Source organism: Battus philenor, unplaced genomic scaffold (assembly GCF_028537555.1).
Source record: "Battus philenor isolate CCGP_79_NKW_IND1 unplaced genomic scaffold, ilBatPhil1.0.hap1 SCAF_28, whole genome shotgun sequence".
Taxonomy (NCBI): Eukaryota; Metazoa; Arthropoda; class Insecta; order Lepidoptera; family Papilionidae; genus Battus; species Battus philenor.
In genome coordinates, this window is record NW_027181691.1 from 8,773,115 (window position 1) to 8,879,645 (window position 106,531).

Below are 106,531 nucleotides of genomic sequence, written 5' to 3' on the forward strand. Positions count from 1 at the left end.
AATGTGGACTTAACGGCACTGACAAACTATAGTCGTCCCTTTCACTCATATAAGTGAAAAATGACAAGGTTGCCTAGAGCATATCCAATGCAAATTTCGAACAGTTTGTATTTAATTTACAATAATTAGGCTTAATAGTATCGACAAACTATAGTTGCCCTTTCACTCATATCTTCTAAGGTGAAAATGACAAGGATAGCTAAAACATTTCCAATTCATTTTTCACACGGTTTAAATTTACAATAATTAGGCTTCACTTCACTGACAAACTATAGTTGCCCCATTCACTTATACCTTCTAAAGTGTAAAATGACAAGGATGGCTAGAACGTATCCAATTCAATTTTCAAATAGTTGGATTTAATTTACAATATTTAGGCTTAACGGCACTGACAAACTAGTTGCCCCTTTCACTCATATCTTTTAAGATGAAAAAGGACAGAGATGAGTTGAGCGTATCCAATCCAATTTTCTAATAGTTGGTTTTAATTTACACTTAGGTTTGTAAAATATTCAAAATATGTAATACTTAAATTCATATTTGATATCGTATCAAAAATATTTTTTATACCACATTTTTCAACTTTACTTACTTCTTTATACATAAGAGAATTGTTTTGTAGCTTGGCTTGTCTATTCATTGATAGCTCTTTAGTCATAAATTTACATAAAAATTTAAAGAAAATGTGGACAGCCAAATTTAATTTCGCTACAACCAATTTTTTTTTTATGATTTATATCATTACTACTTAAGTTCTGTATTTATAGATTCTGTATTATTTATTTTTATATATATTCACACTATAGGTAATACGTTCTACACGAGGTACACATTTGTGTTAGAAAATCGATCAATTATTTCGGTAATGCTATTTTTATCATACAAGGATATATATACAAGATTTAACAACTTTAAAGGACATGTTCTACGTTTTGGCTATGTTGAAAGTCTTACATGCTTTTCAATTTCGATAACATTTATGCTATATTATTTTGAGTAAAACTAATTTATACATATATATAACTTATATATGAGAATGAATGATCAAAAGAGGTCTATTAATTATTTTTGTTGAAAGGGACTGTTTTAGATCATAATAAAAATTAAATTAAATCATGTAAGACTTTGAACAGAGCCACAGAACATTAACAAAACCTTCCGATGGACATAACTTAAATTATAAAATCTAGTGATCGAAATAGATAAAACAATTTTTGTAAGACAGAACATGGACATGCCTTTTTTTTAATTTACAGCATTTAATTTAAATAAACTATTATTCATTACTGTATCAACTACATTAGCTCTTTATCAGAATAAAATAATAGCCACCTCTAAATTTAACTTTTGGTGTCCGGAATTATATTTTTTAAATTCCTAAATCTGAGGGCAGTTAACAATGGGCAATGTTAACATGTCATTGTTAAATCAATATCTACCAAGTGCTAGTGGCCTAACAGTAGATGCTGTTCTTGGAGTAGATACCATAGACCAGAAAGCGCAGCATCCACGCACCATTTGAGGCGATTTTGTAAGGATCGTTAAAGACGCTTTTAAATCAATTTCAACCATTCCTATAGAAAATCTTCGGAGGAAATTGTCCAGCAGCCGATGTGGATGATCTTCAAATAGTTGTAACAACTCTCACTTAAAATTTAATCCACAAGGAGATTGAAGAGATGTTCATTTAACAAATGCATTTTTAGGATTACAGCTTTTATAGATAAGGTCATTTTTTGGCATGTTTAAAAATACCCGCAAGGAGGTTGAAGAGACGACTCTTATAAGTAAGAAATCGGCCATCTTTTTGACATATTTCAAATTTCTAAAAATGGATTTGACGAAATTTAGATTTATTTGAAATTGCACCAATAGATGGCGTGCGAAGCAAGAGACAATTTAACATAATTTTCTAAAAATGGCTTCATCTATTTCGTTCACACAAAACATAATAAAAATCTCAGTACAATTTTAATAACTACGAAAACATTGTCATTTTATTCGTAGGTTAGGTAATTTGAATGTATGTTACATGTAGAATACTGAGTACGGCCCTGGTTAGCCGAAGTACTTTGTCATGAAGGCCATGACGGCAATGCCAGCGAGCAGTGCTGCCAGATGCTTGGCGGACTCGAGACGGTCACGCTCACGGAGTAAGTCTGGCAACACCGTCACCAGTGCGATGTGCAGGAACCCGCCTGCTGTGAACGGTGCGATCCATGACGTCTTCGCCTCTGGAACATTTACAAATGATCAATAATAATTCAGTCGCTCTACGGTATGTACAACTATGCTACGGGTTTCTCCAATTTCGAATCAGGAATGAGGATATCCGTACGGATTTGACAATGTATTTAAATAAAATAATAATTTATTTAGTTACAGATTTGATACTGGATCCAGTGTACAAACAGGACAAGGTTTTTAAGGTGCTGCAAATATTATAATTTCTTTGGCCACAGGAACCATCTTTATCCATAAGTTTTACCGCATAAATTTGCAGATACCCTGTATAGTAATTTAAAAGAAAAATATTTTAGAAATCTTGCAATCTCCCATGGTACGACATGAACTGTAATACGTTGACCACCAATGAGATGAACTATAAGATTAAAGAAGAAAGAGAAAGAGATAAAGAAAGAGCAAAGAGTGCTCACCAATAGCGTTCCGCGCGCCGCTAAACATGACAGCGGTCATAGCGCCGATCAGACCCGCCGATGCTGTCGCCTGTAATCACACGAATCTCGTTTAACAAACACATTCAGACTCCATCATCTCTTCATCATAATTTCAGTTATAGAATGTCCACAGACGGACATACCTCTCCCATAGATTCCCATATTTTACCTGGCTGTACGAAATGCTATTCCTTGAAAGGGTTTAAACCAGTGGCGTAGCTAGAATATTTGGGGCCCCTGGCAAAATTGTGGTCAGGTGCCCCCCCCCCCATTTTTTACCTGAGTTTAAAAATTTTCACGCACATAAGACCACATGGTGTTCTCTTGGGGTGTTTTTTTAAAACTTCATATGGTGTTCTCTTCAAATGAATCTTTTCTTCTGAAAACGCCATATGGTGCTATCTTGAAGGTCAAAATTTACAAAAAAATATAAGGTGCTATCTTGAAGGAAAAACTTTTAACAAACACATATTTAGTTATCTTAAAGGATTAAAAAAACGGACGTTGGTAGCTTTGGGAAGAGGGTCCCAAAAATAAAACGAAAAAATTACCTTGTAAAAAAAAAATTAGTCGAAATTTTAAAAATAATATAAACCGAACGATGCATCCTGCATTTGAACCTGATGACCAACTCCGACTAGTAAATGTTTCTGTAAAATATTGTGAATGCGGCTGACCCACGCATATTGAAAAGGGAAGATTCGCCACGCTATTGACGGACGAATGAGGTGTTCACAGAAAACATGTAAAAAAAGACTTCTCTATTTTATAACACAATTTCGAAAATTAACATATGGCGATTTCGGCCACTATGCGCATTTTATATATAAATTGTTTAGGCATGAAAATGAAGTATATTTCGGATGAGACAGATGTTAGCAGGTCTGCGATTTATGGTATAATTCATGGCTTCTCAAATTATTTAACTCGCGATACCCTTTCGGTTTATAAGTTTTTCGCGACCCCATTCAATAAAAGATTCCTTGGCGACCCCTTCCAAAAAAATAAAAAAGAAAAAAGTCTTATAGAAATTCTTATTTTCGAAATCTCGCGACCCTCTAAAATTTTCAGAAGACACGCTAGAGGGTCCGAAACTCAATTTTAGAAGCCTTGGTATAATCTATATATTTTTTAATAAATTCGATTATGGTTTTTTTAATACTTATTTCGATAAGTTTGGGCCGTTTGATACAATTGTGGAGGTGGACCAACCCCTACATGCAAAAAATAAATGAACATAAACGAATATTACAAAACGAGAAAATATGGATAATTTGGGCAATTTGCATATACACTGAGAATAGTGCTCTGAAAGTAACCCATAGACATCGTACTGTAGATTGTGTATATTTTGTTAAAGTACATGTTAATTCGGTATCCAAATAGTGACTTATTATTAGAGGTGATACAACCAATTAAGTTCAAACGTTTACGTCGCGAAACAGTCACCACAATCTACACTTTGTTGACCCTAACGATTTAATAATTCATACACAAAATATCGAATGTTTATGGAAAGTCTTCAAGACTGTTTGCGTTAAAACAAATGATTTAGGTCTATTGAAATAGCTGCAAACCGTTTCGTTTTCAATAAAAATATGCGGCTAGTTTCCTATTTTAATAAATTCTTGGCCTATTTCATTAAATTCTTGATTTTTAATTTTGGGGCCACAAAAGATACCAAATCCCAAAAAAAAAAAATAATTAATAACAATCTCTGACTAACGAACCGAACCAGTTTCGGCATATATATTAGTTTTGTAAATGTTCTTAGGGCCCCACTAATCTGTTGAATATGTCATTTTTGGCAAAAAAGGCCCCACTGGAGATCTGAACTCTGACATCGCTAGTTAAAATCGTGGTTTTCATTTTTATTGTAACATTTTTTTGTTCATCAAAAAAAATATTTTCAATTTGGGTGCCCCCCTTGCCCGTGGTGCCCTAGGGCGACCGCCCCTCTTGCCACCCCCTAGCTACGCCACTGGTTTAAACATATTTTTTTAAAATTGTACACACACTATAATTAGGGGAATACCGTAAAGCCCCTAACACCATCTCGTTACAAAAGTAAAGTATGGTCAGTTTATGTCCATAGAGGTGTCAGGGTAGATGTGCCTTTTTCTACTTTATGTAAAAAAAAACAATAGAAGCCATTAATAACTAACTAAATTCTTCATTTAAATCATTCATTCACCAATCAATTTAACAGTTGTGCTGGACATATCTGTCATATCTAGTGACGATAGCATTCTCCGTAAGATGCAAAATTTCTTTTATTTCTAATTTCATTTTCCATTTTTATATATTATGTATTTATCGACTAATTATTTATATATATTTCATTTGTTTTAATAAAAAAAAAAGTTCATTGTTATTCTTTTATAAATACAGATGTAATGTGGATCTAATTATTACTTCTCTTGCAATTTTTTTTGGAACAATCTTTAAGATTTTTTTCAGCTTACACGATTTTTTAAAGTTCTGTATCATATCTCCAAATTTATTATATGTCACGTGCATTTATTTCAACCTTTTACCAAAACAAAATTACTAAAAAAACCTCTAGCTTAGTGTTTCCTAGCCTTTTTGGCCACACTCTACCTAAGCCTTTCTAAAATTCCTACTTCCCCCTAACATAAATATATATTAAAGGGAACGGGTTAAATTCCTGTAAACTCGATTTTCGAATTGCACTCCTTAACAATCAAACTGCCCCGCTGTGGGGAGTGAGCCCCACGTTAGGGAACACAACTCTAGCTAAATTACTTCAATAGCTGTCTTTTATTCCAAAAATAATTTATTTGTATAGGATCATTTATAATGGCCACTTGCGTACACCATGAGAAGAATACCATAAAAGCAAAATTCGACAGAAACTAGATTCAGATTGCACTTCCCCATAAGGCATCTTCATGTTAAAGCTACGAGAGTTCCAAACGCATCCTGATCTATAAAGGACCCTTAAAAAAACTTGGACGGTTTACAATTTTTGTTTTATAAAATTCTTAAATTTATTCTAATTTATAGACATTACATGGGTGTGCATTAAAACGTACACTAATGTCCACAAAAGAGATACTTATTTTATAAAGCCAAGAGAAACTTAAAGCTTACAAACTTACGTAGGCAAGCATTTGCAGCTTCTTTACTCAGCAAAAATTAATTGATTATTTTAGACAGATTATTTATTGATAGATTGACAGCTACAGAACTTATGAAACTAATATTAATTACGCCAAATAAGTTCACAGTTTGAGTAGTCAAACTATACGGAATTTTTGATTATATATTATTATACAAATAAATGAAATTGGAGTGCCTTTTTGTAGTACTAAAATTACCACTTCGTAATAGATTCATATGAATATAATACATAAGGTACATATATCAATATTTAGTTTTTTTTTTCTGTATGTCTTTTCCGGCTAGTCTCTGAAATGATGTTACTATTTTGACGGGACTTATACTGGCAGGTATATAACGTAATTAATTAAACGCAAAAAAAACACACAGCACAGCTAGTATTAAATATTTTTTGTTAATTAATAGTCAATAATAATAATAACTGAGCATTGTATTATAGATAAAGCCACGTAATTTTTAAAGTAAGATAAACTAACCAATTGCGCTTTGGCCGCCTCCCAGCGCGAGAAGCCGCTTTTCAGCAGGATCGCGAAGTCGCCAACCTCGTGAGGAATCTCGTGAACTGTGAAAGCAATTACTTCATCATCATTCCGTTAGTGATGTTTTATACTCCCATGTGAACGTAGTGAGATTAAAGTAGGTTGTTCAGATGAATGTCGCTTGTGAGTCAAACAAAAAGAAGTCAAAGGCAGATATCGAAGGAAGTCCCATCAGATGGTCGAACCAAATCAGTCATTAATCTTCATATCTCAGAAATATGGTCATAACTCCACAACCTTAAAGGCCCAGCCAACTGTTCTGTGGGTCGTTTCTTGCCCACCGCCACTTCAACTTTATGCTCCGCTGAGCTATGTTTATTAAATTCATCACCGAACATATGCCCCTCTAAGTTTCGTTGAGCCACTGTGAGCTTGTCAATAAGTCCCGACATAAGAGACTACGTTTCACTACCATAAATCATCACTAGAACTAAAACATTCGATACATAACACACTGGACCCACGTAAGGTATTCCTCAGCGAATCCCAAAAGGAAAATTCCTTGTCCCAACAGTGGGTACAACATAAGGATAGTAAGAAAAAATATAACCTACCCAGTATAGCAAAGGTGGTAAGCAGGCCAACTCTGAAACCGACGAGAAAAGAACCACCCACCGCGAGCCCATGTGTAAAGTTATCAATGGAGTTCGCCATGAGATTGAGGTAACCAGCGACCTGCAATTAATACATATTTATTATTATTATTGTCTTCGCTTTAATTTAATATCTAAGTAATAAGTTATACAGGGTGATAGATCCTAGATGTAAAAACTTTATTTTATTAGCAAAAAGCGCAGGCTTATGGAAGACCAACACGCTGCTGCTTGTCCAAGGTTCTATGCTGAATAAGCACTTTTGCATAGCCACAAAAAATATGTTAGTACAAGTAGCAGCAACAGAATCTTAAAAAGGTAATGAAAAGGATGATAAAACACTTACATTTTTCTTCTCGCTCTTCTCCTTGCTGGCCTGAAGCGCCTTCTCACGAGCCTCTCTCAACAGGCAGCGACCCATCCAGCGGTTGCTGCCCTTGCACTTCACCGCACCATTCGAGTTCGACACGGCGTTACAGCATCCGCCATCACCTGCAAATTTATTTATAATCTTTTAAATAGTACTTCTTGTCCCCCGTGGATATGAGTAAGGCCCCCCACTTGATCGTCCAAAATAGTTAGTGTCGCTGCATACGGGCAGCTCAAGAGTGATCATCGATCAAGAGTGGTCGTCGATCGGCTGACATGATGATGAACTGTCGTTCCGCTTACTTTTGCAGATGGGAATTTACAACATTAACGCAAGTTAAAACCTGCCCTCTACTCTTCGAAAGAAATATAATAAAATTCAAGTCTCTAAACCTTATGGTTCCAGAGATATTGTGATAAATCAGTAGTTGGAAGTCTCTTTTACATATAAAAATCAAATGTAGTGCTGGTGAAAGATGTCTGGACATACCGTGGACTGCCAGAAGAACCAACAGATCTGTTCTGGATCAACTGCGCATAAGGACCAGGCCACCACCATCTGCTACAAGCAGATTCTGGGCTACTTCAGCCACATTTCAATCAGGCCACCAGATTTCGATAAGCTGGTTGTCGTGAGAAAAGTGAAGGGAAAGAGAACAAGAGGGCGATCACCACTTCGACGGGTGAACTCTGTGCAGGCGGTGACGGATCTCTTATATACGGTTACTCAAACCTGTGGGGGCAATTCGTAGAATCCTCGAACAAGGCTTTCCACGGAGGTGACATGACCTTCAGGGATGAAGATAAACGACCAAAAAGAAGTGAAAATTTACGCGTACAAGCATTCCATATGGAACATCCATGGTTACAAGGACTTTGGATTATACACTACTCTTAATCAGGTATATAGGACTAACATAACATAACTACCTTTAGTATTATTATTAAACACGCAAGTATCGTAAAGCTGCTTCGCAGTCACAGTTCCATTGCCGCCGCAGATGCTCCCTCCGTTCTCCTTTCCGCGACTCTTTCTCTCCGCCACCAGGAGCTTCTCTATCTCCTCTATCTCTATCTGCTTGATGGGTGCTTCGGGCTTCTCTTCCTCCTCCTCGTGTTCGGCCGCCGCGAACAGTTTCTCCACTATGATGAACACCAACATTCCGAATAAACACCAGAGACCGCATTTCATCGACACATGTTCACCTTCTGTAAAAATATAACAGTTATCATAAATGATCATATTATACCATATTTGCCATCTCTTACTCGTACTTTATTAAGTGAAAGAGACAAAACATTGTCTTTCGAGGTTAGTGGGCGTTATCAATTGTAGCGTAAAGATGCTTTTACATTGATTCGTCTACCACCATGTCAGTGTCAGTAATGTCATAGTTTTTTTTTTGTTTCCAAAGACAGGGTATACTTGAGCGAATCATAAAAGCGTTTGCTCGATTGTACAAACATTGACGAGACTTTGTATATGATGATAAAGCATTCTATTTTTAAACAGTACGACCTTTTTATTAATTGTCGCTTCTGTTTCGCATTAAGGTTACAAAGTCGTGCTATAGTTTAATATTTAAGCCATTTCTTTGGTTTACTTGCTTAAAATCATAGAGCACTACCACAGAAATTTTTAAACACCGAAAACAAGATGTCATCTTATTTTATTTTAATAAGTTAAGCATTGTTGTGTGAAGCAGTATTCCCACTCTTTAAAAGAGCCAATAGTCAGTGAAATCTAAGCATTTCGGAAAGGAATAAAAAAAGTAAAGAGAAATGGTTTGAGAGAGAAAAGGGCGAATTGTGGAAGTGTACAGTGACCCAGTGCGACAATTGTAGACATACACTAAAGGTCGAAGATACACTATAAGGGAACGTTAACAGAGTAAGCGAACCAGAGAAGATAGAGAGGCCGCTAGTGGCAAAACCAATGCATAACTTCAATACTGAAATGCAACCTTAATGAGATAAACATTTTAGAATGCTAGATAAAAATATTTTCCCAAAAAAAGGACAGAGGGATTAATCCGCTCGTTTTGCTATGATTGCTATTGCTGCCGTGAAAACATCTGTTAGTTACGTGGTATCGTCACGTCACAATGTTAAAATTATTTTTAAATAATTAGACACTGTATCAGGCATAAAACAGTTTCCAAATAAGATGAAAGGTACTAGGGAGGACAACGACAGAAACAACGAAGTTATTCTTCCCAAACGTGCAAATAATTAACAAAATTGAGTTAAACCTATTACTTGCACAGGTGCTCACCGGGCATGATGGATTTTCTGAATACTTGAAACGATTCAAGTTCAAGGATTGTCCAACCTACCTAAGAGACCCTGAAAATGGGGAAATAGTTGTGCACATCCTCGCTTATTGTCCCATATATGGACATAAAAGGTACAATCTGGAGAATAAAATCGAAAGGAGGGTTAAAACTAAAGAATTTGCGAAACTCATCAGAAATAGGAAAACAAGTGAGGAATTTATAAATTATTGTTTTAGGATAGAAGAAAAATGTACAAAAAAGAATCGAAAGCCTATGACTTAATTGTATTTTGGAATAGTGACAATTCTATATAACATTTAATTTAAATTAAAATATTGACTCTGTGTTTGGCACTAATCGGTGTAACATAACTCCTGAAGATGCCCCGTGGAGGGGTGAAACACGTGTTGAGTGATTTAACGGTGGTAGTTGTGTAATTCGCATTGTTTGCCGCATGCGCTTTTATCAGCGGGCTAGCGGGCGGTGCACTTTGTTGCACGACTACCACTGCATATGCGGAAGTGGCTAAATATTGGTCCTCTTCTTACTTAATTTTATATAATTAACACCTAAAGTTTTCATTATATTAGATTGTAAACCGGGAGTCGAAAGTACCTACCAAACCCCTGCCAAGATTACTTGTCAAGTTTTTTTGATCAGAAGTTTCAAAACTTCATGAGCAACGGCATCATCTCACTACGTACAAGACGGCAAAAAGTCGTCAATATTAGTATTTATATAATACTAATTGTAAATAAGCCTTGAAAGAATAAGTTTATTTTTTTATATAGAATGCGAAGTAAATATTTTTCCTACCTATTATAACAATGACGATAAGTGTTAATTATTATTATCATTTTATTAAACCTAATTAATTGTGTCAGTAACTTTATCTAACAATAACACTAGGGCGCTTGTACCGGGATTCCCCGTTCAATAAATCATTCGCGAATGGAACGCGCGAGTGATTCGGTCGCTGGTAGCGGGCAGATGATAACTCTGCAAACAATGACTTTCGATAAGAATGAATTGAGGTCTGCCGACCACTTTGTTCCGCCTTCCACTGTTTACACTAACGCATTCTTTACACATTAATTATATTAAGTTCGAGGACATTAACACGTCAATTCTCAAAACTTCCTTGTCACACCAATATTTGTGCGACATTTTTATATATGACTGTTTTTTTTTTCTATTAAATAATTTTGTATTTAAAAAATAATTTTTACCTATACAATGCAATCACAAACTAAGTTTTTTTTCATTTAAATTTCAAATAACGTCCCATACTCTATTCACAAAGGTTTCAGTACTAATAAATAATGAAAAAACATATTCAAAATTCTGTTTACTACAAATTAAAATTTTATTTTGTTTACTATCTGTCCCTGTAGACTGTGTACTGCCATAAACTATTGATTAAAAGAGTTCTAGTGATCATTTTGTACAGGATGATTATAAATAGGTGCGCTGTTACTGACATATGAGCTATACTAATCACGCTATATACATTGTGGGTAAAATATTTTTTTTTAATAAAACCTTTTTATGAAGTAAAAGGAATTTACTGTAAAGTTGAGAACTATACTTCATAGGTCTATGTCACGGGTGTGCAACCTGTAGCTATATATATATTATTTGTTATGAAAAAACATTACTTACATATGAATAAATAGATATTTTTGAAATGGATAAATATATTCGTTTGTTCATCAATAAAATTATTTATGCAAGCACTATTTATTGTTGGCAAAAAAAATTGTGGCTCTTTAAAATCTTTGAAAATTTATAAATAGCACATCTATCGCTCTTCCGACTCAAAAGGTTGCCGACCTCAAGTCTGCTAGGTAAATCAAAGTAAACAAGTTTCAAATGTCAAACTTGAAATTTTACGTTTTACTTTGCGACCCCATTATAATACGCAATATATACGAACTTTAATGGAGACAGGGAAGGTTTCATATCTAAGTTCAGATCTAAGTAGGAAGTAAAATAAAGCATTATGTAATAAAATTTCTCTTTTGTTTTGTACAAGAAAGTGTCGAACTGGCTTAGCAAGTACCATCATCACCATATCCGCTTATAGACGCCTAATGCAATATATAGACTACCCTCAAAGATCACCACAACGACAAACCTTGCGCAAAATGGTTTAGTTTAACAACAATTATCTTAAAATCAAATAGATGAATACTTTAAAGAAATGAACAATAAAACTGATTAATTATACAACATTTCGGCGAAATATAAAAACAGTTTCCGACCTGAATACTCCACTATACTAATGTGCTACTTAATTTTGTCACATATTCTCCGGTAATTTTCTTAAAGGTTTGTGACTCCTGGCATATAGATTGTGTGTTATATATCATGGACTGATATTTGAATCTTGTTTACTTTAAATTACGCACCTAAATATATATGTTGCCTAAATGTATATATTGGTTTCTCTTTTGTTTTAGTTTGTACCGGTCTCACTGTCTGAACACCCAAATGGCATTTCCTGACTCCGCGAAGGACACAGAAGGCGTTTAGAATAGGAATATTATAAGGTAGCGAGGATCCTGGAGAGGCTTTAGTTCAGGCCGCTACATACTCCCACGAGAGCCCCCATGAGAGAACCTGAGCATATGCTATCACTCGTCGATAATATTCGTTTAGCATACCGACACATGTAGAGAGGGCCGAATATAGAATATATATAAGCCAATAAACCAACAATTAAATTCCATTTAAAAAAACTTATTATTTTGTTTAATCGCAATCATAATTAGCCAGTTGTAAATAAATCGTTAAGGATGCGACGACAGCAATCAATCCGGCAACACATTTCTTTGTTTACATCGCTTTTATCCTCATGACGTTTGACTTGAAACACAAAACTTACACGACAATCAATGAATCATGTGCAGTTATTAGAAAAACAACACTGTGTCGTTACACATAAAGTTTATTTTTCATAAATTGCATCAATACTAGGAACTGAATTTTATACGTAACATTTTCTAGTTCAATATTAAACTCTATTTATATAGACTCACGTGCTAAACGGTGCTTTATTGCTATTTGTAATTATACACGTGCGATAAGCTCGAAACACAAAACCTCGACGTGTTTCATATGTGTGCGTCGCAAATAGAAAATATTAATGTGTGTCGTACATTTCGTACACTTGACAATGGATATGCATGTGAGTGTTCGTATGTACACTATCACACACTTGAATGATTTGTAATAAATTGTGAAATGTGTGGAAATTTAATATATTGGTGGCAATTTTGAATTCTTTTTTTATAATACTGATTTGAATCGTTCGTCGTCCGTTCATTTTCATCCCATAGACGCCCACTGCAAGACATGGGACTTCCCCAAATATTTCTATACATGGATATACTGTTATTGCCACGCTTGGTAGCTGGGTTGGTGACGATCGCAGTGTGGTATTATGGTATGCAGAGGACGCTGCTGCCCATCCTCTGTTGAATTAATGCACCAAAATGCAAATTATGTAATAACTCGGAAATCTAGCCTGCGACCCACTATCGCAAGTTTGTGACTCCTAAACGCTAGGAGCTACCACTGCTTGAATCACTCACTAGAATGTAAATGATTCATCAGAATTTGACTCCAAAGCTTTGCAAGACTTACTATAACGCAGTTTAAAATATCTTTTTTTTTATCAACACTAACTAACCCGAAAGGTTTCTACCAGAAGTTATTAGACTGTTTTGCATTACAATAAAAAAGTGAATCACTTTATTTATTGATTAAATATGAAAAAAAAAATAATCGATAAAAACTGATCGAGAAGCGGTAGTTCAGCGGTAGACTCTCTTGCGGCCATATGTCGCAAGTAAGGTTCCCAGGATGCAATCACAAATAATTTACACTGCTAATTGTATAGGATTGCTACTGCTCACAAGCTCCCAGATGATGGACTCCAGCATATTCTTCGTGGTATAATACCACAATGCGATCGCTAGCTCGCCTGTCAAGCTTAGCGATTATGGTATATCGCCCCATAGATATCTTTGATGAGCTGACAGTGAAATATTGACCGACGGTGATGGGTTCTAGAAGTTAAAGGCTGATAGAAGTAAATGTACCTATAGGTCATTTGCTGTTATTGCAAGCATGGTATATCTTATCCAAAAACAATGGTTTCAGAAATAATAATTAACGCAATGAAATTACAATACGAAAAAACGTATTCCAAATTCAAATAACTGCATATTAAAATTAATTATCTTTTTTTATATGTCCTTGCGGTATTTTTACCGCCACAAGTTATTGGCCTCTCGCATTTCAATGTTAAAAAACAAATAAATGTAACACATTTCAGAGTGGTCAATTTATAGATATATAGATATAAATTTTAGAATAGTGAGATCATATTCGCTATATTTATAGTGAATCGTGAATTTTGAACAACGCGTTAACATATATAACATTTCGTTTTGAGCAGCAAAATAGTACCAAAGGAGCTATGTAAAAATTAGTATATGGTAATGGGGGAATTTGAAGGCTGTTTACAAGAGTCGGGGCGTTCTTCGACCCAAACATCTACGAAAACGTGCGGAGTAACAAAAATGATTCCATCAAACGGGCGACTAACGATTCAAGAGGAACTAAACATGTATGGGTCCGTGCAAAGAATTTTAACCGATTATGTGCAAATGAAACGAGTCAGTGGGTAATTCTTTCCCAAAGATTGCCACTATTAGTGAGTTTTTGGCTAAAAAAAATGTGATTTTATGACCACACACGCCTTACTCTCCGGCTAGAAGAGTCATAAATATCCATGTTGCAAAGAAATTTTTCTGACACAATTCCCAACGTTTTTTATTATTAATTCTAATTAATATTGCTAGGATGTTTTGTTTACAATGTGTTTTTTACGTTTACTGTGCGCAGGAACTTTTGGAAGAGGGTTAGTCGTCATTTATTTTATTTCTTTCTTCTCCCGACTGTGTGTCACGACAGCGTTTTATTATGTACAATATTTGTCATAGGTGAATACAGTGAAAATTTATAAGTATACAGATTTTTACTAAATTAAACATTTCACGTTATTTTATTTGAAACCGCTGCTCAAACGCTACAAACAGTGAACGTGCCCCGGCCAAATCATCAAAAGATTCTGCAGAAGATTGTTTCGAGGAAATCCGGTATGATGAACAGTGGTACATCAAGATTTTCGAAAAGAAAAACTCTCGACATTGAATAGAAGGGACAGGAATAGAAGAAATAGAAGAATAATAATAATAATAGAAGGGCATTTCGAAAAAAACATTTTAGAAGTGCTTTCAATCTTGGTATCAACGTTGGGATAAATGCATTGCTAGCCTAGGAGTATACTTTTTTTTTATTAAATTTTGTTGTAAACTTAATATTTTCGTCGCAATAACAATTATTAACCATATTTTTACTATACCTGGTAGATGTAATATCTCTAAAACTTTTACACCTGTAAACAACACCCTTTATAATCTGTTTACATCAAATGGTCGAACTTGCAAATGCTAAACACGTATCGAGTGATGATCAGATCTGAGGTCCCCAATTTAAGGCTTTTACACGTGGAGCATCCTTCTAAGATGTCTAATTTCGATCTCTTATTTGAGTTGAATATTTAATGTAATTCTTGTTTAGTTACTACTAAAAGGTAGACCAAACGCCTTCAGTTCGCAAATGCCAAATATTAAACATCATTTATCAATGACAAAAAGTTTATTACTTTTATAAAGAGATTTACAACAGCTGATGCAATTGTGACAACGATAATATTAATAATGAATACACTTTCTAAGTAAACCAATAAGTAAAAAAATACGTAATTTCTTTTATTTCATATTTCAACTTATAATTGATCAGCTGTTCTGATAAAACGCCAAATGAATAAGTTGAATATAGCTACGCTTGTATCTGACTGAATATATCACTACAATAACTTGTTTTTCTGCAGAACCCTTATATACTTTATATATATTTCTTTAAATATTTATTTTCTTAGGATCTCCTATAATTTTGTCATTGTAATGCTTTTTTTTCTTCTTTTAATATTAAATAGTGGATAATGCTGCTGATTGTGTAATTAATAAGATTTTTTGCTGTTAATATTAAACTAATTTACTAACACAATTTTTAATTACCCTAAATAAAAAAAATGTGAAAAGAAATAAATATCGTCTATGTTTGTTGTGGACTCTTTCACAGAACAAAGCCCATTTCGAGCCTTAAATTGAAGGATAGTATCCTTCGTCTGAAAGAATTCGTTTTAGACTTTTCTATGGATGTATTCATCTCCTATATAATTTTTTACAGGTTCACTATCAGTGTCTGGAACATGGGAGTCAGTCGGAAACCAACTTTCTGTTTTTTTTTTTGTTTATTTGTTTAAAATTACTCAAATATCATTAATTAAGTACCATTTGCACAAATAAGGTTATTAAAATAAAAAATCGAAAATTTCACGCACCGGCGCGAGATCAGCACTGCGAAAGAAATTCACTCTATCAGTGTAGTCTCGTGTCTTTTGTCACATGGCGGAGCCATTCTCGTAATCATATTACTGGCGCAATAAAAAATGTAAAAGATAATTAAAAAACAATAGTTCGACAACGAATTTATAAAGTAAAAAGCGCAATGTAGCCTCGTATGTTACATCGCGCGATGCCGGCATCGTACTGTCTCATAAAAGTTAGTCGGTAGTATCTCGCGCCGGCGCGAGACCGACCCTTCACCGCACACCCGCTTCTCGCGCCGGTGCAAGACTGGCAGCTAAGTTACAATAATTTATTATTTATCAAACAATCTTGCCTAACCAAAACCTAAACTTAGGCCTGAATTTCTTCGCAGATTAATCAGAAACATAAACAAAAAAGATTGAAAAGTATATCGAGCAAGTTACCTTTAGTGTTGGCAAGGTCGTGTTGCCATGCCTCAGGTAGTAAATGAAGGAACACATCACCCAGGAGACCGCCCACTGCGAAGCTCAGGAGGATGCGAAGAGTCGCCGCACCGGCTGGAATAAACATGGCACTTTACATTTCATTCGTTCACATTTTCCGTTACACAGGGTTTTTGGTTTTAGAGGCAAAAACTTTAAAAAAGTGAAACAGACAAAACCAAAAAAAAAAACCAAAAACCAATGGTTTGAAAAAAAATAAATGACGTTATGTTAATATAGTAAGAAAAAGCTTATTCAAAATTGTGATATAAAAATTTATTGATGTAACATATTACTAATCATTTTATACAGTATGATTTGAAATAGGTGTAAAAATAGTCGCTTGTTGCGTTAAATATTCATTATATCAATGTCTTGACTCTTCGAAGATGGTTAGTATCTCTTCGAAAGAATAAATTTTTGTAAAAATGTCTCTTAAACAATCACCCTGTATAAGATGTCTGAATACGTCATCGCCGAATGTTTCTAAGCAATTTGAATTTTGATGACTTAATAATTAGTTATCAGCGGCTTGTTGAAATTAATTATAGTAAAGTCATTATTAATTAGTACATTATTCCTATGTCATCTAATGACATTTTCGTGGCATGTTATAAATAATAATAAACTTCTATTATTATTCCAAGTTATGAATATCAGACATCAATGATTTATTCAAAAAGTTTGACGATTACAGCTAAAAAAAAAAACAAACCTAACCTAACCCATATATAGTTTTAAAAGTTAGGTTAGGTTCGATTTTTTCGGTAAAAAATTATCGACTCGTCCTTGGCCAAGACGTCAATGTAGTAATGTTTGTCGAACAAATATTTGACGGCTGATTATCTTTTATGAGCAGAATTGATAATAAGTAATTTGTTAACCTGGTAAGAAAATAATAATCAAATCTATACGTACTAAGGGCTTATTGCATATGGTATAAATATCAATATACGATAATTTTATAACGAAGTGTTTCGCGAATTTTCTACGTTATTATCGATCTTTGGGGAGGCATATGCCTTTGCTGTGGGTTTCTATCGGCTGACATGAATAAATAATTAAATAGTGGACATGATGACATATGGATCCGAGACCTAGTCGCTTAAATTGAGCCTCATACGAAAGCTCAAGGTCACTCAGAAGGTAATAGAGAAGGCTATGCTAGAAGCTTCAATACAAATTCGAATCAGAAGGGAGGAAATCCACAGAATAGTCACTCACTGACATAGCTCGAATCATTCTTTCCCTGAAGTGGTAATGAGCGGGGAACATCGCTTATGCATCCGAGACTTCGTCGTCGTAAGTTTAGTCGACTTCAAGTCGGTAAATGCGGCGTGAGTAAGACCTCTAGGTAGACCGACTACGTAGTCAGGGTCATGTCGCTGGATGCTGGCAGTACAAGACCGGTCATCGTGGCGATCTTGGGGGAAGCTCATTCTTTGCAGTGGGCTTATATTGCTGACAGTATTATGATGGTTTTACCATCGTGTACTACCCCTCATATTGTATTACTTTCCATTTCCATGAACATCCTCACTTCTAACAACAAAATACTCTTTCATCCAGATTTTACAACGTAATTTTAATAATTCCTAACACGTGTATTATACCTGCGTACCATGAGATCCAGATCATCGGTATCAAAATCAATTTAGCTACTAAAATACTAATCCAATATTAAAAAGAATTATCAATGTCAAAATCAATCAATTATCAATATAATGTGTATTACTATAATCAAACGATTAACATGTTTGATTTGACGTAATCTCGACTGGGTGTCGTGATTTTATCGGTGTAATCTTTTTAATAATTGTAATGTATAATTGATAATAACTTAGGTTAATGTCAAACCGTTAAAATACAGCTTTAGACTTGTTAAGAGCCGTTTATAACTTTCTTTCTTGTAATGGTATAGCGTTAAAAGATTCAATCGTAAGAACTTTACAAGATTCTAATGCAATATCTTTGAGACGTCGCTGGTTGCGGGAGCGCAAACGCCCTTTTGATCCGTCACATGATTTTTGCCCTTGACTTTTTTAAGGACATATTTTTATCGTAAAAGTGAAGGACAAAGATAATGCTCTAGATAGAAAATTTACTGTACAATCAAAATATGACAGAGGCGTGAGTTGCACAAGATTTTATAATTGAATCTTCAATTCTTCATCGTTCAATATGCATAAAAACGTGCGTACAGTTAAAAATTTATCAATTATATGTCGTGATCTACACATTAAATAAATCATAAAATGTTTTCATAAAACATAATGAAGTATTTAACATTATATAATTTTAATATGTAACCTTGGTTCATAGTACTCTAATATATTAAAGGGACCGGAAAATAATGTCGCTTTCTTCTTTTTAAGTTAAATTCACACGACTAACTTTTTTAATAAGTTTTTATTTATAATCAACAATATATTCATTTTCGTTATCAACAACCTTTTGCCATCTAGTATGCAAATTTTCAATACCGGAGCGGTCACAAATCGGTTTTTCAGTAAAATATGTCGACAGAAACGACATTACTTTCCGATCCCCCTAATACTTCTAATTGATATAAAGTCACTGTTTGCCTTTATAGTCCACTGCTGTGTATAGGCCTTACTGAATATTAGTCATCAATCAAGACGAAAAAAACCATGCAGTAGTGTACGTAAATGAAAATTTAATTTTTTCAGTCATCGCCATTATAACTGTAAGAAGTCAAGACTGACATTTTCAATATGACAAGTGGAAAATAGCCTACCTCCAGCATCTGACAACAATCTTTACGACTTTTTGTTTTATTATTACTTTTGTCATTTACCGATTTCATGGTTTGGAAATTGATGAAGATAAATCTCTTTGTTGACAATTAACTACAAGGGTTCCTTCAAAGACCTAGGCTCGGGCCGTTACAAACATTTTTAAACGGTTTTATATAGTTCGACCCGTACGGAATTTATTTGGATCAAAATTAGAAATTGAAATTTAAGCACCTTCCCGTTGTCAGATTGATCTAAAATTTGGTACACACATTTAATTTAGATGACAATACGAGGGTGAATCAAAAAGTTCTTAGAAGTGCATATATATGAAACCTTTTTGGATCAAGTTCGATATTCAAATTAAAGAGTGTTTATCACACTATATTTATGCAGACTGTCACTTGTTTTTGTCAGTTCGTTCGCATGTAATAATTTTTTTTGTGCAACGAGTTGCTAAAAAGTCAAAATTATGGATAAAAGTGAGTTACGTGCATAAAATATCTCAGTTTGAAAAAAATGTCTACGAAGGAAATTTTTTTGGACATTCAGCAAACATTAGGGGGTGATGCTGTACCCTATTCTATGGTTGCGTACTGGGTGGCTGAAATTAAAAGAGGTAAATCAAGCTGTAAAGATGACCCGCGTTCTGGGCGGCCTTCAACCTCCGTTACAGAAAAAAATGTCAAAAAGGTTGAGAATCTGGTTTTGGAAGACAGAAGAATGACTATAAAACATATAGCTGAGATCCTAAAGATATCTTTTGGTAGCGTTCAATCCATTTTAATTGATTCACTGGGGTTCAAAAAAGTGTCTGCAAGATGGGTGCCACGAATGTTAACCGACGAAAACAAAAAGCGACGTTTGAAAATTTCCAAGCGTAATCTCGAAATGTTCCAGCGTGATTCGGATAATTTTTGCCGTTGTCTTGTCACCATGGATGAAACGTGGGTCCACCATTTTGATCCTGAAACTAAAAGACAAAGCATGTCTTGGAAACGACCATCCTCTCCATCCATTAAAAATTTTCGAGTTGCTCCTACCGCTGGCAAAATTATGGCCTCTGTGTTCTGGGATAGTGAAGGAATCCTTTTTATTGATTACATACCAAAAGGCCAGACGATTACTGGACACTATTATGCAAATTTAATCCCGAAAGTGCGTGAAGCGATTAAAGAAAAACGTCGTGGAAAACTGTCGTTGGGCGTGTTGTTCCTTCAAGATAACGCTCCTGCTCATCGATCGGAAGTTGCGCTCAATGCAATCCGCTGTGCTGGCTTCAATCTCCTTGACCACCCACCATATTCTCCGGACTTAGCCCCAAGTGATTTTCACTTATATCCAAAATTAAAAGAGGAAATTCGTGGAACACAATTTCACGATAATGACGCGGTTATAGCTGCCGTAGAGGACTTTTTCGAGAATCAAGAAAATATTTTTTTTTCACAAGGAATAAGGAAGTTAGAAACGCGTTATTCTAAATGCATTGCATTGGAGGGAGATTATGTAGAAAAATAAAATATTATTATTTAAATCTTTGCATTTTTTAATATTGATTCCAAGAATTTATTGATTCACCCTCGTACAATATAATAAAATCAATAACATTATAAATCTAAGATCGCCACCGATACAAAATGGCGTATTACGTATTTTTCCTTAACCTCCTCAATATGGGTATCAAATGAAAGAGCTACACTAATAAAACACGATGATTATGTCAAAATATAAAATTCAAGATGGACGCCGTTCCAATATGGCGGACTAGGTACATATTTTTCCCCAACCACCACAATATGGGTATCAAAAAACCGTTTAACTTAAAAGTTTTTTAAATGTATTTATTTATCGCTGATTATCAGCTCCTAGGTCCCTTTGGCGAATGCTACATCGCACTACGCGGCGCAAGGATTCGAGATGGAACTACGTCTTGTGTTGTTAGTACGCGTTTAGTATTCTATTTTAAGTGCATCTGAGATATCGAATCTCGACTTTATCGATTGCTGTAGTCAAACTACCACTTCAAAACTGTTACCGGAACCGCTGTACCGCGCCTATATTTACACGGGGGCCGGGGAGTGTCTGGCACACCCCTATGGGAGTCCACTGTTAACATTCGCAGCGGCGGCGTTAACACTCTTCCCCCCCCCCCGCTGTACTTAATAGCTTACCTAAGGCGCGGTACAGCGGTAACGTCAATATTGTACTAATTCAGATAAAAGCGACAAGGTCTTTACATTTTATATAGACAGCTGATTATGATGTGAGGCGTAGAGTTGCGAAATGAACCTCGATCGATCGGATATCGTAAGACAAGATCTAAACAGTTGCGTCATTGAAAAGGATATATAAATAAGAGAGATGTGTCGAACACTCGTCGATCGCTACGGGTGCGGTTATCGGTCATCTCTATGTGAATGGCATACGGTTCATTATCTCGGTCACATGTTTATCAGCAAGTGCCGCGGCTCACGTATTGATACGGACATACGGACGCGCTGATAAATTATATATATAACATATAACATTGTTCTGTCTTTCTGCACAAATTATACGTTTCTGTATAATTTAAACTTTCGTGAACAATCTATCGACATGTCGTCCGTCGACAAATTCACTTTGATGTTTATATCGAGTTATCGTCTGTTGAGTTTCGATATAGATTGAATATTTTTAAGTCCTAAGACGTTTTCGTTTCGACTGTGGACTTTCCCATATTGATCAGATGATCTTGTTAATATCGTCATCGTCGTCAATTCTGCGTTATTTATAAATTCTAGTAAAGCAGCGAAGAAATTTGACCCCACGCCCCAACGGCAGCATTGAAATATTAGCATCAATTAAAAAATAAATATAGGCCAGCATTCTCTTGATAATTGTCGCCATATCAATTCTGTATAAAGGCCACAAAAACAAACAACCATTGCCGCGTACTGTAGGATACCCCCGCAATGTTTACATTACAGAAGCTCATTGGATATAATTGTTTGCTGATTCACACCGTTATCGCATATTTAAGTCATCGTTCGCTATAAACGTTTGATAAATAGCTTTGTCTGCGAATTCGCTTATAGCGGCATCTGCTCACATATTAACTACAAGCAGTCTTGAAGCTATCTAGATGTTTATCACTGGAGTCTTTGTTTGATATTGATAAGACCATCTATTGTTTAAAATATTACGTTTATTTAAAGCTATGTAATATATATATATATATATATATATATATATATATATATATATACATATATATATATATATATATATATATATATACATATATATATATATATATATATATATATACACGAAATACTGTGCTAGCAAAACCTCTTAATCGCCTTAGGTTTTCGGCTTAGCGGCTAGACGGCAGAATATCAGCCGCCCCGTTCCGTCAGTCCGCTGTCAACATTTGGGAAGCTGAGTTTACCCTCCTTTTTACTTGGCTCCCACCTTGCCGGGTTATCCGTAGACGAAGTACAGCAGTTTCGGTAGCACTGTAATCATTCTTAATACTTTTTTTACTAGCGAAAAAGGAACATGTTTTAAGAGCAAATTGTTCATCGGATAAGTATTTACGGTCTGAATTTTTTTACACTACACCTTTATAGCTTTTATTCTATATTTACTGACAAAAATCAAGTAGGTGTCAAATTTCTGAACCCTTATAAAACTATCGACCATGGGATAATCTTGCGAGCCTTTCAAATACGTACATTTCGATGATTTAAGATTAACTTATACTCCATTGGTTTAGGTAACAAGGTTAATTATAAGATTCAAATGTCAAACTTGATATAATATGAACAACTACTACAATTCCAGGAACTACAGTCCTTTAACGTTTCTTCGATGAAAAATGTTACATGACTAAGTTAAATAGAAAGATAATATAGCGGAGAATTTAAATCGTTGACTATTTTTATTAAACTAATAATATTTAACAATAATTATTTTATATTTCAAATTATCTTTAACTCGTTCGTTTTTTAACAAAATCAGTTAATTTTTTTTATTACTTACCCCTTCAAGTTTGTTTATCTATTTAATACTTTTCATAATTGTTGTTAATACAAATCATTTTTTTAAAAGCTTAATCCTGGACCGGGTACCGGTCGGATCAGAAAGTTGCATTCTTTTGCAACACCAAAGAGAAGGCACTCGTATTGTATGTGATACCTCGATGTTTTTGTACCCTGATTATTCGCATATATCAAAAAAAATTAACAAACAATGCAGCCGTATCTTATATCACGTATATCTTTAAATTATCCTGTATTATATTTAAGAAGTTCATTAACTAAAAATAATAAATATCTTATTATAGTGTGAAGGATTGTTCTCAAGAAAGAATTTTTGTACTAAAGCATGTTGTAAAAGTATGCGAAAAACGCGTCTCTCTTTGTGGTAGTATTTCAGATCAGGTCGCATTTGGAACTCTTGTAGCTTTAAGTTGAAGGCTGTCATTATAGAGAAGTTCGATCTGGTTCTGTTTACTATCATATTAGACTCTTCTGGCATTCTACTCATGATAGAAGAGATCACTATAAATATATGTCATATATGACAAAATAGGCGGAGCACATCTTTCATGCAACCGATAGCCGTTGGGGCCGAAAAGATCTCTAGTGGTGACCACGACTTGGTAGACGAAGCATGGGTAGGTGCAAGAAGTTTCTGGATACGGGCAGAGCAAAAAAGGCCTTAAGGAGGGTCCTCGCCTTGCTTGCTTTATGCCTTGGGCGTCTATCATCTGATATGATGCTGATCACAAAATAAAATGTTTAATTTATTATATGAAGTTTGAAATTTGAATCTTGTTCACATTTCATTAGGCACTAAGGAGTACAGTATTTTATTAATATCAAAAAAATTATCCCAGCTCTTTCGATTGAGGTTTTATTTTACCGAGTAAAATATTCTAAATTAAAAAAAAAAAACTAATTGTTTTTACAGGAAATCCGAATTAATAAGAGGAAATTCAAATTTAACCCAATCAATGTTTTGAATAAAAAACGTCATTACTGAATTCTAAAATTAAAATAATATTACGTATTCGAGAATGTAAAATAAAAATTAAAAAAGTCCGATTCCCAAGAAGGTCTCATGCCTTGTCTTTTTATTTGTTTAAACATATTAAAAAGGCGACAGAATGTTCGAAATTCAAATTGAAAATAAACAAACGAATCGACTTCGTGCAACAGCCTATCGGAGGTCACAGGGTGAACTCGATAAAAAATATATATGCACATGTTGGCGAATACCAAAGAATATCTTCTTCGACAAACCAGTTTAAAATAAAAAGAAATTTTTTTATTGAAAATTATTTAGTTTTTTTTTCAACTTACGTATAATGTACACATACATATACAGGGCGTGAAGACCCCATCGCAAACGAAACGTCAAATATCCTCCTACAATGCCTACAGTCAACCTTGTTATGGTGGTCAAGACGCTTGATACCTGCCGATTTTAAATGGTGTTATTGCATATACATACCCTAAAGTCAAACTAAACGATTTGACAGCTCGTGAGAGTCGCCAAGATTTGGAAAGATCTGTCTGGGTCTATTTTTCTTGATGAGTTCAACTCTGAAGCCTTTAAGAGTAGAGTGAACTGGTTTCTTTTGGATAGGCGTGTACCACCTTTGTCTTCATCTACATTTTCCATCAGGTGAGATGGAAGACAAACGCCTATTCCAATTACAACAATATAATATATATATATATATATATATATATATATATACATATATATATATGTATATATATATCAATCGTTCATCATCATCTTCTATACGTAATATTAGCGTGCAATTCCGTAACTATGCCAACACTAGACAGTAACTTTGCGAACACCCTCAGTATTAGTGCCACATACTACTTCAACCCCCCGAGTCGCCCCAAGTCCTTTAATACCGCTGGAAGGTAATTTCTAGACGGTCCGACGAGAAGTGGAGAGGTGAGGTAAAGAAATAATAAAGCCATCTGAAAGACATGCCTCTGTTGTAGTGTAATAGGAAGAAAAGAGCGATCAATAGAGCCCACATAATTTTATGACCCTTGTTTGACGTCACGCCGTCAGCCCCGACTGGCTCGATCATAGAATTCTCTTTTGTTCCTAGCGTATCTTCTGGCCGGATATTTGAACAGCCGTCACAATGCTTATCTTTAAAATTTTCTATTACATCCAAGAAAATGTCGATGAAACGTAGTGAAAGGCTTAGCGAAATACATATCAAGCAATTAAAGTCAAGATAGCCGTCGTATATCAAAAATATAAAGTAGTCGATAACAACAAGATTGACAAGGTGATTGCAACCTCTAATATACCGAAGCGTTTTGTATTAAACCTATGAGCACAGTAGTCGCTTATCGCAAAATATAAGAATTATTGATTTGGGAAGATAATCATTTAGTAGTTACATATGCCCGCATTGGCATGTTAAAGTTGAAGCTGACAGGCCACGAGACGGGTAGAACAGAAGACAGACAGTTCTGGAGTGGTGGACGTGGATAGACGACCCTATTAACATCGTCGAAAGACGCTGGATGGAAATCGCTTCCAGCTGGTCCTATTGAAGATATGGGAGAAGGCCAAGTCCAGAACACTATTCCATAAAGGCTTTTATTGTTAATAACGTTACGTTTAATAAAGCCTATATTTAAGGCGTCCTATACCAAAAAATAAATAAAAATATTTTATAGTGCTACCGAGACCGCAGTACCGCGCCTTAGGTACGTGTACGGCGAGAGGGAGGAGAGGGAGTATCGGCCGCTCCGTCTCGTAAGTCCGCCGTCAACGCTCGCGGGGGCGCTCATAATATTTTTTCCTCGGTCCCCACCTAGCCGCGCTTTCCTAAGGCGCGGTACACCGGTTTCGATAGCACTATAAAATGACCAAGGACGTTTCTTATCTATGAACCATTAGTTATTTCCCTTAATAGTATTGTTAATTCCAGTTGCAACAACATCCTACATGCGGAAGCTAATATCTTTGCACATTGTACGGATAAGTTTGAAACGGTTTAAGAAGCCTTTGCACCATTTCACTTTTATACCTAAAACTAACGGCTTACATCGTTTACGTCACACTACCCATAACCTTCTGTATCTACATAATGTTAATAAGATTCGCGAACGTATTGTATTCAAATTTAGAATTCAAATTAGTCATTGTCACAGTGCATAAAAAACAATATACGATCGAATTACGTTATTGGATATAACTGCGGTAAGTAACGTTGGACGAATGTAAGAAATTTAAATCTTGAGAAAGACAGAAAGTATTTATTCATTTTTATTTAATAGAATCAGGCGTTATTTTGCAGAAGTCCATCCTAAGTAAGAAAAGGACCAATATTTAGCCACTTCCGCACATGCACTGGCAGTCGTGCAACAAAATGCACCGCCCGCCAGCCCGCTGATAAATGCGCATGCGGCAAACAATGCCAATTACACAACTGCCACCGTTAAATCACTCAACACGTGTTTCACCCCTCCACGGGGCATCTTCAGGAGTTTTGTTACACCAATTAGTACCAAACACAGAGTCAACTCTTCTCTTACTGGCTGGCGGGCGGTGCACTTTGTTGCACGACTACCACTGTATGTGCGGAAGTGGCTAAATATTGGTCCTATTCTTACTATTTATTCATATAGTTATCCACTTATGGTAATTCGGTTATGTATACATGTGTGAGTGGCGACCACGAGCCGTTAGACACGGCGTGAGTAGGCCCCCTACTGGCTGAATTGACATCATAGATAAGGCCCCAGGAAGTCGCTGGATACAGACAGTGCAAGACTCGTAATCGAGACGATCTTATGAGGAGGCATATGACGCGCTAACCACACAGCACCTGCAACTACTTCACCTGCAACACTCCGCATAGGACATCGCGTCATTCAAAACAGAACGAAGCACTACTCACCACACCACAACTTCGTTCTTAGGGGACGGCCGACCACTCCTTAACCGCGAACAGCGTGAGCGAATCGAGTTTGGATCCGGATACCTCTTTGTCTCGCCTGTGATTCACGCTGCTGTCCCAAGCCTCATACACTACATCAACAATACACAGCTTTACTCGGGTAGAGCGGTTTACTACGTGCGAACGTCATCGTGCAATTTAAATACGTCTTTCCAGCTTCTGTTTTATTTATACGTTTACGGACCCTTCCGCTCCGTGAACTCAATTTCGAAGTTATAAAACCCGGGCTAACAGCAACAACTTCAACCGAAACCAAGTACATGCCTATAAGACAGTGTTGTGTCCATACAACTGTTAGCAATTCAATTTGCTTATGATCGAAACGGCGGATTCATCGTACCAATTAAGGTCAATTAATAGTCAACCATTTCTAAATGGCGAATGTAACTTTCAAGTTTCATCACAAACCAGCTGCTCGCACAGACTTTCCAACCTATTTTGAACTCTAATAGAATAAATCGTTGTCGTCGTTTCAAGTCATAGACGCCCCTGCAAGTCATAGGCCTAACCCTAGAGATATATTTGGGGGGGGGGGGGGTATATCATAATCGCCACAATTGGCAGGCGGATTGCTGATTGCATATGGTGTTATGGTACGAAAAGGACGCTACTACCCGTGCTCTGAAAAATTGTTTGTGATAAGATTTTAACTACCACCGCCTGGCTATACTTCTCACGACTACATACCATAATACCACACTGTGATCGCCACTGCGCCATCGTCTGTCGCTGTGGACATCTAAAACGAAGACAACGACATGTTTGACATCTATGGGTAGATTTTTGTTTAGTTAGAGTCATTACGAATTTTTCTTCAATTACGATCAGTGATGTTACATAAATTCTACCAGCTATCGAATTTACGACCAAACAAGTCTATTGATGTGATTATTACTTTGTTGTTTTATTGTTCACGATATTTATTTCTCCTCTAATATTAGAAATGAAGGGTGTGACCTTTTTAATTACTCTGTGGTTTTGTATGGGAACATTTCTAAAGTTGCTTTATTTTCCTAACAACTTTTTCATAAGACACTTTTTCGAGCATTAAAGAATATATAAAAATGTACTCTTAAAATTATAAATTCAGTTTTATAAATTAAAACTGGTTCGTGTCGAACATTTAAAACATCTTAAACTTAACGTCTTTTCAATTTGAAATCTTAAATCCTTTCTGCGAAACACTTGAGCGATAAATTCCGAGCGTTTGATAAAAAAAAAAACAAGTGTTTATGGTAACCATCAAAATTAATGCTGGCCAGAAATATTATCGATTGATTTTGGGTGTTATAAACCCTACTGGCTTACAACTTCGTCGAACTAAGGGCTAACAAAAAAATTCTCTCTCAGACGTGCAGCCTTACGTATTGTTTTGATTCATTATATCTAAGTAAGAAAAGAACCAATATTTAGCCACTTCCGCACATGCAGTGGTAGTCGTCTAGATCTTCAGGAGTTATGTTACACAGATTAGTGATGGGTATTTAACGGTGGCAGTTGTTTAATTCGCATTGTTTGCCGCATACGCATTTATCAGCGGGCTGGCGGGCGGTGCACTTTGTTGCACGACTACCACTACATGTTGCGGAAGTGGCTAAATATTGGTCCTTTTCTTACTTAGGATGGACTTTCGTAAGGTAACGCCTGATTCCATAAAATCATTATATCTACTTTGTTGTCAGAGAAAGGCGTGAAACTCCTCTCCGAAGACAATCACCTGAATCGATCAGAGTTGTAAGATACAGCGGTTCGAAAACAAAAAAGTTCGTCGGAATTGATGTCTGTTGGTGTATCACAGGTTTTGCTAACCTATCATTCTATATTGAAGCGTTGCTAAAGTTTCTTCCGCTACTTCTATACCCGGTGCCAACGCTTTCCGAAGTAGTAATAATGTTAGCTAGATAAGAACAATTGACAAAGTCAAGTAGAAATAGAGAACGCATATTGTCGGGCGAGTCCAAGCCAAAAAACCTAGTAACCACGGAGCCTCCACGTGAGCGAGTGCTGGACGATTTTCAATCTGAAGCTCACGTTAAAGCCAATGACCTTTGTCTCCTAAGTGGTTTCAGGGTAAGTATCTTCTGCGCTCTCTCGAAACCACGAAAGCTTTGTTTTTTTTTAGCCCAATGGCATTTGCAGATACCACGGGTTTGACGTGACAGGACGCAGAGGACGCCTATCCTAGACCCCTATTAAGGTTTATTGGTTCCTTGGGAAGAATAAGTTGACATAGAACCATTCAGTATTGCGACAACCAGAGAACGCTCACTGGTCTTATAAATTGAAAGTACGTTCAAATCGATACTCGATTCAATACATCGTTTACGTAATTTTACGGTTCATAAAACATGAACGTTGGACATCTGCGACTCGTCGATAACACCGTTATGAGGGGGTGGGCGTAAAACTTGTTATATTTACGCAGAGAAAATCGATGTAATGAAATTTTGAAATAAGAAGCAGATCGATCGCGTTATGGTAAATTGTACCGTCAACCTTGTGTGAGAATCTAATTTCACAGAGACACGCTTTTTCAGGACTTGTAATGGTGGTAGCAGTAGCAACTAGTAGTGAGTCACTTTGTATCTAGTTCACGGACCCTTCCGCTCCGTGAACTCAGTACCGATGAAGCTGTAAGAGCCTCAGGGCTAACAGCATTAACATCTTCAGAAACAATACAATACAATAAAACTTTGTATCATTTACAATCATCGCATATACGTTATGAGAATAATGCTAGAATGGTCCAATTTGATAAAAACTTAAATTTGATTGAACTCCCTTATGATATCCTTCAATTAACCCTTCTGTTACCAGCGCCGAAGTTAGCCGGCTTCCCCTGGACGCCCCGTGTTTACCAGCGCCGGAGTTGGAAGGCATCCACTGGACACGCCGTGTGCCGTTGCTTATATTGCATTGTTAATGAATTGATGCCTCTAAGCGTACATTCATGTTATTGAATGCGCCTCTCCTCAAAAACTTCTCTTCGAAAGTATAGCATGTATTTGGAAACTAAAATATAAAAGTTTCCTCAGGTTTTACTACCAAAAACGAGCGAAGAGCTGTCTATCTGTCTTCAGGCGCGTTAAACCCAGAAAACTTATTTTGACCTGGCCCAAGTGACTTACAGATTCCGATTGTTCAAAAGGACAGGGGGCACAAAGAGCGCTGACCCTATAATGTTATTTAAAATAAGGAAGCTCCAGGATTCCCAGGGAACTTTGGCTAGTGGGCGCGACATACAACAGTATCACCGAATGTGAAGGCTGAAAGCTCTTAGATCGATTACGTGGACATTCTATGCAATTATTACGCTAAAGGCTTCGAAGGCTTGGGTTGTCACTTGTGGTTAGTACCCACTAAGCATTCCGACACTAGGCTCCCTAGAGAGCCGGAATTCGACTAATATTGCTATTACTTCAGAAAACATTAGTGCTGGGAGAAGTGTCTGAAAAAGCTTTAGTAAGGCTTTTATATAGAAGTGTCCGACCTTTAAACGTAAAGATTCTGCAAGGGCAAATGACCACTTATAAAAAGTTACACCTGCTTGCGTGTAAGTAGCAACTTTAAAATAGCTCAAGTCATTGTTAACACCACTAAAGTAAAGGTGTTCACTAGAGGGATGAGAGGCATTTCGCAAATGTGCGAATGAGACCGGCAACTGTACGTTCGTGCGAGTGAGACGACAAACTACACATGCCTTTGCCCAGGTTAACACTGTCAATATGTTTTTTTAGTAAAATATATGATCTTGGAATTCTTGTTAAGAATACTATTGATGTTTAAGTGGTTTTCAAACTTTAACAATGCAATAATTATTAATTTCAATATTTCCCTAAGACAAAACTAATTTTAGACAAACATACATATATATTATTTACCTCTGATGAATTACAAGTAAATAATATTTTTTAATAATCCTTTAAACTAATACATGTCTGAATAAATTAAAAATATGTTGCAATATTACGGGATGAAAACATACAGAATCTAAATATCTTAATAAAGACATTTTTCTTTAGAAATTCCGAAATTAAAAAGCGAAATTTCTTAGAATAATTTCCCTAGATAAATATATGTGGGATCTTTAACTGCGGTCAAATACCTTTGCTCTTGATCATAAAATATTTAGATATTTCAGAAAATTATTTACTCTCCTATATATTACGGTTAATCAAACAATTACGATATTACCCTTATTGTATTTTGTTTCTGTACTGATAAGACACTTTCAAAATTAAAATTTAAAAGTAATTAGAGATGCGTACTAGAACAAAAAATGGTGTAAAAAGTATAGATACTCGTACTACACTATACTTTATATATATATATATATATATATATATATATATATATATATATATATATATATATATATATCGGTAACAGCGTTAATTCAATCGTATAAAAAAACAGTTGGATGTAGGAACTGTAGTTAGTGTAACTAACTGTGTCGCAGTTAACAGCGTCCATCTCTGATATAGAAACATCATCATCATCATCATCATTGTTTTAGCAGTAAGATCCCACTACCAAACGCACCGGTTCTAAGCCTGCAACCAGCTTCCGACGACCTTCACAAAATCAAATGCAAAATTTTTTTTCGAATAAGTAAGCACTTTCGAATCGTCAATGAACATAAAATGTCAACATTGTTTTCCCTGCAAGAAGCCACCACTGGCTCGAAAGGCAGTTCTGGTAAGAGTCGGCGAGAAACTCAACAATTGCTCTTTACAAATATACTTTTATAAAGAGTGCTTGACAATAATTAGCTTCCAGAGTGAGCATCAACAATATTTAATTAGCACGCATTAACACCATTATTCTCGAACAGAAATATATTTTTTTAAAGAATATTTTTTTAAATATTGATTTTAATTCTCTCCAGTGACAGATCTGAAATTGATTGTAGAATTTTATTTTACATAGGTATACTTTATGTCATAAATGCCTGTCCAAACCTCGCCTTTTATATATATTTAATTATAAGGTTATAAGTTAAACATTGTGTAGGCCTATCGGGGAATGAACCTATGATCTACAGTATGCCAGTCCTAACCACTGATCACTAAGTGCTATATATCAGCCCAGACATACCATCAAACATTGCATTGCAACCGGACACGAAGGATTGGCTTTGAACATTTTGTCTACCAAATTAATAAAAAAAAATTATAATTTTATTTTTCATAAATACTAAAATAATTTGTTCTTATAGTTTTCTCTTGACGACATAGATAAGAAATATCTTTTTTATTTTTCTTATCGCATTAGAAATCGACAGCGCTCGGAAAGACGGTTGGCTAACATCTCTTAAATTTCGTAAGATGAGGCAACGCAACATCTGAGTATCTGTGCAATGTCTACAAATTATTATTCTTATAGAATTGACAGCACCAACAAAATTAGCGCTGGCTGTATTCTGCACAAAAGTATGATTCACCAAAATTATCATCATATCAGCCGATAGACGCCGATAGGTGATGACAGTGGTCTTGCGCTGCGACATCTCTCTACCTTAACTAAGTCGATAGTAAACTACCCATGCTTTCCTTGATTAATCCGACTATACTGTTAATTACTCCAACATCATCACTTCAGTAATGTAGACGAAAGTGAAGCTACATGTGAAAAAAGATCAGAAAGAATGTAAAAAATGAAACATTTTGTGCAGGATGTGAAAAAAAGAGAGAAAAATATTGTGAGGAAAAAAAGTAGAAAGAGCAATGAAAAGAACAAAATTGTGTACATCCGAATTGTAACATCCCAGCTCCAAACAAAGCATAAGGAACGAGACATCCTCAATAATGGGAGCCATAAAAAATAATCACTTCAAAGAAGTCTTGTCTAATTCATTAGGCGACTACTGACTAGGGCAGAATCACACAGAACAAATAGCTAGGGTCTTTAGGTTATGATGTGGTATTATATCATAATAGTATTGCTAGTTGAAAATAATAAAACCATGTTTATTAATATTGAAAAAAATATTGTCAAAAAATTTTGAAAGTAAGATAAAATTAGAAATAATACTAACTAGTCGAGCCTTTGTAGCTAAATACTTAACACATAAAAAGTAAGAGCTCAAGCCTGGGTTCCCTCCTGGGAGCCTTACGTCTAATCAACTTCACAAAGCTTCAGTGCCTATGATTTTGCAAGGCCAACTCTTAAAGGCGTTCCCAAATGAAATATCTAATGTCTAATTCCAAGCTAAAGTTCTTGGGGAACTCCGTGTTATTAGTTACTAAATAACAGATTTAGGGTAAACAAACTCAGCTCTCTGTGTTTTCAATCAGAGAAAACTTTTATTGTGGATAGGGTATATAGCGATGCTCTCTTATTCATTTATTTATATCTACTTAGAATCAATTACAGCGCCAATAAGGACTGATTCTAGTCTTTTAGTCTGAAGTTGAAAGATACTGTTATAAGGAAACTCAATTTGATTCCAGTTTTTATCAAATCGTGCTATTTTGGCATTCTTGTCATAATACACACAGGTGATCGCAATGGCTGTTCCAAAATTAAAAAGTATATGAATAAATAATAAAAATAACAAAAAGTTACATAATAACACAGCTCAATGGCTGCAGAACAAATTAAGCAATTAATAAAAATAAAATAAGTAACTGTTCTGCTGTTGTTGCATGCCATCTTCTACCACAAACTAATTTTCCATTATTTATAATCTCATGAATCAAAAGTATTAAATTAATTAATAAACAATTAGGCAAGTACAAATGTTATATTATGCAGTAATTTACATATTAAAACATCAGGACTACTACATGCTATGTAATTTACATCATCATAATTATCATTTCATCCAGAAAACATCCACAGCTGGACATATGCTTTCCCTATAGATTTCTGAAAGGACTGGTTAAAAATGTCTAGATAAAATAATTACTAACATAAAATAATTTGAATGCATTTATGCAAAATTCATTTAAACAAACATGGGCTAAATATTATGTTATCTGCCGAGTCAAATATTTCTAGTGAAATACAGTTAGACATTCCATACATTTATGAAATTTTTAACAAGATAACATAGTGTTAGAATGTGGTAAAACATGTGAAGGCCTTTAAAAATCTTATAAAAACAATTGATAGTATATGCATTATATTTTTGATTGATATATAATTGCATATATACATGGTGTTTAAAAAATGTGCAATTCAATTATTTTTCTTTTGTAATAAAAATGGTTTAATACTTCCTTTTAATGTTCATTGTACAGGAAATAATATATAAATCATATGAAATAAGGAACAGATAAAGTATAATAGGTGATCTATACTTTAAACTACTTCATCATAAAATTTATTTCATATATAACTGTAATAAATATTGGAATAAAAACAGTTACTCAAAAATAACTGGCCAATGGTAGCTATAAAATCTAAATAAATTATTTAAAGTAATTTTACATATGTACAACATTAATTGAAAATTGGATTGTATAGCTGAAGTATATACCGCTGTTATAATTTAAAGAACTTACAACTAATTGAACGAAATGATAGATATTTCCTTCAAATTTTGCCCGCCACAAAAGCCAGTTTGTAACCAATATAAATAATATATTATGAGGATAAAATAATACAGCCTGGATTTACTTTCATATATCATATTTCTATAAAAAAAATAATTTATTTTAAATTACACTTCATAATTTTTAGACATTTCGATGAGTTATTCTCATAAAAAATTCACTTCTGTACAGGGTTAAAATTTTTTTAACATGGAATCAAACAATATAAAAAACAATTTAAATTATTAACATTGTAAAAGATTAAATTTTAAACAGTCTTATGAATCACAGATTCAATTTGATGATTAAAGGTACAATGTTAGATAGCCAGCTGCTTCCAATACTGAGGGGAACAATGACTAGCCATATATACAAAGTCTAAACATGATGCTATAAATAAAAATTTGCTATCCCCCACACTAGTGCATATTAGCAAAACAGAGCTTGAACAAAAATATGGATTTCAATGTCTCATGTATTCCCCTGGTTTTGCTAGCATTAAGGTTTTTAAAATGTTATAATTTTTTTTCGTAATGTTATATTGCAGATCCAATGAATATCTTACAATATAATAAATTTTGGTAAAACGATTAGTAATAAATATAATAAATTTTCGTATACATACCCCCGTCTTTAAACGTCGCAGTTTCGTCAATCGGGATGATGAGAAGAGGTAAAATTCCGCTTAAACCCACAAGTATTGAAGCAAGGGCTGAAAAAAGCCACGGGTGTTCGTCCAACTCTTCCATGAAGTTATAAAAATATTCAGGAATAAATCCCGCCATAACTGAACTTTCCATTATGTCTGCTGTTACTTTAAAAACACTGTAGTAAAATTAAAATTTAAAAGCAAAAATATGTGCCACCGTCCCGATGAAAAGCACGTTTAATACTGATTTTCTCTCATATTTCCACGAGATAAAAAGATGTTGTCCAGACGAACTAATCTGCACTGAGATTGAGTGCGCCCGATCGGGTTTTTATCTCTATAGATTAGGGATAAATATAACTCACAACTACGCCGGAATATAACTTAAAACACGCGCGGTGCCTTTCTCTAATTCATATTTCTATCAGACAATAAACAAAACAAACAATCGCTCTACTACGTAACATGAAATGTTGACTGATGCGCAACCGAAATAGAAATAAAGTCCTTATGTATCGTATAGGAAAAATAAAATTCATAAATTGATAACAATAAACAAGAGAGTCAACGAGTGAATGAATGATAGACTACTGACATTTCAAACATTGCCATTTGTATTTTGCTGGCCATGGATTAATCATTCGAAAACATTTTACTATATAAATTGAAATGCATTGATTTGTTTACTTTTATAATGCTCCGAAATAAATGAGCTGATTTTTACAGATGCCGAAAGTATCGATAAATATTTCAATAGCAGCAAAGTAGAAGCAGACGACATAGTAGTCATGTTGAGATTTTTAGTTAATTTACTTTATTATTCATGTACAAATTACGGTTGATACCAATTTATTTCTACCTAAAAAACTTTTTTCAAAAATATTGTTTTATACCTGTACTTTGCTGTCATTGCTTTAAATATTTATGCAATTTATCAGTAACTTTAAAATAAATATTAAATTAAATTAAAAGCTTATTATTTGATCGTACAAAAAACGTGCCACAGTTAAACAGAGTATGTATGTATGTGTACACACAAATTTGAATTAAGAAAGAAGTAAGCAACACCAGCTTATTACCTTTTTAATCTGTTGTTTAAAACACTGAATTTATACGCTGCTAATTTAAAATAAAATCTAGTTGAATACGTTTCACACTTCAGTAGTCGGAATTTTTATTTCAGTATTTTTTTTTATTTATGTACAAATTTTAATACATATAACGAATTTAATTTAAAATAGGATACACAACTATTTACATTTTTTTTCTTTACACTTATTTTTAATGCGCGTTATTATATTTTCATTAATTAAATTTGATTGTTTAGTTAAATAAAGTTATATATTTTTAATTTATAATTACTTTTATGTCATCTCTGCCAAAATACTTCGTTTAATTGAGACACTGTAAGTTACAGTGTGTTATGATGCGTATCAATTCTTTGTAAGAAGTATTGTATTTACGTTATTTGCCTTAAAAGTATTAAACTATATCAAACACATTTTTTCTAACGTGATTTCTCTAATTATTAACATAATAATTATAATATGATGTGAACATTAGACAAAGAAAATACTATACTAAATATAATACTAGTTATGTTTCTAGAAAAATATTTAAATTTATATTTATATCTACTCAGATGAGACAGTATCAGTTTGATAGACAGACTAATACGTCTGTCCATCCGTTACTGTGACACGATTGCATTACGAATCTTCTTGGCAGCCGCTCTGTATTTCAGCCCAGTTGAAGCAAAATGCCGTACTTATTTCGTCTTGCCAATTTAAATCCGAGTATATAGGTACATGTACCTCAACATAACTTTTCGTAACTAACATGATCGTACGCATTGATGTTTAAAAGACGGTTAGAGGCGGCGATACTAGCACGCGCCGGCCGCTCTCAATATCGTTTCGCGCCAAAAGTTCAGTAAATTTTTTTTCTAAATTCCGAACGTTTATTTTTTAAAAAGCCAGTGCTATAAGTCTTTATTTTGTGTGTGCTGTTTATTATTATTTTCGAAAATGGATTCGTGGGGCATACTTAACGTGGATACGGCAGCCATTGCAATATCGAGGGATGACGACTTTCAATCCAGTTTTCGACGAAAAAATCTCGTTGTAAGTAAAATAAATATCACAATTAATAACCACTTTTTAATTTTATAATTAATTTTTACACGTTAATTTAATAATCAGATTTTGTTTGTTTGTTTGAATAAATCAAACACTAGTTTAATAATTGTTGTTTGATTTTTTGTTAAATAATATTAATAATATTTAGAAAATAATGACCAACCTATTTAAAAAAAATATTATTTTATGTATATAGCCGCGATGCATACTTATTTGACTGTTCGATTTGTTGGGGAACCCTGGCAAGAGGAATTTCTGGATGAAGATCAGAGATTCCTAAAGTAGCCGATATAGATCCCTTGTGGTAGAAATTAGGTTTTCAGGGGCTGATGTAAAAAAAACCTCTCTCTATAAACATAGTTCTCATTTAAAAGTTTCAAGATATTGAATAAGTTGTTTTACATACAGGGATTGTGAAGACACACAGTGCCCCCTAAGGTAATTAACAAATGAGTTGTTTGATGATATCATAAAAAAATAACAGTTTTAGCAACCTTTTTAAAAAATATTTTTTATATTTCCAAAGACATATTTAAAGAAAAAAAAATATTGTTAGTTTGAGATTTCATGTAATTGTTGTACCATTTCCATCATTTTATGACATAAAAAACTTGGAAATATTTAAAAGCAAATGTTTTACAAATTCACACAGTTCTTTTTGAGATTTGCGAAAGTAGGTGGCGGGTTTAATTCACATTCATTAATTATGTAAGTTTGCGGCTGATCACTAATAAGTTTCTTGGTGATGGGTAGCAGCTCGCTCTGCTTATTATAATACCATACTGCGTCTACCGATAATGGTATATCCCACCATAGATATCTTTGGGGGAGAGCTATGACTTGCAGTGCCTTACACTCGGGATCTATGGGCTGTAACGGCCTATGGGAACGGCCGAAGTCCAACAGTGGTCGTCCTATTGCTGAAATGATGATGATTATACCTTAAAAAAATTATGAAACATATTTATATGCTAGATGTCATTTATAGCAGTTGTCAAAGATTAAATTAAGAAAATGGTAAATCGCAAGTCCAGGTCCATTACAGGACCTTGACTTTCGTATAGATGTCCAATAAGACCAATCGGAAGCGACCTGCATCCAGGTCGCTCCGACGAATTTAACAAAATCAATTGTCCACCTTTTGGATGAACGCACTAAGCTGAAGAGATAAACAGGGTGTTTGGTTATAGGTCTAAATTTTTTTAAATATTTGTCAGCTTTTACAACTATTTCCAATTAGCCTGTATAAAGTGATCACTCTAAAATATATTCATTATTTTTTTCTACAGCAATACGACAGGTCAAAGTCTGTACGGACTGATAGTAAACAATAAATAATCTTAATATATAGTAATCTGTATTTTATAATACTTTGTCTAACTTTATGTTATTAATTAAATTTGAAACTATTGATTTATGGGTAGGGAATATCATACAATAATTGATAACACATGTGCTCTTAACCCATGGTTGCACAGACTTATTAAGACTAGGAGCCATTCAGGCAAATCATGAACTGATGGCGGGCCGGCCGCCAAAAGTATAGAAGTAAAGAATTGATAATAATAAAAATTCAATATTTTTCGAATGTATGAGAGTATTATTTTTGCTGTCGGCTGGCAACCAGTATATATACCGGCGGGCCGCGGTCTGTGCATCCATGTCTTAACCCTTTTCAAGCTTTTTACACTTATAACCAATCAACCTGTAAATATGTGTAATGTAATGTGTGTATTTGACACTTTTGTCACGGCATTTTCTCCACCAAAGATCACCATTATGACCAGTCTTGTACTGCCCGCATCGATCGACTTCACGAGTTCATGATTATATCGTTGTACCACATAGTAGACCCTCCAGCTTATGTACATCTAAAAGAGGTTTCGGCTAAGCGCCTGTCAATGTCATCTGCGCAGCAATATCGATCTTGTAAAAAACTTTTTAATTATTATTTAATAGAGTCATTAGTTCTAACACAAGCGCTACAATAAAAGTGAATATATTTAAAAAATATATTATAGTTATTTGAAACGTTGAAATTCGGCCAGCATTCTTAAACCCCGACCTTCAAATTCAACCGACGACCGCAGCTAACGTAATTTTTATACATATATCACCAACTGCTTAGTAAGGAATGCTTTCAGAGAAATTAAATTGTTTTAAGGTGTAATGCAGACTTTTAGTTGTAATGCTATGTAAACCATATGATCTTTATTGACTATCTAATAGATTCAGGCGTTACTTTGCGGGAGTCCATCCTAAGTTAATAGCGACTAATATATAGCTACTTCCGCTATGCAGCAGTAGTCGTGCAATGAAGTGCACCGCCCGCCGGCCCGCTGATAAATGCGCGTGCGGTAAACAATGCGAATTACACAACTACCACCGTTAATTCACTCAACACGTGTTTCACCTCTCCACGGGGCATCCTCAGGAGTAATGTTACACCGATCAATGCCAAACACCGAGTGAGATCTTTATTGGCGGAAATCGGTAGCGAGCAGAGCAAAATCTTTGGTGGAGGCCTGTGCCTTGCAGTGTTTGTTTGTACTGACAGAGACACACACTGAATTTTGAAACCAAATAGATTTACAGAAAACAAAAATAAATATTGTATCCGTTATACGAAGTTTCTGGAGCGGAGACCACGGGCTAGCTAGCGCAGACCTTAAGGTGGAGACGACCCTGTTAGCTACATACTGGTTCACTTATTTTCTAATTTCACAATAAGCAATAACTCAATAAAAGTTTCGAGGATCGATAACAACACTATTTTCCCTCTAACCAACCTTTTTTTCTTTGACTGCCTTTAAATCGGCAAGTTGAAGTAGCAGTAAGCAGGCCATATAGTGCGCAGAAAGGATAGTGCTGAAGTATTAAGGTATCTATCTAGAGTGGAGACCATGGACTTGCAAGTCCAACGTTGGTCATCAGCCCACAAGATGGACAGGCGTTCTTGTTAAGGCCATCGGAAAAACGACGGGGGGCCTTTGTGTTTCAGAGGAAGTTCTATGGCTGAAAAGCTGATAAACACACCCACCAGCACAGATGGCCAAACTAGTGCACGACAAAAAACAGGGTAACGAATCTCAATAGTGAGGGATACAATACAAGTAGGAGGTAGTAGTTAAGACGTTCGACTAGCGAACGTTAATCTACTGTCTCTTTTTTGGTTCTAAGTTCAAAATCACCGATTTTCATTTCGCGCTCTTTTAATCATAGTTGTTGCTATATATAATAACTAAAAGAAATGGCTATTGACAGATATGCTTATAATTTGTTTAAAGAACCTCAGTGTCATTCTTTATTTTTATCTTCCATTAGCGCTCCCCTCTTTTTATATGATAAGCCAAAACATTACAAATATTTAAAAAGCAATAGTAGTCAATTATATTACAATATATAAATATTAAATATTCACAACCAAATTTCAAACACTTAGTGATATTCTTTAAAATTACGCAGTTCTGGAGTCTGTAGGACATAAAGTTCCTAAGGACAACAATATACTAAGTACAGTGGGGTATTCAAGATAGGAAGAATGATAGAGGAAGCAAGAAGCGCCTTCCCAATGGGCGACAACAACCTTACATTCCTTGAGTATAGTAGAAAAGTGGTGCAGATTACAATAAATAAGAGAAAAACTTAACCCTAGATACTAAGGGTCGGTAAGACTAGAAGGAAATAAACGTATCTGATGATAAAAATCATATAAAAACCAATAAAGGCATAATAATGAAAACTTTAAAAAAGAATAGTTTTAACTCTAATTGTAAAAATCTGTTATATGTAATGTAAAATTTTAACAGGGAATGTACTTGAGAGAAAAAAGGCCACGTATGGAAGAAGATTTGCAAATGAGGAAAGAAACATATGAAGGACAAAATGAAAGCGTAAAACATATTGTGAAAGAAGGAGGTGGTATGTTAATAATAAAAAAAACTGAAAAACTCATTCACCCGAAATGTAACGTCCTGCCCCCTACATTGCTGGAGGGTTGAAAGATCCCCAAAAACGGAGACAGCGTTTGGGGTAAAAAAAATAAGAAAAGATTAACTCGCTTTGTCTTACGTACGCTGCCATGATAACTATTTCTCTTCTCTAAAAGCAATAAGTTGTATAGATTTATTTATTTTTATTAAGCTTCTGTTCATGCGTTGATTAGGGCTATTTAGTTCGTGTCAGTAAGGATTCTTTTACAAAGTTAAAAAAAATATATAAAAAACACACGTATTTCTGAATGCAACAAATCTTTTAAATACGCCGACCTTAATTGTGATTGTACACATAAACACTTTACGTGAAAAGTCATCAATGAAAGTGACAAAAGACCTGGCACAACAAAGCTATTTTGTTTACATCGAAGTGAATAAGCATTTAGCAAGTCAGTACTTCGGGAGCCATCACTTGAGAAGGGCTTTTTAGTTTGTGTATCCAACTTATACACATCATGTCTCCTTTCTTCTGTGACGACTTAAAACTGGTAGTGTATATTTTCTATTTTTTTTTAAATCGGTAAAGTTTAAGTGACCTTATAATGCCACAGGTAGGTACCGGTGCCCTTCATTGAGCGTTAATTGATACATATCAACGTCGCTTTTGATACGATTTCTCCACTTTGATATTACAATTTTTAATACTTGTCTGACATGATAGTTCGAGTGATACTAACTGATAGTGTAATTAGCGAATGTTGCAAATACCGATGAAGTCGTATCCACTTGCCTTTCGTCTATGTGCACAAAGCGAATTTTTGAGTTTTCAGTCACAAAAGAAAAAGCGGAAAAATTGGGAAAATGATTGATCACTTGAAAAGTGGATCAACCGTTACAACGAAACGGGTAGCCTCATGCGCTGTATCGATCAGGTCCAGTCGAAAAACAAATCTTTAGTACATAATTTTGTACATATTTGCGAAGCACCTCTGGCATTTGTGTCAGCAAATATTATCATCATTTTAGCCACAGCACCAGTTGCAAGCGCTACTAGCCACCTGCTATTAGAGCTTGTCATAGGTCTTCTAATTGCAAGTATGCTTTTATTGCAAAACTCCAAGGCAACAATAGCTACCATATGCTATAGAAAAAATTTGATTCCACAATGTATGGACAGTCTCGGGTTCAGTACTTTCTGCGTGAATTTTGTTTTTTTAAATTGTTACTCTTTCTTATATTTATGTGATTGGCAAGGGCAGCGAAAGACTTTCACAAGCTGCAAGGTGAACAAATGACCTGGACCTATCGTAAGTCGTAAACTGAAGGCTGACCGTTTCCAAATGTTTCTTCTGGAAATTTAGGGTGTAGACCTCTGTCAAGCAGTGGACGTTTTATGGCTGAAATTATGATGATCATTTGACGTAGTTACGGCTAGGGCGATAATTAGATAAAGTAAAGCACGAGAATTTGATTTTTGTTTGGAAAATTGTAAGGCCATTAACACGGGATGTGTTTGTAGTGGAATAAAACATACAAAACAGAATCGAAACGTGTAACACGAGTAAACAAATCGACCCATTTTTACAATAATAAAACTGACATAAGCAGTCTTGCGTCTACTCTTCAACACATTCCTCCAGACGTAAGCTATTCATTCAGCAGTACGACGTCCTCTGATACACTTAGACTTCCCGCCGAGATTTCCAAAAGGACAAGAAGGAAATGGCCTTTATTCAATGTATTCCGATGGTTTTAGTAAGTCCACCATGTGAGTGAACATCCTGGACTGCTCTTGAAAACGCATTGATATAGAGACATAACCAGGAATAATAAAAATTATAGGTAAATTATTAAAAACAATATAACATGAAGACTTTAGGCATTACAAAAACATATGTGAGAGAATCATGTTTCTGCACTACCCACTGGCCATGTTTTATCGCAAACTCTAAACACGAGGAAAGAAATGGTAATAATATCTACTCATCAACAAGTCAGTCCCTGAGTACAACCTATGTGCGACCGCATATTGACTATAAGATTAAACGTAAGCAGCAGTGTGCCACCTCCAAACCTTTGTACTCCATAAAAAGACGAGTCAAGAGGCTGATAATGATTCCTTGGTGAGCACAAAGTTTCAAAGCTTGGAGCATCAGCGAAAAGTTGCCAATTTATCGGTATACTATCGAATGCATTTTGGAGAGTGTGTGTCGTAATTATATAAAATAATTCCTCCATCTCCTTTCTTCCTTCGGACAACAAGATGCATGGATTCCTGACGTCTTCGGTTGAAATCTCTGTCGCCTGTACTGTTTCGCTGCTGCTTTAATTGTGCGAACAGCCAAGGAGTAAAACAAGTAGTTTCCAGCCAACTATGAGTTAGGAGTCTTTAAGACAAGTGTGAATATGTTTCTTCTAGGCAAGCATATACCATCGTAGACGTCGTTATCGATTAATATCAGGCGAAACAGAAGTCAAATGCTTCGCCAATAAACAATAAAAAAAAGTCTTCGAAATTCTGTCCTTGTAACTTTTTCGTCATAATGTCAGCCAATATTTCAATAGGAAAAACAAAACTGACTTTAATTTTTGGTTTCGAGGCGGAAATCTTCCGGATGTTCAAGATACCTTGCCTTTGGGAGGAGGGTAGGGTTCTGTGGGATTCCTACAAAATCCCCCACCCCCCGGTGATCGCCCTATGTGCTATGCAGGGGACCGCGGTATATCTCGGTTGGAGATCGCCACGCAATCTTCCCCCGCGCTGAGATATTTTTGACAGCACATCCCGGGGTATATGTATATGGTGTACGCTATCCTCGAAACCCTTGTGGTGCTATCACGATGGTTCGAGACTATCGACATTGATCGAGTCATTTAAACCAGGAGTTTAGGGCCACTCTAACCACCCGCTACTCTGAACGCCCCGTTTGTGATAAGGGAACACCATTCCACGGAGGACTGTCGCAAGGCGAGTCCCTGAGCTGACGGCGTCGTCTCCGAACAAAGCTAACCTAACCTAACCAATGATTACTGTCTTAAACAGGATTTATAACTGTTCCTACTGCTTTAATGACATTCGTCAAAGTGATCATACAAGAACAAAGTAAAGTATCATTAACAGTGACCATTTTGTGTACATGTGAGGAATGCTAGAAGAGTATTATTCAATAGAAAATAGAATCAGATTGAACTCTGCAAAGGCATCCGTCAACATAATATTTCGAAGGTTCCAAAAGCTCCCTGATCTAAAAAGAGGCCAGAAAAAACTCAAACGGGGTTCGGTTTGTGGTCACTGTGTACATTGTCTTCTGCTTTGGTGTAATGAAACCTGCATAGTTGTTCTTGACTTGCATAATGTTATACGTAAGTTATATAGATCCACAATAAAATCGAACAGTTCGATATCCAATGCGGGTCTTGTGTCTTGAAGTCATGCGTAAAGTAGTAGCGTCAGATATTGAACGTTCAATATGGCAAGAAAAGCGCCACAGTCATTTTTATATCCTTAATACATTAGTAGTGTAATTAATTAAAGCTCTATTATCACTTGAAAATTCTTCACGCTATAACAGTGTTTTGTTTAAAGAGTTTCTTATATTTATTACAACATAATTTAAAGATATTACATCAGGGTATATTTATCACACCGTACACGGTTATTCACAAAAGAGTTACTAATTTTATGAAGCCTAGGTGAAGGTACAATAAGCTGATTTTTATTTCAAATGCTTGGATTATATGCATTGCTATTTTTATTTATTTTTGTGCATTATGTACATAGATCAGATTGTCATATATATCGACTATTATGGCCTCTTATCGAATGGTACTGGTACGTTTGGAATCCTCGTGAGTATTAAATGTTGAAGTATGTCATTTTAGACGTTAATTAATTTATAATTTTTAATATACGACACTACATACAATTGACAATACATACGATCTGTCGAATCTCTCTCTTTTTGACGTCAAGTTCAATTTAAACTAGTTGGGATCAAATGCGACAGAAATGAGACGAAAGGCAAAAGAAACAGCGAAACTATGCATTTTTTAAAATAATTTACAAGCAAAATATGAATAAACATTGACACAGCCTAGAGGCAATCACATAATTACCAAGATGTGCGGTCTTTGATAAAGTCATTACCAGTTTTTTTTTTTATTTCTAGCAATGAAAGCTTTCTGAAAATTTCCTGGGAAGCTATTAAAAATAAAAGATTTTTTACCTCTATAAAGTCGAATCTTAGGTGTACACAGTAAAACCGTGTTTATTAGAATAGGGCAAGGGTATGCCCTGCCTGTCATAGGAAGCAATTAAAATAACTTCGGGTTCGCAGTCGTTGCGGTGGGGGCCTTCATCTTCCACTCAAGACATACACGAGAATGGCAGCAACGCGATAATTTAAGAAAAAAGCGTCATTTTTTGCTGTGGTATAGTGAGGCTGCTGGGGGAGGAACAGTATACCCTTAGGACAGACCTCGGCATAGGACTGAGGGTCAGCTGCGAGAGAGTTTTAGCGAGCAAGAATCCCAAACAACCCTGTTCTTCCCCGAGAGGTAAGGGCATCTTGTGTTATCCAGAAGATTTTCCCTCCATTACCAAAAAATGTAAATTCTTTTGTACAAAAACGATTTGGCCGCCATTTGTAATTACCCGTTGACAAAATGTCGTTTCACGTTCGGAAAGCAGTTAAAAATAAATTCGGAGCAAATGGCTCCGATCACTGTAAATTCTTCTCAACGGCGAGGTTTATAAGAATGTTTGTGATGTTCGAAAAGTAATTAATTTTGTAACGTCTCATACGGGTCTGTTTGTAGACTGTTCTTGACATGATTTGGCAAGCGAGGAGGTATTTCCTGGACATATGAGTCACGCAGCCGAGCGAATATTGGCATTTTTCACCGCTCCGCACCGATATATTAATTACGAAATGACTATTTTTAACACTGACAATTTCATACGGTGCCGCTAATTAAGAACAACTTCATTATAGTACGTTTATTAAAATAGTGCACATTTACCTCCTTCAAGTGGTGCTTTAAAAAGAGCTATGAGAGAGAGAGCTACGAGAGCTACGTATATGAACTTCGCTACGATATTGCATCAGAATTGAGAAGATCCATAGAAGATTTAAAGGTTCTGGCTCGAAGTATTGCTCATTTGAAATGACAGTGTGGGGTACATATCGGTCGTGCAACCAAACTGTAGAGCCGAAAGACTCTAGTTCTATGAGCCTATAGACGCAGAGTGAACGGTATTCAAGGACGCCTGAATGAGGGCACTTGGCAGCACTTATCCTGCGACTTCAGTCGACGTCGTGGCTTTAGATCTTTTTCCCTTCAGTGGGCATCGATCGGTTGATGTTTATAATACAGAGGAAGGAAGAGTCCTTGTGTCACTCACTACCGAGGATCGCGACCTTTGTGGATTTTTGCCTTTTTGGGATGCCATCTACACCGATCTTCGGCAGTGTGTATTGCTTCGGCTAGTGTCGTATGGAGCGTGTTTCGGTTTGTGCACTTACATGCCTCAGTAGGTATTAGCCATATATCTGCATTAGCACACACTGCAGCAAACTTTTAACTCAATTTATTCTATTTTCTCTTGGAATACAGCTGCAAGTAAAATAGGGCTATAACAACCCACCAGTGTTGGTATAATCTTACGGTCTTTTTTCGATATCCATTGTTAAAACTAAGACCATCCTTACCTAGTTTAATATTAAGATCAGTATGATTTCAAAAAACTGCTGATTATAGGGAAAATGCACGGTAAAAGATTGTCTGGACAATCATCTGCTGGTCTGTTCAAATCAATAACTGGAATCTCTATTGCTGTCCTGAGGAAAGCGAGTAGGATGGAAGATAAGCGAGTAGATGGAAGGAGAAGTAGAAGTCGAAACTATTTAAATGCTTCCCTATACAATCCCGCCCCCCGGCCTCCGTTTTTATGTCGTTCCCCCTTTTCGTGGGGGACATGGACTTTACAACATCGAGTTAAATGAGCTTATCAGTTTTTAAAATATTCTTATTTTATCTTCTCTTTCATCATTCACATTATCTTTTGTTCCTTTTGTGCTTCATATGTGCTTCACATGTGTTTAAGATACTTTACACGTGTCTTGACGGTAATAGAACAGGAACTTTCCACGTTTTGCAACGCAAGTAGAATTATTTCGAGCGCTACTGAATGGGCTAGGTATACGCGGGTAGGATAATGGTTATTAGGATCGGAGGATAATAACGTCAGGAGACTGCTCCGGTTGCAAAGCTTTGATGATTTCTTTCTTGAAAAAAAAGTCACTACCAAATTATTCACGTTAAAATTTTCAGAGGACGTTACACTTTTCGATGGACGGTTGATGAAATCGATGTCAAATATTTTTTTTAACATCTTTTTATAATAACCAATCGCTAACCTTATATAATTTCTGTTACACTGTCGAATTTTCCAGAAGAAGCTCAACATTCAATCGGATCATATGATAGTTTTTACGAATTGATACCTGAATCTTTGTTTGAAAAGTGCCACTTGGAATAAGAGTGATAGGCTAAAAAAGACCACACAATGGTAATCATGATCACGTCTACCTTCTCAAGAACAGACATTTAATTTAACATGTTCTAGGTAACCTATGGGCTTATGCCTTAGCTGGTGATAATTATTTTATAGCTTCGTTGAACACACAATAGTTCATCATCATTTATTGTATTTTGATGTGTAGTATTTATTGTACCATCATTTGCTTTTTTATTTAATAGTCTCAAGACTATTTTGCAATGGCTTATAAAAAAACACAAACCGATACGCTCGATCAGCTTCTAAGAGACAGGCAAATTAATTATACAATGAATGCAGCCAAATAACTTGACACGATGACGGATGGCTCCGTGCGTGACATTTCAATTGCATTGTAGCGCCTAGTGGGTGGTTAAAAACGTTTTCGTGAATAATAGCGCAGTTTTTATTACAGCGCCATCTATCGACGATCATATAAAACTATGCCGTATTCACAATTTAACATAAATATTATTGCAAACTCAACATATTATTTTAAATTAATATAAAAATCTTAAATATTTTATGTACATAAATAAAAATGTGTCATATGTGATCTCCAGAAATTATACATTAATATCTGTTACGAATCCGTGAATGTTTGAAATATGTAATGACGTCACAGTGCAACACGCAGTGGCTCATAAATTACTAAATCTAATTTAAACGTAAATCAGTGTATTTATCCCGTTAAGAACTATCCGGGGTATGCAAGATTAACAGATATTTAAATATAGAACGAATGCCAATTTGAATAATTTATTTTATGACGTAATCAAAATGCGTTCGTTTTTTAAAAGTTAATGATTTAAAAGAAAATTAATTTATTGAAAATACATTTATAGTCTCTATGCGAATATTGTTTTAAATTTCTTTAATTATATTATACGGGTTTTAATAGAAATTTTATGTTGACATTTGATTTTTTTTTTTAAACCGTACTTTTGGATTTGGAGAATTTTGCACTTTCACTAATTTACTAGCTAACATTACGGTTTCTGTAACATAGCATACATTTATACATTTATACATTATTATTTATATATTTATACATTTCTGGTTAGAAATAAGTAGTGCCTGTTGTGTCAGTTATATTTGTATTGTTACTTTAATGTTTTTATTGTGTACAATAAACTGTTAAATAAAATAAATAAATAAATAAATAGCTTTACATAGCACTACTTAGCATTACTTTGGTTTTATTATCTTTATAAGAAAATTTTTTTATTGGAAAATGCTATGAACATACAAACAATACATGGTTTAATAAATATACATATATAAAATTAGGAAATTCAATTTTACATAATACACAAATATATGTTTCCGGTCTGACTGTACAAAGATATACGTGTAAATTACTAAAAAGACAGTCAAAATTTGTCCTGAACATAATTTTTAATAAAGGAATTGTTCTTTTATATAAAACCTAAATTTACATAAAACAAAAATATAACAGAATAACATTAAAATTACTTTTACATTCCAAATTCAAATTTTCCCGCCGACACAATTTGATTAATACAGATTGTAAATATAATAAGTAAAATTTTCAATAAGAAATAATGAATTGATTATTTTTATTGTAAATTTCTTTTCAAATTAATTATTATGTTTCGTTTTTATTAAACTAGATTCTGAATTGTTATTTAACCTGTTTCCTAGCAAGCATAACGTTTCGTCGACACCCAGACTGTTCCAAAATTAACTACAGCTTTCCTTATAATAGCCCGTGTAGAGTTTTCAATGTATTGAATGGTTCTTTGAATTTTAGTGATTTGTTTGTTTATTTGAATTGTTGATTTTGTGTGATATTTAACGATGGATATATCTACAGACGTGTGGGGCCAAATTGCCCTGGAAGCTAGTCAGGTGTATTTAACTGAAGGTGGAGTGAGGAGTCCATTCGCGGGAACGGTAACCATGTTTTTGTTACCTTTCTTTTGTTATCAAATACTTCTGTTACAGTACTCTTCTGCTTATTCTGTGACATCAAAATTAAGTTTTTTTTTTTTAAATCGAATGCTTTTTTATAATATCACGATTTACACAATTAGTAATCTAGCTAGGCAATAGCAACCAAGTCGAGACAATTGTCGACGAGTGATTTCCCAAGTTTAGGTCCCCTTCTACGCACACGGGAATAAAATTACGGAATCCTCATTTCAAGTAGTAGTATGAAGCAATCCGAACCAAAACTGCTCCGGGAGCCCCCGTGTTTGGAGCCAAAAAATCGTCGACAAGGCTATTGTGATACTGTTTATAACAAATTTATTAATCAATATACCTTTTAATGAAAATTACGAATGATTTAACTTTTGTATCCTCTTGGAGGAACTTGAAGTTAATTACTCCTTGCGTCCACCGATCTAAGACCTTTCCATCTGTTGCAATTTTAGTATCAAACGGCCCGACATAAGCTCCTCTGGCAGCTCGAACTTAACTATCTTAAAAATGTTTTAAGTTAAGCGTGCTACACCCTCACACCCGCTTGATTTGCAAATGCCACTTGAGCAGCAATGTATGTTAGATCAAACACAAAAATAAATTGTGGTTACAGAACTCTGGCGTGCTCTTGTGTCTGAAAGCTAAACACGTATTGAGTAATAGTCCAATCCGAGATTTCCTCTAGAGTGACTTTGCTATACAAGGTCTGCCCAAACAATGTAATATTTTTGTTATTCAATGGCTTTTAAGCCACATTATGCCAGTTTCTTAACTATTTTGTGGTTTAAAGGTAATTTGTCTGAGGTATCAGTTAATAAATTGATTAAAATTTTAGTATTTATAAAAACAAATCTAACTTAAAAGTTATAAGTCATGTGCGTATATCATTAGATAATTTGCTTTTATATTGCTACCTACTTAGTTTCGGTTGAAGTTGATGCTGTTTGCCCCGGGGGATTTTACAGCTTCATCGGAACTCAGTTCAGAGCGAAAGGAAGGGCCCGTGAACTTATAAATAAAACAGAAGCTGGACAGAAGCATTCCAGTTGCACGATGACGTTCGCACGTATTAACCGGCTCTACCCGTGTAGAGCTGTGTAGTGTTGATGTTGTTACCGATACCATATTACTTTGTACCGCGCCTTAGGTATGCGTGCAGCGAACGCGGGGGGGAGGAGATCGTCAATGCATTTAGATTTATTAAGAAGGACAGTTTCTACTAACAGAAAATCAAATAAAATTCTAAGCTTATGTTAAAGAAATATTGATTAGAAAAGCATATGTCTTAAAGATTATATCGAAGACAAAAATGCACATTACATTATTTATTACGTGAAAAAATTGTAAACTTTACATTTATACAGTAAATGTCGAATTAATTGACTTCTTTGCTTCTTCTGGATAATATCGACATTGGAAACCTGGCTGTAGTTAGAACATTGGGACCAATAATCATCCACTAATGCTCATCACTATATCAACCGATAGACGCACAATGCAAGACAGTCATCACCCAAATATATCCACGATAAACTGTCTTGCAGTGCCGGTGATCTATGTCGTCAGATCACCTAGTGGACATACCCATGATGAGTCTACCTTTTTGTAGTCGCTACTTGAAAACCTTTGGCTGCAACGGCTTTTAGTTGCACAAGCAATGTGCACCACCCACTGACGCTCCATACGAGCAATTCTTCAATCTACGTCAGTGACCGCGGTTCTTATGCGGATCTTCTCATTTCTGTTTCCATCTACAAAGAAGTACCGAGCATAACGATCTCCATTGCTCTTTGGGTGATTTTGAGCTGATGTTATAATAATATAGCCCATTATAAGTGATCACGTTTTAGAACTGTATGTCATGACCGGCATTAATGTGCATTTTAAAAATGGCTTAACATTTTAAAGGCGCTTAACCAAGCCTATTGGTAATAATAAATATTTGTTTGAGTGTACAATTAACAAATGCAACGATAAAGGGAAATTTTAATACAACGTTCAATGGAATCGGACGTTACCTTGCCTTGGACTTCCGTCCATCCTAAGTAAAAAAAGGACCGATATTTTGTCACTTCCGCACATGCAGTAGTAGTCGTGCAACAAAGTGCACCGCCCGCCAGCCCCTGATAAATGCGTATGCAGCAAACAATGCGAATCACACAACTGCCACCGCCAAATCACTCAACACATGTTTCACCCCTCCACGGGGCGTCTACTACTGCATGTGCGGATGTGGCTAAATATTGGTCCTTTTCTTACTTTTAATACAATGGGTTGAAATAAAAATACTTTATTTTACTCAATCGAGTTTTGTTTTGCAGACGATAGAGAAGCTTCCGGACAAGGTGTTGTTGAACATATTCTCGTACCTCAGCCACCGCGAGATATGTCGCATGGCCACGGTGTGCAAGCGTTGGCGCATGGTCGCGTACGACACGCGTCTCTGGACCCACGTTAGCTTGCGCCCGGAGATATCTGGCTTGCATGTCGGTGAGTTGAATCTAATTCACGCTATTATTTAACTATTCCAACATCTTTCGTAGCTGCCAGATTGATACATAACAAACAGACAGGATCCTTAGAAATCGGCCGGCAATTTTAATAATTCCATCTATAGGACAAGCGAAAAAAACCTCTTCATTTTTAAACTTACTTGTTTCTGTCTACTTTGCCAAGCGCTGCGTGTAAAGTGCAAGCTTCTATATTCTGTGATGCGTATAAGTTTGTTTGGTAATTTCCTTGATCCATTCATGCGGTACAAGTGATTGATAGTTGGTTTCCACCACTATGTCTAATTCTAAATCTAAATTTTCCCTTAAACCTCGAAGGATGTGTAAATGGGACAACCTTTGGCCGGTTGCGACTCGGGTCATGCTATCTTTCAACAATCTCCTCTTCTTCGCACAGGGCTAAGAACTACAATGAACTGATTTGTCGTAAAAGGAACATTGGCTACGAATCTGTGGGATTGTTCCTATAGCTGGTAGGTCTTGGAAGGTTATAACAAAACGAAGTCTAAAGTACAAGTGTGTATTTCATTCGAGTTTCGCCCGTATTTATACTGATGTATATAAAGAATTATATTTCCGTGAAATTATCCAATGTAACCCCTAAAAATCCTTTTCGAAAATGGTATCTAGAAGAAACATTGGCGTTACAGTATCGGCGCTTCTATCGACGTCACTTGACGGGTACTCGTCACAAATCAGCGTTGCGCTCAACGTGTTTTTATTAAATTAAGCGAATTATGAAGTACAAAATTCAAATTCAAAATATCTTTAATCAAGTTGGCATTATTATGCACTCTTAAGTTAATTATTTTAACATTACATGTAATAAACTGAACACTGGATAATATTACAACAAGAGTAGTTATTTTTCTTCTTCGATTATTTCCAATATTTTTAGATTATAGAACACATATCTAGTATATTTTTTTATGGTTTAATATTATTGGCGTTACTCTGTCTAGGACTTGCATATAATCTGTGTTAAAAAAGTTATATAAAAGTGACATCTATTTTTGAACAATAAAAATGTAGTTACAAAACATCCGGTAGATGTCGTTGACCTAAATTATTTTCATTCGTTTCAGGTTCGCTCGAATCTCTTCTGGCGCTCATTTCAATAAGATTCGGCCCTTCGCTGCGGTACATTGAGTTACCGATCGAGTTGATCACACACACGGTGCTGCACGAGTTGGCGGCAAAGTGTCCTAATTTAACACACATGCTCTTGGATTTCAGTACAGGTAACACACATTTTAAAAGTTCCATTAAAAATAAACCTTTTGGGTTTGACTTGGAACATTCATCGATACAAATCTTATGCTTAACTTTTTTTTATATTAACCCTTAAATGCATGACTTATAAAATACTAAATATATTTCTTACACATAAGTACACTATAATGCAGGGATATATATATATATGTGTGTTGCAGATGTACAACGCTATGAATTTACCTTAAAGAGTCGTGCTCATTTACCGATTAAGTGGTATGTTTCAGTTTTTCGTGATTATGCATTTAAAGGTTAAGGTATATGGATTGAAAACAATAACGGACGTTCATTGTCTATTTATATTGAAACAATAACCAAGACTAGCGAATACTTACTTGTTCTTCTAAATTAAAAAAAAAAATCAAGTTAGCATTTACGCGCGCTTTTGAATCGTCGATTATTTTAACATTAAAAGTAGCAAGTTATCACCAGCTGGCTAGAAAGTCAACAGTTGGTCTTGATGAATTCAAAATCTTGATGTGAAAATCTTGATAAATAAAATTTAACAGTAAGAAAAGTACCAATATAAATGTATTTATCAGCGGGCTGGCGGGCGGTGCCAGCTATATATTAGTCCTTTTCTTACTTAGGATGGACTACCGCAAAGTAACGCCTGAATCCAATAGATATTAAAAATTTAACAATTTTTCACGTGTACATTATAATATCAACCGTTTAAATGAATCAACAAACCAAGTTTCACACATTATGATCAACTAAAAACTCGTAAATGCTGTAAGAACTAACTATTAATTTTGTTATTTATCGATTGATTAGATTTATTTAATGACAAAAAAATTAATTAATTACTATTATCATATAAAAACAGTTATAAATCAATTTAAAATGAAATGTTTTTTTACAAAATCAATGTTGTGTTATGATTTATGATTAAACTATTTTAATGCTTTTTCATAATGTTTTTACGGAAAAAAAAATTGTCAAGAAATGTTTATAAAAATTGGTACTTGTCAGTTAGTCGAGTATAAAAATAATCACCAACAACAAAATTCCTAATCACAAAGGAAATTTTTGTCTAGGACATTGTGTTTACAATTTTTTTAATTTATCCAAAACAAAGTACATTTTCCTTTTATTTTTAAAACCTTATATATTGGAAAACTAACTGAAAAAGATTCAGATGCGGTCTCAACTTTTCAAGAAAAAGTATATTGGCAAAGAACGTGACACGCGATCACAATTATTACGTTATATTAGGTTAAGAATTGGACCGTCATGAACGTCACCATCAAAAGGTGGCGGCAGAACGGAATCAGCAGGGCACACTTCATGATGTCCATCTGGAGAATGGTGTTACCAATCTCCAGAAACGAAGTTTTCAAAGCCGCGGATGTTTAGGGTGGGGGCCGTAAACTCCCACTATTTTTGCCGACATCGAAGCAGAACAAGGGTTTCAGGGGTAGCGTAAACAATACATACCCCGGAACAGGATAGCACATGGTGAGGAACTGCGAACTCCTTGACCTGGAGATACTGCGGTCCTTCACAAAGAGCAGAGGGCAACCACCAGGCGTGTTGTAGTGTGTAGGAATCCCACATTACCTTGCTTTTCGCCCTGAAGTACGATATCTTGAGTATCTGGAAGATTTACACACCGAAACCAAAAAAAAGATTAAGTTGTATCAAACATTAGAAGAATAATGTTTCTTCTTTTTTTTATTTATATGTGCCTAAAAGAAAAGTAGCTAATTTTATTGACTGTAAAATGAATAGTGATGTATTCCAGCCATGCAACTGCACGACTTCTCGGAGATGCAGGCGTTCCCCACGAAGCTTCGGTACCTGTGCATCTGCTTATCCGAGGTCATCTTCATGGAGGGCTTCATGAGGAAGATTTACAATTTTATCAACGGACTTGAGATACTGCATTTAATTGGTAACTTGTTCTTCCAATTTAAATTTTTTTTTCGAAAGCTTGTCACATTTAGAAAGTGTTATGGAAAATCATACATCTAGTTACAGGCGAGATAAGATTTTTTTTTAATCATAATATTTATTGCAGAACAAACACTGGTATCATATTCATCTTTAAATCATTTGAAACATTATACATTTTGTTATGAATTCATTACTAAAATTTGAAACAACGCCATCTGTTGATAAATAAATACACACGAACGAAAATAATATTCATGTTTTTGTTTCTCATCAAAGTTACACTTTATTGTAAATTTTATTATTTTTGTAATGTTATATGTATATTGCAAAATTTTACGCAAATAATATGTATTTCACAATTTAAGTTTTGTTTCAAATAATGATGAGTTCTAAACTGAACACCAAGAATTTATTTTAATTATTGTAATAATAAATTATAAAAATTATAGTAATAAAAAAATATATTATTATAGTTATTAATGCATTAAAGGTATAAATAAATAAATATATTAATATATAAAATATATTAATGTATAAAAATATGTTGAAGATGGAGGTGCTGGGATTTGAACCCAGGACTTTCAGCATGCGAAGCAGACACTCTACCACTGAGTTACACCCCCGATACTTGTTGGAAGGAATTTACATATTACTATACGATCAATATTTTTTAAATATAAATACATTTTAAGTTTATCTACACAAAGACTTCTTAACAAGTCTAAAAACTACTATATAATAAATACCAATCAATTCATAGTAACTTTGTATGAGATGAAGGTAGATAAATAAAAATACGTGTGAGGGGATCAAGTGGTATGTCTTCCAACTATGTGCAAACTTTCTACTTGTTTTGATGTAAAAAAGTATATATATATACATATATATATCCAGTATGGTGTTACGTAGAAGTGATACAGGTGGTCTTATCGCTGTTTCTAGTAAAACTTCTTTTATTTTCTTCTTCGAAGGCACGTACGAGAAAGTGGAGGAGGAAGAAGAAGAAATATACGAAGTTATAAACGTACACAAGCTGAAGTCAGCCACGCCCAATCTGCGGGTCATTAACCTCTACGGAATTAATTTCGTCGATGACTCCCACATAGACGCTTTCAGTTCTAACTGCATACAGGTGATAATGCATTTTACAAATTATTTGTATTCTTTTATTAAACTTAGAACTTTGTTTTTATATGTTTCTTTTTTAAATATATAAATACATACAGATTATAATGCAGTAACAGATGGAAAATATATATTTAAAATATTTCTTTTATCATTCAGGATCAATGACCTTTCCCTACACGTAACGTACTTTATACATAAAACATTTTGTACAAGCAATTTCAGTAACAATTCTTCTCAGCTCTTATGATTATTAGTTACGGTATTCGAATTTTCTCCAGTTGGAATGTCTGGCGGTGAACTACTGCAACAAGGTGACCGGTTCCACCATGAAGACACTGTTCCAGCGCTCGCGAAGGCTGACATGTCTCCTCATGAACGGATGCAGTGAGAAAACATTTACTCATATTAAATTTTATCATGTATTTATGTCTGATCGGCGACATAGTTAAGATTCTGGGAAGTCGCCGGATGCATGCGTATGGTCGGACTCTGTGGCGATCTTTGGTGAAAGCCTATACATTACAGTGGCCGTCTATACGCCGACATGATAAATATCAGTTAAATTTTAATTTATAAACTACATTTTTAACTGTCCCATCTAAACTGTCTTTATTTATTCTACCTATTACTAGCTGTCTCAACAGATTTAATACTGCAAGAAGTTTTTTTTTGTTTTTTTTTTTTTTGGCCCCTGCTATTGGGAGCCTCTCGTACCCCTATTTTGTTTGGGACAGGGACTTTATTTACAAATAATTTTTTTAGGGTTTTATCTTTATTCTACACTCACTTTCATTCTTTACTGCCAGAAGTTATTGGCCAATTGCATTTCTGATAGGAACAAATGATTTATTGATATTAATTAAAAATACTTAGATATATAAGGCAGGGTCGGGTAAGACCTAAATACGTGTGTGATACATAAATAAAAACTGAGATAAAATTTGTAATTAATAATGGTGTTACACTCTGTGTTTGGCACTAATCGGTGTAACATAACTCCTGAAGATGCCCCGTGGATGGGTGAAATACGTGCTGAGTGATTTAGCAGTGGTAATTGTGTAATTCGCTTTGTTTGCCGCGTGCGCATTAATCAGCGAGCTGGTGGGCGGTGCACTTTGTTGTACGACTACAACTGCATGTGGCTAAATATTGGTCATTTTCTTAATTAATATAGATGGTTAGTAAAGAGAACAAAAAAATAGGATATAGACGCAAGTTGTAAACCAGTAACTAAGTCTATGATAGCAAAGTAATATGATAGTTAAAACAAATATGTGTGTTATATTGGGAATGCAGGAGAGGGATGCAAGAGGAAGTCTGAACGAAATGCGAAGAATGAAAAGAGAGAAAGATGATAAACAGAAGAAAATCTGAAACATGAAAGAAAAAAATAAAATATAAATCAAAACTGAAAAAATCATTTACACTTATTAACAATGTCCATATCCAATATGAAGGTGTGGAAGAGAGACCCCAAAAACGAGGCCCATGACAAAAATATTTATTAATTACATGTGAAATAAACAAATTAATTTTTTGATATATAAATATTGACCGACATTAATGTTAATCGACAGGAAAAATTTGCGGACATGTAACCTTGTTAAGGCCGCCCAGAGCAAACCTAGCGGCAAACGATCACTGCAGAAGTGAAGGCAGTTGAAATGACGTGGAACGAAGTAAAGAGCGAGGCTCAAGACCGCTCGGGATGGCGACGTACTGTGAACGCCATCTGCCCCATCATGGGGACATAGGAACAAATGAATCATGAACCTTGTTAAGGGCTTCGGAGGCCCTGGGTGTAGGCTTCTTCCTGCCGGTCCTTTTGGAAATATGGAGAAGGCTTTTGTCCAGCACTCTTATCAGTTTTACGACTAAAATGATTATAATGAATTAAATAATACTTAAATAAAAATGTTATTCTGTTTGCATCCAGGTCTTCAGTCAGAGTACGTGATGCAAGTGGAGTGGGAGAAGTCGTCGATCCAGGAGTTGGACGTAACTGCGACGGACCTGTCCACCGAGTGCCTCATAGACATGCTCTCCCGCATCCAGAACCTGCGGTTCCTCAGCGCGGGCCAGATCAACGGCTTCAACGACTCCGTGCTCAAGGCTTGGATTGAAGCCGGCACCGCAAGGTCAGTTTAAGCAAATTCACGATTTATAAAAGGATTCAGGTGACATTTTATAAGGTTTAAAGATAGTAGTTTTAAGGAGTAGAGATAGGTTCTTTACCCCAATGCTAATAAGTCACTGTTATGTGCGAAGTGTTCACAGAGAAATATGTTACTTTAATTATTTTTTTCTATTGCAATGCGACAAACCAATGACTTTTAACAGTCTGCAGAGACAGATAATAAGAATAATATATTTTAATATGTTATAATCCTAATTTTTGAAACCTTGTAACTATATACTATTATATATATTACTAGGTGATACCGCAAACATTGTTTTGCTAAAAAATAATGTTTTTGATTTACAAATAAAAAATAATGGTTGATCGAAGAGGGGTGAAAATTTAGGGTTGTATGTATTTTTATATGCTGTATCTTAAAAAAATAAAAATTTTTTTAATGGTGAACAACCCTTATCACTTAGGGGTATGGAAAATAGATAGTAGCCGATTCTCAGACTTACTCAATACGCATATAAAATTTGGTAAAAATCGGTCAAGCCGTTTCGGCGGAGTACGGTAACTAACATTGTGACATGGAAATTTTATCTATTAGATTTATATTATATATGTTTATTATTTCCGAAACTATTGATTTTTGTACAGGATGTAACATATATTAAATGTCAGCAAAAAGTTATTACATCTATAACAAATTACTTTTAATAAAATTTTCTGTACTTTTAGACATAAGTTGGCATATTATCATGAAGCAGTCTTAAAAACTTGTATTATCTTAATTTATTTACATAGATAGGTATTACTATATTCGAAGGAATATTATATTCTTGCAGGAACCTGGTGGCGTTGGATGTTGACTCGTCAGACAATTTGACTGATGAGGCACTGCACCGTTTCCTGTCGCGGCACGGCAGCCAGCTATGGGGGCTGGTGCTGAGCGGCATGACACACATCACCGACCAGTTATGGCAGAGTGTACTCCAACTCCTCACCAACGCCAAGTTAGTGTCTTCAAATATCATGACCGAGTGAAGCCCATAACACCAGCGTTCTTTCAGGTGGCAACAACGTCTTTTTAATTCTTTAGGTTTACACTTACCCTTTAATGCATAATGATGAAAAACTGCAACATACCACTTTGCATACAATAGTGTACAGTAAATACATAGTGTTGTATATCTGCAACATAAAGTTTTTTAATAATTAAGTAATAAAAGTATTAAATTATTTTTCTATTTTTCCCTGCATTGTAGTGTAATATGTGATAATCTGCAAGATATATATCTGGTTTTATTTTAAGATATGTTTAATTTTTAAGTATAAATAAAAGTCATGCATTTAAGGGTTAAAGAACACTTGGGTTATTGTCTTCACAACGAATCATTCACCTTAAACTTATTTTGTTTTATTTATACGCTTTATTATCCATTATTCTCAAGCATGATTTTATTTATACATATTTTTCCTACTCTTTTTTTAAGATTAATTATATCTTAGTTATTAATTTTAACGTAATTAATTGAAGATGAGATAATTGTCCAAGATGCTAATTATTAAAACAAATATTTTTAAAAAAACATCATCACCATTCGGAATTAGAAAATCAGCTTCTTCTACCCTCCCTCCATATCATAAAAGCAAGTGGCCTGCATCCAGGGTTTTACCTTGACTTCAACAATAATTCTATATAAAAACTAGCTGATACCTCAAACGTTGTTTTGCCATGTATGTTATTTCTAGGACACATTAAAAAACAAATAAAAAATTAGGGTTGATCGTAGAGAGATGAAAATTTAGGGTTGTATGTATTTTTGTATGATGTACCATAAAAAAATAAAAACCAAAAATTTGTCTAAAAAAAATTTAGGGATGGACCACCTTTAGCATTTAGGGGGATGAAAAATAGATGTTGTCCGATTGTCCACCCTGGCCGATATGCGTGCTAAGATTCATGAAAATCGGTCGAGCCGTTTCGGAGCAGTTTAATCAATCACACCGTGACACGAGAATTTTATATATTAGATTAATCGTGAAATATCGATTGGACAAATTTTCGATATTTATTCTGATAAAAGAAGGATTTTAAAGAGGAAATAAATGTAAGGCAAGTGGTTCAGAAACTTAAGTGAGTGAAGGTAGTCTTTTGACTTCAGCATTCGCCGAAACTTAAATATCCAATATTATATTTAACACGATAAGTTTTATGTTTACCCATTATTTTATATATTTCACTTACTTATTTATTTAAATTGAATATAACGTGATATTTAATTCTATGACGTAGTAGTTATGATCTGTCTTAAAGACGTCAGCATCCTTTTCCACAAATAGCGAAATAAATGATACATTAAAATATAAGTAATGATAACTTTTTATCCTGATCATTCAAAAGGTAACATTTTTTTAGCTTAATAACAAAAATCTATTCTAACCTATAATTTCTTGTTTAGTTATTATTGAAGGCCTGTTTGCCAGTCGGCAAAGGTCGTCTCCAATCGCTTCCATTCCATCATCCCACCATTTTTTTAGTCTGCCTCCCTTCCTTTTACTGTCCCTGTGGTACCATTTGGTAACTATTTTGCTTCGCTCATGTTCATTTTAATATCCCTATTTTTAATGTAATGTTTTTGGTGTTTGTTTTGTTTATGATGACATATTTATTTAGTCTGATTTCTTTATATTTGGCATACTCCATTGCCCGTTGGAAGTTTACAAGCTTACTTGTCTTTGACTGTGTTAGAGCTCGCATACAAATACGCAAAAAAAAATTAAAGTCGAGTTTAAATTGTGTTACTACGTACGCAATTAATAATTATTCATATATGTGTAAAATTTATGTGTTTATATAATTTGCTGAGTCAATATAATTTATTTGTTTAGTTTGAAACTGCTGAGAATAGTTTTGCTTATAATTACGTTGGGATTCCCCGTAAGCGTCATCATTTATATAACTTACAATCATAATGATATATTACCTTGTTCCATATTTGTTCGCAGAATTCTCATCATGGGCACTCAGGAGAGACTCGGCGTCAATATCCACGTCGATCAGGTTCAAGTAGCTTCCATATATTATTAATACTTTACTTTTACAATATATCTAGACAAATTTCCAGTCATTTGTCGTAATTTTGATATAAAACATACCGCTCTGGATAGCCTATACAGTAATATATGAAGTATTTTTGTAAACGTATAAACTCCACCATTGTAAAATAAATACATTATTTAGTTGATGGACGGCATCGCCAACAACTGTCCCAACCTGGAGCGCCTGGAACTTCGCTGGGACCCGGAGAACCTTCGCTTCAGCGATAAGAGCCAGAAGGCGATCGACATTTTGCGAGTCAAGTGCCTCAAGCTTAAATGTCTCGTGTTGAGGTACGTACAATTATCAATTTTCAAATCATTATATTTCCGATGTTATTTACGTAACTTTTTTTTTAATTAGCACAGTCATAAATATGGTGGCATTTATTTCTGCCTTACTTTACTAAAATAGATTTAAAAAAAACATCACATTACAGGTAACTAGGATTTATTAAAATTACATTATTATTATATTTATTAGTGCGGATGTGCACAACAGAGCTAAACTCTTTGTTTGGCACTAACCAGTGTAACATAACTCCTGAAGATGCCCCGTGGAGGGGTGAAACACGTGTTGAGTGATTTGACGGTGGCAGTTGTGTAATTCGCATTGTTTACCGTACGCGCATTTATCAGCGGGCTGGCGGGCGGTGCGCTTTGTTGCACGACTACCACTGCATGTGCGGAAGTGGCTAAATATTGGTCCTTTTCTTACTTAGGATGGACTTCCGGAAGGTAACGCATGATTCCATTAAATATTTAATATTAGGGGCCTGAGCCTTCGATTTTCGATACCTTAAGAGGTTTTAGACCAGGCGCCATGCCATCTCGAACTTGCCGAAATTGGAAATGCCACTTGGGCAGCAGGTTGCTAATATGATATGTATTTATTTTCCTGTGGTTTCCAGCGACGGCAGGTATTACGAAATCGTGAAGGCGAACTTCGAGCGAGCCGACCGTCTGACCGTCGTCCGCACGTCCACCAACTGCCGCGTCTCCAACTACTACCTACTCTCCAACTACAAGGACCTCATATTCAACTAAACGTATTCAATATATATATTTATTTATTCATAAACCGGTTGTTTTATTTAAAGGGCTTTAACATCGAACGAATCATTCACCTTAAACTTTTGCTTTTATATATCCGGTTCTGTCACAGACCTGACGCTTTACGTTTTTATTTGTTTAGTTAAACGTACTTTAATAATAAAAATAAGATAACAATTCACCGGCATTATTTCAGCTTTCAGTTCATTACCGGATATAGGCTACGTCTAGAGATTTCAGCATCTAACATCTGACGACCTTCACAAGGTCATCTATTTATCATGTGGGTGAATTGAAACATGTTAGTTATTATTCGACCATGTAGTACCTAGGCATAAACAAAATGAATTACTCGACAAATTTTCCTCTTAACTTTGTTAAGTCACACAGGTTTTTAAAAACAAAAAAGACGGACAATTTTTAAGTTAAACAGTATAAAAAATAATTTAGCCCCATTCTAACTATAGAGTATCGTCAATCATAGCAAATGTGATCAAACGAAAGGTATCGTGAATAATAAAATGTTCTTTCTCTTTTCATTCTAAAGACTCCACGCTAAGGCAAAGACTTTCACTAAAGATCGCCATGATGACTGGTCTTGTGCTCTCAGCGTCCAGCGACTTCTATGTCGGTTAATCTAATGGGTGGTCTACCCTCGCCAAATCTATCAGCTCGTGGTCCACCACTTCAGAAACTTTCAGCTCCAATGGCCATCGGTTCTACAAGCCATGTGAACCGCCTATTACCACTTCAAATGAGCAATTCTTCAAGCTACATTCGGAATTTAGGTTTTTCTGCGGATTTCATTTCGGATTTGATCTCGCAGAGCACTAAGCTCTCTGGTTGACCTCTATATCTTTACATTCCACCGCAAGCGACCACGTTTCGGATTCGTAAGTATTAACTAATCTTGGTATGGTCCTTATGACTTTGTTTTACAACTACATGCAGACTTTCTTTTACAAATGGAGACGAACTTAAATCACACATTTTTCAAATTTCACAAAGAGTACCCTACCAGGTTTGTCTAAACTATTGATTTTTATTCGTAGTTTAAATAGTCGTTAAAGTAACGCCTCAGTAGTTCATGGAAGACTTGACGGCGGTTCACGTTGGCGTAACAAAAAACAGGGGGAGTTACAATTCGTAAGCAGAGGTCCCTAAAAATTTATTCCCTGACGAGAGACCTAAAATGTTGGCTTTACCGAACATTGAATGCAGATAACGTTTAAGAATCTCAGCGGCTGTTACTTGTAAAAACTTAATTTCATATTAATTACAAAGCGTGAACTTGCAAAGTTCTGTCGCGGCCGCAGTTAAATTTTAAAAGTACTCTATGAGAAGACTTTAAAGAATCTGTGATCAACATCAATGGAGAGTATTATGTACACGCGCCATGAATAAAACAAAGGTTGCTACTAAAATAATAGTTTATTTACAGTTTAATGAAAAAATTACCATTTTTTGTTACGATTTTTTCATCACTTCTGTTTTCAAAAATATTAAAAGCTATTTCTAAAATACTATTTACAAATAGCTTTAGTTTTAAATAAAGGTATTTTATTTAGCTTAGGCAGGTAATGCACTAGCGATTTTTTTAATTAAAAAACGTGTAACATTCATAGAAATATTAACGCCGTTGACGGGACTACGCGAGCCTACGCGCCCGCGACCCGGCGCCGACAGAGACGAACAGAGAGGGTACCCACACGTCACGAGACATAATTTAATCCTCAAAACACAAGTATCAAACTGATTCGTTATATAAAAACAAACAAATAACTTACTATACAAAATTAAAAATACCACTGAAAAACTCGGACTTTAAACTCGTTACAGTTTTAATCTAAATTTTGCAAGTCTTCTTCGATCAGTCACCTCACACCGTCGCCGAGGAACAGATCTGGTTCCTCCTCGAGGAGTAGGTTCTGGTTGTTGCTGTTCTCCTCGTTGCCGGCTTCAGAGTTATTGTCTTTGTTTGGGTCGTTGTCTATTTTATATAGTATGTCGTGACACAATGGACACCGGTCTTGTACGTAGAGCCACTTCCTGAGGCATACGCCGTGGAAGTAATGGTTGCAGCGCGTGATCTTGGCGGAGTGCATCTCTTGATAGCATATAGCGCAGACGTCGTCCAAACGGTTGAGCTGGTCGGAGGAAGCTTCTCTCAATGAGTTGATCTTGTTGACAGCGGTTCTCCTCTTCATAAACACCGACCAGCCGGCCCTGGCCTCGCACCAGATGTTGAAGTATGCGTGGATGCACATCATCATGGCTCTGATCACGCCGCCCGACTCGAACAACAAGATCCAAGCTCCGTTGAAGAAGAGGAAAATACCAAAACAGAACTCGATCGTGTTGCCAAAAGCGCGAATGTAGTAGACGTAGTCGTCCAGCTGCTCCCAGAAAGTACTTCTGTACGCGTCTATTAGAAACAGCGAGTAGATCATGAGGCTAACCACAACTTTGACTATGACTTCTATGCTAAAGGCGCTTACAGCTAAGAGCCAAGTGGAGATGGAATGCTGGGACCACAAATACACGAGAAGCGAGATCGGGAAAATGATGAGGAAGGCGCAGACGCCCAGCGCGCGGACGTGTCGATGTGTGCTCGGGTTATGCGACGCGCTTAGAGACATTAGCATCGGGTTCACAATGTTGTGCAAAAAGTGCAGCAGAGCTGTGAAAAGTAAGCAGAAGTTCCGGCAGAGTCTTATGAACCTTTTTTCCGGGTTTAATGACGTCAATCCCGTCTGCAGTGCGAGTATATAGAATAGTATTGCAGACACTGTGCCTATGCTTTTGTCTTCCTCCTCGTCAGTCAACAGGATCCACTGGAAGAAGTTGCCGATGTAGTGGCAGAAGAACGATATGACTGAGGTCATGCCTAAAACTGCCGTTATTGTCTCGCATCCTGTAACAAGTAACGACTTTGCCATGGAGGCGAGAGATTGGAAAGCGAGTAACGTGGATACTTTCAATATTTCCTCAGCGTCGTCGTCGTAGTTGTCCATGAGGAGCATGATCGCATGTTCGGCCACTCTTAGCACCCAAAACACTCTCAAGACGCACGGTACGTTCAGCCGCATCCATTCTGTCTCGACCAATGCGGACAGTCCATAGTTACTGACAAACAGTCTACCGTGCTGGTAGCCCGTGTAGATCACTTGTACGATAGTGTAGGCAGACGTCCAGGTAACGTATTTGATGAGAAAGAGCGGCAAAAGCGAGGAGAACACCGGCGAATGATGCAAAAGATTAGGCGGTACCGGCAACATGGCTAATAACGATGGCGCCATAAAACTAATGGGCAGTAGCTTTTGTATCGTCTGATTGCGAGGTCCCAGGTGCACATTCTTAAACAGGAATGCGAGACCGAATTGTATAACAAAGTTTTGAATGACTAGGACGCCGGGGCCGTCGAGATCAAGTAAGTTCTTTAAGTTTAAGTTGAGGATGTCTTCCAGTATGCTAGTGGAGGGTTGCGGCGAGGCCAGCGCTTGTATCTGCTTGATCGCCCACACGTTCGTCCAGTAGGAGACGAACATGATGGCCAGGGAGATGAGGTACAGGTACACGATGATGAGATGCTTCGTGTACAGCACGAACACGCAGAGCGACGACATACATCCTGGAAAAAGAGAAAACACCATTTTAATATTCACACTACATTAAAATTTATTTACATGTACAAACACAGTTTTATTCAGTCTTTATTTTAAAAGTTATCTTCACTGTTTAAACGCGATATGCAAATGTATTTTTCATTGCCACTGTACTAAACTATACAGCACTAAAATTTATTTAATTTGCCCTTGTTTAACCCAGTTTCTTTAGAAATAATACCTTATACTTCTTGGATACAGGTTGATTGGAAATAATTGTAAAAGTTATATAAAGATGAACGTATCGCTCATTTGTCCGAAAAAAAGCTATATATTCACCTCTTTGAAACTTATATTACCTACTCCTAATCATGCTGAAATATGGTACATTAATTTACTTTTTTCATTTGATTGCGACATGCCAGTAATTTCTAGCAGTTCAAACTCTGCAGAGACATAGTAAAGTATTCATTTGAACTTTATAAACATTTTCTCACTGTGTTATTATTACATCATGGGTTATTTCTGAAACTACTTTGTTTTTTTGGTAGAAAATACCGTATCCGATAAAAAAGTATAATAAAATTGTCATTTAAAAGTCTCGCTCATTAGAAAGACACGTTTTTAAGTTGATAGGACTGTCTTTAACATTTGCCTAGCGTATCTTTTTCAAAAGTTGTAATATCATTTGGCTCGCCCAAACCATTTCAAAGGATGTTTGGTATCAAACTCGTCAAGTCTCTATTGTTCGATATCATACTGACGATTCTTCGCGACTTTTTGCCAAAAACTCTGCTGATATCGTTCCGCAACCACCGTATTTCCAAAATTTGGCTCTTGACTTTTAGCGGGTACGTCGTTTTGACACGTTTTAGATAAAAACCGTAACAAATAAGGTCTTGATTGCTTTACCGGAAAATAACTATTCCTATTGTTTCGAGGACTGGAAAAAGCTTTAACAAAAATGCGTTTTATCGGACGGAGATTACTTTGAAGAAGATTAAATTGATTTGGAAAAATAAAAAAAGAATTTGCATTTTACAAACAAATCCGCCTTATTACAGACAGCAAATAATTATACTTTCATCTCTTAGGAAATTTTACATCTATTTCCATTAATATATGTACCTATATTATAACCAGCGTGTCTCACGAATTTAGATCAAGATGTTCTTAACCCATTTGCATCATAAGCATACATTCACAGTTTTTTACACTCATCAATCCCTTCCGTCAGCATATAATATATTTTGTTGACATATTATTATTTAGATTCAAATAATAATTTTAAATAAGAGCACAGGTCAATTACCCAAGTAAAAATTGTTAATTCGTCACTTTAAATTTGTTGCACTGTGTGCATCTTGGGTTCTGATATTATTTAGCGATATTATTTATAGTTCAAAACAACTATTAAGCAAAATAGAATACAAGCTGAAACGAGAAATTGTTTGCTTGTGTTAAAAATGATCTTTTTATATTCCTTTGCATATGTCAATTCTCTTCTTATGACAAACACATGTGATTTTGATGATTGATTGTAAGCAGATAAAAACATAAATGAATAATTAAATACCTATACAAGATTTGTATGATTTTTAACTGTGTTTTACTTTCTTTCGGTTTAATTGTATTATTTTCAGGCAAGAGTAGCGATGGACATCCACTCGCAATGTGTACAGTTGCTATCTGAAATCGCTGAACACAGACATATAGTGTTCTTGAGTTCTATAAACTTGTCTTCAGGTATGAGTCTGCTTGTCTACTATACCTCTAGCAATAATTCCCTTTCCCTTGAAATATTTACGACAGAGTTTAAATTTCATTACTTAATGCTTGCTTAAACAAACCATTTCTGATTTTCAAAGTATCTTATGTAACTTAGTAAGTTATACACACAAGTAATATAAACCCTTCGGTGCTTCGCAAACATCTAAATCATTTTATAATAATTGAAGTTCCAATTTCATCTTTTCAGATAATATAAAATTATGTTATTGTTAATTTACATTATATAGCCCAGTGGTAGAGGATATACTTGAGATCAGAGGTCGCGAATTCGATCCCTGGGATACTATAACATATAATTTACATTATGTGCTTTAACTATATATAATTGCCATTACTAACTGACAAGTTTCCAAAAGATATTTAACAGTATAATCTGCGTACTATAATACCACACTGCGATCGCCAATTTGCCTGCAAAGCTGGCTATTATGGGATATCTCTCCATAGACATCTTTGGGAGAGGTATTTGCTTTGCAATTGGGGCTACTTTAAGCAGCAGGGCGCCTGGAATTCGCAACCTCTTATAAGGTAGTGAAACAAGACGGTTTTCAGGACGCTATGTACTGGTATTTCACCGGAATGGAAGCCGAGCTCTTAGATCGTTTGGGCGGACTCTCCATAGAGGGAATAAGTTTTAGAGCGCCCAGAAGTGGACCTCATCTTAGGCTGTCACTCGTCAATAAAATTCGCTTACCATTCCGACAGAAGGGCGCCAGAAAGAGTAAATTATTTATGTATTACACATTTTTATTATAAAAACTTTAAAGTATTGTAAGACGTGACAAACGTCTTCAATGTTGTTCGTTGTTCAATGTTTTTCTGTCAAGGTTTTACCGACATAAATTAACGTTAATTAACAAATTTTATTTGCTGCTAAAATAAACAATTAAACAAAAGCGTATTCATGATTTTAATTATCGTTCAAGTTAATTTAAAACTAACTCAAAACAATGGCTGACGTTTAAAAATATTTTTTTTCTTCTCGTAAATCTAAACAAAAATCGCAGTACGTACGATTAACAAAAAGTATTGCGATAAGAGAATTGCTTTATCCCTTTCGAAGCGGAGCGTCTAAAAATGAATTACTCTCTCAGCCATTGATCCACGATAGGAGCAATATTGATGTTTTTGGTTTGTATTTGTTGATTTGACGAAATCTGCACAGGGAGCTCATGCAGCTGTCGCGTTGGTAACCAACAAATTAATGACCATGATCATGAAATTATTGAGAAGACAATGTAAAACAAATGTACGACGAGAGAAAGCATCTTCAGCTTTTCGCAGCGAAAGGGTTAAATATAGTTTTTCACCTATAACCCGTGCTTAGTAGCCTAATTCCAAATTCAAAAGCGTGGTTTGAAAAAGTATTTAAATATATAAGTAAATTGACAATACATCTTTATGTATCAGTAAATAAAATACTAAATAGGTCGATGAGTCAAGTTCAGTAAAACCGTCATGGCGTAGCGTCGCTCTAAGCTTCCGCCATTCGAACATGTCATCTTCAAGTCGTCACAATGAAAAATACTAAAGGTGATTGGTAATAAGTGTGAAAGCTTTAAAGGGGTCTGCTACCTTATAAGAGGTTGCTAATATTTGGTACATCCTTTCAAAATCCAGTGGTTTCGGAAATAATATTTAATGTAATGATACTACAGTGGGATAAAGTGTTTTTAAAATTCGGATTACTATATTATTAACCCATTCCATGGCATGTGGGGTGTATACGACCCCCGCTGTACTTTCCGCGTACAGGCCATCTGCAATTCTCATTGAAAAACAAAGGTTTCTTAAACAAATGAATTGTAGGCTTGAATATGGATATCTGCACATCGCGCATGCACGTTTGTAATGCTTATTAAGATTTATAACTTTTTCCCTTTAATTATGGCTTTGCAGAATTGAAAAAGAGTAAAGCGTACGTCTTAAACGACTTTTTTAATTTTTAATATGTGTGTCGCATACGCTCTACGTGGCCTCAATGGAAAAAATCTTAAAAATTGTCGTGGCACGAAAAGTGTTAAAATTAATTATTATGACTGCAGACTACATCCCCGCCCCAACAGAATAAAATGATAATTCCTTAAAGTCAGAAAAAGCAACTTTTTAGTACGCGTATTCACTTTATCAGTGCAGTTAGTACTGGCCGAAATTCAGTCTACGTTCTGCGCAGGGGAGGCTTCATAAATTTCATTTAAAATTTCCTCTTAAACGAAGTCCGGGAGGTCTGACCATCGTTGTCATTTCAGACGCAGGGCGACCTTCCACAGCTGGACATAGGTCTCTCCCATAAATTTCCAATGGCGTTTTTATGGCCGCGTATTTGGGGCCTCTCGTTCAACTCCGTAAATGTTGGAAGGGACGTTATAATTCTTCGGATTTATTTTACTTTACCTTTCATGCTTCCTTTAATTCTTAACACTTCATACACACATCTCCTCTTATCCTTCTCCACGATTCTCTTAATGTCACAGATACAATATATTTCTTATTTGTCCAAAAGCGGCTGGAAACTGATTAAATTAAACGTCTTCCGACTTAACAAGATCATCTATCCACCATGAATATGGACGTCATACTCTGCGCTTGCTGTGGCCTTCACTTCTGAACCTGAAACATCTGTTAGATACTTCTTTGAAAAGAGGATTGAAGATTCACGTCGATCAAACCTCTATTTTTATAGTCCTGTAAATCGATAAAAACCGATTCGGTAAGCTTTTTCCGATTATTTATATTGATGAACGCTCATGAATTATATGAAGCACGCAACCGGTTTGCTTATAATGTTAAATTTATTCATTGATGTGATGTAATTTTTTTGACACTGACATAGTGAAGTAAAACTAGACTAGTGACACCGCCACGAATTCACAGTATGTTTCAGACAATAATTATATAATTTACTGCTGCTTCTTCTGTTAAATTTCTTATGTCGGTGTTTGGCATTGATTGGTCACTACGGTCTTGGATTTGGCAACCAACAGTTCCTCGGCCAATATTTCACCAAATTCATATTGAACGAATTCTTCTTTTTAGCCGATAGACGACTATTACGAGGCAAAGGCCTTTCCTAAAGATCACCACATGCCTAATATTGCGCTGCCCGCAGCTAGCGACTATCAGTTCACCTATTGTCCACCCACACCCTATCAAAGGACTATGTAATCGTAATGCAAATTTTTTGTAAGAGATATAAACACCACGATAGTATCTAACTAGACCACTCATAGTTAACTCACTCGGTGTTTGGCACTAATCGGTGTAACATTACTCCTGAGGATGCCCCGTGAAGGGGTGAAACACGTGTTGAATGATTTAACGGTGGTAGTTGCGTAATTCGCATTGTTTACCGCACGCGCATTTATCAGCGGGCTGGCGGGCGGTGCACTTTATTGCACGACTACTGCTACATAGCGGAAGTAGCTATATATTAGTCCTTTTCTTACTTCTTTTGTTAAATACTTCCGTCCGTAAACCAAAACATTTTAAAAAAAGCTGGATGTATAAAAAAAATTCGTCACTGCTTTCCGGTTTAATAGATACATAGTCTTCTGGTAATTAGTTGCAATAAGACAATAGGATTACTTCTATAACGTTGTCGTAGTGATAAGAGTCTCGTGACAGTATTTGATTTACTTAACACGTTTTCTAATGTTCAAGACAACTCATTTGTCATCTTTAAACACTCTCGTTAAATTAACAATATCTATTATTATCCACTAGTTTCGTTTATTGTAATAATTGTGTATATATTGAAAATGATAGAAGAGACCAATTTAAATTAAAAATCGAACTGACGTTCCCCAGTCTAAACTCCAACTTAAAGCTACTACGGTTTCAACTACGTTTCGAATCCACTACAAACTTAGCGATCACAAAAAAATCGCTAAGTTCACATATAAATATGATCGATTCAGCCCATAGACGACACAGCTCAAAAATATAGGTATGATAGACGCTATTATATGTAATACAGTTTTCTGGAATATAAATTAAAGAGTAACAGATAAACAATAAAAGAAAAGAAAACGATCTTCTACGTATCACCTTTAAGTTATATACCAGGGGTGGTCAAACTGCGGCTCTTTGAACGATTATTTTTGGCTCCGATTGATTGTCGAATTATTTCAATATTTAAATTTATATAACCTATGTCACCTCCTGGGAAATAAAAACAAACTACCGGTGTGAATAATTATTATTATTATTCCACCATAAAATTAGCGAAATTCAAACACCGATCATTATTAACTATCCGGCATCTTAAGTATTATTAGGAGTGCCATTATATCTAACTTCAATTCACATGTTTCGTACTTTTGTTTGAATAATTTTAATAAATATGATTTTCGTAAAAAAACATTCTTTTGTGCTTTAAATGTGCATTTAATTGCGGTTCGCAAAAAATTTCAAATTTCAAAAAAGATTGACCACCCGTGGTTCTGCATGTTGTATACTTTGTACTATATGTAACTGGAGTCATTAATTAAACACACTCTAAACATATTCTACACCAGAGTTCCCCAAACTTTTTTGTATCGTAGACCCCTTGCCATGTTTTTCCCTAGACCCCCTACTTACCTGATATTTATTTCCTATAAATTTCTAACTGTAGTGAAGTTTAGTGTTAAAAACTTAAAGTATAAACACATGTTAATTTATACATTTATTAATTGAATTTAAATTAAAAATACTCAAAATAAAATTTTGTATCTACTATATCAAATAAACCAATCTATTATATCAACATCCTACAACTTTATAAACATGTATAATATTTTTTTTTACTTCATATGTACTTTTATAAATAATGTAAATGTTTTGATATTATAAGATAGTATGATGTAAGTAAATAAGTACTATCAGTGTATGTGTTGAGATCCACTATCGTGGACCCCCAAATTTTTTTTCACTGACGTAGACCCCTTGCAGGTTGTCATAGGCCCCTAGGGGTCGATATAGACCACTTTGGGAATCACTGTTCTACACGCACCAAACGTGTATACATTCCGTTCACATTGTCAATAGACAATCATCGGCTGAGCAGTAGCAGTCACAGGACTAAAACTAGCGATCGTATACAGTCAATCTTATACAGTTCACAACTTACATTCACAACGTACATTAATTATATAGGATTGAAACTGCTCGCGAACTAGTTTTCAGAGGATGAACAGCAGCGACCTCTGCGTACAATATCATATTTCGATCACCCCTCACCTCCTTGACAAGTGTGGCGATCATAAGATCTCCCCATAAATATCTTTGAGGCAGGTCTATGTTTGCAGCGAGCTTCTATGGGCTGAAATGACGAAGACGATACACTATTAATATAATACTCTGTCCTCTGTTGTTTTCCTTCTTTTACGTCCACATTCGTCATTTTAAATTTGAATTGATAATGATGTATACTTCGCAATTGGCGTAGTTTATCGACTAATGTTTAAATTTTGTTACGTATCAATATGCCAGGTGTGAAGGACCTTGGAATAAATAAATAGTTTTCAATTCACTAATAATAATGTTTGTTATTACCCATGTCCCGATTCCTGAACGTTACGAAAGTTACCATTATTGAATATAGACAATACCTATTCAATATTCGTACGATAATTGATAACAAACTAGTATTTATTTAAACAATTCCCTTCCCGTGTTTGCCAAATTTACTTAACTTCAAGGTTTGCATGACGGTGAGTTTTCGCGTCGGTATGTTTCCATTAGGTAGGTAAGTAATTTGTATTACATATTTTTTTTTATTAATGGCCCCCGCTATTGGGGGGCCTCTCGTACCCCTATCTTTGGTGGAACAGGGACTTTATGGGCAATTTTATTTATTCACATAATTATTTTTTTATTTTCATTCTCTACTTTCATACTTCACATAATCTTTCATTCTATTCTTTTATGCCACAATTCTGCTTTCTTTCCCTTTTTGCTCTGTTTACCTTTCTTTCATCCTCTTTTCATTTTACATTTTCTTAATGTCTATTTTTATTGTATCACATTTTTATCTATTTTATATCACAGTTTTATATTATTTTATTTTTTAACTTGTCTTGTTAGTTTTTATTTGTTGTCTATGCCTAACTTTTATTTCTTTCTATTGCATATTGTGTGATTCTTTTGCAATAAGAGAGGAATTCTTCCCTGGTATCCTTTCCGCTTATCAGGGAGGCTATTGACTCCTCCCTGATTTCAATGCCAGACCGGCACTCGAAGCCGATGTATTGCATATTTGTGCCTTCTCAGGGCACTTCCCCCCGGGCTCTTGCCTATCCCCGCTGCTTTTCTCGCTATACACCAGCGATATACCCATCGACCCGAAGGTCAAACTAGGCCTCTTCGCGGACGACACAGCGCTCTTCGCCACGGGCAAACACGCAGCCACCCAAACACGCCACCTCCAACGCGCAACCAATCGATTAAGCGTATAGGCCCTGCATTAGTTCCATGAACGTCATATTTTTCTTTCGTTACAACCTTTTCTATGTAAAATTTTTAAATTCGTTAAATATCTTCATTAGACTAACTCATTTTGGCAAAAAAAAAATCAATAAAAAGTTCACCTACTTATTTCCTTTTTTTAAAAAGCAACCTTTTTAAGGGCATGTAAACCAGACAGTTACAAATAGTACAGCCAGAGATATTTTATTACAAATTTATATATACTAGAGATCAGCTTGCTGCGGCTGGCCCGCGATCCCATGCTGAGTTAGTTTATAAACCACACAAACACACACACATATATATTTTTTCTATTTTGATTAGTTAAATAAATATAACTGTATCGTGTGCAATAAATACGAGTATATTATTTTTTGCGAAAAGACTTTTCCCTGACCCAATATGATTATCAGACCATTGCGCAGGAGCTTTGGCTACCTCGTGCTCCTATATGAAAGAGCAACAAGATAGAAGATCCCCTCACAGGCTAATTAATAGTTATGTTTAGCCTAGGATCGTCTGAACATCAACTCTAGCACGCTTCGCTGTCGCACTGCGTGTGTTTAAAGCAGTGTACAAACCGGTGGGTTTGCATCAGAGACCCAGCGGTGGACCAGACCGTGGTGCACGTGCTGTCCCGTGTATAGAAAGGTTTAGAGTGGAATTGGGTAAAATCAATACTCATCTAATAGATTCAGGCGTTACCTCGCGGTAGTCCATCCCAACTAAGAAAGGGACTAAGATATAGCTACTTCCGCTATGCAGCAGTAGTCAACTAGTTCACTCGGTGTTTGGCACTGGTTTGAAATACGTGTTGATTGATTTAATGGTGGTAGTTGTGTAATTCGCATCGTTTACCGCATGCGCATTTATCAGCGGGCAGGCGGGCGGTGCACTTCATTGCACGACTATTGCTGCATAGCGGAAGTAGCTATACATTACTCCCTTTCTTAGTTAAGATCATTACTTGCGACAGCATCGCTTCCTTTTTAGAAGAGAGTCGCCACACTTTTTTGCGGTTTTGTATTAGTTGTAAATAAGTAATGTAATTAAGCGTAACAAAATCGAGTAAGGAGAAGACGTTGTACTATATTGGAACAAACGTTTTATATAGAAAATGAGGTATATATATATATATATATATATATATATATATATATATATACACACACATATATATATATATATATATATATATATATAATTGAATGAAATAAGAAAAAAATATAAAATTTAAGGTATTAAAAATAAAATTAGTTAATTGGAAATGTAAATAATTAAAATTTCTAAAAATGTTGTGATGCGTGGGAGCAAATGCGTAAATGTAATATATAAAGTAAAATATAAAGGATAAAAGAAGATAGAGAAAAATGTGAAGAATGAGAGGGGGGGGGGGTTAAAATAGGAAAGTTTGTAAAATAATCATTGTAAAATATATCCCTGTCCTAAAAATAAGATAGAGGTACCAGGAGGCCTCCAATAACAGAGGTCATGAAAAAACCGGTGAGTTTACATCATGAACTTTTCAGCCCTAGTACGTTTATTGGGCGTCACAGGCTTTTCCCGTATATTTCCTAAACACAGATCGGGAGTCGCCTGCATCCTGCGTCTTCGGATACCTTAACGATGTCTCATCTTCGTAAAGAACTCCAGCTCCACTCCAAAATCTTAAGACCCAAAAGTGGTCATTTACGTAGCCCAATTAATATATTATAATTATAATAAAAGGTCATAAACTACTGTATTGGGTATATAACCTGCAATTAGTAGTGAATGTAATAAATAATTAAATAAATAAAAAAAATTCCGATATCGCAAACATCAAACAACGAAATTCAAACTATGTTTTTGATTAATGCGTGCAGCGATGTCATTTTGTACGTATCCTACTAGTACTAGTGCGATCCGCATCCAACATTTTTTGTTTAATTTTAAACAGTCACGCCAACAACAGTACACAAAAGTTTACATTAGTTTTACATAACATAGTAAAAAATTAAATATTTTTACTAATTTCAGGCATTACCTTCTCGCTGCCTGCTTTCCACTCTATTGTGGACAGCCATGTGGCTTTTATTTCTACTTTATCTTATATACTAATAATTCCATGTTTGATAAGTTACTAAATTTAAAATTCGACGCAGTTTTTGTTTTTGTCACCTTGATACAAACAATGATATTTCTCATTAGCACAATTAGATTAGTAACGACGCATATCGAACGCCTTCTTCCTTCCTTGCCTCATAAGGTGCTGATAAGGCGGACTCAATGGAAATATTGTTTGAAAATAAAAACGCAATGCCAATTTTTACGAATTTTAAATAATAGTAAGTATTAAATCGTCTGTACAATATTATTAAGTTGTAACAATTTACGGGTAGTAGTAACGAGTTAGTATTTTAACAATTTAAAAAGAAATTTCTTCATTTAAATATATGTTTATAAGCACTGTTGAACAGAAACGAATAATATATACTTTTCAATAGTCCAGCTGATTGGACAGAAGACTTTGTTAAGTTCATCCGAAAAAGCTGGATGCAGCCCATTTCCTATTCATCTCATTGAAGATAAATGGTGGAGGCCTAAGTCTAAAAGTGAAGATGTTTTGCGGCTAAAACGATGATAACATGGAATTGTAAATACTTCTCTATTCTTTCTTATTTCTGCTTTGAGGTCCCTATCTTAAATTAGCCATCATCTATCTTTTCAGAAAAGGTCCGCCTACCTGTCCTATTGGATATCTATGATGGCTTACATTCATCAGAGGTCGTCATATGGCTGAAGCAATGATGATGAACACTCAAGTACAATAAACAGACACGAGTAACATATTTTGAAAACCTCTATCGAATTAGGCGCAAAAAATATAATAAATTCCAGCAACCTTTCGCCGCATAACTGTACTATCGAGCTAAAATGAACTTTATAAGCCGAATGAAGGAGTTTAATTCGCCATAAGGTATACGAATAATATATTTATCGATGGCAATGTACTCGCGAAACCGGTACGAACAGACTGTTCACGTTGTGACACTTGCATTGCGACAGCCCTGCGCCCTGTGGACAGAAATTTGAGCGAGAGCGCTAAACATCGACAAGGTTTCATACATCAATACTTCTACAAAAACCATCCAGGAATTACTTACGAATTTATTATATTACAACATCACCCAGAGAACTACGCCCGTAACGTCGCTGCGAGTTTGGATCAGGAAGATCCAAGGTCACAGATATAGCTCGAAGAATTCGCAGTGGACGGGGCCACATCGCTCGTGAAACTAACGGCCGTAGGGACCGAAGGTTTTAGTGGCGACCACGAGTCTGTAGCTTGGTAAGTTCAACTTCGAGAAAGAGATCACTCGGATCTCATTCGGGTAGCTCCGAAATCTCTTCTCGTCCAAAATACCATAACGTCTGTAAATGAAGGTCTTTGACCATGTGTGTCGCCATTGATGACATACGGATTTGAGACTTGGTTACTTACGATGAATGAAATTACTACAAAAATATATTTCTTAACTTTTAATTATAATCACATTATTATTCTCAGTTTAAACTGGGTTTTATAAGAATGCTCAAGGTCACCCAGAGAAATGGTGAGGACTATGCTCGGACTCGCTGCGAGATCGCATCAGAATGAGGGGATATGTAGAAGAAGCGAGGTCATCGGCGTAGTTCGAAGAATTGCTCGTCTGGAGTAGCGGTGGGCGGAGCACATCGCTCGTGCATCCTTTGGGACCTGAAAGTTTTAGTGGCAACCACGAGTAGACTAGATAGAGTCACTAGATAGAAACTAGCAGTGCAAGAGGAGTTCTCATGACGATCTTTGTGGAGGCCTGTTTTCCAGTTGGCGTCGCAAATCTCAGTCCTTACCGTTGGGCCCACAGCTCACTGCTCAATATGGGCGTACTTCCCACTATACATATTTTCCCACTATGTGTACAATACACATACACGCACACACACACCGGTTCAGCCGTTTGTGACACTTCCTGCAGGAATTGCTTACCAAGTCGAATTCGGGTCTTTGATTATTAATGATATTTTATCAAATTAATTCTCTCTAATAATACGTTATATTATTTGTACAATTGCTAAAATTACAATACGTCGATATCGTCTCACAATAGTGTGAAGTAAAAACCATCCTCTTCTAAGCATATTTTAAAAATAATATCGTATACACAACACGACAAAGCAAAATTGATTTTGGTTATAAATCATTAAATGATTTATTTCATATTTCATAAATTTTATGACGTTGACTTATGGAAATTATTTAGATTGTTTATAAAAGCAAATGTCCATCTTCAATATGACCTCTGTGAACGATTAATCATTTAAAATTCTGGTTTTATGATATTAAACTTTAAAGAATTTTATATACTAACATACTTTTTATCTTCTATTTCTTATATTTCCATACTATGGTTGCGTGTGAGAAATTGCCTTGTGCGATAAGATCGCCCATTATACACGTGTACAATGAAAAATATTTAATTAATAAAATAAACACAGAGGGCATGTCCCATAAATAAAGGTCAAGCCGAAGACAGGAAGTACTGGCAGTGATTAAAATAAGTTTTTCACAGATAATAGGAATGAGCCTGCAATACGAAAAGTGCTAGAGCAACTATTGATCTGTAAAACTTGTGGAGGGGGCAATCATAAAAATTATATAATTTTTTGATTACTGTTTTTTTTCTAGTTACAAAGATTGCATTTCATATGAAACTGAATGTTCGTCAACTTAAAAAATAGATATTACAAAGTTTGATTACCATTCTAATAAAAATAAAATAATGCATAAGGTAAACTATGTAATTATAAATCCCGACAGTTTAGGAAATTATTTGCAGTCAAATGCAAACGTGACAAAAGATTACTTTTTTTCGGGATAGCTATATAAAGAAGTGGGGGCAGGAATACTATTAAAAAATATATCCAATATATAAAACTCTCGTGTCACGGTGTGCGTGATTGAACTCCCCCGAAACGGCTCGACCGATTTTCGTGAATCTTAGTGCGCATATCAGCCAGGATGGAGAATCGGACATCTATTTATCCCCCAAAATGTTAAGGGTGGTCCACCCCAATTTTTTTTTATTTTTAGACAAAATTTTTTGTTTTTATTTTTCTATGATACAGCATACAAAAATACATACAACCCTAAATTTTCATTTTTAATTTTTTTGCAATACAACGTTTGCGGGATCAGCTAGTATATAATATATATAGATGGATCTAGGACATAGATAAGGACCGGTCACCGTCGGTGATTCATGGGGGAGGCTTGTCGTTTTGCAGTGGTCGTCTATCAGCTGACCTGATGATGCATTACGTGATGTTCATTCTATACATATTTATAATAATCTCAACTTTACTTCTTTTTCCTTCACTTTTATATTACCGCGCGTAATTCAATACTCCTATTTCATCATTCTCATTTGTCGACGTAGTTATTTCAGCTCATATACGACCACTGCAATGGTATAATATAATCGCCATGCTTAACAGGCGGGTTGGCGATCACACGCAGAGGACGCTACTGGCCATCCTCTAGAAACTTGTCTATGACCAATGGCTATTCTATATAATTAATAAACAAAGTGAATTATATAAGATATTTTCTCGAGATACGAATCCGCGACCCACGATCACAGGTCTTAGTCCTCTACCGCTGAACTGCGACTGCACAAACTATATACTTACAATTTTTACCACAACAAACCTAACCGTGCTATGTTGAAACAAAAAAAAAAACGTATAAATATTAACAACAGTATATATAAATAATTTAAACAAAAATGTATTATTTTTATAAATTTTTTGATATCGGCCTACGTATGACAAGCGTATCATCACCGGATGTCGAGCTGACGTTGATATATGGGACATTTAAAGGCTTTCAGTTTTAAACTCAAGGCATTGTTTAACACTCAATACACAATAGTGGAAAAGTAGATCCAAAAAAATGTTCGGAACAGTTGACCGTGGAATTTTATATTAATATTTAACGGGTTTTACCAGTATTTTGTTGAGTTTTTTTTAACTTGATGTCCTTCAAAACTGTGAATAATTAGTATTAACATACGAGTTGATATGTCAACATAATTAAAAAAAATGCGATAATATAATATACTTGTATATCTACAAGATCGAATTGGGAATGACCGATATAGCCCAGCGAAGTAGCTAGTTGAAGTACCAGTAGTAACATATTACAGATAGAGACTTTAGTCTTTAGAGTGGAGATCACGTATCGGCAAGCGCAGCATAAGAGTTCCAGTTTAAAATGAGCAACTGTTGAGTTAGCTGGCTCTTGTCAGCGGCATACTGATCTTTTTATGTTAAAATAATTGACGAATTTTTGGGATTCTTGAGAAGGTTTTACCTCGATCCGATAGGTTGTTACAGAACAGTGATTCCTAAAGTGATCTATATCGACCCCTAGAGGTCTATGACAATCTGCAAGGGGTCTACGACAGCGAAAAAAAATTTGGGGGTCCATGAAATGAAAATGGGGGTCCACGATAGTGGATCTCAACACATACACTGATAGTACCTATTTACTTACATCATACTATCTTAAAATATCAAAACATTTACATTATTTATAAAAGTACCTATGAAGTAAAAAATTATTAATATGTTACGTATATTTTACATAACAGATACAAAATTTTATTTTGAGTAGTGTTAATTTAAATTCAATTAATAAATGTATAAACTAACATGTGCTTTTACTTTAAGTTTTTAACACTAAACTTCACTACAGTTAGAAATTTACAGGAAATCAATATCAGATAAGTAGGGGGTCTACCCAACACGGAAAAACCTGGCAAGGGGTCTACGACACAAAAAAGTTTGGGGAACTCTGCTATAGAAGTACAAACACTACTACTAATTCCGAAAGGGGACGATCTATAGAGTGCATAGGAGTGGGAACCTCGGCTTCAACACTCGAAAAATCAACATTTTCAGGCTTCAAAACACTCCAAAACTTGAATTGAAAAAAATTAAAGAATTTTTAAACGCTAAAAGTTACTGCAATCTAGATGACTTTATAGCATACATGTGAAATGATATATTCCCTTCCTAATTTTTTCAATGTTTGTGTAATATGTAACTATATTCTATTAATAATATAGTGTCATTGAGATTCTTACGTCTGTTCTTCTTATGTATTCTCATCTGAAAAGGTTTTACTCAACTTGACGTCAATAAATAATGTCCATCCAACCTATGTTAAATAAGGAATTTTGGAATTTTAATTTTGATTTGCCCAAAATTTAATATATTTTGAGGCTTTGGTTCATATTTACGACCACATGATAACGGTGGTCATCTTCATAATTTACCAGACGCAAAAGATTACGCATGGATTTTTGTATTTGAATATAATGTTAGCGTAAATTCAACTAAAAATAAACCGCGATGAGTCAATGTATGAATTACAGTTTAATATCATACAATATTAGCATATAGCAACGCTAATTAAAAACAAGTTGGAAATAGCGGTATTTTTTCCCCGAGGCATTAAAATAATTTTTACGTAATTCACGAGCGGTCATTGGCGACACGTTGCAACAGCAACCTCCATCCGGCCTTGTATTTCCATAGGTCAACATATTATTTGCCTTTTAAATTTAAACCGATGTTTTATTGTGTTTTAAATAATAATTTCTCATCTAAACGTTTCCGCTGTCGTACCCTTGGTTTGTACTGTACAAGGGCAGATGTGAAGGCTCTAACGCTAGTTTACTTTGAATTAAATACATCTGAGCAAAAACATTAAAAATTGCACCAACTGAAACCAAATGAGGGCAATGCCGCCTCCGTACCACGATATACAATAACAACGTAAAGTAATTTTGTCCGCCGCTCGTTTTTCTCGCTATTTACATTACATCGCGTCTCGTGGTAGGTGGTAGGGTAACTAACTAAAAAGTAAAGAAAATGTTTCGATTTCATTGTACATTTGTATTAGACGCGCAACGGATTTAGTTTTATATTATCTATACTGTAATTTTAGTCTAATATACATTCGAAAAAGATTTATTTACATTTAAATTATTAATAAAACATTTTTATTGATATGTTTAGATACTAATTTCTGAGTTTGTAAATAGATTGAAGATAATTTATTGTCATAAAGATATATGATTATAGGGAGTTCCGCAGACGAACGAAAGTACCGGATATACATAGCAGCAGGTGCCCGCTGGGGCCTTAAGGTTCTATACTGGAGACCACGGATCGTCCGGAGTAGCATAAGAGGTCTACATACAAAAAGAACATAAGATCTTGTTTAAGTCGTCGGAGGGCGTTTTCAACGGGTCCTATTGAAAATCTATTGAGAAAGCATATGTCCAGCAGAGAACATTTTATGGTTCAAATGATGATGTCAGTTTTAAATCGATGCAGACATCTCCCTGCGGTACGAGAATAAGTAAAAATAAATTAATATTCGTACGACTGTTAGATTTTAACCGCAAACTTTTTATGTCACTCCGGAAGTTGTAGCATAATTAAAAATAATATCTTCTTATTTCAAATTGAATTGTTCCGGTAACTTGTCATCCTACCGGAAATCAAGGCGGGCAAGAGACATTTAAAACATTGCAATTATCAGTCTTTCAAGGTGTCGTTGACATCTATTTGATCTTGTCAGTATTACAAATTGCCAAACTTAGCTCAAACTTCAGCGCAACGTTAGGTAACATTAATAAAGTGTATAAGACAAATCGGAGACGCAATTTGTCATCGCCGATAAGCTACATGTATGAACACATTTGTTACAAGTCTATTGTCTTACTTATACAGCCTTGGTCAAAACTATCAGACGGCCCCATAAAACATGCACCTCAAAATTAAAAAACTACAACAAAATTAAAAAACTACAAACTTACTTAACCAATTATTTATCAGTTTAACAATAATTAGAGGTAATAATAAAATGCCATTTCAAACGATATATAAGGACCTATAAAACATTTGTCTCGCAAAATGTGAAAAATTATATTATTGCAAAATTAATACAATATGTATGGAAGCCTCGAGTCGATTCCCGTGCTTGGACGCTGTTGAGTGTTATTTATTTCTGAAGTAAAAACGGTTTGTGATACGAATTGACGATACTAGATGACAAATGAACAGTACCCTGCTATTTCTACTTTAAGTAGAAATAGCAAGAGCAGTGAAAGTTTTGAAATGTACTGTACATTCAACAAGGTTTTGTTTTTATCAGCCCTCTCGTTCCACCATCTTGTTTTGTTTTCTAACCCATAAATAAGTTAGGGGTACGAGAGGTCTCCAAATAACGGGGGACATTATATAAAAAAAAAACCGCGGAATATGCAAATGCCATTTGGACAGCAGCGAGAGTCCGTACCAAAGAAAAAAACATTCTGTCACCCAGAGATCAATGGAGAGAGCTGTGCTCGAAGAATTGCTCGTTTTAATTAATATCGTGCAATCGACGGCCGTTGGGTCCGAAAGAATCGCAAGTGGTGATCACGAGCTGGTAGCCGCGGCGTAAGCAACCTCCCAGTTGGTGGAACGACGACATAATTACGGTATAATCGTAGCGATCTTTGGGAGAAAGTCTAGGTCTTGCAGCTAGTATCCATCGGCATATTGAAAACTCCTTTCAAACTATTTCAAGTATCATAAAATTAAAGCGAAAAGTAATTCATAATTCTTGCAAACTATTTATACGAAAACCGGTGTTATATCTGACTTGTAGTTAAAGTTTGCCAATCACCGCTTGTAACTTCTGGCGTTTTACAAACCGTACACACAGGTAATATAAAAAAATGATCTCCCAATCCAGTAAAGTTTTCAACTAGCAATAATCGCAACTCGGATTAACCTCATTGGTTAAGATATTGCCTCTGCGCAAAGTTAGGGCTCCGTTCCGTGATCTCGTTTCCTTTGAAGCTGCAAAAGCGGCAAGGCTAACAGCAAAAACTTCACATGAGATAATAGACAATAGACAATCCGGTAAAGCATATGTGGCGGCCAGTGCCAACGCTCACGTGGAAGCCTTTGAACTTCGATACCATAAAAGAAGTCCTAATTCCAAAAAAAAAAAAAGAAATTCACAACTTATTTCTCAGTGGTAATTACTTAAGTATGAGTTTCACTAAATAACTACGACCCTGTATTGTAAACGATGTTATAATTAACTTTACAAAACTTGAATATATTGTTCGATTTAAAAATAATCGAGTCCATTTCGAACGATTCACAAACATAAATTGATTACATCGTGTTTAACCTTCTTCAAAATTTAAAAAAAAAATAAAGTCACGACCAACAGTGCCGACGCACGAACAATTCGCGTAGATAAGACAACTGGGGCGAGTACTGTAAATGCGCATAAATTAAAACGCTATTGGACGCCTGCAAATATATTAAAGTAATGCTTTTGGGGTAATACGTTTGACATTAAAATATCTAATTTACAATTGAGGACACCTTTGGTTTCTTTTATAAATATAATCCATAGTTAAAACGCAACGATATATAGATGTGTGGTCAATTGGCTATGGAAGCTGGTTAGGTATTTAACTAATTAGCGATATCCCAGTGGAAGAGGACTGAGACTTGCGAATGTAGGTCGCGGGTTCGAAACCCGGGATACAATCTTATAACTTACATTTGTGCATTAATTATAAAGGATTGGTACTGCTCACAAACAAATTCCCAGGTAATGGGCAGCTGCGTGCTTTGCGTACTATAATACTACACTGCGATCGCTAACCCGGCTACCAAGTGTGGCGAAAATGGTATAGATCCGCCATAGATATTTTTGGGGGGTGGTAGTGGGATACGACTTCACTTCCATCCTTCTTCACTTTTCTCTGTCCATAGCACCCTACATTACTCTTTGGATATCTTCCTTCTCATAAGGCGCACAATGAGCTATCACCGGCAACACACTCTGATTAGACTTTCGTATTCATGCAATGGGGTACTGATAACAACTAAAACAGACTAAATGAGCTGTTCTAACATCCGTTAATTAACCACTTATATTGCAGAACTTACCTTTTTAAATAAATCACAATTCAGGGGCCCCATTGCAGATTTGCTAAGATTCTTAGCCTGGCTCAAGAAAACTTGTCATATCGATTATACCGCATACAATAATTATACAAGGTATTACATATATATCGCACGTATTAGAGCTTTAAAAATATAGCTCATTGTCAATAAAAAAGTTCTTTAAGGTATTTTCAAATTCCCAATCACCTGTATAAAATGATCACTCTAAAATATGTTACATTAATTTATGTTCTGTATTGGAATGTGACAGAATAACTTCAAGCAGTACAATATCAAAAGGGACAGATAATAAACAATAATTATTATTTTAATACGAAATAATCTGAATTTTGTTAACGTTTTTATTTCTGACACTATTATCGTCGTTTCGGACTTTGGATGCGCACTGAAAAATATAAGCTTACCCCAAAGATGTGGGGGATTTACCATAATCGCAACACTTGACAGGCAATTTTAAATGCAGAGTAAACTACTTAAGAATGTCTCTCGTGAATAAAATCCGGGACCTACGATCGCAAATCTCAGTCCTCTACCGCTGGCTGGCGAGAAAGCTAATCAAATATTCACACTTTTAAAAGTCAATCACCCATTATGTCATACGGTATCTTGCTTTTGGCCAGTGCTACTAACGTCGATTACATTTCTATGCTCCAGAAACTGTGCAACAAGGATGTCACTGAGAAATAAATTAAAATATACTAACAAACACTACATTCGGAATATATTTACGATAACCTAATGTATGGATATAAAACACCAATGTAAATTTAGGACAAATAGTGGTCTTCATCAATGTAATCTAAGGAATAATTAACTTGCTGTACCAGCAAATAGGCTTTATAAAGTGTTTCACTCTTTAGTAGATCAATGTATACGACTTTATAAAAAAACCGCGGTAATTTATCTCTTTGTAAATTGAAGAAATTTAGCACAAGTACAAGCTCTGCCAAAAATCATATTACTATATTTAAGAGTAAATTCACGATAAAGATTTTTGGAAATATCTTCAAAAAAAAATTACAAACCCCATTGATTTTCATGGTAGTTAATTTCAGTAGGATGCGCGTTACGAACTAACGTAAACTTAATTTTAAACTGACGGTTATAATGATTTCATACAATAAAGCAATCACCCTGTATAACTGTGCTGATTGTCTTAATGTTTACATATTTTGATTATAACAAGTAGCGCCAAAGTAACGTCATAATGTGAATGTTGCTTGTTGACAACTAATTCTCTATACATCTACATCATAAATGTCAAAGCGCAGTGTTGTTTGGCGCCATTTGTAAAAATTAAGTCACGTTCACATTATCACATTACTTTTGCGCCACCTGTTTCTACCTCAAAAAAAGGATGCGTAGTGATGAGTTTGCAATTTCATGGTGATTATCAATACTCACCTATCAATGTTCATTCATAATATTATTATAAAATTTCAACATTTTCAATTAATTCAATATTACAAATCTGCTTCTTGTAAATAATTTTGTACTAAATATAATGCAACAACATCTATTAGGTGAACCAGAAAGTAATGTCGCTTTCTTAAGTTAAATTCACATGACTACATTTTTAACAAGTTCCTAATTGTAATCAACAATATATTCATCTTCGTTATCAACAACCTTTTGCCGCCTAGTATAAAAATTTTCAATGCCGGAACGGTAAAAATCAATCGGATTTTCTGTAAAATATGCCGACCGAAACGACGTTTCGTTCCGTTTCCCCTAAAAGAATAAATTTTCAACAAGAAAACTTGTTCCACAGTCAATAAAATATAACTTATAATATTGGACAATTAAATTACACAGGAAACAAATTGATTTACCATCAGATAAAAACAAATTATAGAGGCGAAAATTCCGCCTAATTTCTTTTGCAAAGTATTAAACAACTTCTCAAGGTTGGTTATTATTATTGAGACATAAAATATTGATGTTATTTTTATGCATTCATTTGTTATCAGACAAAATAAATCTGCTAATCAATTAATTATTTCATTCAAAATATGAACATCTGTTCCTTAAACAACAGAATCCTAACATTACCCCATAGTAAGCAATACCATGCTTGATACAAATATTTTGAATAGGTCAAATACCTAACAAATAGCTTCTTGAATATATTGATTATAGTGAATGTTATATCTAAAAGATATATTTTGAGACTTGTTATTGATCAGTTTTAGGTCATCCGCAACAGCCTATGAGTCAAAAGTTATAAAGAAATAAATAGATTTACATAACATTTTAACTAAAATTTTGTAAGCAGTGTTGGGTTGACAGGAAAACAATGCCTACAATGTATTAAGTCCACCATTACATAACTTGTAAAGTGTAATAAGTAAATAAATATATAATATAATACTTTCCATAAAACACATAACTTAAACGTTACTCAAAACTAATGGGCAGTCGTAGCTTTTCTCAAATCATAGTATCACATGTACTGCTGAAATGCCAACAGTGCCATTTTACCGAACTTATACTAAGATATATAAAGTTCCACCTGGAGTTCACCATCAATATTTGAGTTGATAATATACTTTCAGGAGTATGGCCAGTAAAAACAAACATATTTAAAGTTTTGTAATAAGGACCGGTCTATCTCTGCTCTCTAAATGGCATTTGCATGTTCCACAGGTGCGAAGCTGCAGGACACAGAGGGCACCTAGCCGAAGACCTATCTAAACCTAAGAATCATTCTCACTAACAGGCATGAAAATTGCCTATTGATGTGAATTGATGCATTAAACTTGTGCTGTCTGCATCCAATGGCGTTCTACGACCTTAACTTTGTTGTCAGTCTAATTAGTGGAAGGCCTATCTGCGATGCTTCTACAGGTCCTCTATGTCTGTGCCCTGCTCACTGCTACTTTAGATGGAAAATTCTTCGAGCTATGTTCCTAGTTACTTAATAACAGTATTATTTATGTTTTTTTATCAATTGACTACTCATGATTAACCTCTCCATTATATGCAATGAATTTTGTTTTCATTAAAATATAAAGGTTATCATTGTGACTAAACAAAATTTGCTAAATAAAGATAGGACAGAATGTGACTAGAAAAACAATGTACAATTCAATGAAAGAAAATTATTCACAAGTATCAACACAATTAATTTATTGAATGCCTTGTACATCTAGAATGTTTTAATGCATATGGAATAATGTATAACTTCAATTGTCTTTTTTTTTAAACAAAGTATATTACCATGGGTTAGTTATATTTGTTGTAAGAAGACAATTCAACACAATACTTTCAGACAAAAAAAATTTCTTGATCTTAAATGTCAGATTCATTATTGTGTCAACCGATAGACACCCATTGCAAGGCATAGGCCTCTCTCAAAGAATACTACAATTACTGATCATGCAATGCATGCATCCAGTAACTTTTCACAACCTTGACTATGTGGTTGTTACACATAGTGTGCCTATCCACACTGTGTCTTCTGTCTCATCGTAGCTACTCAAGAACTTCCTTGGTACTGTTTACCAAATAATGTTAGATATTAATGTAGTTACGGTAGATTACCTTATCTGAATGTATACAATTTAATCAGTACATATCTATTTCCAAATTATCATAAATAAATGATAAAACTAGTTGATGTGTTTTTTAAAATCTCTCTGATCTTGCCAAAGATTACACTTACCTGGCATACATTCCACTCATTATTTCAAATCTGATTACATTTTTTCTAAAACATTGTAGATTTATTTATTTATATTATAAATAATATTCATATAAAATACATAAAGTTTATATTAGGCTTATATAGCTTAGTATAAAATTATATATGTTTGCACACTGTAGACATACACAGTCCTGGCAATAATTAGGTTAAGGTAATTACATAAACATATCTAAATGTTAAAATCTGAACGAAAAACAATATTAAACACTTTAAATAATTATGAGAACACAGGAACAATCAATTGTATGTTAAATTATTTGAAGCCACGATTTTAGACTTTCATTATAAGAAAATAGAAAAATAAATAATTTATAAAAAGTCTTTAAAACTGTAATTATAATATTCTATACTTTATGCGCCAGACAAAATTAATAAAGTGTAACATCCAAAAGGTCCATGCAATAAGCTTAAATATAATACAGTAATGGTTAACTATAGGAGAATTCTGTATACCACTACCCCTAAATTATCAATTATTAAAATTTTGCTCAATAGCATTCCTATTGACCTTTTCAGATCAAAGTAATTTAGCTAAATGTGGTGATTATACTGAAAAAACTTGTAGCTGTGGAGAAACATTTGGCATAGCTAAATACTGGCTGGTGGGTGTAAGATGTTCAGAGGTTGCTACTTGGATCATCATCATCATCATCAATTCTGGATGTGGCACCTGATTAGACCCTCATGATAGACATGTATAAAAAACTATATTGAATTCTAAAGGATATGGGGGTAAAAGCTTCTAGAATTGTCTTATTTCAGTTTAAATTTATGCATATAACTCTCATGGTGTACAAATATACTTGATCACAACTCAACTAATGTGACCTAATTAATAAAATAACTAGAAATAAATTTGTAAGAAATTTATATGCAGTGGAAGTAGGAGTATGATATATAATAGCCAAATCTGTCCTATATCTTGCTAAAGGTTTTAAGCCCATCAAGAGTGAACATCAGCTCATTTCTGGAAAAGGGCTCCAAAGGAGCACTAGTAAGACCTTTTAAAATTTGGTTAAATAAGATAGGGAGTCTATTTGGTAAAGATAAACACCAATGTATAGCAAATAGGGCCTCTGTAAACTGTAAAAATTTTGATTACTGTATTCAGTCCCTTATTCTAAGATCTAAGAAATGCTGGGCTTTAACAGCTCTTGTTTATAACAAAGGGACAACAGACTAACTAATATTTTTTTTTTTGGTATCTTAATTTTCCAAGAAACTCACTAATTCACTGATTAAACAAAAACAATGCATGCTATTCATGTAATAATTTAATTCAATAAACCTAGAAATAAGTAGAATTCTGTCAAAAACATGTTAAGTTGTAAAATAAACACATACACTTAACACATGAGCAAAAGAACGAGCCTACTGTGCAAACAATAGATGTCTATTGTCTAAAAATGATACATATACTAGTATTTATTAAAATCAAGGAATATAATGTAATATAGTTTAAAAACACAAAAGTGATAATTCTATGATATTTAAGGAATGAGGCAAAGGAAGTCAGCCAATGAATGAATAGAAATTAATGTGAAAAAAAATGAACAAAAATGTAGAAAAATAAAGAAGAGGAAAGGTAAATTTTAAGAAGAATGACAGAAAAGCACAAAAATAAAAAAAGATTGTGAAAAAAATGAATAAAAGAGGAATAAAAATCTTGTCTAAAACCAGATAGGGGGTATGAGAGGTCCCCAATAGTGGAGGCTATAAAAATATACTTTAGAATTAAATCTTTAATATATCTATCTATTTCAAATACAAAAACTTTGAGGTAAATAAAACACTAAGCCAAAATCTTGTGTCTATCTAATCTAATCTCTGATCTTCTAATAAATGATACAATTATGAAAAGTTTGAACAGTAATATAATATAACCACAATTAATATAAACTACAAATCAATTATTAATCAATTAGATAGAAGAATTGGAGCAGAAAACTATCAAATCAATTCCACAGTGTTTTGATACTTTTAAACTATTAGAGATAAATAAAAGACATTGATGGCCACAAATTGCAGGTTATGAGTACAAACTAACTCATCGCAAGCATGTATTTGAACCATAATCTGAATTAACACAAACACCCTAGCAAAATTATTGATAGATAAAATGTCTGAACATCAAGTATAAAGTGTAAACATTTGCAAAATGAATTTAAAATAAGTTCCAATAATTACACTACCTCAATTTATTAATATTTGTGATTATAACACAAATAATGAAAGGGAAGCAATTTTTAATGATTATTTCATTAGTTATCAGTAAGTTACTGGTAGTATTCAAGATTGTGATAAACTAAAAATTTTGTACTAATGCAGTAATATGCATTGAATATGGAATTACTTCAATAAATAATATGATTCTTTCTATTTTATTTGCTATGCTATATCAAGGAGTAATCATTTAATGTATAATTTTAGATTATTTTAAATTCAATAAATGGATATAAAAACTTGTCAATATTAAGAAAAGGAAATTAAAAGTATGGTGGATTGATATGTCATTAGACAAGTACAATATGAACTTGTCTAATGATATGTAAAAGGAACCTTAAAATGTTGAATTTTTTAGAGAAAATTGCAGTGTAAACCAAAGCATAAAAAACGTCCTCTATCTTTTCATACTGTGACGGTAACCACGCCGTGTAAACAGAGAGCGCAATTGCGAAATACCTTGCGAAATCGAAAGGGCCTTCAACTGGTTGTCAAGCCGTTATAAAATAAATAAAAAACTTTCTTACCCAAGCAGCAGACGATAAACTTGAAGAATGTGAAGAAGAACGCATTATAGAAGTTGGCATCATAGTAGTTCGCGTCAGCTTCAGCAACGTCTACATGATCCACCGTGACGTTACTCAGCACGGAGACCTCATCGCCGCTTGACACCGGCAGCCCCAAGCTGATCTTCAGGAATTCATCCACCACAAACAGCGGTGGGACCCGCAAAAGCACTTCCACTAGCGCCAGGGCCTTCGACCTCAGCGACATCATTCATTTATGCGATTCTTCATGCACTGCCACCGACAATTTACACAGCCGACATTAACGGCGATCGCAAGCCCGAAAAGTTTGATATTGATTTTATATTATTAAATATTATTTTTTAGATCACGTAATAATTGTTCGAAAATATGACTGAAATTTTTGCGACAATAATTTGACATTTAAGACTTTTTTTAAGTTTATGGTGTCAGTGGTCAACTTTTTGCCAGTGTCAAAGTTTATCAATGCGGTGAAAAGTTAAGATGCGTGGGTTGACTTGGGCAATGCAATATGCCACAGATAACATTATAAATAAAAATAATGTAATGTTCTGATTATAATTGTCAAATTTGTGATGGTACATTACTTATAAAATACTTATATTGACTTAATAATGTTTTATTATTTTCCACTTATTTTACCTGTAATTTGTCCAAGTTTACTCGCCTTTAATTATTTATTATCTGCTTAATATGTATTTTTCTACGTAAATGGTAAATTATATTAATAAATTAATAGTAACACATAATTGAGCGTATGGAAACCCCGGCAATAATGTATTGGTTATATTTTACTACAACGTTTAATTTCAACTTTTTAAATTTAATTTTAATTTTGTGAAAATTGCGTGGCTTAGATTAGGTATTTTTAGCCGAAACATTAATTTTAAAGATTATCCTTAAGCATATACTAAAAATCAAAAGAATCATTCATATTTAATGGATTCAGGCGTTACATTGCGGAAGTCCATCCTAAATAAGAAAGGACCAATATCTAGCCACCTCCGCACATGCAGTGGTTGTCGTGCATGAAAGTGCACCGCCCGCCAGCCCGCTCGTAAATGCGCATGCGACAGACAATGCAAACTACACAACCGCCACCGTAAATTCACTCAACACGTGTTTCACCCCTCCACGGGGCATCTTCAGGAGTTGTTACACAGATTAGTGCACTCGGTGTTTAGCACTAATGTTGTGTAGTTTGCATTGTCTGTCGCATGCGCATTTACGAGCGGGCTGGCGGGCGGTGCACTTTCATGCACGACAACCACTGCATGTGCGGAGGTGGCTAGATATTGGTCCTTTCTTATTTAATCATTCATATATTTTAAATCAAGATTTTTTGCAATTTGTGTAAGAGATAGCTGTTGCAATATTCTACCTTAGTTTGAATAAAATATCTTACTTGAGGCGGACAAAAAAAATGCACTTTTCTTTAGCAGTTTTCTAAAGCTCTATAATAGAAGTTATAATTTAAGTTAAAATGTAAATTGTAATTTAGTACAAAACAGTATTCAAGTTGGATATTTATGGATAATATTAATTTTTCAGAAATATACGGAGTTTATCATACTATTGTTTTTTCGATTATTATACATGAACTGTTAGGTATCATCTTTGAACTAAATAGACAGAATAAGTAATGAATTTAGAAACTTTTCAGTCTTTATCCTAGTATTATAGTCATAAATGGTTTTTATAAGATCCGTAAAACTAGCTTTCCTTTAATAACTTTATTTACGAAACTCTTGCGGGCTCGAACTCATTCGATTATTGGAGCATTGTTTTCATAGTTTTGAATCGATATAAGCATGGATTTATACTTTATCCCTGAGTTAGGTGAAGTTGTAACAGCCTTGCACGCTTAACACTTGAACATATCAACTATTCAGAATAAAGTCCCTTTATTTCTCTATTTTGGCCTTAGGAAGAATCACACAACATTGTTTGTTGGTATAGAATATTTATCAACCTTTAAGCAATCTGTACATTAATTTTTATAAAAGTTATAAGTAACTTATAATAAACATATAATAACGAACGAAATATCTTAAGTAATCCTAGGCATATATTTTTAGTATATAATAATTGTGACAATGATATTTATAAAACTTTTTATATAAAGGCTAATTAGATTTTCAAATTGAAGATATTAATATAATTCAATAATATTATTTATCTACTTTAGTCGTTATATGCTTCCAACTGTCTTATTGTAAGTCTAAAGCCCATGTCCAGTTGTGGATATTTGTGCTGAAATGGGGTTGATAAATGACTCTCTGTATATTATAAACGTACTTCATGTCGGCGCAGAATTAACTTAAGAAGTGTATTTGTCGTTCGCGTCGCAGGATGTCGCTACTGTTTTGTGTGCGATTTAAAGGTAAAATCAGTGGCTTGCGATCGGTATAAATTTTTACGTGGTCACCTTCAATATGTCTCCTCAGGTGTTTCACTGCGGTGCAAATCGCTAGTAAATGGCGATCATACGCGCTATAGCGACTTTAAGTGGCACTCATTGCTTTTGAAAAGAATGCAAATGACTTCCAAGCATAGTTTATCTTCTAATGCAGTACGGCACCTATATTGTGGTCGGATGCATCGGTCATGATTGCAGACTTTAAGCCAGGGGCTGGATGAGTCAAGCTGTAGCTTTTAAAATGTTTCGACTTGCGGGGTCCGTTCGACTATTACGATTTACACATAAACCCAAGTCCTTCCCCCATTTCATTTGTCATGCATCAGGTTAGGCTGGGAACGCTTGTCGATTGAAATAGGAGGTATATGGAAGGTATGATGGCATCGATAACGCGGAAACTCTTCCCGGACGCCATCTCGGCCTACCGCGTGCTTTACAGTGTCGAGGTGGACGCGGTCTCGGTACAGCTCTTCACGGAGCATGGGGGTTCTCTGAGTACCTTCACCGGTTCAAGCTCAAGGAGGACCCCTCGTGCTTCTGTAAACCGGGCGTGGACTAGACCGTGGTCCACCTTGTAGCCAAGTGTCCCGCATTCGGAGGACTACGGTTCGACTTCGAGTGCCGGTCTGGTGTCAAAATCGACAAGGAGACAATGGCCTCAATAAATAATCAAGGAAGAGCAAACGCGACCTGATTTCCTCAGGTTATGTAAAAACATTATAACGCAGGTAATAAATAAGAATAAAACCTAAAATATGAAACTGTAAAAAGAAAAAAAAATCAATAAAATTAAAGTAAAAATAGAACTAAGTACATGAAATAAACAGAATTGTAAAACAAATATAAAGAAATTGTAAACTTGAAGAAAGAGGTAATGAATGGAAGGCGTCGAAAAAGAGGGAAATAGAATGAAAGGAAGATAGACGAAATGTGGAAAGAAAGTAAAAGAATGTAAGAACATACGATTCATGAAAGAAGAGAACGGAAATGAAATTATAAGTGTAAAAATGATTAAAAATGGAATAAAAGTCTCTAATCCACACCAAGTTCAGGGGACGAGAGGTCCCCAATAGCGAAGGCCATAAAAAACCCAAGTCCTTCCAATATGGCATTAATAGCGATTATACGGAGACAACAGCGACATCAGCGAGCTCTTGCGGCTTTAGAGTTTCGAAGGGAACAGAAGCATGGTCTTGTGCCTTTTGTTTGAATAGTAAGATATATATATTCTACAATTTCTTCCATAATGTTCTTGAAGTGGGCAGGTCAGCAACATGAGATTTTCCTAGGATCGGTAATTCTGAAAGGTAATAAAAAACGAAGTCTGTAGTATACATATTTAACGTTAGAATTTTTAAAACAATCGGTAGTTTTTTTTCACTTCGGCCACGTTCTTGGGAAAATATTTTTTTAGTAGTAATTATCAACTCTGCTATATATAGCACAATGAAGACACAATATCGGCAGAAGTCGTGATTCGTTTTCTATTTCTAAAATATACGAAAAAGAATATTAAAAAATTATTTTATTTATCGTAAATTGTAAAATTAATATTTCTATAAATTAAACTTTATGCTTGATGCCCGTAGCTGGATCACTTTGTCGTGCACTAGCCGTAGTGCTAGACGAGGTGACCGAGGCGATTTTTGGGGGAGGCCTGTGCCTTGCATTAGGGGTATATCGGGTGATATGATGATGAAACTTTATGAGAAACAAATAGGCTATTATAGTGTATTATAAAACAAATCAGGGGAATCTATTTAGAATGAAAAGCTCCGCCGGCTTGAACTTTGACATTTATTTTTTTTTAAATTGAAATGAAATGTTTTTGACGAAATACAAATAATAAAAAAAATGAATATCGATTAAACTGTCACACTAATTTCCGCAATCAAATAGCATCGCGTAAAGATACAACGATCCTTTGTGAAGTGCGCTGTATAATATGACCCGTAAGTTTTGTGCAAGCAAAATCATGAAGGAGTTCTCTCGATCAAATATTTATTGAATTGTTCAAAGATTTGTCTTAAATCATAAAACCTAATTGTCTTGTTCTTACCTCTTACCTATATTACACATTGAACCCGCAAATATTTCCCGGACGTCGTACCAGCTTACCGTGCACTCCTGTTAGTCCACCTGGACAGGGGGCCCGGAGGATTCTCTAAATACATATATAGGTTGAAGCTAAAGGAAAGTCCCTCGTGTATATGTGACCTGGAGGTGAACCAGACCGTCGTGCACATCATTGCCGACTTTCTTCTGTTTGAAGAAGAGGATCGGATATGACAGACACATATATTTCTAGAATTACCCAGACAAGCAGTACAATATTTAATAGAAAAGAATAAGACTCAGAAGTAAATTAAAAGCTAGTCATGAATAAAGCAATATAAATTCAGTAAATAACAAGAGATATTGAAATAGCTATAATTGTATAAAAATAAAACTAAAATGTAAATAAAATCGTAAAACTGAGTCAAAACTGTGATAATATAGCTGTGGTCTAGTAACGAAAAAGGTGATACACGTGAGACGATTTGAATGTGAAGTACAGAAGAATAGTATAAGAGATTAAGGAGAGAGAGAAAGGAGGAAGAGTAATAAAATAAAAAATTGAAGAATACTTCATCCGAGTTGTAATGTACCTGCCTTACATATGACTTGAAGGAAAGAAAGGTCCTCAAAAAGGGATGCCATACATAAAAACGCAATTATTTAAGGTATATTATGTAGAATTAAGTCAAAGATAATTGGGTAATAAGAAAACTGCATTCAAAAGCTCCCTCGTGATAAACTCCTAAAAACCCGACGCCATGTTTCGAATCGATTACTACTTGTGAGGCTTCGACGTATGGCTTCGCCGTTGAGACGTAAATTAAAAACCCACCCACTATTGTGCCAGCACTGGAAGCTCGATTTCCCAGCCCTCTGTGCGCTCGGTCAGTTTCGTTATTAGTTTCGCAATTGATTCACAAATTCGGAAACATTATAATTAAGCCTTTAAAAATCCTCTAATTTACAAATTTGATCACACGAAAAACACGTGTCAACATTGTTTTAATTAAAAACAATGTATTTAATATTAAAAAAAAAAACATAAAAATAAGTAATAATTTTAACCCTTTTAGTGATGATAGCCGATATATCGACTCCTGCTATACTTGCGAAAAGTGTCAGAGTCTATATATCGGCCAGTGGCGTAGCTAGGGGGTGGCGAGCGGGGCGGCCGCACCAGGCACCACAAGCAGGGGGGGGGGCACCAAAGTTGAAAATTTTTTTTTTGAATTTTTTTAAATTATGAATAATGAAATGTTAAAAGAAAAATGAAAACCTAAAAGTTAAAAGAAATATCGAATTTTACTATTTTTGTGCTAAAAAAGTTGTTAAATAAACTTAGAGACTCTTAGACTCTTTGGGGGGGGGGGGGCACCAAGCCCCAATCTGCCCCAGGCCCCAAATACTATAGCTACGCCACTGATATCGGCCCGCGCCTCGTAGCGCTTTACTATGCGCCATGCGGGAGAACTCTACATCGAAATAAATTAGTAATACGATATAAATGATCTAATTTCATCAAGAGAGAATTAAAAAAAATAGTTTTTCGTTATAACTAACGGTACCGGATTCTAACATAAACACCGATGGTGGCCGCTCAGGCGACATCCGAGTTGCGGCGTCAATCGCTGTGGCGTTGGGCCCTAATCGGACCTTGTCGAGAGCGTTTTACATAAACAACTGTTTGAAGACTCTCACGAATCACGTTGCATTGCCATGTTATATTACGTATAACAATAACATATTTCAGAAGTGATAGTCCGCCCGGCGCTCACCATGTACCTTCGAGTTATCTTTAATTTTTGTAATATTATATTGTTTCTGTTGTTACAAAATACATTGGAATTGCAAAGTATATACTTCATAATAAATGGTCCGTATAAAATTATGATGGAAAGAAGACTTTCTGTATATGCAAATACGTTTTGTAAGAGAGAACTTAACTTTTTTTACTTTATTATTTTTATAAATAATTATACCTGTGTTATTTATATAAATTTTAATGAGTAGAAAAAAAACTAGTATCATTGTTTTGTTCTCTATTTTATCCTTAATACACTGCTTTTTGAATCATGTAAATATTGTTTATCGTTTGGTTTTTATGAGCATTTTCCTAAACCCTAGTAAAACTTTGAAATCCGGTCGGTTATTTTCGCATAGGCTCCTCTTTTTCGTCCGACACTAAGAGGGTTAAATTAATTATATTTGTTATAGTTTAAGGTTTTGTCGCTGTCAGCCCTTGGACTTCTACTGCAAGACATAGGCCTCCCCCTACGATAACTATGGGGGGATATTTCATCGCCACACTTGGCAGGTTGGTTGGCAATCGCAATGTGGTATTATAGTATGCAGTGGACGCTGCTGTCCATCCTCTGGAAACTGGTTCGTGAGCAGTGGCAAAAAAATGTATCTCGGTTTTCAAACTAAACGCAAGTCTTAGTTCACCACCAGGGTACCAATGCTCAAAACTATGAGCATTTATAATTTTAAATTATTACAATTATCATTTCAGCTATAAGACGTCTAATGTAAACGAACTTGTTGTAAGCAGACCGTATCCAGCGTCTTCCAAGGACCCCAACAAAGGTCATTTTATACAATATTTTCAATATAATAAATTTGAAATTTATACCATTGCCGTATGAATAAGTAGGAGGCTAGGAGAGCTTCCGTTGTGATTTAACAATTTTTAAATGTTAATGATTTCTAAAAGAGTGTATCTATAATCACGCATACAATACAACATATTTACAAAGATACATACATACAATACATTATATGTAACAGCATTTTATTTTAAGATGAGGCGTGGGTATTCCCCTTATTAGGTGGAACGACGACATGGAGTCGCGGGAAGTCCCCGGATGCGAACAGCGCAGGACCGATCATCCTGCTGATTATTGAGGAAGACATATGCCTTGTACTGGACGTCATCACTTAGATAAGTCGAGAATTTAGATTTTAGTGTCCGTATAAACATTTAATAGTTACAATAACATAAATATATTTATTTATGTAATAAATTTTGCGTTTATTTCTTGTAAGCTATTTTTGCGAGTCGTTCGTGTATCGATTGTAAGACTTACAGTCTAAGGTTATTGACCCCTCGTAGTTCAATACAAAATATAAATAGATAAAATGTATTTCGGAGTGATCGCTTTATTTATTAATCTAATGTCTTTTTAGCCAACAACAATTAGTTACAAATAAAACTGTCTTATTTCGTAAATTGACATTAGTAATAATGTTTGATTACTCATACTGCTCTATTTTAGTTTTGATTGACGTCAAATGTTTGACAGCTAGGAGACTGGTATTTAAATTTACTCTGTGGTTTATATAGGCGTTTGTTGGGTAAATGTTAATTTTGCTATATTCTCTGTGACATTTTTCAAATGCATTATGTTCGTCGGAAGACGCTGCACGCAGACCACTTCTTATCGGTCATATTGGAAGTCTCTAGAGAAGGTTTATGTCCAGCCGTGGGCGTGTTACGGTTACAACGATAATAATGATTTTATTTATATTTTCTTAATGTAAATGTGAAAAAATGATGATAATGTCTGTAATCTGTTGTTGTTGAGGTCTTCACTTCAAATCCAAAGTTTATCAACAAATTTTTTGCATCAAAATGATATATAACTTTTATACGGTCCACCAAATTCGCTCAAAATATTCTATGCAATAAAATTAAGATTTTTTTATGAAATAATGTTTAGTAAAAAAATCGTGTTACAGTATAAAAGATTTTAGGCGATGGCACAGGTTGCGAGAAATATGCATTTGTTGTATATTTGGTAAGTAAGAAAATAGAAACAAAACGAAGAGTACAACTTTCTAGAAGTGAACGCTATACACAGTACAATAATGTAGCCGAAACCGCTGGACCGCGCCGTAGGTAAGCACGGCTAGGAGGGGTAGATGAGACAAAAGAGCATACTCACTTTAGCTTTCATAACGGAATGACAAAACGGAGCGGCAGATATTTCCTCTACCTCCATCCCGCTGCAAGTACACGCTAATGGCTAGACATTTCTATCTTGATAATAATTTTTATGCATATACATATTTTATTTATTACACTGAAATTATTACACTGAAATTATTATAATTTTTGTTTTGATTTACAGAGTATTGGCAGCGTTGATGTCCTGATATCCATATGTTCGCAAACGTTTAAGGAAAATATTGCAATGAAACAGGAAAGAAAAGAACGAAACAAATTTATCTTTTATTAATATAATAATGATAGTAATTTTACTTACATTTTTTTTTAATTGAGCTGTCATCCTGGCTGCCTTTGAGGGAGGCCTTTGCCTTCCAATCGGCTTACATGACGTCGATGACTATAATATTTATCGATAATGAGAGACAAAATATAAAAGAATATATTAAAAGTGTGTACTCAAAAATAATAGTCGTATAAGTAAAGATGAGTTCTTAATTATAATAATTTAAACAGAACGCACGACGTCCCGCCATTCTCGGATTATGCAACCCTAAAATGACAATGATTACCGGTAGTTAATACACCCACTTCACTTTGTGGCTTAAGGGTGTGTACACACTAGGGATTTTACCTATATAATATTTATATCTATAAAATTGTTTTAATTTAAAACAACAAAGTAATCCTATGTTATTTAATTGTGTATTAAAAATATTTTTAATGTTAATGGTATAAAAATTATTTCTTTTTCTTTTCAGCCAATGGAAGCCTGCTAGGCATAGGCCTCCCCCCGAAATCGCCATCAACAATGGTCCTGCGCCGTATCCAGCGAATTCCCGCGACCTTAACTAGGTCGTTGTTCCACCTAGTGAGGGGCCGACCCACGCTGTGTCAGCTCATGATCGCGACTCGAGAACCTTCCGGCCCCAACAGCCATCAGTTGCACGAACGATATAGCCCGCAAACTGCCACTTCCGACGAGCAATACTTAAAGTATGTCGTCGATATTCGTTCTTCCGCGGATCTCCTTATTTCTAATCTTTTTAAAAAGAAAATTGTTTGACTTCGATTAAACGAAAATTCCCAGACTTTGTTTTATTCAAAACTTTAGACATTTGGCTAGTTCAGGTGAAAGAGCTAACTACACCTCTACCATATTCCTGAAATTCAACAAAAAACGGCGTTTGTAAAGTGTAAAGTCTCGGTATATTGTACTGAATTTGGAAAAAGCTTTAGTACTTAACATTCGTTGAGATTCTTAAAATATTATCTGCTTCCGTTGTTAGGTTAGTTGAGGAAATATTTTAGTTGTTCTTGTTCATATTTCGTGGACCCCCGCTTACGAATTTTAAACTGGGGCTCAAGGGTCTGCGCATACGCATGTATAATAAAGTTCCGCGAGATATCTTAGACCTTCCTTTTTTTAGTTTTAAACCTAAAATTTAAAGTATATTATAAAATAAATCTTATTATAGCATTCAATAGTTTTAGTTGATCCTAATATGTGAAACTTGATTTGTTGACTCATTTACATTTGTTGATATTATAATGTACAGATGAAAAATTGTTTAACTTTATTTAAAAGAGCAGCTGTTGAGTTTCGGACCGGTGCTTCTCAATGGATCAGCGTCCCGAATCGGTGGTAGCTTACTACTCATAATGTAAAAATAATTGACGATTTAAAAGCGCATTTAAATGCCTACTTGAATACAGATATTTTGAATTTCAATTCTGAATTTCAATTTATTGTCTCGCTATACAGAACCCCATTAAGTTACCGTGGACCTTTAAAAATTGAGGAATTAAACAATAAATAGAACAAAAAAAGAAACATATTACAGGAGGTATGATAGACAGTTAAGCTATTTACATTACATTATATTTAAAAAAAATATTTTGCATACCTAAAATAATTGTGTGTACAGACCTTTATTTAAAAAAAGACAAAGCAATATGGCGGCAATCTGTCAAGACACGCGCCCGCCACGCGTCACCCGTTCCCCCTCTACGATTAAATCTGAATCAGCCGTAAGCGAGAGATAACTTGTGAATCCGCAATAAAATATTGAATTACACACATTATCTTTTATTTACGTTTCCGATTGAGGCGTATCGATTTACGGAGAGCCTGCAATCGGTTAAAATGTTATTGTTTTCTATGGGAATCACTTTGATGAATTGTTTTCTTTTTAAACGTAGGGTTGGTGATATTCTATTTATAAATTTGCAATGCGATAGAAATAAATTAACCTCTAAAATGTAAATGAAACTCTTTGATAAATTATAAAGTTAAATTGTCGGTCACCATTCTAAAAAAGTAAAAAATACGTCACTAATTTTTACAACCTCTTCATGTCAAAAATAAAAAAAATATTGGTGTTCCAAAACTAAAAACCTCGTATTTTTAATTACAAGATATATTTGAACGAAGTTTTTAGATATGCTCGCTATAAATTGCTATTGTGATATAAAAGAAAGCCGTTCATGCAATTTATGAGAAAGTTCAATAAAGAAAACACTATGATGGTACATAATTGATGAATATATGACAATATGATTTATGCGTGTAATAATAACAATAAATTTAAGAATATTTTATAAATAAAGATTAATCCTCTTCCTCCCCTTGCTCACATCATAACTTAAGTACGACTATTCATTTCATTAATATCTTCTTTACATTTTTTCTAATACTCTGTAGATGGTGTTAAGGTTAAAAAATAGAAAATTACTATATTTGAAACGATAGATTTCAAAATTCGCTGTTAACTTCGTCCATTGGACAGTAGACTATGAGGGTTGTTGTGAATAAAAACCTAAAAAAGGACATTTGTCGATTCAGCTAGTTACAAATTAGAACTGTTATATGTTCAAGTTCAATAAAAGTTTCTATATACTTGTAGAAGTAGTTAAATATTAAGTGAATCAGGGGTATAGAAGTAAAGGAGGGTAGTACATTGTAATAAACTTATACAAAGTTAAATTACTGTTTAGCTCCTTCTTGATATATCTTCTTTGACACCATCTTTCATATTTCGGGTGTAATTTTCAATTAGAATATAACGTCTGGGCCGCAAAAGTGATCATCCCAGGCCGCATTCGGACTACGGCCGCGAGTTTAACATCCCTGGTGTAAATAGTTACGAGGCAAATCGCCGAAAATAAATTTGAATTAAGTAAAAAATAATGAAGACAATGACAATTATAGCCGGACATCGTGGTAGTCTATGGAGGAGGCCTATGTCCTGCAGTGGGCATCTATTGACTGAATACATGAATGAAAACACATACACGAATGCATGAACTAATGAAAAAATAACGTATAATAAATATTCTTTACTCACTTCGAAGTGCCTACTGCAAACAGATGTTTTCTTATTTAACATGAAGCAAATATGTCAACAACCTGGTATGTAAGAATTAAAAATAATATGGAAACTCTATGCTTGCATCTTGCGTTTCTATGTTGTCTTATCCTATTTTATTATAGCTTGTTATCATATGAACGACTTTCTTGGTGAAGTTTGTTTTTATAATTCGTCCTTTTATTTCAAGGAAAATATCAAAAAAAGGTAATATAAGTTGAGAAGGTCTACCAATTTCGTTCCTCTTTTTTCATAAATTTCTTTATTCTTTGTAAAAGATTTTTATACAAAAAAGTGAAAATTGTGCGTTAAAATTTAGTTACTATTGATACTGCATATATGAAAGATCGCCGCGATTCGTTTGTTTAACAGTACCGTCGATTTAATTTTTATAGAATATTTTACAAGTATATGTACGCACATTTATCGGAGTTGGAGACTCAAATTAAATCAAATTTCTTCTCAAATTAGCCGCAAAAATGTTGCGAAACCTCGACACATCGATCATTTCCCCCGATAGACGCTCACTGTAAAGCTCGCTATGACCAGTTTTACGATGCCCGCATCACGCAACTTTCTGTGACTATGTCTTGACTTGTCTATATCGTCGGTTCACCTACTCAGGAGCCCATGCTCCGTCTACCATTTTTTAAAGGCCCCCGTTATTACGGGCCTCTCTTTCCCCTATATTATTACTGAGAAATATTTTACAATTATTTTTCACAAACTTTCCTTTTTTCACGCTCTATCTTCTCTCATATTTTATCTCTCGTTCTTCACTATTCACAAAATCTCTGTTCCTTCTTCCGTCCTTCATACTTTCTCACATCATTCATTATATTCACGTATCGCCTCCCATACTCCGCTACATTTCTTGAAATTTAAATCATTTACATTTCCTATTGACAACTATTATTTTTAATTTCTTCAATTATTCTATTTTGTGTTATTTTATACCATACTGAAACAATTTTCTCATTTTCTATATAACAATTAGAGCAGTCGGTTGCGAGAGCGATGTCTCTCGCATATTGCCAATACAGAACGGCAATTTTTCGAGCAACAAAACTGACTGGTTCTTCTGATATCCTCATTCCCGCGACATGGTAATGAGGTAAAATAACAGTTTATTGATAACAAAGCCTATAAAAACCACCCCTGTGTTACACCCCTAAAATAAATGTTTAAAAATCCGTACCTGCTGGTAGAGGAATCACAATAGCTCTTAGTACCCTCACACGTGGATCCTCACTTGCCGTTTAGCTTTAGGGCAAATACAGGTGGAATGTTTGTATTGTTAACAATTATCTCGTCGGAATAACGTTTGCAGGGTGGGGAATGAAGCCGAGAGCTTTGAACATATTGTTGATTTTTGAGTTTAAGCTAATAAAAAAAGCTATCAATTTATCTATTATATTTATGGTTAGATTAATTAAGCTTTGAATTTGGCTCCAAAGATACTTATACTCTATTTTATCCTAGTCCCCTTTTCTATAAGAATAATTATAAAAATTTTGTTCTAACTGCAAGGACATGTACTAATATCTTGTAATAATTTTTTTTAATCTTACGAAATTAGGAGAGGGTTCTTTACAGTTCTATAAGACTCTACAGGACAACAGAGAGAATATGATCTATACATTAAAAAGAAAGATTAGGTATAAACGCTTGTGTTCTGCTTGTGCATCCAAACCTTGAGTCGTAGACTTGACGTAAGTAGGGCTCCTATTGACAATATAGTTACTAAAGTAAGTAGTAGGTAAAATATAGGGAAGTTGCTGTAAACAGTGCATGACCAGTCATATATATATATTTTTTTTTCTTACCCTATACTTTAACTATATTGCCAATAGGTCCCCTACTTACGCCAGATCTACCGGGTCGTAGTGGCCACTGGAGTGGCGAACACTAGCTGATAGATGAGACGTGGGTACGCTCTTCAGTAGGTAAACGGAGGACATAAACAAGTCAAGACGTAGTCACTGAAAGTCGCTGGAGACAGTAGAAGCATTGCCTACTTTTTGGGCGACGATGAGTTTCGCCATTTCTGAAGTACTACAGAACAACAATAAAGGAGGTAATTGACCGTAATAAAAATTAGATAATAACTATTAAAACTTATAAAGGGTCGTGTAAGACCAAAGGAATGTAAAAATATTTAAGAATAGATAAAAAAAGTAATAAAGATGAATATTTAT

General features: G+C 34.9%; 3 protein-coding genes and 2 non-coding genes across 6 annotated transcripts; 1 reads left to right on the forward strand and 4 right to left on the reverse strand.

Moving 5' to 3' along the window:
* Positions 1-1,891: 1,891 nt before the first annotated feature.
* Positions 1,892-36,035, reverse strand: Zip99C (Zinc transporter Zip99C). The gene is made up of 8 exons (XM_068769417.1): positions 35,461-36,035; positions 16,510-16,623; positions 8,254-8,532; positions 7,301-7,446; positions 6,916-7,036; positions 6,299-6,384; positions 2,658-2,727; positions 1,892-2,234 (listed from the first exon to the last, which is right to left on the reverse strand). The coding sequence occupies exons 1-8, from the start codon at positions 35,633-35,635 to the stop codon at positions 2,059-2,061; spliced, it is 1,167 nt and encodes a 388-aa protein (XP_068625518.1). The 5' UTR covers positions 35,636-36,035; the 3' UTR covers positions 1,892-2,058.
* Positions 36,036-37,183: 1,148 nt separating this feature from the next.
* On the forward strand, positions 37,184-63,188 carry FipoQ (F-box/LRR-repeat protein FipoQ). Of its 2 annotated transcripts, none has more exons than XM_068769409.1 (11): positions 37,184-37,607; positions 52,385-52,553; positions 53,659-53,814; positions 55,593-55,742; positions 56,716-56,876; positions 57,151-57,256; positions 58,809-59,010; positions 59,843-60,010; positions 62,007-62,061; positions 62,242-62,390; positions 63,008-63,188. In XM_068769409.1, exons 1-11 carry the CDS (start codon positions 37,512-37,514, stop codon positions 63,141-63,143), a joined length of 1,548 nt encoding a protein of 515 aa, XP_068625510.1. In that variant the 5' UTR covers positions 37,184-37,511; the 3' UTR covers positions 63,144-63,188. The 2 variants fall into 2 exon arrangements, with proteins under 2 accessions (XP_068625510.1, XP_068625508.1); XM_068769407.1 differs by lacking the exon at positions 37,184-37,607 and adding an exon at positions 49,845-50,033.
* Positions 56,296-56,367, reverse strand: TRNAA-CGC (transfer RNA alanine (anticodon CGC)). The gene has a single exon. It is a non-coding gene; the product is annotated as a tRNA-Ala (tRNA).
* A 1,385-nt stretch (positions 63,189-64,573) lies between the features above and the next one.
* Positions 64,574-92,932, reverse strand: Trc8 (TRC8 ring finger protein). Its single transcript, XM_068769333.1, has 2 exons — positions 92,522-92,932; positions 64,574-66,780 (listed from the first exon to the last, which is right to left on the reverse strand). Exons 1-2 carry the CDS (start codon positions 92,769-92,771, stop codon positions 65,024-65,026), a joined length of 2,007 nt encoding a protein of 668 aa, XP_068625434.1. The 5' UTR covers positions 92,772-92,932; the 3' UTR covers positions 64,574-65,023.
* On the reverse strand, positions 84,789-84,900 carry LOC137926091 (U4 spliceosomal RNA). The gene has a single exon (XR_011107692.1). It is a non-coding gene; the product is annotated as a U4 spliceosomal RNA (small nuclear RNA).
* Positions 92,933-106,531: the final 13,599 nt, after the last annotated feature.

What these genes read in the sequence shown, in the direction of transcription:
- Zip99C (XM_068769417.1), bottom strand. Translation starts at nt 35,635, where the DNA reads ATGGAAAGTTCAGTTATGGCGGGATTTATTCCTGAATATTTTTATAAC. An exon ending in CGACCTTGCCAACACTAAAG is followed by an intron (nt 8,533 to 16,509) that starts GTAACTTGCTCG and finishes ATATTTTTACAG; the next exon opens with AAGGTGAACATGTGTCGATG. An exon ending in CGGCGCGCGGAACGCTATTG is followed by an intron (nt 2,235 to 2,657) that starts GTGAGCACTCTT and finishes TAAATGTTCCAG; the next exon opens with AGGCGAAGACGTCATGGATC.
- FipoQ (XM_068769409.1), top strand. Translation starts at nt 37,512, where the DNA reads ATGGATTCGTGGGGCATACTTAACGTGGATACGGCAGCCATTGCAATA. An exon ending in TCTCCTCATGAACGGATGCA is followed by an intron (nt 57,257 to 58,808) that starts GTGAGAAAACAT and finishes GTTTGCATCCAG; the next exon opens with GTCTTCAGTCAGAGTACGTG. An exon ending in CAACTCCTCACCAACGCCAA is followed by an intron (nt 60,011 to 62,006) that starts GTTAGTGTCTTC and finishes ATTTGTTCGCAG; the next exon opens with AATTCTCATCATGGGCACTC.
- Trc8 (XM_068769333.1), bottom strand. Translation starts at nt 92,771, where the DNA reads ATGATGTCGCTGAGGTCGAAGGCCCTGGCGCTAGTGGAAGTGCTTTTG. An exon ending in GTTTATCGTCTGCTGCTTGG is followed by an intron (nt 66,781 to 92,521) that starts GTAAGAAAGTTT and finishes CTCTTTTTCCAG; the next exon opens with GATGTATGTCGTCGCTCTGC.